Genomic DNA, 121,896 nt, shown 5'->3' with positions numbered 1-121,896 from the left:
AAGCTTTTCCCATTTCCTTCCTCCTTGCAGAGAAATATTTGAGGTCAATTTGGGAGAGTCAAAATGGCTTCAGGATTGTTCTGTACTATTTCTGTACTATGGTTTATATATTTATGTATGTGTTTGCCTTGTACCTTTATGAACATATATATATGACCTTGAAATTCCTAAACAAACACACCTTTCACAGCTTTGGGGCAGATTTGGGAATACTGTACCGGATGTAACTGAGCCCAGCTCGTCTTCCATAGCACACCATGTCTCCCACTTCACTTCTCAGCAGGTAATATCCTGTGCGTAACTTGGGAGCAACTCAAGAGGGGCTTCCTTCTGAGGAGACGTCGACTGATACCACCTGGCAGGTTCCAAAAATTAAAACAAACAAGCCATTTTGTGGCAGCAGGTTTGGGGTTTGTTTGTTTTTTAAGGTAAAGTAGAACTGAAGGCAAGAAAGTTGGAACTTTTCAGAGTCCTAGAAATAATTAACTAGCACCAAGCTGTTCACTTCTGTTGCCTCAGACGGCCACGCACGCCCTTCCTGCAATGGGGCGGAATGAACTCCCAAGTTTTTATAGCATGAATCAGAAGCCTGTGGAGACTAACGAAGTAACGAAACTTCAGACACAGCGAGACTTTCGTTTTTCCAGGAATAAAAGAAACGAAACCAAAACCACCAGCAGTAGCAGGAAAGCTGGCAAAAGTACAAAGCCTTTGCTGTGCTATGGACACTTAACTAATAGCGGATGCACCGAGCCCCGCTTAACCCGACGGGGCTAGATTTCCAAATAAAGCACACTGCGTCGATTGCATTCCTAGGCAAGCAAGCAAACAAAAAACAAAACCCTTCACAAAGTTTGCTAGGAAACGCCCTGAGGGCAAAGTCTTCGTCTTTTCCCCCCTGAATGCGCGCGCGCGCCCGCGGCGGCGGCAACAAACCGCAACTCTCGCAGGAAAAAAAAAGGAACGGGGTGAGGTGCGCTACGTCAGAAGCGCAGGCTAGGAGCTCCTTTTTTTACGCTACTGCCCTAACCTCCCTTCTCCCGCGCCTTGAGCAGCTCTCCTGAGCCCCAGCGGCCCTGCTTATTGGTGGGGGTGTTGCGGGGAGGTGAGGAAGGCAGCGAAGGCGAAAGCGGCACGTGACCGGAGCCCCGGCAAGGGGCTGGAGCAGCGGCGAGGGCGAGTGCGCGCGCGTACGGAGGGGGGAGGGGCTGAGGAGGGCAAGCAGCAATAGCAGCGAGAGCCGCGTCGGCGTCGGCGGCAGCTGCGGCACGTGCTGCCGGGTTGGTAGGTGACGAGGCGTTCCGTTCGCGTCAGGGGAGGCGTTAATAGAGCCGTCGCGCGGGCCGGCGCTCGCTGGGCGGGGTTAACGGTCCGGCCTCCCTTCTCCCCTTCCGACGGGGAGAAGACGGGGTAGCGGTAGTGGGTGAGCCGCGCTTTGGGCGGGAACAGGTCCGTCGCCCGGGCCCCGCCTCGTGGCGGGCTGCTTGAAGCCGGAGTGAGAAGGCAGAGAAAAGGGGCGTTGGCCTGGGACAGGTGTGGGGAGGAGAACTGCGGGGTGAGGCAAGCTTTGGACGGGGTGGGTATGGGCGTAGCAGGACCGATGTAATTGGTTAATTAAGTATTCCGGGGGGCACTTGCCCCCCTTGACTACGCCCATGGGGGGGGGACTGCAGGCAGTAGTTCAGTCTGAGGTGATGCGAACGTGGCGTTGGGGTTCAAGAGAGGCCGCTTCTTCCTCTGTTCTTGTTTCACGTGTTCTTGGTTTCCTCTCCCAAATCACAGGGCCGATTCGGAGTAGGTTATATCTGAGGGTACCACTATGGAGGAGGAAGACTGGGACGAGGAGATCACAGATGACAACAGGAGCAGTACCATGGGCGGAGGTGGCAGGAGTGCTTTGCCCCTCTTTCAGCCCAGCTTCGAAAAGCTGGTGGGTTGCCCAGGGAATCCACAAATCAGGATGAGTGAAGAGGTTCCTCCTCTTCTCTGGCCAACATACCCATTGCGTTGTAGTCCTGTAAATGTGTCTCTTTGGGTGTGAGTGGGTTGGTGGAAAAATGGGAGGGGAGATTCCAGTGGGTGCCATATTTCCAAAAGTGAAATTCCAGACGGAAAAGTTTTTGAGCTTTTTATTTTATTTTTTGAAGTTTTTGAGAGATTTTAAATTTTAAAGAAAAATTGCCAAAAATTACACTGTCGACATTGGTTATCATACATGCAGATTTTCCCAGAAGTTTCAGCGAATTGTGCCCGGACACTGCTTCCAACAGCCGATTGCTGGCTATTTCTGGGAAATTCTGGACGCGTGGCAACTTTATTGATTGAGCTTCAGGACTAAGACCCATTTGAGAGTGCCGTGTTTTTATTTATTGGTTTTGTTTTGATAACATTTAGATACTGCTTGTCTGTAATATGAACTGATCTCCCTTGGAAGTAAACTAGTGTACATTAAGGAGAGAGATTCTGGCCTAGTCATCTTCTTATTAGCTGGAAAGGGTTTTTTTTGAAGTGGCACAGGCTATTCTACTTTTGTACTTCAGTCCTACTTCATGCTACATATATGTAGACAAAGCCTAACTCTTAGGTACTTTCACTTTGTTTTTTTGAGCAATAATCACGATCGGAAGCTGCTATTTGGATGCAGCTTTAGGATGCACTTCTATACAGAGTTAACTTAAGAATGTGGCACTTTTATTTGATTTTGACTTTGTTAGAAGCAAGCATGCAGAGGATTGAGCTATTGCCTTATTTTGTCACTGAACTTCGCTGTCACCTTGGTTTATATTCTTCCTCTTCTCTCTCCCCCTGCCCCAAGCATCTGTTATGTGGATGGTGGCTTGAACGTTCATGGAATAGAAGGGGATATTTTTTCATATTTGATCCAGTACTATACTATCCATGTGAGCAGCTCTTCTATGTTTATATGCTGAGCATGCAGGAAGAGGCTTCATTTTTCTACATGTGCAGTGTAGAAGTGCAGTGGAGAAATGATGTGATTTGTGTCTCTGCTGCAAGTCCTTCTGCTTGTACTTGGGCTGGATGTGCAGGGGGCTGCTGTGCCTTGCATGCTTCTAGCATAGATGCTTAGGTTGGTGTCAAATGCACAGATGGCTTTGCCCCATCTTTACTAGCATGCCTTGTTTTTCTGCTATTCATGCAGAAGGTTTGCCTGCTGGATGCTTATGAGGAGTCTTACCACTTTGGACTCCATTAGGAGGAAGAGTGGGATATCAATTGATTAAAGAAATCTAAAAATATAAAAACACAATAGACAGCTGGAGGCATCAAATGCTCCATCGCTTTCTACAGAAGTTTTCCATTGCTGCTATATTAAGCAGGGAGTAGGAAAAGTGTCTTTCTCCATGCCAAACATAGACACATTGTGGGTTGCTTGAGTAAGGCTTGGATACTCCATCCTTCTACCAATTTTTTTAAAAATGTGACTCTGAAATCCTCTGGTGACCAGTTGAATGGTTAAAAGCAAGGCTCTAGTAAACTATGCTTGGGGTGGGGGGAATGATTGGTATAGTAGTTCCAGCATGGTCTTAACTCTTCACGCAACCCAGTCAAATGGGCGAGGTACAAATAATAAAATTATTTTTATTTTATTGTAGGGCAGCTTGTCTACAGGAGCAAATGAAACCTCATGCAATTTCAATCAGAATGCAACGCCCCCAGGTATGTGATAAGGACTTTAAAAAGGAATATTCTGTCTAGAAAAAAGCTGGTACCAAAAACTTTGTAGTCAAGTGTTCCTAACAGTTGAAGCCTGTTAAATTGGGTTGACTATGAAGTCTTCTTTGAGATCAGTTATGAGTTTAATTATGGTATTGTTGAAATTAAGTTCACCTGAGGGGTTTGAAAGCCCTACAGCTGGGCTGTAAGGTGAATTGGGATAAATATAAGTTGTTGACCCTTTTTAATTGGTCTGCATAAATTTGCAATTGAATAAAACAGTAATGGTGAAGAAAATAATTTTTACTTTTTAAAGAGAGGAAACATATTTGCAGCAAGAAATGTACTGGAGGCAATTTTCCTGCTGTGAGGAAGGGAAAATAAATTCCTCTTCTACAGTACCAAGTCTGCTACCTATATTGCTTCTATTAAGAAGAAAAATAGTAATTAAAAACTACTGTCTGATTAATCTGGAACACTGGCCAGCTACCTACAATCAGTGCTACCATCTAGACCAGGCATAGGCAAACTCTGGCCCTCCAGATGTTTGGGACTACAATTCCCATCACCCCTGACCACTGGTCCTGTTAGCTAGGGATGATGGGAATTGTAGTTCCAAAACATCTGGAGGGCCGGAGTTTGCCTATGCCTGGTCTAGATTGATGAAACTTAAGTTTTGAAGAAATTATGTTTGCTTCTTAAAAAGATCATACTTGTGAAACTCAGTTTTCTCCCTCTGTGTTCTGTAAGAAGTGAGTTATTATTTATTTAGTACCTGCCCCTATTTGCACGACGTTACATGAATCAGCACTTTTTAACAATGTAGAGATTGAGCTACAATCCGAAGCTTCATTGAACTCTTCTAAGGAAACATGTATAGAAGTGTGCTGCATACTGAGTTAGATTGCACCTGGAGAACAAACAGGCTTTGTGAAGTAGTCTGCACATTGCTTTGATTTTTTGTTGGTCCTAAAAAGTCCATTCATCTAGGATTTTTTCGTTGAATGGATAGAGTCAGATATTTATACCGTTTGTTGAGAATGCTGAGTAATTCTTAAGGATTCCGTCCTTCCCCCATTATGACAGTTTATGGATAATTACTTGTGTTTATTGCAACCAATGTGCATTTAGTTCCTAAGATGTTTAGTTGCATGAATATTTAAATATTTAATATTTAAATACTCAGCACAATAGAAGAATACAGGTAATAGCTAAGTTAAACCCCCAAGAATATTGGCAAAGTGGTTAAAGGTAAATAGATGTTTTGTTGGGTTTTTATGCTTTAAGATAACTTAGTATGTGAAGCCAGAAGGTTCTATCATCAGTATAATTTATTATGTTTTGCCATTTGAAAGTTTGTGCATTGAACAACTGCCAGCTTGTTATTAGTTTTATGCTTACCTTTTCATAAGTATTTGAGTTTTCAGCAGATTTGTTAATATTTAACCATACTATTGAACATGTACCTTATGAACATCTTCAAAATGTCCAACGTAATAACTTCTTTTTAGGACGTGGTTCCACTGAAAATGCAGCTCCTTGGGGTCGTACGTTTGGAGGTATATATTTCTGTACATTCCCATTTGTGTTCTAGGAAATATAAATAATATCAGGATCTCTAAATATGTCTCTTAATGTTGTGCATGCACACCTTTTGCTTTTCATTGGGCACAGTAACGTAACTTAATGTTGGTATGTGTCTTCACTGCATGTATAGTGGTTTTGGAAAACAGTTGTGGCCATGAGTGATGCTATGATACTTCCCTGAACACTTTAATATTCAAAATTATTTTTGCCTGTTGGAGGGGTGGGGAGCCTTTTTCAGGCGAAGGGCTGCATTCCCCAATGACCAACTTTCTGGGGGCCATATGCCAGTGGTGGCATGGTCTAAATTAACATGGGTGGGGCCACCCTACATTGTGTTACACATGCAAACACACATAGCATGCATGCACGCACACGTCCAGTATTGCACATTAATCTCCCTTTTTTGCTACAATTAGGCTAGGGAAAAGTGTTCTTATTAGAGCCAATACAAACTTAACAGGGGTGCCTATTTTTGGGAGACGGAAGTCACAGTACAGGGTGAAAGAAGATTAACATCTTCATCCATCACCATCTCAGCTGTGACCCTTCCCCTGAAATGGTGGCCCATGCAGTGTTTAGTTTAGAAAAAAGCCTCTGATCAGCTGTACTAGGTGAGTTTTATGAAGCCTAATTTTGGCTGTAGCGAGAATGACTGCTGGCCAGATGGGGAGATGAGATCCCTTTGGTATGTGGGTCAGAGCATTTACATAGACGGCTTTGTATGGGAAAGGGCATAGGAGATACTTAGTAAATAGGAAGTAAGTAAATATTTATACCCCGCCCTCCCCGGCCAAGACCAGGCTCAGGGCTGCTAACATCACTTAGTGAGTTCTTTCATTGTGTTGTGAGCCAGATGTGCGTACATATACCTTTGAACAACTGCACGATGAGCCAAGAAGTCATTAGTTAATTTGGAAGCTCACTATTCCTTACTTCAAACAAGCAAGAATTAAAGTCAGTTTTAGGCTCTGGCTTCATAGTTTGGCTTCTTTGGAAACCATTCACCACAGTTTGAAGGGAAACCTGGGCTGCAATCCTAGCTCCATATACCTGTGGGTAAGCCCCATTGCATTCAGTAGGCAGACATTAGGATTGCAGTGTTAGCTGTAAAAAAAATTCCTGGGTTATGTACAGGGAAGAGAAAAATGGCTGCATTAAGTCAAGATAAGACCCAACTAAATGCAGCTATTGGCTGCATTCAGAAATAACATTAAATAATTGTAAGAAGTACAAGCAAGTTTCCCACTAAGCAAAGGATGGAAGTATTTGGGCAGTGCAAGGGTAGACAGACACACAAGTTGGATACTAATCTCTGCTGTTAGTACTAGATCAAAGTTTAGCAGTATGTTGTAATAAGGAAGCATTGCAGTGAGGTGAGTTATTGTTTTGCATCAATGTCTGAACTGAGCCATAGAGCAGGCTTGCAACACACAGTAGGCCAAACTATTTCTTGTTGAGGCCACACCAATGTCTGGACTCTCATAGGAGCTTGTAGCAGCGTTGCTCTTTACTAGTCCTTACTGCTGCACTGTGCGGAGCTAAAGCTAGAGTTCATAGTTCTCTTCTTACTAACCACAAGCTGTAAACCTTGTCTTAGTTCAGTTCAACATAGCTTGACAGTGAAAAGGACAACTGAAGAGCAAAGACTGCAGGGCCCTCTGGGTGCCTGCACATTGGCTTACCATCTTATGCAAACTAGTTCATACTGAACAGTCTTCAGTACAGTGGTACCTTGGTCTACGAACTTAATCCATTCCAGAAGTCTGTTCTTAAACCGAAACCATTCTTAAACCTAGGTGCGCTTTCCCTAATAAGGCCACCTGCCGCCGGTGCCCTTCCACCATTCGGCTTCCGTTCTTAGAATGAGGTAAAGTTCACAAACCGGGACACTACTTCCGGTTTTGCGGAGTTCATAAACCAAATAGTTCATAAGCAGGGCTGTTCTTAAACCAAAGTACCACTGTATATCTAAACAAAGTAAAGTAATCCTCTGTGGTAAACAAATCTTTTAACATTTGTCAGGTGTTGGTGGAAAACCAAATGGAGAAGACAAACCAACAGGTGGATTTGGAAGTGGAAGGACTTTTGGAAACCGAGGTAGATTGTTTGGTCAAATTTGTGTTTATCACATGCAGGTGCTTGTTGTTGCTGGCATCTGCAATTTTATCTTAATCCTAACCACGTTTTTAAATGTTGAACTAATTTGGTCAAATAGTTCTGACTGTTTCAGTAACTTTGAAAAAGCTCTAGTGTGCATAAAGTTTTTTGATAAAAATTAAGGGATTTCATGAGAGAGCTGATAGTGTAATTTGATAAAAAGATATTCTTAATGGTAAATGTAAATCATGATAATTGAAATCAGTGTAATGTTTAATATGAGGATGCTTTGAGTATTAATTCTGGTTCAACTGAAACATGTGTCTCTATAGCTTTTATCTGTGGTTCCAAAACCTTTCCCTCTATGGACTGCTGGAAAATTGCTGAGGGTCTTGTTGAACCACTTAATGATTTTTCTGTCAGTTGTAGCAATTGTAATACATTGTGTCAAATAAATTGCATTTAATTTAATTTTTATTGCTGCTTTTATTTCTTGTAATACAATAAAAACAAAGATACAGTTAAAAATCAACATATTTATTGCAGACATGCTGCAGATCACCAGGATGAAGCACGTAGACCTCTAGTGGTCTATGGACCACATTTTGGGAACCATTGCCTTGTATTGTAGGGGTTTTTTTGCAGGGGAGAGGGAGTGAAATATCAATTTGAGGTTATAGCCCTATGGACATTTACCTGGGGAGTTGCCTCACTGAACCCAGTAGGGCATACTTCTAAGTTGATGTGCATTGGATTGTGCTAAAAATGTATCAAAAAGTAGAAAATAAGCAGTTTACTTTTGGCATTCAATATAGTCATGTGACTTTACCTGTTTCTCTGCCATATTAAATATGTATTAATTATAGGCGGAGACAATGGGCCAAGAAGAGGGAAGGACAGGCACTAGTGAGGGATAGAAATTCTGGGAATTATTTCCAAAATTCCTCAGGGCTACTTAAAATGTTCATGTGTGCTTTGAAATGTGAGTGAATGGGATTGTAGAACACTTGCCTTTCTCTTGCTTTCTACAGCTACATCTGGAAATAGATTTGAAGAAAGGAAGTTTTCAAGCTTTGAGAGAGGTACAGTTGCAAACCTCCCCAGAGTCCTCTATATGTTGATATACTTTAAAATCTCATTAAAATACATTATCTAGACTAAATGCAAAGCAAGACAGTTATAATGTACTGTATCGCCCCTGTTTTACCATGGAAACGGCCTTGGTTGCCTGGTATTATTACCTCTGTTGGTAGAGGGACAGGAGGAGTGCGCCCCTGTTATTTCTCCTTGAGTTTTCAGTAACTTTTGATAAAATTGACCACAATACTTTTCTAGATGGCTAAGCTCTGGAAACCTAGGTTGGATTACTGCAATGTAGTAACTATTTTATTTATTTATTTATACCCCGCCCTCCCCAGCCAAGGCCTGGCTCAGGGCGGCTAACAAGCAATAATAAAAACAAGTTGAATGAATACAACTTAAAAACAAGATTAAAATACAACATTAAAATATTGAAATATTAAAATATTAAAATGCAGCCTCAAGGTACAGTATAATACATGGGGCTGCCCTTGAAGATGGTTTGGAAAATGCAGAATTTGTCGAGATTGTTCATTGTGGCAGGACGGTCTGAACATAAAATAGCAATTCTGACATGACTGCTTGCCTATCAGTTTCCAGGCTCAGTTCAAAGTGCTAGTTTTGACCACATAGCATTATACAGCTCAGGACCTCAGCATGCTGTCGCTTTTGTGAGGAAATATATAACCCCAGCAATAGTACAATAATATTTGCACATGCTTGGTATAGAGAAATAAGTTGTGATTGTCTGAAATTTAATAATAATAAACACCTGTTTTTTTAATAAATTGAAAGATAAATGTGAGCTTTGCTTACATCCTTAAGATGACTTTTAAGTACCTGCAGAACTGAGAATTTTTTATTGCTTATTTTACTTTTGTCATAGAAGTAGTTGATGATGATCAAGAAAGCCAGTCAAACAGAGAAGTTCCTAGGAGAGGAGGTAAAGCCCCCAAAACAACAAAGCTTAGAATTCCCACGCTTGCTTTTTCTTTCTTGCTGGTTTTGGAACATAAGATCAGAAAATTATTAATCAAATACTGTTGTATTTTTGTTCTCAAGGAATGATTGCTGGTGGCAATAGGGGTGGAAGAGGATCTGGCAGAGGAGGATTCGGGCGATTTGGAAGTAAGCTCCATAGTTTAATTGTGTTAGTAACCAAGTAAAATGTAATTATTCAGTCTAGCCTGGAGAGTCTAGAAATGAAAATATGTCAGATGGGTTTTGTGGTTAAGATTTTGTTTTTGATACCTTACACAAATACTCTTATTTGGGGAGGAAAACAGCCTTTACATGGACTCACTGTCTTGAAGAGTCATTAGTTACCAACAGATTAAAACCAATATTTGTTTTTATCCCAGATGTATATAAACTTTTTAAATTGTAATGTTGGGCCAGAAGAAGATAAGAATTACATGGTGAAATGAGCATAAGATATAGGGGGAAATATCTCAGTTCACATCTAGGAGAGAACTCACCTACAAATGAGTGGTATGAAGAAAATGTGGCAGTGTTTTTTAATAACTTAAACCCATGCATTTTATAAGAATTAAAGAAAAGAACCACAGTACAAGTTTATTTCAAATTGATCTATCCCTGGTAATTAATGTAAGGTGAACGATGTACTCAACACATTCAAAAATACACTTTTTCAGTATTTGAGTGAATTAGGTATGATTTGAGTTTTTTTTAATATCAGTCTGTATTATAATTCTTTTACTTGGTAAGATGTATTTTTTAATGCTAATACAGTAGTTGTTTTTAAAATGCTAGTAGTTCATGTGGGCTGGAGAGTTCTATTTTAGAAAAGTTGCTTTTAACATTTAAAATATTTATATTCTACCATTGCATGAAAACCTTTTCAACTTGTAAAACAGAAGAAATCCTTATGTTTGGGTTCAATTATAACAGATGATGAAACTGAGAAACAAGATAGAAGACAGACTTTTGGTGGATTTGGTTCCAAAAGAGGAGGGTTTGGTGGTTCAACTGGTAAGAATTAAAAGTGAAATTTTATATATATAGTTGGCTTTATTCCATTTGTCTCTGTGGTGGTATTGATTTGAAAATTGCATGGAATTGTTGGCAGTTGATGTGACTAAAATGGTAGATTATAGACATGCACAATCTAGAAACCAATAAATTGACTGGTGATTGGTTTTACATTGTGCTTCATTTGTAACCACATTCTTCCAATTATGCATTTGTTTTTCAGGTGACTCTGAAAATAGAGGCAGAGGAGGCAGAGGTAAGAATCCATTGTTCACATAAAACATTCCTATTTTGACTTTTTTTTTTTTGTCTCTAAGCATAACTATTTTGTCATTACTTACCTTGGTGCCTGATAATCTGTCTCAATCCGGCCAAGTCCCATATCTGTTCACTTAGAATTCCTAGCATAAGGATCTGCAATATAATTGCTGGATCCTTTCTAATTGTATTGTTAAAACTGCTTTTATCTTTTAACAATTCCTTTCAACATTTTAAACAGGTGGCTACAAAGGAAGCAACGAAGAAGTAATTGGAGGGTTTGGAAGAGGTATGTGTCTGGTGCGATTGAGTTTTGGATATATATTTGGGTGTGTGAAGTGTAACATTGTTGGTGTGTGTGGTTGGGTGTTCACAGACTGGGAGTCTGGATTGGGATATACCTGGGCAAGGAGAGCAGGAGGAGAATGGGTATGATGCCCCTGTTACAGTCACTATGGACAAATATGGTGCTTGAAGGAGTTCACTGTAAGTGTAGAGGGTATACATGTGTGCAGGCCATTCCCTCTTCTGGCTCTCCTGTTAGGTTCCTGATTCCTTAGCTACTGGATCATCTACTTTTGATTGATTCCTTTTGAGACCTTCAGCCATGGTATCGTCCATGACTGACTGTGATAATGGGGTGTTGGAGTCACTGTACTGTATTAGTGGTTCATCTCCTTCCTGCATGTTGGGTTCCAGAAAGTAATATGGGGGTGGGGGCGACAAGATACTACTTTGTCTCCAATACTATTTAACATCTATATAAAGTCATTGAAGGTGAATCTGAGGAGATTTGAGGCACCAGTAGGCTAATGACACACAGCTCTATTTCTCTATCACATCTGAGTTTAGAGGAGCCATGCTGGTACCTGAGCTGGTACCTGGATGAGGGCCAATAAACTCAAAGGGAATCCTGATAAGATGGAGACCCTGTGAGCAAGTGGGGAACTTGTTTGTTTTGGATGGGAAAGAAGGGGGGGCCCTGAATTCTAGGGGTGGTCCTTGCGACATCACTGTCACTAGAGGCCCAGGTGACCTCAGTAAGTAGGAGCACCTACTGGTTTTGATCACTGTGCCCAGTTACTGAACAGAAATAGCTTGATCCATGGATTGGTAACTGGGTGATTCAACTAGTGTAATGTATTGTGTGGGATTTCCTTTTAACAGGTTCAGCTCAGGACTAGGTTACTCAAATTACTTTTTCCCATCTGGTCACTAAGGTCTATGGAGGTGGCCTGTTGGCTGTGCTGTGACCTGCTTTGTATCAGCAGGAATTCCCTGTGGTAGCAACTACCTATTCCCTATGGAGAGGTGGCAACAAACTATTACATGCATTCATTAACGATTAAAGACTCTTCGCTGTGGTATTTTCCTAGCTGCCAATGCTAGTTCTTCAGTTTTGAATTTAGTGATAATGGTTTTCTGGAATATTAATTGTTTGTGTTGTACTTTTTAATTGTTTTGTAAAGTGTTCTGTAGTCTCTGAATGAAAAGCAGAATGCACATTGCAATAATAAATAATTATTTAGATATAATCAACTTTTAAAAATATCTGGCTGTTTCCTTCCTCCACCTTCACCGCATTAAGCAGTTGGTCCCTTACCTCTCCCGCCTCGATCTGGCCACAGTGATCCATGCGACGGCCACCTCCAGGCTTGAGTACTGTAATTCACTCTACGCGGGGCTGCCCTTGAAACTGTCTCAGAAACTCCAGTGGGTGCAGAATGCTGCAGAGAGGCTCCTCACAAGGTCCCTGCCATGGGAACATATTCACCCAGTGCTTTACCAGTTGCACTGTCTCCCAGTGGAGTATCAGGTCAGGTTTAAGGTGCTGGTTTTGACCTTTAAAGCCCTTTGTGGCTTAGGGCCCTTGTATTTACAGGACCGCCTCTTCTGGTATGCCCCGCAGAGGACCTTAAGGTCCATGAATAATCATAGTTTAGAGGTCCCGGGCCCTAAGGAAGTCAGATTATCCTCCACCAGGGCCAGGGCCTTCTCAGTGATGGCTTCGACCTGGTGGAATGCTCCGTCCCATGAGACCAGTGGCCTGCAGGATTTAACTTCCTTCGGCAGAGTCTGTAAGACAGAGCTATTCCGCATGGATTTCAATTTTAACTTAGCCTGATCTTTTATCCCCCTTCCTCCCCTCCCCCTCCCCTTTTTATGAAGATCACCTGCTCTGGAATCCCACAGCTAATTCTCCCCTGGTCTCCTCGCTGGCCCAAGTAGGACTAATTTAGCCAGCTAGCCCTGGTGATCATCTAATGTTTATTGGATGGATTTCCCCCCTAAATTGATTTTTGAATCCTGAATTTATTGTTATTCACATTTTATACTGTATTTTATGCTGTTTTTTGTTGCAAAAATTAAGTGTTTTAAATTTGTTGTTAGCTGCCCTGGGCCCGGCCCGGTTTTCTGAACCAGGAAGGGCGGGGTATAAATAAAAATTTATTATTATTATTAATGATAGTGTTTTCTTCCAAACATTCATTTCTCTTAAGGTATGTGGAAATCGGATGGTGATTCAGAAGCAGGTGATGGTGCTGGTACGTTAAATTAGAGCAAATTAAGTGGCAAGAGATATTAAGAACATTGATTGATTACTGATGTTCATGAATGTAAAGACAGCTCCTGCTTTTAACTTTTAAAATACCTAATGGCACATTATGTCTGAAATATCTACAGCATTTCTACCTATCTTTTGGGAATAAAAATTAAATGGCTACGATTACATCCAGATGTCACACTTTCAGGTGGCTATTTCTTTGCTTGCTTTTTCACAGAAAAAGGTTTTAAATATAATAGTACTTTCAGAAATGATAAGTAATATCTTTAATTACTTAGTTGTGTGAGTCCATTCTCAAATCACCAATTATTCCCACTCTTCCCTGATTAGTTTTACTATTACAGCCAGTATTCAATACTGTTTCCTTGTCATGGATACATTTAAAATAGTGTATATAATTGGAGATGTATGTACTGTATTATAAAAGGAAGAAGACTAGAGTGTACTAGTACATGTTATTATCCATATTGTTTCTTGCCAGAAGCTCATAGGATTCAAGGGATCCACTAGCTATTTTATTTTAGAAAAAAACAATCTTTATTTTGTCACTAAAGTTTTTAGTGAGGAAAAAAAATTAATGCAAGTAAAACAATCTGAAAAGCATTGTCACGAATTGATTGTGGTGGTGGTGAAAATGAAGGTATGATTGTGTTATACCCAAAATGTATGTATGTATGTGCTCAGATGGTGGCATCCAACTTAATGCTTGTAGACATGTACTGGCACAGTGGGGCTTATCCTTCATCTCCTATCTCCCTGCAGCTCATAATGTGCCCCCAAAATCTGTTCCAGAATTTGGGAGACACTCTAGAGCAGAGAGTGGGGGTTGAAGGGGGAGAAGTGAAACTGGAAGTTGCATTCTGCAAGCAGATTTCCAGTGCACCAAGCAAGCAGACATTGGTGAATGTTGCCCAAAACATAACAAAATGGAGAAATTTTGTATAGCTAGCACGCTTGCTTCTTAAGGATTAAATTTAACTTGTACTCTTGTGTTTGCAGGTCCAAAGGTGACATACGTACCACCACCTCCACCAGAAGAAGAAGAAGCCATCTTTGCACATTACCAGACAGGAATAAACTTTGACAAATATGATAACATTCTTGTGGAAGTTTCAGGACATGACCCCCCACCAGCAATACTGGTTAGTGCTGCTGCTTTAAATATTTCTAACACGTAACTTCTTTAGTCTCAAGAGACTGAACAGCTGTGCAAAGTCAGCAAGTTTTGGGTTGTTTGATACTGATCTACTTACTTAAAATATTGGACTATAGTAATAGGCTCAGTGGCTGCTTTGACTTCTAAAAAACTCCTCAATTCAGCTTGACTTTTGTTTTTTCTTGATCTTAAAGAAGTTAGCAGGTCAAGATTTTCTTTTTGAACTCCTTTAGAACTGTAATCCTTTCACCTCATATTAATGTGGAGAAAGTCCATTGTAAGGTACCTTTCAGACTGAATGCTATTGATTGGTATCAGCTGTACTTGCAGTTGATTTTATGTTACAAGGTTAAAAGAAAGAAGTGTTAACTATTAGTGTGTCCTGTGCTGTGTTTAAGTACCCAGCGATGCCATATAAAGAAACCACTTGGTGTGTACAGTGCTCTTTTTGCCAGACTCTGCAGATATGAAGAGAAATTTCATGTACCAGCAACCTATTTTCTCCTTTACTGATTTCAGAAATATAGTGACATAATTGATTTTGTTTTATTTTTAAAAAGTGGATCTGTGCCGTACTCTGCCCAGCCCCACTTCATCCTATAAGCTTCAAAAATACTTATACAAAAAAGAATCTGTAAGACCTAGAGTGTTAAAATTAGTTCCTGTAACTGATTAGCTCAACTTACATTTATATTGCTCTCTGGACTGTGTAGATACAAAAGATGCTTAGGGAAGCCCTCAATAACACACTTTTTTAAAAAAAATGTTTTGTTTTATTTATGAATTACATCCTATGAAATACTTCAAAACATCTGAACAATAAAAACATAAGGCATATATAAACGATTTCAAACCTGATACAGACTGGGATAGACTTTTTCACTGAAAAGTCTTGTTGAAAAAGGGAGGTCTTCAGTAGGCATCGAGACTGCAGCTGTTGTGTGTAACAGGAAGGAATTCCAAAGAGTTTGTGCTTCCCTGCTAAAGGTCTGCTTCCTACATAATACAGAATGGACCTCCTGGAGAGATGTTATCTGCAGGAGGCCCCCTGTCTTGCAAACTGCAGTGAATGGTTACAGTTTACAAATGCTTTGCTATTTTAAGAAAGAGAATGGATTCATCCAAAAGTCCTTGGTTTAGAGGTATCATTAAGTCTGGCCACCTGCTCAGTTTTGAGGTTGCAGGTTGTGTTAAAAAAATGAGAGCACATAAGGAGAGCTAGTTGTAACCCCTGGGTTATGGTACTCTTTCTCCTAGAAAAGATGTTTTCTAGCCTCTGCCTTGTTATTTCAGTGCAAAACTTTTGAACTGCATTTTTATTTAAAAAATATTTCTGTACTTCAAGGACAGTACTTAAGGACCTACTGATTCACTTAATTTCTACTCATTTGTTCCTAGGGATAACAAGAAAATGCTACTTTATGTTCTTTTTGTGCTTTTTTGATGCTAGTATTGATCTGCTTAGTTTTCTCAATTTTATTTGCTTTTAACACGTCCATTCTGTTCTTAGACCTTTGAAGAAGCTAATCTATGTCCAACATTAATGAAGAACATTGCTAGAACTGGATATCTTAAACTTACTCCAGTGCAGAAATATAGCATTCCTATTATAACGGCAGGGCGTGATTTAATGGCATGTGCCCAGACAGGATCTGGAAAAACAGTAAGTATAAAATGATGGATTCTTCTATTTGAGGTGGAGGATTTGGGGCCGCAATAATAATCTGACACTTGGTTTTTAAGCATTTAATTTCCAGGTTATTTACTTTGCCCAGTGGGTGAATCTGTCTTGGCACTTCAATCCATTCCCAAGATGGACTTGAAGCGGTGATTTCTGAATCACTGGTAGGGGATCCATTAATGAACCGTGAGAGTCTTAAATGGTGGGTCAACAAAAATAAGTTCTCTGTGAATGTTATGTTTGGGTCCCAACCAAAATCCCATTTTGGTTTTGTCTTTGAAAAACATATTTTTGAAGTGCCTATAACTCATCTTAATTTATATTATGAAAACCTATTAGAAAAAATTCGCTTCGTATAAACATAAGAAAATAAGTGTCACTTTCTAGAAATACTAGAAACTATATTCATTGTGAAAAGAGTTGCTTTCACTTAATAAACACTTTATCAGGCTAAATTGGGTTTTTCCTACTTTAAGCATGTTACAGATAGCATTAAAAAATACATAATGGACAGTATTCAATTGTGGTGCCTTGCTTGGGCACATAGCACTTACTGGTACTCTTACCCTCTGCTTCCCTCCCAAAATCTGTTCTGGAGCGTTAGGAGAAGGAAAATAAGGGGGAATCCTGTCATGTCCACTGGTGCTAATACATCTCCTTTGCTGCTGCTGCCTTTAGGTCTATACTTTAGTTCCATCTGAAGTGAATAAACAGCCTTATCTTTTGGCGTATTAGTGTATTGTGCTTTGATCTACTCATTATGGGACTTGGAACAAAGATTCAAGCAAGAATTATCCTAAATTTGCCTCTCAGAAATGTATTTATTTATTGATAGGAAGGAGGGAAAAGAAAAATGATGGACCATAGTCACCTAGTTATTTTTGAACGTGTTCTGCTAATTTTCCTTTCTGTGGGCTTCTTTACACTGAGATTAGAGAACACATCCTGGGGTTTTCCTTTTTTGGGGGGTGAGAAACTTGTCAACTATAATATATTTGCCCTTTAGGCAGCTTTTCTTATACCAATTTTGGCTCATATGATGCGTGATGGAGTTACTGCCACTCAATTTGAACAACAGCAACAACCAGAATGTATAATTGTAGCTCCAACTAGAGAACTGATAAACCAGATCTTTCTGGAATCAAGAAAATTTGCACATGGGTAAGTGTTTGAACAAGCTAAATCTCAAAGATAGTAGTGTGTGTTTAGTAAGTGAATTTTGGTTGTAAAAGTGCTGTTTGTGTAATTAAGGAACCCCTGCAAAGTTGGTGTGGTCAAATGTGAACCTGTTTGGTGAAGCAAGTTGCCAAATGTATTCTGATTTTTATTACTCTGACATGAGCAAAATGCTTGCTTCATAAATACGTATACTGTACTGAAAAAGGGAATTTGATGATAAACATGTGAGGGCAAAAACCAGAGGAGGAGGTAGGTGGGCCGGTTGGCATAGGCCCATGATTTTGAGGAGGCCTACTCCCGAGTACCCCTGGTAGAGGCAATGGGGTGGGGGGCTTTGATTAAATGGGACCTACATTTTCCATTTAGCCTGGGCCTATTACCAGCTTTGCATGACTCTGAATATGTTCTTGAAGATTAAACATCATAGCGAATAGCTTCCACAAGCTGCATGTTAAATGATGGATCTGACCTTATAAGAATGCACTTACTAGGCCTGTTTGCATTGGTCTATGGAAGGCAATGTAAACACCTGAAACTTCTCATCAGAAATAAAGTAGTATTGAAAGCATTGAGGCATGATCTGTAGGAAAGTCATGGTCTGTTTTATTGCAGATATATGCTGATGCATACTGCTCATTCGTGGAACCCTCCTCTGGTATTTCATAAGAGAAAAACAAAGCAGAGCATTGGCTTAGCATTGATGTGCACACCAGAGCTTGTGGTTTGTTTCTCCCAAACAAACCACAGGTGACCCCACAGCAGCTACATCATACTGATGTGTAAAAGTAATAACCATTCAGGAACTCTTAATTCATACCTTCAGGGAATTGAGTTGGAGAGAAGTATACTGACTCCGGTATAAATTAATATTGGATATCTTTAGATATCCCAGATTCAATTCCTATATAGCCGAACCCCTGTTCTATAAGCAGTACTTAAAATGGTTAACATCTTATTAGAGTGACAGTGTTATCTTTACCATGCAATATATCTTAATGCTCTTCTGGAATTCAGTCTTGAGGGAACAGCTATTGTGTTGTATTTTCTTATATTTATTTGTTTTTTCAGAAATGATTCAACAGTCTCGGTTAAAATTGAATAGTGTTCAAATATTGATAGCTGTGTTTTTAAGAGTAAATAGCCTACTTGATTCCAAAATCAGATTAGCAAAATCCTTTTCAAATTCAGGGGGAGTTTAAAATGTGATCATGTAACTTTGGGTTCAATCCATCAAACACTCCTGCAGTACAGTCTCCATGCATTTTCAGTGAGTTTTCCTCATCATGTGGAATTCAAGCCCTGTTAAAATGCACAAAGGGCATGTGGTTGTTCAGTGGATTTTATATTTGATATATTAAATTTGTAGTACAGGAGATAACACTTAATATAAAATAAAAAGAAGATAATGCAGCTTTGTTAAGGCCATGGTGTTATGTCAATATGTAAGTGGGTATTGAGACATTGAAATGTGTTCACTATTATCACTAAATGAGAAATGCAATATATTTTCTTGTGCCTAGAACTTGTATAAGACCAGTTGTGACTTACGGAGGAACACAAACAGGTCATTCACTTCGTCAGATAATGCAAGGTTGTAATATATTGTGTGCTACCCCTGGAAGGCTTTTGGATTTCATAGGCAGAGAAAAGGTGAGATCTGTGTGCTAATTTCCCCCCCCCCCCCCATAAATTGAAGTGTTTTCTCATTACAACAAATATTGATAATCCACTATATAATTAAAAAAACCAAGTTGATAGTAATATTTAGAACAAAACACAGAAAATTTAAAATTGAGACCCATCAACTAAGTATTATGGAAATACATTTTAATTGCCTTTATGGCACTGGTTTATTACAAGTGCTCAGACATAGACACAAAACAAATATAAAATATTTTGTTAAGGGTGGCCTAGCACTGACCTAGGCAGAAGAACAAGTGCTGTGCTTTTACTGTATTACATTACTAAATTATCTATGTTGGCAATGTACAGTATACAGATGCTGTTTGCAACTCAGTTACCTGTGATAAAATGCTTACCAAGGTTGCTGCTGAAATGTGCATGTGTTAGCTGTAATCTCTTGAGTCAGTGTGCTGTTGCAGAAGCACCTGCTGTCGTAGAACTCTAGTGGAGTAACTAGTGGAGTTTTCTGTGGGTAACACTGATGTAGCTGTACTGTGTGTGTGAAGTGAACCAGTTCCTGTCTAAATGTAGCAGCCTGACACCTGGAATCTACTGCTGCCGCTAGGTGGCAACCATGTTGTAGAAGTTAATGTATACTTTCATCTGGAGTTTAATTATGCTGAGCATTATAGCGAAGGGAGTAGGATGAAAAGCGTTGCAGATGTGTGTTTTTTTAATACTGTACCATGTTAAGTTTGTATAGCTGTCACATACAATGGAAGTCAGTTTTCTTCATTTTTGGGTTACCTTTAAATTTCTTTAGATTGGGCTGAGGAAGCTACAATATTTGGTGTTAGATGAAGCAGATCGTATGCTGGATATGGGATTTGGCCCAGATATGAAGAAATTAATTTCATCTCCAGGCATGCCACCAAAGGAAAACCGCCAAACACTAATGTTTAGTGCCACTTTCCCTGAAGAAATCCAGAGGTATGTTCAGTGGCAGAGCTTCATGCTCCAGCACTGGGGGGTGGAGCACCTGGCGGTGGGGGCAGCTGCAATGGCACCCTACTGGGATTGCGCTGCTGGGGGCAGTGCGCTCCCCCCGCGCTCCTCTTCCTCTGCCATTGGGGATGTTCTTTTTAAAAACATGAATCCTAAATTTTAAATCACTAATAAGAGTGAGAACATTTCAACATGAGTTTTTCCAAAAGGTCCACACCTGCACATTTAATACGAGAGGCATTTATTTATCTGACTGTTACACATATGAAGAGTCACTGTCAATTGTGCAGGTTGGAACACAGTATTGGAAAATGCATGCACTATATATAATATGAACATATGAATGTGTTTTGTAGAACTAGCTGACTGATAGTTAACTTCTGCTTTCTTGCATATACACTTCTTGCATATACACTTTCTTGTATATACACCTTACTATCCAAGCTATTTCTCTGATTCTCCTCAACTTAACTGTTACTTCCAAGTTAACTTGATTTGTTTGTTCATTTTAAAGGCTAGCTGGAGAATTCTTGAAGGCAGAGTACTTATTTGTTGTTGTTGGACAAGTAGGTGGAGCCTGCAGTGATGTTCAGCAGACAATACTTAAAGTGAATCAGTATGACAAGAGAGAGAAGCTTGTTGAGATTCTCAATGGCACAGGTAACTACCATGTAACTGGTCTCTTCTCTTAGAAAGATAATGAAATGTAACCAATCAACACAGAATTTTGTTACACTTTAGCTGTTAGCTCTTAAGCCCCTTGAAACCAAAAAGTTGTGGAACTGAGCAATATAGTGGTTTTTTTTTAATGTACTATGTGGAATGTGTAGATGAGATCATTAGAGAGATAAGGATAGCCTGCTTGTTGGTCAAACCATTTTGGACCAGTGTGAAATCAGGGCTAAAAGTATAAATTTTCCTATTCATCAGTAAAATAACTTATTTTTATTTGGAATAACTTATTTTTATTTGGAATAGATTTGTCCAAGTTGTATCCTTCTCCCTAAAAAACTTAGGAATCTGAAATGCTATGTATGGAAAGCTATTAATTGGAGTATGTCTAATGTTGGATACAACTCTATGAGAGCAGAACCATGAGCTATATACCTTTATTTATGGATTGTAGTTTTTTAAAAAAAGTGTAATGTTGCTTAATCCAGATTGCTGTATTTAGGAAGTTAACGAGAGAGGTGTTTTAATTTTCAAATTGGCCTTGGGTTTTAGGGTTTCGCAACACCTTGATCTCAGACAAAAATATTGTCCTTTCCTTAAATACTGCCAGTCATTCTAATATCCATTCTCTGTTTGTCTAGCTATTACAGAATTAATTGGAAGTGCAATTTGGAATTTTGTATTTTTTTCTATGCTTTTATTTGACTTTATACTGGTTAACGTTTAAGATTGTTGCTGTGTGTCCCTTAAAACCTATTTGTATAGGCTACAAGTCTTGCTTTTGCATCTTACCATGACTAGTAGTTACTGTCTGAAGATTTCAGAGGCAGCATGCTTCTCAGTGTTGGGATACTGCCAGGGAGACAAAAGCCATCAAGCCCCCATGCCGTCTCCGGACGACCCATCGATCTCTCGTAGAAACGCAGTATCACTCAATTAGCGACATGAGTCCCAGAAATAGCTTGCCACATTCCAGAGCTCTTGCACGCTCTATCAGCAGAATTCGCACAGCGAAAGATGCACGCAGGAGAGCGTTATTTACAATTTTATTCAGCGTTGGTCAGAACAAAGAAAACATGACTGCCTGCGTTGATGTCTCAGGCACAGAGAAAGAAAACGAAAGCATAGACAAAATATAAACTTCCTGTGAACAGGAAATACGCAGACTCTGTGACTCACAAAGCCTGCTCCCTTTTAAGGTGGGACGGAAATATCCTAACACACAGTACCAGTTGCTGGGGAGCCAGAACAGGAGAGAGTGAAAGTGTATGTGCCTTCATGGATTGCTTGGCTTCCCAGAGTAATGTGCTTGGCCTCTGTGAGATGCTGGACTAGATGGACCCTTAACCAGATCCAGCTGGACTTTCCTTAATATAGTATGGTGGGAATTACTAGAAACTACTGGCTTCATTCCAAGCATACTCTGTGCTAAATGGTAGAAAGTTATATGGTGAAGTACTATTAATAACTGTTACTCATAAAATGCCTAAAATTACTAAACATTCTCCAGAAAGCTAAAAATAAAGCAGTCCTCTCAACTCGTCAGCTAAAGATGATGTTTTAAGGAGGGTTACTTGAGAAAAGCTGGGATGAGTAAATGTCTGGTAGCTTAACGTAAAATACTGAAAAGCAAAGAAACTAGATTTTTAACAATCTTACTAATATGGGCATCAGAATTACTACTGGCACTTGAAAACTATTGATTTACTATTTTATTTGAATAGATATATCTTAACATTATGTCTGCCTTTGTAAAGGTGATAAGCGAACCATGGTGTTTGTGGAAACTAAGAAAAAAGCAGACTTTATTGCAACATTCCTTTGCCAAGAAAACATAGCAACAACAAGTATTCATGGGTAAGTATATATTCATAGTAAATCATGATTCAATTCCTTTTAAAGCACCCTATACGCTGGTGACATTCAAATAGCTAACTGCATTGATTTTTTTAAAAAGAGAGAGAGAAAGTTCTTTCCTTCCATGGGAACAAGATGGTTCTTTTCTTGCCCCATTATATGGTATGTCTGTTCTTAATTATCCTAACCATCAATTTGCCCTTTTCATTGCCTGCAGTGTATATTACTTTGCCCTTATTTTCAATCTATCCTACCATTCTTTAGTAAGGAGATGCCAGTTCAGTATAGCTTCAGCACACTATATAAAAGTACAGTGGTGCCTCGCAAGACAAAAAGAATCCGTTCCGCGAGTCTCTTCGTCTTGCGGTTTTTTTCGTCTTGCGAAGCAAGCCCATTAGCGGATTAGCGCTATTAGCGGTTTAGCGGCTATTAGCGGCTATTAAAGGCTTAAGGGATTAGCGGATTAGCTGCTAAAAGGATATTAGCAGCTATTAAAGGTTTAAGGGATTAGCGGATTAGCTGCTAAAAGGCTATTAGCGGCTTAGATCAGCTGATAAGAGGCTTAGATAAGATGTTAAGCGGCTTAGCGATCAGCTGTTAAGTGGCTTAGCGAACAGCCGTTAAGCGGCTTAGGGGCTTGGGGAAAAGGGGGGGAGGGAAAAAAACCCCAGGAATCGTAAGGCATTTTCGTCTTGCGAAGCAAGCCCATAGCAAATTCGTCCTGCGAAGCACCTCCAAAATGGAAAACCCTTTCGTCTAGTGGGTTTTCCGTCTTGCGAGGCATTCGTCTTGCGGGGCACCACTGTATTGGTTTCAGAAGTATGCTGTCTTAATGAAGTAGCAGCATATCTCTATTGCACTTGAGGTAGCTTTTTTATGTTCAGGAGGGGCTTTGTAAGGTATGAGACTGGTGGCTTCAGCTTATTTGGAATAGTGTTCTTTCTCAGCTTCACGGTAAACATATGAGGATATATTTATCAGTACAACTAGTGTGCTATTCCATACAATAAAAAGGTATCCTGACATATCATTTCTTTGTCAATTCTAAAGTGGTCTTTTTCAAACACAGAAAAACATTCAGGCATTGTTTCAAATGTCTGGGCTTGCATAACTTGGTAAGTGCACCATTCCATAGTAGGATGCAATGCAGAATTTTCTTTGTATCTAGATGACTTAAACTGCATTTGCACCTTGTACCATACCATGGTTTATTGGAGTGTGCTCATCCATAGCTGTCAACCTTCCCTTTTTTTGTGGGAAATTCCCTTATTCCAACTCTGTTTCCTGCTGCTATCCCGGATTGTTAGACATCCCGTAGACCGTCCCTGGGACAGGTGAGGCTGCTGATCCCTTATTTTCAAGGCTGCTGATCCCTTATTTTCAAATCTGAAAGTTGACAGCTATGTGCTCAAAACCCTGAGCAAAAAAAGTCTGACTTGCACACTTCCACTTCCTCCCATACAGTAAGGAGAAGGGCTTCTGATATTATTTTTACTTTATAAGTAATTTAGCTTAGAATTATGCTCCCATCAGAGGTGCTTGTTTAAAACAAGCTTCATGCCATGAGTTACGGAACTGTCATCTCTGGTTTGAACATAATACTGAAATGAGTTTCTTTAAAGTGAAGCTTATTTCAGCAGTATGCCACCTCCTGGTTGTGGAAGGGGAGGGAAGCTAGTTAAGGCTCATCCATATAGCACCATATCATAAGTCATTGGTACATGTGACATGGATAGAATGCCTCGCTTAATCAAATATTGTTGGAGTGGATGTCACACTGTGGGTACAATTCTCCTTTTCTCCTATGTGAAAGACTTGTTCTGAGGAGGTTTTGCTTCCCCCTACCCACAAAAAATGGATATAGAGTAGACACAGATTGCAAAAGCAAACCCAAGAACAAACCCTGAATGTTTGCCAAGAGTGTTGGCCAAACTTCTATGGGTATTATGTACCAAACCAGCCCAAAGACGCAAAGGAAATCTTTTCAACAGTACATAGGCTAGAGCACATGACACAAGCAACTTACACAAGGTATCTTCTTTACAACTGTTTGTTTTCCTGTTTCTCTCCCTATTGCTTTCAACATTTTAGATTGCAGTCGGATCTGGACTTTTAACTCTATGGTCTTTATACTAATCCAAACCTACGTTCTCAGTTGGTTTCATTTCTTTCTTCCTGAATTTACTTCCTGTTTTATTTTGGATGTATGGCTACTTCCCATGCATAAAGGTTGGTAGCAAAAGACTTGTTAAACAGTTGTGCATGCCTGTTTTTCTTGTAAGGCAACATTGCCACAAGTGGACAAGCAACAGTGGGTTGTGCTGTATCTGAGCAGAAACTCAAAAGCGCGGCATGATACTGGACTTCAGCTGCTTTTTTACAATGTACTCTTTGCTCCCAGCTTGGTACACGAAGCAAAATCACCAGCAGGTTACATGCATATTAATACACATTTACCACTTTCAAACCTAGTGGAGGTTCATACACTTTTGAGCTTGGAAAAGGGTAGGTGTTCTCTCCCCCCCCCCCCCCCCCGATAATGTTTTTAGCTTCTCCAAAATTCTAAAAGTAGTGAGGTTCTTGCTGCCCTGAATATTTCCAGTTGTTTGACAGAGAGCTTGACAGAGAGGAGTGCCACAGCTCCCCACCCAGTTTGAAGCTAGTGAAGAGTCTGGAGGATTGCTCTTGTACCCAAAGGCCTCCAAAGCATCAGAGAATACATAGGGATGTTTGGAGTATAAATCTTGGCTGGTCTCTGAATTGAAGTGATTATGATCTTCTAAATGGTTTTAACTTTTATTTTATTTGTGTATTTTGATACAAAGTCAATAAAACATTGTTTTTTGAAAGATGAGATATGCTTTTGTTTAATTAAATAACTATTGTACATTATTAAGAACTGTCAATATGTTTATGGTAACTACAGCTGAAGAGTAAGTTTCATGTACTTGTTTCCCAGCCTATAACAAGCTGGAACTTACCATATAGAGGATTCTAAAAGTTGGAATAAATATTTCATGGAATGACTTTTGAAGTAGTCATGATATGAGCTGATAGACACTCTTTAGATTTTTCCTCTTTTCATATACTGCTTTATTTCTCTGAGCTCTGTAGAAACACACAACTATTTGAGACAAGAATTATACTTTATGATAAACAGTAAGAAATGCCCCCCCCCAAAGCCATTAGCTGTAAAGTTTTGTAATAATAAAATTGTAATAGAATATATGTTAACTTATGCTCAGAACAAATGAAATGTGTTTTGCCATGCCGTATATGCTGCTAACTTTGAATGACCCTAAATATCTGCAAAGTTGGCCTCTCCTGCCATTTATCATTACATATTAGCTTTTAGTTACATGTTTAACTTGGCAAATATGCATTTGAATAAGAATATTCCTGGTGTTGTTTGCTTCTGTATTAGAATCGCTGAACTTCACTCACGTTTGAAAGAGATGTAATTATTTTTCTATTTACAGTGATCGGGAACAGAGAGAGCGAGAAGAAGCTCTTTATTATTTTCGTTCTGGAAAATGCCCTGTTCTTGTTGCTACATCAGTGGCAGCAAGAGGTCTGGATATTGAAAACGTTCAACATGTCATAAATTTTGATCTACCTTCCACAATTGATGAGTATGTTCATAGGATTGGACGAACTGGGCGTTGTGGTAATATTGGCAAAGCAACTTCTTTCTTTGATGCTAATTCAGACAGTCCTATTGCACAGCCTCTAGTCAAAGTACTTGCAGATGTAAGTTTTTTGTTCTGGAAATTTGCTTTTATTATTACTACTAAACTGAAAGTCACAAAACAAATGACACACTATCACATTTCTTTGAAGGCTCAGCAAGAAGTGCCAGTGTGGCTAGAAGAGATTGCTTGTACTTCTGGTGGAATTGGTTTTAGCAGTTCAAGGGGAAACATGTTTGCATCTGTTGACTCTCGAAAGGTAAATCTTAAGCAGAACCACTGATAATGATTGATCCGAAAACTTTATTTTGGATAATGGGTAATCTTGAAAGTTTTTAGGGTCTTGAAGAACACTTTTAAACAAGCTGCTCTCTGAAGCACCTCAGCCCCCTCTCCCCATTTTAACTTCTCACTCCAGGAAGCTTTAATAAAAGGGGGGGGGGAGTGCTTCAGGGAGCAGTTTACCCAGCCACTCTCTGCAGCACCACCTTTGTTAAAGGTAGCCCCATGGTGAGTGGGAGGTGCATCAGAGAGCCAAACTCCTCTCTGAAGGGCCCCTCTGTTAAAGGTTGCTTCAGCTGCTGCACAAGGAAGTGGTGCTTCCTAGAAAAGAGGGGAAACAGGAAAGCCCATCCTTTCAAAAACTTACTTTTTTATCCCCCCTGAGAGCTGCATTCAGCAAACCTGAGCCAAGTTTAACCCCTGCTCAGCATGTGCTTCCAGGGGGTGGGGGGAAATAACCCATTTTCCAAGGATCAGCCTTCCTTAAGCGATTCTTCTACCCCGGGGATGCAGGGGGAAAAGACATTGTTTGCTTTCTCTGCAGACACCTCTTCCCAGGGAATATGCATATGCAGCAAAAGCAAGCAGACAGTGCTTTTCTGCTGTTTCCTGTGAGGTTAGAAGCAATCCACTGTTACCACTTCAGGTTCTAGATCAGGGGTGGGTGGGAGCTCATCACATTTGCCAGAGTGGGGCAGGAGCTCACGGGTTTTCTGTATACAGATGCTATTTTCTCATGGCTCTGGTTTAATAATGTAAGTTTAAACAAGGTACTCGCTTGCGTAGAGATGCTAAAACTAGCAGTGGGAACGGGAATTAACTCCCTTTAATGTGGTTTTAAAAACTAGTTTTGTGTTAAGATTTCTCTGTGGCAGCTACCGCAAAAAGCCTGTGTTGCCAGTTTCCAATCTCTCAGCAGTAATGTAATATCTTGAGTGGAGCATAGAGAGCCTTCATATTGTTACAGGACTCTCTTGGTGATATGATATGAGCACTCTGTGCAATGGCAACAGTCTATAGGTTCAGGTTCTCTATAGACATAAACATGCTGCAGTTACATCAGTCAAGAGGGTAACAAGTATTTGCAAGTATAGTAAGTAAATTTGTATCTGACAACTTACCAAATGAAAGTATCAATGGTATTGGTATTGGTTGAGTTGTGGCATAGTTTGTCATTTTCTTAGGGCTATTGTGCACAAGACCAGTTTGTAATGTAGTATATCTCTGAATACAGATTAAACAGATAAATTGTGCTCATTATCATCATCATTTATTATTATTTATATCCCGCCCATCTGGCTGAGTTTCCCCAGCCACTCTGGGCGGCTCCCAATCGAGTGTTAAAAACAATACAGCATTAAATATTACAAACTTCCCTAAACAGGGTGGCCTTCAGATGTCTTTTAAAAATAGGATAGCTGCTTATTTCCTTGACATCTGATAGGAGGGCGTTCCACAGGGCGGGCGCCACTACCGAGAAGGCCCTCTGGTTCCCTGTAACCTCACTTCTCGCAATGAGGGAACCGCCAGAAGGCCCTCGGCGCTGGATCTCAGTGTCTGGGCTGAACGATGGGGAAGGAGACTCCTTCAGGTATACAGAACCAAGGCTGTTTAAAGCTTTAAAGGTCAGCACCAACACTTTGAATTGTGCTTGGAAACGTACTGGGAGCCAATGCAGATCTCTCAGGACTGGTGTTATATGGCCCCGGCGGCCACTCCCAGTCACCAGTCTAGCTGCCACATTCTGGATTAATTGCAGTTTCCGGGTCACCTTCAAAGGTAGCCCCACGTAGAGCGCATTGCAGTTGTCCAAACAGGAGATAACTAGAGCATGCACCACTCTGGCGAGACAGTCCGCAGGCACTGCGTCCCAGAAGGAGCTGGTAGACAGCCGCCCTGGACACAGAATTAAACTGCACCTCCACGGACGCAAGTCCAAAATGACTCCCAGGCTGCGCACCAGGTCCTTCAGGTCCTTCAGACCACAAATGTGGAAGTGAACTATAGAGCTCATTTATTTAAGAATATTTGGTGTTCAGTACTGATGGCTATAGGTTTTCTGATCTCTGGGCAGCCAGAATATGGCAGGTACTTCAAGAAGAAAAGTAATCCTGTTGCATACCTTCTCATTGCAATATATAGTTTTGAAAATCTGCTCAACTTTGATTTAATGTAGGTTTACCATGGCAAAGAGAATCACCACAGCGGAGGAGGTGGAGGATTTACAGCATCAAATATAAGTGCACCTGATGAGTCATGGGATTGAGGCTACCATCTGTCATGGAACAACGTTCTTAATTTACCATGCTAAATCTTCCGAACAAGATGGTTATGTGTGATACTGGCTGGTTTCTAAACACATTTATTTTATTAAATCCCTGTGATTTCAGTGCGACTTGCTTCTAAGTAAATGTGCTTAGGATTGTGACTTTAAAATGTTCAAGAAATTGTTAATGTTCTGCTCCCTGTTGTTCAGGAAAGGTGATTGGGATAAGCATACAGGAGTTTTAATTTGTTTTTGAATTACTTATTTTACTGATCTGTTCAATGGTTGTGTGAAATAACACCAGTTTGCCACAAGGAACTGTTGTAAATTATTGTAAAAACACTAAATAAAAACTTAGGATCATGTTCTGTGCAGTACATAATAATCACACCGCCCTGTGCTTTTTGACATTCAGGTATTAAGGCAAGGAGAAAGCTTAACACTTCCTGCTTTTCCCTAATTCCCTCAAACCTTTCAAAAAATAGTACCATCATGGCTTGTATGATGGTTACAAATTGACTGCAAACAATATTCATGATCAAAGTGGACTTTTGTACATTGGCGTCAATGTTGGCAATACACCCTGTATTTTCTGTTCTCCCCTGCTGCACAGTGTTCTTTTCGCCCTCTTACATTGAAAGTACATTGGAATTAAAACTTTCATCTAGTACTGTACACAACTGCAGCTGCTACTGTGCAGGCATTTCCTTTTGATGACATTGCAAATACACATCACCCTGTTTCCTTAGCAGATTGAGCTGGTGCCCAGGACAAAAGTTTCACAAAACATGTATGGTTTTGTCACACTTGGATGTGAGAACATACAGGTGAGCTTAACAAAGATTTTTACATTTTCAGTAATTTTATCTAATCAAAAATACATAAGTACAGCCTGAAAGTGCATTGGTGACACTTTCATCAGCAAACACTCTGACCATGATTGAGGATGTGAAAAAAACTTGCTTGAAATTCAGTAATGGTCAGAGTGGCTGTAAGCTGCAGTTCAGTTCAGTTCTTGATGTTCACCCATTTTTCTTTGATACTCATAAAACTAGTTACACAAATAAAGCGGAATGATGTGTCAATAGTTGCATTTTGCAGTAACACCCCCCCCCCAAATGAATGAGTTGCAACTGTTGATATAATAATAGATTGGATTAAGTACAACTTTGATTTCCTTTTTTAACATTTGGAAGAACTCCTAGGACTAGCATGTAGCATTTAGACAAATTGTTTTTCTTCCGCTGTTGGTCACTCACCGCCCCACATATGAGTCCCTGGAAAGTTTCTCAGTCCCTGCCATGGAAAAGCAGCCCTTTTCTCCAGAGATAATGTGATAACCATGATTTATGGCTTGGCTATCATTAATCACCACATAATTATCTCTGCTGATGAGCTGTCAACAGGGAACTTCTAGCCCGCCATGATTCCTCCCCAGACGGCTGTTGGTATTTCTTGGCCCAAATCATTTCCCCACTTTAATTTAAAGGGGAGCAAGTGCTGTTCAAGTGCCTTCAGAGAGCAGCACCAAACACTCCTACTCAACCACCTGGCCTTTCCTATAGTCTGCTTGGTTGCATGTAGTCATGTCTAGGACCTTTTTCTGAAATTATGCAGTTTACTTGATATCTTAGGGAAACATTTTTACCATCCAAGGTTCTTATAGGAAACACTGCAAGCTAAGGTACGATTGCTCATTTTAAAAATACAGAAGCAAACAATTGAATTCCTTCTGTTTTTCCTTGCTCTCAAGGAAATACAGCTTGCTTTACTGAATTGCAGCAAAGTATCCATACAGTTAGCACAGTCAACATTGAAGTTTTCCTGAGCGCAAATCTCGGTGGAATGAACAAATGTTAACCTCATGTAAGATGCTTGTGCAAGCCTGTAAATTGCACAGTAATTCACTTCATATCCATTAGTCATTTTATGCACCCCAATACTATTGTGAGGGCCATTATAAACTTGTAAGAACTACATAAAATAAATTAGCCCTTCAGAACTTATTCAGAAGATACTAAAATCAGAGAAAACCAACAAAGTAACCATAGGAGCCAACTCCTAAGGGCTAAGGTCCCTTCATCCCAGCTGAAATATGTGAGGGGGCTGCCAGCCAAAAGTTGATTGGCATTGCCATTCGGATGGGGTTCATGTGCCATGTCTTGTGCTTGATTATGTGGGGTGGGCCTCCCCCCCCCCCAATATTTTATTCAAGTTGGCATCCCTGAATATAACTAAATTTCTCACACAATAATATGTTTAAGTTCTTGGCTCAGCAGTGCCCTGTCTCTGAAAAGCATCTCTTTATAAAGAAATGAACTGCTTTGTGCTCTAAAAAAATAGGTGGATGTGGCTCTTCACACTTATTATTTCAGGCTGGTGCAAAAGACAACTGTCTTTCCCCTCACAGTAAAAATACAATAACTAAGAATTTGAGGTCCTTTCATGTGTCCCGTGGTTGCCTTGCTTGACCCAATAGTAAGACTAGCCCTCAGGGGACTTTCACAAGAAGACTTTCAGGACTGTTTTCCCAAGAAGCAACATAGCAATTTTGTTACGGATGAATTTCTCTCTCTGAAAGAACATGACAGCAAAAAGCCGTAAATAACGCCTCAGTCGCATCATTCACCTCTTTGGACGACCATGATTTATGAGGGGGAAAGTCTTCACAGCATATTTAAAAACAGACATATAATACAATAGAAGCACAGTCACCAAAAACCAAACAAGGCTATGCAATTAATGTTTTTATAAGCTCCCAAAACGGGAAGGCAACATCATTTATAAGTCCACCAAGAATTAATCGGCATGCCCTCTGTAGTTAGGAGTTCAGTCTATGTGGCATTCCACTCCATTTTGCCTGAGGTGATGGGCACAACTCTTACTTTATAACAAAATAATTCCACATCTGCACATGTGGTGGTGTTCCTCGCTCCCTCTCCTTTCCTTCAGTAGATACACTTTTAGTCGCAATGCATTCTAGCCTATCTTTTCATCTCCTCGAAAAAAGGACATTACCGGGGGGGGGGGGGAGGAGAACCTCAGTTCATTGAGTACATTTTTAATGCTTTTCAGTGATTTCAGCCGGGCTCTGCGTGGGTTAGAACTGGAAGTCTCTGCAACTATTCTCCCAGTTTGGAGGACGATGAGGCCCACCTAGAGGGAGAGAAGGAAAATGGTGGGCAGGGAAGACATATAAAGCTCGGCCTCAGCCTCCGGCAGAGACCACATGGCAGGCTGCTGTAGCTTGAGGAGGTAGGAGAGCTCCAGGAGCAGTGAGTGGACTGTGCCCCTAGGTTTCCCCCTCTTCACACACTCCTTTCCCTGGCTCGACTGACCCTTCCCCGCCTTGCTTCTAGGCAGTTGTTGCAACCGAAAAGATGCTCCTCTCGCTTCCCTTTCTTCCTTTCCTGCAGGAGACAATGTGGTGTAGTGGTTAAGAGCGGTAGTCTTATAATCTGGGGAACCGGGTTCACGTCTCCGCTCCTCCACATGCAGCTGCTGGGTGACCTTGGCCAGTCACACTTCTCTGAAGTCTCTCAGCCCCACTCACCTCACAGAGTGTTTGTTGTGGGGGAGGAAGGGAAAGGAGAATGTTAGCCGCTTTGAGACTCCTGAAGGGGAGTGAAAGGCGGGATATCAAATCCAAACTCTTCTTCTTCATCATCTTTTATTGCACAATGGCAGCTTCTTACTCAACTTACGCCATCAAGAGTCCTTTGGCTTCGAGCGCCACATTTGCTTTTTCATTCTCCCACTCCCCGTCATTGCACACTTCTTCCCACCCCCACCTCCTGCACTTCCCAGATTTCTTTCTTTCTTTCTTTCTTTCTTTCTTTCTTTCTTTCTTTCTTTCAGAGGCTGTTTTCACAGTGACCAAATTCAGCGGGGTTTTTTGTTTGCTTTGTGCTGTTGATATTAACAGTTCCAGTGGACGACTTGAAAGATCCATTGGGTAGAGAACATAGCTGTCAACTTTTCTCTTTTTTTGCGAGGAATCCTATTCAGAATAAGGGAATTTCCTTTAAAAAACAGGGAAACGTTGACAGCTATGGTAGAGAAGATGCTTCGTTTCGTCCTTCACAACTTCGGATTCCTGACCCCCAGAACCTCAAAACAGGACATAAATTATCTTTAAGAACTTTTGGACAGGTGTGGCTTTAAAGGGTTTTGTTCTGACCTATGTGCACATGTTGTTTATCTTTCAATAACTCTCAACTTGATGTGCAATACCTTTAAAGTACATTTGAAGAACGTACTTCCCACCTAAGAATTTTGGGCACTGAAGTTTATCCCAGTTCCTGGCAACCCTTAACAAAGCAAAGTTGCCTTCAGGGGGGGATGTGTAGGCAGCCTATTCCGCACTGGAATTTGTCTTCTACCAGGAGTAGGCAGATAGTAGGTCAAGTTCTACTGGTAAGTCTGTTGAAGCTTTGGAGTAGGTGAAGTGTTCCTGACTCCTGATTTTTTAACAACAGCAACAAAAGGATGCCTTTCACCACCTCATGATTGTCATGATCAAAGCTTGGAGTAACCAAAAGTAAGCTTCATTCAGTTTTTAGTCCTGGATTGGGATTTCTTTAATTATAAGGGGTTGGGGTTTTTTGCATTAGATAGTATAAAAGAAAAGAAAAAAGCAAATCCTGCAAGTTACAAGAAAGGAGATTCTGGCAAAACTTCAGGAAAACCAGAGCTGTTCAACGGTGGAGAAGTCTCCCTCAGAAGGTTGTGGACTCTCCTTCCTTGGAGGTTCTTAAGCAGAGCTTGGGTGGCCATTTTAGCTGAGATTCCTGTATTGCAGGGGATTGGACTAGATGAACCGTGGGATCCCTTCCAACTCTACAATTCTATGATTCTATTATTCCTACAAATAGTGAACATCATAGAATGGAAGTAATTGACTCATGAATTAACAATGAGCTGAAAAAAATATTATTACTATTTAGTAAATTTATATATCGCCCTATACTCGGAGGTAGCAACCTGATTTTTCCATTCCCCATAATGGATTTAACAAATCTGGAGTAGAGTCCTTAAGGATGGCATGTTGTATGCCTCCTCCTAGCAACTCCTGCATCCATGCTGGTGCCAAATGTAGGGCAGTGTTGGCAGCAGAGACTTTTTTTCTTGCCCCAGTGCTTCCCGAGGGAGCAAAAAGAAAGCTTATTTTAAACTGTAATGTTATGTTCAGACAGGAACTTTGTGGGAATCATTTGCCCAACGTGGGGCTCAAACCCATCACTCTGAGATTCAGAGTCTCAACTTCTACCAACTGAGCTATATCCTGGAAAGAGAGTTGGAAAGAAGTGTGCATCATTTGTCAAGAACTACGTTTCATAGTAGATCCTACTAACGTCGTCTAACATAGGCAGGAGGGGCCAATGGGATGTGGCAGCTAAATAGCAACAGGTGAGGGAACAACCATTATAACCACTAAGATCCCAGGGACTATACTATACTATACTATACTATACATTACTGTTGAAAATTACTGGCTATGAGCACTGAGATTGTGGGGAGTGGCACTGGTGGCAATACTGCTTTGTGGTTTGCAGGTTTTTTCTAAATCATTTGACCCCAATAAAGAGGAAGCCCACTTCACAAGTTCTGTGTTACAGCAATAGGACTCTCAAAAAACAAAAGAGCAAAAAAATTCAGCTCTGAAATCTATTTTCAGGAGTCAACTCTGAAATGTGTGAAGTAATAGTAGAATGATGGTTTCTGGTTCCTTTGGAAATTTAGCTGAGGGAAGATATGTCAAACAATTTTATTTTCATTTTAAACGATACTGTTTGCTCACCAGATAGAAATATATGCTATATAATACGGGAGCATTTCTGACCTGGTTGGAGAAGAAAAATCTTAATTTCACTACAGCATATCCATGTACATCCCACCCACCACTTATGCAAGGGTTACATTCTGCGGCCCCACATGCATAAGTGAAATCACATAAAGTGGGGGGCACTTCTTTAAAAAGCCCCTAAATGTCTATTTCCCCCTGGTCTCCAGGCTCTCTCTCCCACCATCTCTCCAATCCAGACCAAAATATCTAGAGTCTCCGGCTGGAGGTTGCTGGCTAGTAGCCTAAACAAAGCCCTCAGTGCACCTTGGGTCTTTTCAAGGCTTCCTCCCACCCATACTGGTGCTTCTTTGGGCTCTGGGGAGGGTCTTCTCGTAAGCCACAAGGACTCTCCAGCTCTCTCCTGCCATTTCCTGGTATGAGTTTATCTATCCATCCTTCCTTCCTTCCTTCCTTCCTTCCTTCCTTCCTTCCTTCCTTCCTTCCTTTCCTGGTATGGTGCAGACTTGTGGTCATGCGCAAGTGAAACGTGTGTAAGTGGGGGGGGGATGATGATGCCTGTACTATATAATTCAGGAGTGCTCCAGACCTGAACGGAGAAAACGATCTTAATTTTGTTACAGTGTTTTCTGCCCCCACACAATGATTCTAAATAAAATCTTCCAAGCCTCACTTTGGATCTTAACCATGCCTTGTGGATTCTGTTCCCTAGGTAAGTTGAACCTTTTCTGCACTTTTTATTAGACTGCAATCCTAAGCCTACAGAATTTTTTTTATTGAAATCAATAGTATCAACTTCTTCCTGCTGACTTGAATGAAGGTGGGCGATCTATATGCACTATAAACAGTTTAAAACATCTAATTTAACTGGACTAAACCCCAAATACGAGAACTTCCTCCGAGGGCCAAATAGGTGGTTTTGGCAAGCTGTTGATACCACAGTTGGGAGTGAGCATTCCTTGTGTGCTGCTGTCCAAAACCATATCTGCTTTTCAAAAAGAAAAATGTGATTCCCACTGACTTGTTTAGTGCTGAGTCTAGTTTGGCCCGAGTGGCACAAAGAAAGCTGTCAAATGTATGAAGTCTAAACTGGCTCCACAGTCATTGTATAATGGCAAAAAGTCCAAGATGCCATATTATGAAAAACTATGTGGGGAATTAAAACATGTTATCCAGTTGATGCTGACACAAAACCCCACACATACCCCCCAAAACATAAAATATAAATTTCACCATCACCCCTGCCCCCCACTTCTTCCCCAACCTTATACTGTACTCAACACTAACGTCTCATAACAAATGTAACTGATCTGTAGAAAAGACATTACAACCTGAAAAAAGAGACAATGCACGTACTTTTGTAAACCAAGAAAATCTTTAATAAGAATTACTTTTTAAAGAAAAAAACGTGTATGTCAAGTCTGAGGGGTGGTAGACAACACATGAATCTGTTAAAGGGACGAGGTAGAACCCTTCTTTGTTCATTTTTCCATCACTACTGTGTTGTTTTGTGTTTTGCTGTTAGTATATCTGATCTAAATGGTTTTTCTTTAAAAATAGATGAAGATGATACTTGAAATTTTTTGACAATATTTACGCAGAATGGGATCCTAGTGGGTGTAATATTTTAAAAGATATAAATTGTAAGATTTTACTGATGCCAAGTACCGGTAGTTTAAGGTCTTTTTACCAAATGAAACTGGTCATTCAAATGCCTGAGAAATCTGTTGTTTTTCCTTTCTTGCTTGCAGCTCCTCCACAGCCTCCTGAAATTATTGTCTGCTTATTTTATTACGAACTCTTACATGGTTCAACTCTTACTTGCGTCTGGACATATGAAAGGGACCCTGAAATAGTCTATACTCTCACTAAACAGTAAGTGCTAAGAGTTTGCCTACTAATATTATATGAAGGGGTGTGGGTACCAGTCACGAAGTGGTTGCTATGGGTATGTTGTGGCACAGTACAAAATGGCTTCCATGGGGGATGTGGCAGAACACAAAATGCATTTTATCCAAAAATGAATTCCAGGGTTGTACACCAATATAATTAAATTTTCAGAAATACTGTGAGATTAAGATGAATAAAGCCATACAACCTGCTAAAAAATACCTCTACAACAGCTATCTATATATATCTATATATATAGATATAGATATCTATATATAGCTGGAAGTTTAGGCGGGGACTGCCCTAAACCCTATAAATGGTAGGATTTTGATTATTTGAGATATGAATGAAAACACAAGCTGCAGAATTCCTATGCTGGTTTATGCAATCAGCCTGGCCAAGCTAGTGAAGAGCAAAACTGTTAACACGGCAGAGTGTTGACTGCCCATCTAAGAGGAATCCTTGGGCCTGGGCAGACAAAGGCTGCCAGCGTAACTGTGTGTGAGAGAGGTGACAGGAAAAGAGCAAGGTGTGCTGGGAAGAAGAAGGGTGAGGGGGGAAAAGACTGAGATCCATCTTGGGCAGGTTGGCTGAAAGCAGGCTGGGAGAGATGCCTTGGGCTCAAGTGCTGCACTGCTGAGGGAAACAAACCCTTCTTGAGATGACCATGCTGTAAGATCTGGACTCCTTCCTTCCAAACTCTGGTGTTAATATGTGAATAAATCATATTTATTAAAGCTATGACAGTCTCTGCTACACATTCAATTCTCCAAAGGAGCACATACCATGGTTGAGGACCAAGACCCTTGGAATCCCATGCAGGCCTTGGGGGTGGCTTGTACCATAAAGTTTTACTTTCTGCCCCTCTTTGCACTCATATGTGTCATATATCTATCCATTTATGTCTATTAATTTCAATGGGTCTGTAGTTATAACAAAGGTTGGATACAGCCCACAAAAAGTCTTCATCCATGTGCATTCACTGTATTCTTTTCAATATCTATTCACTGCGATAACATTTTTTCAGAGTGGGAAAGAAATAATATTTGTTCCATATGTATCTCAAAGTCAGCTTTTGTTCTGAGGTTTGTTTGTTTTTAATAATGCTTCCAAAAATGGCCATATGTGCTTGACAAATGACAATGGTGGTACAGCCTTAACTCATATCTATAGGGAAAGGAATTGTGCTTCTCTCTTTGCCACCTGTACTGCTTATAAAAACCCTTGACTATATCCAGCCTAGAACTTTATTACTATCCATAGTGTTTCCACACTGACAATGCAAATAATAATTTTTGTTTTTAATTGGGGATATGTGGTCAGGAAGATGCAATAAGAGGCAATACTCAGCTCCAGCTGCTAAGCACAAGGTACCTCCATGTCCTTAGCAGGGTGAGTGGTAGGGACGTTGGGTTTTCTGGCTGGTATACAGCTGGGCACTTTTATGGTGGTGACCCAGGCCTAACGAGACTTCAGACGATACATGGGACATCTGTGATGTAGATCTCCCATAGGGTTGTTTTCTTTTTCTTTTTTAGCACGCCCTCTGTCAGGTTAGCAGCCTTAGATGGCTACTGGGAGAGCAAGTTTATCATTTTCTCCTTTGCCCTTTCTTTGATCTAAATTAACTCCCACCCATGTCTGATTTTTCACCTGTAGAACTAATAACTCTGTGGGAGAGGGGTAAGAGAGGAAAAAGTTTAACTTACTGTCCCAGAACACTTTCTTTTAATCTTCAAAGTAGCTGTGTGTGGTTACCAATGCATACAAATATATTTTAAAAAATAAAATAAAATAAATACGCATGTAAGATCTTAATCAAGAATCTCATATTGCATCTAGGTTGGCTGCAGGATATTTTCATCCTATTAATTTCTATGGGAGGGAAAACCCATGCTTTAAATTTCTTCTGTTGAAATCTGTGGCACTTGAATGTTCTCAACTTTCGGTTGTCATTATTAAAAGCATAATTCACCTTTTACTGTTCTTTTCTAAATTGTGCTCAACATATTTCAGTCCTGGATTTGATTCTAAAGTGAGCTTCTTAACCACTTCTTCCCCAAAAAATATTTACTAATTTTCTTCTTCTTCCCACCGCCTGCATTTTTCACAAACAGGATGTTAGCACCGAATGAGGAAGAAAACTGCTCAATGAAAGGGGCTTCGACATTAGGCGATGAGATACTAAGCTGCTCAACCAAAAGTGCTATGTGTACAATATTCAATCAACCAATTTCTGCTCGGGAATATCGTGTCCGGGTGACGGCAAGGAATAGCTTGGGGGAAGCAACCTCAGAGCCTGTTTGCATAATTTCTGTAACAATTTGTAAGTTCATAAGCAATTTAAAATATGAGAAACATAGGCTGTGTTTGAGCAACCAGTTCTTATGCAATACATTTTTTGCTACTGCAGAGATAAAAGAATTCCAGTGGCGTGCAGTGAACATTTTCGTAGGATAACATTTAGGGCCAGAGGCGCCAGCTTGTCCAAGTGTGATTGGGACAGGACAACGCCATGCGCATGAACATTGTGCCTCCCTCTCTACGCTGGGAAGAAGCTTCCCAGGCTTTGGGAAGGAGTTGCCAGGCCTCTGACAGGATCCTGGAGCCCTGCTGCCTCCTTACCAAAGCTGAGTGGGCTTAGGGAAGATGGTAGAAGAGCTCTTGGACCCCCTTGGAGCATTGCACCTCCCTCCCTAAGCAGAGCAGAAGCTTCCTGGGCTTTGAGAAGGAGGCAGCAGGCGTTAATACTTTAATACTCTTAAGTTACCAGGAACATTTAGGGAACCAGCCCAGTCTCTCTAGTACACTGACAGCACCCTGCTGAAGAATTCTATTTTGCATAAATCTACATTCCTATGTGGATTTTGAAAAGCTTCATCTCTTGGAAACCTTTCCATGCTTTCATTTATACACATTACCACTTTGGACAAATTCAGCTTTTTGTTTCTAAGTGGTCCATAGTTTCCTGCAATATGGCTCATAAGCAGTGCCATAATGTAATGCATAGCTACATTTCCACATTATCTCGCTTCTTCCCTTAGCAGTACAAATCAATTGCCTTTTTCAGGAGACAAGCATACTTGTCACTTTCATGTCTACCTGGCATGATTATTTTCGCCCCTTAATTTAACAACTGTTTTGTAATCCAGCTCTGATGTATGCATAAGGCCTTTCAAACAGCTCTTAAAACTGCTAGAGGGTAGGATACAAGGAGGGAGGCTGAAGGTAGAAGGGCACAGAAAACTAACGAGCAGGTTTTCCGCTACGCAATCAAGGTGTCAAGCCCATTCCAAACCCCCCCCCCAACTTGAATGAGTGGGAAATTCCAACATTCATAGAATCTTAGAATTGGAAGGGACCCAAGGGTCATCTAGTCCAACCCCCTGCAATGCAGGACACTCTGCTAAAGCATCCATGACAGATGGCTGAGATCTCTGTGATGGGACAGCCTCAGAACTCATGGTGACTGCAATACCTGCTGTATGGCTGTTAGGATTAGGGGTTCAATATGTACTCTGGCTTTGGTTAGTGACGTTTTGTGATGGCACATCTTACACTAGAGTATCAGCTTGTTGAAGGTCAAATTGTTTTGTCTTGGAAAGTCATTAGATTGGTGACAGAGTACATATTTGGTATGCAGGTCCTAGGCTTGATCCTTCAGATCTCCTGTAGAAGGATCAGGTAGCAAATGATGCAGAAGACCTTTGCCTCAGACCCTAGAGAGGCAATATTTGTATTAGATGTACAAGCAACGCCCCATTTGTGTGTGATCTATCTTTGTGTGACCGCACACACACATGGTGCCAGGAACCCAGAAGTGGGGAGCACTCTTACACTAGAGTATCAGCTTCTTGGCTTGCAAGTAGACTTGGCTCCTGGCTCGCAAGTAGACCCTCCCCAGAGCCAGAAGAGAGTCTCCTTCAAGCCACTACGACTCTCCATTTATGTGCATTCTGCTGACGGATGCAGAGGCCCAGAACATAAACCCCACGTAAATGAGGCGTTGCCTATATTAGCCACAGTTCAGTGCTTACAACTTTTAAAACTGCTTAAAACCACAAGAAATAGAGAACGCCGTAATCTTAATAGCAAAGGTAAAAACACTTCCAATCCCCCTGCTTCATTTTATTCATTTCAATATATTACAGCTAATCCGGCTACAAGACTTCCTGTTGAACGTCTCCGCAAGCAATATGCATAAAAACGTTCAATGAAAACACTAGTGTTGCACAACAACAATAATCTGCCTCTACCTCTAACCCAGCTGGGTTTAATTCCAAGTGTGGCAGTGGTGTTGCATCACATTGATCTGGTTCATCAGTCCCCCTCCAGCGAACAGAAGTAATTTAATTATATTTTTATAGCTGTGTTTAGAAATGAAATATAAATTCTGCAATGGGGTTCAAGTGTGCAGCCTACCCCGCTCTCCATTCCAACAGAATCTCTCTTGCTGCTGCCGATAGGATTGGTTGTAAAATTGTTAGCATTGAAAGCAAGAGAGCTTTCTTTTTCAATTCCAGTGAAGCCTGATCCTCCTCGGATAACTAAAATAGAACCAGTACCAGGGATGCCGCCAACGCTAAGAGTTCATTGGAAAAAAGCTCGAATGCCTCCAAGTGCCGAGAACAATACAAGGTGCCAAATTCGTTATAAATCCATAAAGGAAAATGGCATGGTAAGTTGAATTGTAAGTGAGTAGCAATTTTTCCAGCTCATATAACTACAGGCAGTGGGCAAGACCTCTAATGAATCTTTTTATGTATTCTATCATAAAATTGTTTGCCTCATTCTGCACACACAGTTAGAACACTTCCCACACTCATCTCAAAAACAGCATGGAAGGCCACCTCACAGGGGTTATTGTTGTTGTCCATGTTGGCCTCATCTTCTCAGTCTGATCCTCGTAGTATCAGCTAGTAGTTTACCGAGGTAGTGGAATGTAGATGCTCATCCTTATCTGGGTGACATTCTGACTGTATTCTTAACCTGTCAATTGTGCCCCTGTTTTGTCTGGTGTCTCACAGCTTCAAAGTCAGTCAAGGGCGGCATGGCTGCCACATCCCCAGGTCCTTTGTGACATTTTGTTATTCTGATTCCTGGTGAATAAGTCCTTCTTGGAGGTTCCAGGTGAAAGGCAGATAAGTCAGTTTTTGTGAGAAGAGTAAGAATAGCTAAGAACATGAGAGGGGCTCTGCTGGATGAGGCCAAAGGGGCCCATCCAGTCCAGTATCCTCCTTCTCAGAGTAGTCCATCAACCAGAAGCCTATGGGAAGTACCAAAACAGAACTTGAATGCCACACTACTTTCCCTACTTGTGAATCACAGCAATAGATATTCTGAGACATACTGCCTGTAGCAGCAAGTTCCATAGTTCCTACCCTACCCTTCCCTTCCCTCTCCCTCTCCCTCTCCCTCTCCTTCTCCCTTTCTCTTTCTTGAATCTTCCAACTTTTGGCTGGAACATTCACTTTCATCACATCTCTTCTTACTTGCCTTTTCTCTAAACTAAGAAGTGCCAAATGCTTTAACTTTTCCTCAAAGGAGAGTTTCTCCATCCACTTAATAAATTGGGTTGCCCTTTTCTGAACCTTTTCCATTTCCACATTCTCCATGTACTTGCCATAAGTGTGTGTGTGTGTGTGTGTGTGCGCGCACGCACGCTGTCTTTTGGTAAGCAGTTATTTTATTGAAGGAGCCAGGAATGCATGCCAATTTTGGGCAAGCAGAATTTACCATCTGAGCCACACTTGGGGTGGGGGGTGAGGAATGGAAGAATATGGATGCAAGTGATAGCAAGAGAGACCACAGTATTTATATTTTGCCACCTATGATTTTTGCTGTGTTCTTTGAAGGAAAACTGTTATTCTGTCCAATTTCCAGAAAGATTACTTCATGGAAGAAGACAAGGCAACAATTGAACTCACTAATCTGTGGGATTGTACAAACTATACTGTTGACGTTCGGTGCGCTCATGCTGACTCGAAGTTTTGGAGTGAGTGGAGTACCAAAAAAAAGGGAACAACGAAAGAACAAGGCGAGCAAAAATGCTGATAGAGTTTGATGCTTCTGTTTTAAATTGGCAGATCTAAAAAAACAACAAAAAATAATTCATGTTAATAGTTTGTTTTTCTAAATTATATAACCAAGACTCATTCCATCTCTAAGGGATCCACAATGAATGCTAACAGTGTGTATGTCTTACATTTCACAATCCAGTGCCTACCCTATTTAAGTGTGATGAGTGAAAACCATATTCATTTAGGATGAATGGAAGACCTAGGTGGCAGTTCTGGAGAAGTGACCCAACTTTTTATCTTCTATGAAACTTCCTACAGGGAGGTTGTGGCATTCTCTTCTATGAGGTTGGGCAGACACCATCTAGTAATATCTTGTGCATAACTATTAGTCCTTCAACCAAGGTCCAGCTGAACTAAGTGGAATTACTAAATAATAACTGGGATTTGGGAATGGCACAGATGTTCATTCACATCTCATGTGACTCGTACTGAGAAGAGAAAAATGGTACTGTTTCTCAGGAGAGGCTATCTCACACTGCTATACATTTATCTACTAGCTATATCATTCAGTATTGCAATATAACTGGTGGATATTGTTCTGAACCACAGGCCCAAACGAGGGTTCGTGGGAGTGGTTTTGTGCAGGGATACCAAAGAAGGAGGTCAAAAACATTGGAATGATCAGTTCTAATGCTTTATTAAAGAAAAGTGTAGACTTACAGTAAAGCAGCCTGGCAGGTTTCCTAGCCTTTGCGTATGTGGGATGAACACCATACCAAAGAGATGGCTTTTTTACAAACAAGCAAGTGTCTTTATACACAAAGCAGCATATGTCACTTTGTCTAGGACAAATACAGTGGTGCCTCAGGTTAACTACTTAATTCGTTCCAGAGGTCCGTACTTAACCTGAAACTGTTCTTAACCTGAAGCACCACTTTAGCTAATGGGGCCTCCCGCTGCTACCACAGCGCCGGAGCCTGATTTCTGTTCTCATCCTGAAGCAAAGTTCTTAACCTGAAGCACTATTTCTGGGTTAGCGGAGTCTGTAACCTGAAGCGTATGTAACCTGAGGTACCACTGTACCCAGGTCTTACAGATAGTTGGATGGATATAGTCAGTAGAGGAAGCTTAGGACCATGATAACTGCGACTGCCACAATCCTCTCGGGTGGCAGCCTATTAATCAGCAAACTGATATCAGTTAGGCACAGTTCTGGGCACATCTTCGCCTTGCACCAACATTGTACTAGTAGCTGTCCCAGCCGGGCTCAGCACTTCAGCTGCCTGCAGTTAGCTAGAGGGCTCCTGTCACCAAACAGAAGCTCCTTTTGAGCCAAACCCTTTGTTTTCCCGTAGGGTTAGGGTCTCTCTGTTCCACTGACACTGTAGGCAGCTTTCTCCAGCTGAACCAACCTTTCCCCTGCTTGATAGGATAATTCCCACAGGGCCTGAAGGATCATTTTTACTTCTCCTTGGTAGTCGGAGTCTATCACAACCATGAGTACTTGCAACTTGTTCCAGGGTCCATCCAGATCTTGGGGCTATTTTTTCCATAAGTGTCAGTAGGAGTAGGAGCTGTGCCTATCACTCCTTCACTCAAGGCACATCAATCCATCCCTATAGAACCTTTTGAGGCTTGTGTAGGCAACCATGCAGCAGGGTGCACTTTTCACACTCAAAGAACTGGAGAATAACCCATTATCCCGCCTTTTGCTCTCCCACAGGGAATCCCTTTCCAATCTGCCTGTTGTTTGGCAGATGGAATGCATCTTCCAGCATAGGGGTCCTATGGGATTTGGGTGACTCACAATTTGGATTTACTATTCCAGTAATCCATTAATGCATTTTGTGGCTTCAGTGCATGATACGCAACACCTGGCTGCCATCTTGCAGTTATTGGTTCCTTGAAAGAGCTGTATTCTTTTTTACCTGACCATATCACACCTAGAAACCTCAACTTCTGTTGCCTGTCACTGAACTTGGGCAGGATTTACTGCCCAGCCATTTGGCACTGCAGATGGTTTAGTAAATCTTGAACACGCTACTCCAAAGAAGATAAAGCACCAGAAATTAATATGATATTCATTCGATTGAATACAATAAGAAAAGAAAAGAAAAAAATAACATTGCGTTTAGTACATCCCTTGTGTCCCCTGCCAAGAAAAATAAAATTGGTCCTGTGACTCAAGGGCAATATTTAATATTTTAAAAGACATTAGCTAATTCATCTACACTTTGGGAAATGTCACCTTGCCCCTCTGGCAACTGATACTGCTGGTTGCTACAACACAAGTGTGAGCAATTACACTTCCCGCAAAACAGCTTTACTGCTCTTGCCTTAATGCTGGATACAGCTTCTTAGTGAAAAAGCTGGGACATCATCCCCCTCTTCATCGGAGAGGGGAGCAGAAGGCACAGGGTCTTTGTAGCATATTGCTTCTCTCTGAGCAAGTTTTTCCACAATTTTAACCAGAGCACATTAGGCTCCTTAGCCATAGCCTCTCCCTTAGTGCTAGCACTAAGCAAGTCACACACCACATTCACTTTCAGGAAACCTCCTGGAGGGCATTGCTGCTAACCCCCCCCCCCATCTGACACAGCTCAAACTTTGCTGTCCTCAATCTCCATCTCAGCAGTCTTCCCCCAAACATCAGGCAAGCTGCTATCAACCACTCGAGCAATGAATGATTCCCTTGCATTCCTCAAGCTCCATGAAGCCTCTGCCATAAAGCTGGGTGTGCTGCTACACTACTTATATTCATAGAATCTTAGAGTTGGAAGGGACCCTGGGGGGTCATATAATTCAACTCCCTGAAATGCAGGAATCTCAACTAAAGCATTCATGACAGATGGCCATCCAACCTCTGTTTACAAACCTCCAAGGAAGGAGAGTCCACCACCTCTCATGGGAGTCTGTTCCACTGCCAAACAGCTCTTAGTGTTATAAAGTTTTTATGAACGTTCAGTTGGAATCTCCTTTCTTGTAACTTGAAGCCACTGGTTCGAGTCCTACCCTCCAGAGCAGGATAAAACTCCCTCTTCCACAGTTACCTCGTCTAACCTACATTTTACCAGCTTCCTCGTGAGAATATTGTGGGGGACTTTGTCAAAAGCCTTACTGAAATCAAGATACACTATGTCCACAGCATTTTCCTGATCCTTCAAGTTTGTAATTCCATAAAACAAAGAAATCAGATTGGTCTGGCATGACTTATTTTTTGAGAAACCCATGCTAGGTCTTAGTAATCACATTATCCTTTTCTAAATGCTCACAGACCAACTGTTGAATTATCTGTTCTAGGACCTTCGCTGGTATCAATGTCAAGCTCACCAGTCGGTAGTTACCTGGGCATGGGTGTAGCGGGGGGGGGGCAGGGGGCAGATGCCTACCCAATTCAATCAAAACCAATACAAATCTGGTTCTGCCCTCCCACCAAAAGCCTGTCCCCCATAACAAAAATCCTGGCTACACCCATGTACCTAGGTCTTCCTGTTTCCTACTTTTGAAGATAGGGACAATATTTGCCCGCCTCCAGTCTGTAGGGACCTCACTTGTTCTCCAAGATTTTTCAAAGATCGTAGACTAAGGTTCTGAAAATACATCTTTTAGCTCATTTAGAACCCTTGGATGCAGCTCATCAGGCGCTGGAGATCTGAATTCATTTAAAGTAGCTAGGAGTTCCCTTACTACCTCTTTCCCTATATTGGGTTGCAGCTCCCTCCTTATATCATTTATTCTGTTCTCACCAGCTTGGGCTTTCCTTTTGGGTGAAGACAAAGATTTTCTCCACCTCCTTGGGAGAAAGACTCAAGCCATCAGCACCCTCATCCCTCAAACGCATTCAAGCCAACAGAGATTCAAGAGGCTGCTGGTGAAACTTTTTAATTGGCTCCATTAGTTTACTAGGTGTGAACTTACCCAACACAGTCTTATTTCAGCTTTGAACCCCTGCTTTCAGTGGCCAAAGAGAGGTATATCTCATCTGTCAAACCACCATTAAGTAAGGCTATTGAAACATTTTCAGCCTTAAGACTCTATTTTCAATTTTGTCGTTTAGCTTTTTCATTTTGTGTTATCATTGTGGTTTTTTGTTTTGCTGAGCTTGGCGGTGAAAAAGAGAGAGAACTGGGTGTGATCAGCATTCTAATGGCACCACACTTTAAATTCCCAAATGATATTCCCCACTGGTTTCATGGAAATGTTAAGAAGCATGGTGGACAAGAAACCCTGATTCACAGTTTGCGTGCTTTATTCATCCTAAATGGAAAAACAACTTATCTCCTACTGAAGTTTCTCTCTGTTGATTGTGGCGTTCTGTTATAGAATGATAAAGAAACAGTAACAGGAAGGAAGTATTGCGATTTTTTCCTGCTCTGTAGCAGGGAGGCAGACTCTGAATGGGAATATATCTTGCACAGGGTCAAACTATTACTTTTATAGTGTAGTTTGTTTTCTTAAAAAATCAAATAGCTTTTGTGAGAGGTCCTGAACCAGATTGAGATTGAGACCATGGCACGAGATACTTTAACCTGCATTTCTTAGCAAATTATTTATTAATCGCATTTTTTCATATATCCGTGTTGCATTATGCCCATGCATAAGCAGTGAGTGGAATGACTTCAAATATTTGCTCTTATTTAGAACATAATTTTAAAGCTTGGGCAAAGGGATATTATATTTTGTTCCCTGCATTGTAATTAGGATAATGGAACAGACCAAAAACAATGTAAATGGACATGTGATCATTTTTAAATGGAAGTTTATTTAGTAGAAATGCATATCTGGCTCACCACACCATTTATCCAAGACTCCATATATACTTTCCTGAAGTCCTTTCAACTACACTTTCATTGCCCTAATGTATGCTTCCAAATGCTGCAGAGAAAATTGAAGTGCAGTCCTGTTGAATAAAGCCGTTTACCATTTAATGTTCTCATTTTGCTAGCAATGATAATTTCAACTGTTTGGCATATATCCCAAACAGAACTGGTATACCCGCCAGCTTGCAGCAGTTGAATAAAAGTAAAATACCACTTAAATAAGTTTTCCTTAAGAATAACGCTCACAATATTTTGTGGTATGTTTAACCACCTCCATCTCCAGATGGCTGTTGCCGTTTCTTGGCCCAAAACATTTTCCCACTTTAAAATTATTTGGCTTTTCTGTCTCTGTACATGTTGGATGGTTGGAGCTCTGAAGCAAAGGCTGGGTTAAGGGGAGCAGGTGGTGTTCAAGTGCCTTCAGAGAGCAGCACCAAATACTCCCACCCCCTCCCCTGGCTTTTCCTATAGTTGTTTTTAAGTGAATTCTAGAATTCTGCTTGGTTGCATACAGTCATGTCTAGCTAGGACCTTTCCCTGAAATTATGCAGTTTTCTTGGTATCTTGGGGAAACACATTTTTATCATCCAAGATTCATACAGGAAACTCTGCAAGCTAAGATATGAGTGTTCATCTGAAAAAAAAAATACATATAGAAGACTGAGTTCATTCTGTTTTTCCCTGCCCCCAAGGAAAGACAGCAATAAACAGAGAAATTGATTAAAACATTAGGCAAACTAAGGCCCGGGGGCCGGATCTGGCCCAATTGCCTTCTAAATCCGGCCCACAGACGGTCCAGGGATCAGCATGTTTTTTCATGAGTAGAATGTGTCCTTTTATTTAAAATGTATCTCTGGGTTATTTGTGGGGCCTGCCTGGTGTTTTTACATGTGTGCTTTTATTTAAAATGCATCTCTGGATTATTTGTGGGGCATAGGAATTCGTTCATTCCCCTCCCCCCAAAAAATATATTCCGGTCCCCCACAAGGTCTGAGAGACAGTGGACAGGCCCCCTGCTGAAAATATTTGCTGACCCCTGGATTAAAATAGTAAGTTTTTGAATTTTGCTTTGTGGCAAATGATTTGCTTTCTTGAATTGCAACAAAGAACCCATACAATTAGCAACTGCCAACTGTGAAGATGTCTTGAGCAAATCTCAGATGAATGAACAAAAGCTAGACAATGTTGCCTTCATGTGTGGGCCTTTAAATTGCATAGCATCCTATTTCATATCAATTTCAGTCATTTTATGCACCCCAATACTATTGTGAGGGCCATTATGAAAGTTGTAAGAACTACAAAATGTAAATTAGCTCTTCAGAACCCACTCATCCCCTTTGAGAAAGTAAATGTTCCATACAGATATGGACTTACTTCCTTGGAGGTGTTTCACACAAATCCTGGGCACATGTGACTGCTATACATTGTTAGTATGTTAGTAGGCTTCCAAACTTGTTGGGTGTTGGTCATATGTAGTGTTTAGGTTATTTGTAGTGTTGTGTAATTCTTAATGCCCTCTACGCTTATTCACAGATAAATTTGGAGCATCCTAGCTTTAACTTGCTTGAAGCAATTGAATGGGTAAATTGTTGGCACACACCGTAATTTAAAGCAGCTGCCACAGTGTTAATTTAGGGTAGTGATGGTTCCTACGTGACAGGACGACAGCCTATATTGGCTCACTATTATTAAAGCTCCATATCTTAGCTCTGCTCCTTGTAATCCTTTTTAAGCCAGCAATGTCAGGAGCTGAACTTGGGACTTTCCACATGCAATACATGTACTCTTCCATGGAGATGTGGCCCGTCTCCAGTAAGCTTCACTCACTGGGAATGTTATGGAAATGAATGAAAAAAGGATTGCAAATCGCTTTCCAAAAAATAAAACACCAATAAGCAAATCCTCTTTCTACCTGTTTTGCCATACAAATGTGAAGGTGGTTGCAATATTTTCCATCTTAAAAGCCTGAAAGCCTGTTAAGCACAGACTTACAACATAGCCTTAGATATGTTTATGTAGAAGTAAGTCCCATAGAGTTTGTTGGAATTTCCTCCACAGTAAGTGGAGATAGGATTGAAGCATTAGGGACAAATAATATGTGACTACTAGGTTTCCTGATTGGGACGTCCCATGTCTTTTTCTTTTGTTGGATGTGGCAGATGTTTTCTTAAGCCTTCACATGCAATTTTCCAGGTGAATTCCCCAGCAGCGCTTTGTTCCAGAAACGGGAAATTACCGTAAGAGGGAGGGAGGTTGAGCAGGGAAACTGAAGAGGTGAAAGATTATGCCCTCAACCAAATTGCAATCCTGACTTTTTTTGTAAAATAAAAAGACTTCAGGGATGTTGATGCAGATAAGGGTCATCTGGGCAGTGCCCTCAAGGCAGGCTTGTCCCTTGACAAGTGCTTAAATCTTGGAAAGAAGACACATCCGAACATGAGAACTAATAAAGTCATGGCAACCTTTTTCCTAGTAGACTGAGCCTGAGAGTTGTTTCTGGTCACTTAGTACTTGAGGGGGAAGTCAAGACTACACATATTTAGAGGCAGTCTTTGTTATGATTGTGATCCCAGGGTATTAGTCACATTTTTGCACTCAAGTGCCTCAAAATGATTTATACAGTAAAGCTAAAATAAAAAGGTATCAAAATAAGATAAAACCAGCAATAAAATACTCATACAACAATATACATACTGTATTTAAAAGCAACAAGTCCAAACCCCACCTCCCTTAAAGGATGAGTGCAACAAAGGATACAGTCATTATCTAACTACCTTCCCAATTAAAAAAAACCATAAACCTGCATAAATAAAAATGTTTCTGCTTGGTTCCTGCCAAGAGACAGTAGTGTGCTTCCACAGATGGGAAGCCACCACTGAAAAGGCCTGTTCTTGTGTGACTATCCTCTACACCTCCCTTGAAGAGGGAGTAAAGTCTTAACTTAAGGCATGTAAATCTAGTTGAAAGTCTGAGTCTGGTCTGGTCAATGTGTGGACTGGAAACCATATGCCATCTTGGGTTCCTTGATGGGAGGAAAAAACCTCACATGTGCCATGCACAGTAGATAATGGAAAGAAGGTCCTAGCTGAGCAGTGCCCTGCCTCTGAAGAGCACCTCTCTCTTTCTCTTTTTAAAGAAATGAACTGCTTTCCGCTCTTAAAAAGGAAGATATGGTTCTTCACATTTTTTAACATTACAGGTTGGTGCAAAAGACAATTTTGATACCCTCATGTCAAAGCCAATAGTAGCTAGCCAAGTTATTTTGGCACCAGGAGAACATCCCACAAACGTTTCTCCCCTTGCAGTAAAAATACAATAATAACTAGAAAGTTGCTGTCATTTCATGACAGGCAAAATTGGGCTTCCTGCGGCTGCCTTGCTTGGCCTAACCGTAAGGACTCAGGACTCTTACACAATAAGTAGCATAGTGACTTGTTCTGGACTGATCTCTCTCTCTCTGAAAGAGAGAAAAGCAGCAAATTATGCCTCAGTTGCACGTTTCACCTCTTAAAATTATTATATTCCTTAATCGTTTGTTGGGGGAAAGGTTTCCAGCATATAGATTCACATTCACGGAAAAATAAAAATACCCGTGCAATTATTATTATTTTAAAAAAACCCCCAAAACAGCCCTCACAAAACAACCCCCATGACAGCCTTGGCCACACACTGACCCCAAGGCAACGTCCACCAAGGTAAAAGAGCTCAGGCGACGTTGCCTCAAATAAGCACCACGGGCCTTCCACCCTATTTCGTCAGATCTTACTACTGTTTATTTCATTTTTATTTGTAACTAAAGTGATGTCACAGGCCTGGGCATGTGGTATTCCTCCCTCCCTCTTCTCCCTCGCAATACACGCCTTGGCCTCGGGCCCAGCCCTGCCCGTAACCGCCGGGTTCAAACTGGGAATCCCTTCACGGGTTCTCCCAAATAGTTTAGCGGGACAGGAACATGATGGGCGGCGCCAGGGAACACGCGAGTCCGGAGGGCCGGGGAAGGCGAGGCCTCGTCGTCCGGGAGAGAGGCTGCTCTCGCTTGAGGAGGTACGGAGGAGCCCCAGGAACCAGCGAGGCAGTTGTGGGCTGAACCCCGAGGTTTTCTCTCACTCCACGCTGCTTTCTCCCCGCCTCGCTAAGCGGCCTCCTTTCCCTCGTTCGCTTGGCACTTCCCGCCCTCCCCGCTTTGCTTCCTGGCAGTATCAACCGAAAAGCCGCTCCTCTCGCTTCCCTTTCTTTCCCCGGTTTCCTTTCCTTCGTCTTTCTTGCGCAAAGGCAGTTTCTTACTCAGCTATTCCCTCGACAGTCATTTGGTTTCGAGCACCGCATTTAACTTTTCATTCTCCCGTCCCCCGTCATCGGTATACGCTTCTCACCCACCCCGCCCGCCTCCCTCGCTTTCCAGGATTATTATTATTTTTTAAAGCTGTTTTTCACACAATGTCCAAACTCAGTGGGGTTTTTTTCTTTTGTTTTTCGTATTGTTGTTTTTAATAGCTAGAATCGAGGCGTTTATTCGAGTGCTTGAAAGAGAGAAGGACGTCGAGTTTCGCAACTTCGCATTCCTGGTAACTAACTCCAACGCGGCTTGAATGCTGCTGTCGGCTGCAGTTTGCAAGCGCTGGGTTCCTGAACCCTCAAACTGAGGACGTAAATTCTCTTTAAGGACTTTTGGACAGGTGAGACTTTAAAGGGCTTTATTCTGGGCCACCTGTTCATGTTGTTCATCTTTAAATGTCTCTCAGCTCCATGTGCAATGCTTTTAAAGTACATTTGAAGTGCATACTCCTCCTCTTAGAATTTAGGGCACTGTAGTTTACCCCAGTTTCCTGCAACCCTTAACAAAACAAAAGTTGCTATATATGAGAGAGAGAAAGAGAGAGAAATGCGATTTGAATGTGCTTCAAAGGTATAGTGTGTGGACAGTCTGTTCTGCACTGAAATTTGACTTCTAGCAGGAGTAAGCAGATAGTAAGTCAAGTTCTACTGGTAGTTCTGTAGAAGTTTGCAGTAGCTGAAGCATTTCTGAATCCTGATTTTTTTAACCACGACAGCAGCTAAAGGACACCTTCCACCACCACAATCCGTAGTAATGTAGGCAAGTCCGAAAGGGCGAAAAAAAGAGGGAGAGAGAGACACTTTGGGGGAGAAGGAGAAAGAAAGTGAAAGGGGTGAAGTGGGGTGGGAAAGAGAGAGAGTTGCTTCTCATCAATATCAGCTGTTCAGTACAGACACTGGTGGGGAAACCGAGGCTGGGGAGGGGCTGGTTGGCTAAGCAGCGAGGAAGGGGAAGCACGATTCTTGGAAGAAACAGGGTGAAGGCAAAGTTTCCCACTTGCTTATGTCTCCCTGTGGAATCTGGAGCCCCCATTCCTTAGTTTCATGGTCCCTCTGCCCCTCCCAAGCCCTGGACAAAACATGTATCTTGCCAATGCATGGATGCATCACAAGGGCATGTTTCTATCACCCAGGATTCTGCAACCAGAGACGGCCCTGATGTTCGGTGCTGTGTTTTGTTACCAGATTCGGGGTATCCTTTATTATTAAAAGAGATCATTGCATAATTATCAGGAAGCCTAAGCTTTGGCGGACTCAGTGGCACACACACACTGCCGTTTTGCCTTGCCTGCCGTTTTCCCCTTGCCTTTTCTACCCGCGCTCCCCTGTTAGTTTGGCTGTACTCCATATGCTCAGCTTTGCTCAGCTCTGTCAGTAGATTTTTTTCCCTATTAGACGCAAGGATTTCACATTTTGAGAAAAGTGAGGAGAAGGAACAGGGAGAATACAGGAGATGCAGCAGGAGAGGCTGCAATCTAACACCTGCTTACTTGGGAGCAAGTCCAGTTGAGCACAGTGGGGCTTACTTCTGAGTCGACATGCTTGACATTGCACTGTCAGTTTATTAACATTACACTGGAAAAAGAAACTGTCAATTAATAGAGTACTTTCCATCCTTTTAAGTACAGCATCTTAAACAATTTAAGATCAATGGTGCATAAACAGGTTTGGGGAAACGTAAGACCTGCCTATAGGGCAAAATCCTAGGGGAAACATAACAAAATAAAGATTCTAAGTTAATCACGTTCACACAGTTAATGTCATGTCTAGCTTGACCCAATTTTTGTTTCTTTTTTATCATTGATACCCTGCATTCTTTCTCAAAAGGTTTACTCAAGGTGGCTTCCATCCTTCAACAAATGCGAAGCATCCCTACAGAAACGTGATATATGTATAGCTCAGGTAGAACACGATTTCCGGTCCCTTTAAAACAAAGCCTTCAACAGGTAGGATCTGTCTATAATAGTAGTGCCTAGACTCACTGTGGGAGAGAGAGTTGTAGCTCCTACCCCTAGAATTATAGTATTGTAGAGTTGGAAGGGACCCTGCTGAGGATCATCTAGTCTAACCCTCTGCAATGCAGGAATATGCAGCTGTCCCATCCTTTTTTACATTTGCTGTCAGCCCTCATTTGTCCTCCTGCTATGTAAATTTACATATATCTCTCCCTCCCCCCCAATCTCTCACACAGGTTGCCTCGGATGCTAGTCCTTCTCAGAGTAGACTCACTGAAATGAATTAAAAATCCAAACATTAATTTCAAAGGCTCTGCCCTAGGTAGGATTTAGCTGGATGTAGCCTGTTATTATGACCAAAGTATCTTACCCAAAAAGATCTGCACAAGCCAGTTTATCTGAGTGCATTATTCTCAGGGTGGGGGGACTCATTTATTTATAATTGCTTAATCATATGGGACTAAATTGCATTATATTGTAAGGACCTTTTATTAAGTCTTAGAATTGTAAAGTTGGAAGGAACCCAAGGGTCATCTAGTCCAACCCACAGTGCCTATTTTAAACTATAATGTTATTTGCAAACTGGAACTGTGTGGCTTGTAGTTTGAGAGTCGGAAAGAAGTGTGTCGCACTATGTGGCATTCTTTCTCAAGAACTACAGGTTTCATAGTAGATCCTACTAATGTTGTCTAACATAGGCAGGAGGGGCCAATGGGATGTGGCAGCTAAATAGCAACAGGTGAGGGGACAACCATTATAACTGCTAAGATCCTAGGGACTGTGGGAGCCAGTGCTGCTGATAAGATTTATAGACCTCAGAACATATGGGCGTAAATAAGTTAGATCTATTTTCAGGAGTGTGTAGAAGAATAAGCACATGCTCTTGGGGACAGGAGAGCATCTGATGAGCACTTGTCAGTTTTTTATAATTGCTATGTGTATGTGCACTACTCTTGAAAAACTACCCATGAGCACTGTGGGCAGGGGGAGCCCAAAATGCTACATAACTCCAATGGTGGCAATACTGCTTTGTGGTTTGCAGGTTTTTCTAAATTGTTTGACCTCAAAAAATAGGAAGCCCATTTCAAAAGCTTTGTGCTATTGCAATAACATTGTCAAAAGCAAAGAGTCAAAAGATCAGATCTGGAACCTATTTTCAGGATTCAACTCTGAAATGTGTGAAGTAATAGTAGAATGATGATTTCTGGTTCCTTTGGAAATTTAGCTGAGGGAAGATATGTAAAACAATTTTATTTTCATTATTAACTGTAATGGTAGATAGAAATATATACTATATAATACAGCAGCATTACTGACTTTGTTGGAGAAAAAAAATCTTTATTTTGTTACAGTGTTTCCTGCCTACGCACAATGATTCTAAATAAAATTTTATATACTATGCTTGGGATCTTAACCATGCATTGCAACTTCTGTTTAGCGGGTAAGTTGAACCTTTTCTGTACTTATTCTTGGAGTGCAAACTAGCTTAGAAGAAAATTTCAATAAAGCATTTAGTTAGGATGGGCAGCAAGGAAATCTGCTGCTTTCTTGAATGAAGGTGGGTGATCCAAAGGTGGAATAAACCTCGGTTGTCGAACGTAATCTGTTCCAGAAGCCTGATAGGCTTCCAAAATATTCGACAACCAAGGTGCGGCTTCCGATTGGTTGCAGGAGCTTCTTGCACTCAGCAGAAGCCGCATTGGACACCCAGCTTCCAAAAACCGGAGCATTTACTTCCAGGTTTTCAGCGTTCAGGAACCGAAATGTTCTGAAACGGAGGCGTTCGGGAGCCGAGGTTTGACTGTATAAACAGTTTAAAGCTTCTAAATTAACTGGACTAAATCCCAAATAAGGTGGTGATGGTCAATTGCTAATACCACCGTGGGGGAGGAAAACCCACTTATCATGTGTGCTACAGTCTCAAACCACATCTGTTATTCAAAAAGCAAACACACACTGATATTACTTGTTTATGCTGTGTCTAGTTTGGCCCTGAATAACACAAAGAAGTTTGGCAAATGTGTGAAGTCTAAACTGGTTCCTAAGTCTTTGTATGATGGCGAATAGTCTAATATGCCCTATTATGAAAAACTATATAGGGAAGTAAAGCATGTGTATCCCAAGCATGAGGGGTAGTATTGAATAGTTGAGTCTCTTAAAGGGACAAGGTAGAACTGTATATACATGAATAGTGCCTTCTTTGTTTATTTTTCGTCAGTGCTGTGTTGTTTTGTGTTTTGCTTTAGTATAACTGATCTAAGTGATTTTTCTTTAAAAATAGATGGAGATGCTGTGGCTCACATCTTTCCTTCATCCCCTTTAATTGAAAGTGGTTCTACCTTGAAAGTTTTTTGTAGACTGGGCAAAAAACTTTTTCCTTATAAAAATGCAAGTCATATCATCTGGACACTGAATGATGTTGTGATTTCAGAAGAAAACTACCAAATTATCAATGATTCTGTCTCTGGAGTAGTTATTCATAATTTCACTTATGGAAGAGCTCACATTAAATGCTTTGTTGATTCTCCGGTTAAAAAGCAACACCTGGCTCACTCTGAAGTTAGATCAGGGTGTAAGTAAGCTTAAAAGTCTTGAACTGAAAATGGGTGATTTAAGCACTTTAACAATACTTAAAAACCTTTGAGAATATTTACGTAGAATGGGATCCTGGTGGGTGTAATGTTTTAAAAGATGTAAAACGTAAGATTTTACTGATGCCAAGTAGTTTAAAGTCTTTTTACCAAACGAAACTGGTCATACAAATGCCTGAGTAATCTATTGTTTTTCCTTTCTTGCTTGCAGTTCCTCCACGGCCTCCTGAAATTATTTTCTGCATCTTTTATTACAAAAGTGGCTCAACTCTTACTTGCACATGGACATATGAGAGGAACCCTGAAACAGTCTATACTCTCACTAAACAGTAAGTGCTAAGTGGTTGGCTGCTAATGTTATGCAAAACATGTAGCATGTGAGTTAGATAATTGCATTTCCTCCCTTTAATCAAATGTTTAGTTCAACTGCTTTTGGATTACCCCAGAAATCTTAAATAGCTATTTATCACAAACAGGGCAGCCAATGAGATGCAAACACAGTGGCAAACTCAGAGGCCAACTCTGTCTCTATATCTGCTTGGGCAGTGCTGCTCCATGGCCTCAACCACAACCTTCAGGGTTCATTCAGCTGGTCATCTTTCAATGATACATGGAGTTGCCAAGATTTTGGGGTCCATGGGCACACCTGGAATTCTGAAAACGTGTTGTGGCCATCAGTCATGAAGTGGTTGCTGTGAGTGTGGTGTGGCATAGTACAAATGGCTGCCATTTTTTTAATCTTCAGAGCAGCTGTGTGTGGTTACCAATACATACAAAGATCTTTAAAAATAAAAATAACAATACCCATGTAAATACACATTTTCATCCTATTAATTTCTGTAGGAGGGAGAAACACATGCTTTAAATTTCTTCTGTTGAAATCTGTGACACTTGAATGTTTTGGTTGTCATTATTAAAAGCATAATTCACCTTTTACTGTTCTTTTCTAAATTGTGCTCAACATATTTCAGTCCTGGATTTGATTTTAAATGTGAGCTTCTTAACTACTTCTTCCACCAAAAATATTTACTACTTCTTCCCACCGCCTGCATTTTTCACAAACAGGATGTTAGAACCGAATGAGGAAGAAAACTGCTCAATGAAAAGGGCTTCAACATTAGTAGGCGATGAGATACAAAGCTGCTCAACCCAAAATGATTCATGTACAATATTCAATCAACCAATTTCTGCTCGGGAATATCGTGTCCGGGTGACGGCAAGAAATAGCTTGGGGGAAGCAACCTCAGAGCCTGTTTGCATAATTTCTACAAAAATTTGTAAGTTTATGAACAATTTAAAATATGAGAAAAATAGGCTGTGTTTGAGCAACCAGTTCTTATGCAATGCATTTTTTGCTACTGCAGAGATAAAAGAATTCCAGTGGCGTGCAGTGAACATTTTCGTAGGATAACATTTAGGGCCAGAGGCGCCAGCTTGAGTGATTGGGGCGGGGCAACGCCATGCGCATGAACATTGTGCCTCCCTCTCTAAGCTGGGAAGAAGCTTTCTGGGCTTTGGGAAGGAGTTGCCAGGCCTCTGACAGGATACTGGAGCCCTGCTGCCTCCTTACCAAAGCCGAGTGGGCTTAGGGAAGATGGTAGAAGGGCTCTTGGACCCCATTGCAGTATTGCACCTCCCTCCCTAAGCAGAGCAGACGCTTCCTAGGCTTTGAGAAGGAGGCAGCAGGCTTTAATACTTTAATACTCTTAAGTTACCAGGAACATTTAGGGAACCAGCCCAGTCTCTCTAGTACACCGACAGCACCCTGCTGAAGAATTCTATTTTGCATAAATCTACATTCCTATGTGGATTTTTTTCACTGAAAACAGTGCCTGCCTAAATAAAACTAAAGGGCAAGCTGCTTGTATATCTTGGAGAGGGAAGTTCCATAATAACAGTTGCACCTTTAAGAAGGTCCTGTCCCTCATACCTGCCAGCTCTTGCTATCACCATCTGAAAGACAGTATAGCGTAATGGTTCATGTGTTGGACTAGGACCTGGGAGAGCAATATTTGGATCCCCGCTCAGCCATGAAGCTCACTGAGTGACCTGGGGCCAGTCACCATCTCTTAATCTAACCTACCTCAAAGGGTTGTTGTGAGGACCATGTACACCACCTGAGATCCTTGGAAGATAAAGGTGGTTTATAAATTGAAATACAATGGACCCTCGGGTTATGTACCTCTCTGGATACATAATCTTCGGTTTGCGAAAGCAGCAAACCTAGAAGTATTTTTCCAGGTTTCGCCACATGCGCAGAAGCGCTCTATCGCCCTGCATGTGCATACAGAAGCTGTGCCTCTGGCTACAGATTTTTTGCAGTTTTGCATGGACCCCTGGAATGAATTACCGTACTTTTCGCACCATAGGACGCACTTTTCCCATCTTAAAAACTAAGGGGGAAAGTCTGTGCGTCCTATGGAGCGAATGCAGGGGGGAGGCAGGCAGGAAAAGCCCCCAAGAGCCCCACACAAGCTTCGTGCGGCTCTTGCGGGCTTTTCCCCAAGAGGGAGAAGGGACTGACACCACCAGTCAGTCCCTTCTCCCTCCTCTAGAAAAGCTTTGCACAACCTCTCCAGCCGCGGGAGGCTTCTCAAGTATAAAGAGGAAGCCAGGGCAGGGAGCGCGATCCATCCCGTTCGCTGCCCTGGCTCCCTCTTTAGACTTGCGCGCCTCTCCAGCGGTGGGGGGGTGGGGGAGGCTTCGCAAGTCTAAAGAGGAAGCCAGGGCAGGGAGCGCGATCCATCCCGTTCACTGCCCTGGCTTCCTCTTTAGACTTGCGTGCCTCTCCAGCCGCAAGAGATCTACCAGAGGTAGATCTTAACCCTTGCCTCATCTGGGAGCTTCTCTGGGCAGGAATTCCCTCAGCTTAAGTGGGGTGGGGGAAGTGTGGCAGGTAGGGGGGTACCTACCTAGACACTGAAGCTACATGTCTCTCAAATGAAAATTGGGAGTGGGCATTGTGTGAAGTGGCTGTGGATCTCCTGCTGCAGAACTGTACTATAGAGTTGGGAGGGCCACCCGAGGGTCATCTAGCCCAGCCCCCTCACAATGTAGGAATCACAGCTAAAGAACGCCAGGCAGATGGTCCCCCAACCGCTGCTTAAAAGCCTCCAGTGGTGGAGACCCCAAACACCTTCCGAGGTCATAGAATTGCAGGGTTGGAAGGGAACCCTAGGAGTCATCTAGTCCAGCCCCGGGGGACAGTGGGTGCAATCCATCCTGTTGCGCAAGACTAAAGATGCTGCACAAGGCTAAAGAGGAAGCCAGGGCAGCGAGTGGGATGGATCGCGCTCACTGCCTTGTCTTCTTCTTTAGCCACGCTGGAGAGGTTTAGCTCCTGGCTGGAGAGGTTGCGTAGCTATGGATCCCGCGCGCTGTCTTGGCTTCTTTGCTCTTTGGGGCTGGTGGGGGAACCCGGGCTTCCCCCGCAGCCCCAAGAAGCTCTGGGAGAAGCAGACAGGCTGCACGCAGCCTGTCCGTTGCTGTTTGGGGCTGGGGGGGGGATAATATTTTTTCCCCTTGATTTCCCCCTCTAAAAACTAGGTGCGTCCTGTGGTCCGGTGCGTCCAATAGAGCGAAAAATACGGTAAATCCGTATGCAGAGGGTCCACTGTAACAACAATAATCTGCCTCTACCTCCAACCCAGCTGGGTTTAATTCCAAGTGTGACAGTGGTGTTGCATCACCTTGATCTGGTTCATCAGCCCCCCCCCAGCGAACAGAAGTAATTTAATTATCTTTTTATAGCTGAGCTTAGAAATGAAATATAAATTCTGTGATGGGATTCAAGCGTGCAGCCTACCCCACTTTTGCTGCTGCCGGTAGGATTAGTTGTAAAATCATTAGCATTGAAAGCATGAGAGCTTTCTTTCTCAATTCCAGTGAAGCCTGATCCTCCTCAGATAACTGAAATAGAAACAGTTCCAGGGATGAAGCAAACACTAAGAGTTCATTGGAAAAAACCTCGGTATATGCCTCGAAGTGCTGAGAACAATACGAGGTGCCAAATTCGATATAAATCCATAAAGGAAAATGGCATGGTAAGTTGAATTGTAAGTGAGTAGCAATTTTTCCAGCTCATATAACTACAGGCATTGTAGCCCATGTTGGCCTCATCTTCTCAGTCTGCTCCTCCTAGCATTATTTTATGCTCTTTCATCACGTCTCTTCTTACTTGCCTTTTCTCTAAACTATAAAGTGCCAAATGCTTTAACTTTTCCTCAAAGGAGAGTTTCCCCATCTGCTTAATCAATTTGGTTGCCCTTTTCTGAACTTTTTCCTACACACACACACACACACACACACACACACGTGTGCTGTCTTTTGGTAAGCAGTTATTTTAGCCAAGAATGAATGCCAGTTTTTGGCAAGTAGAATTTTCCATCTGAGCCACACTTGAGGTGGGGGCGGGGTGAGGAATGTAAGAATACGGATGCAAGTGATAACAAGAGAGATCACGGTATTTATATTTTGCCTCCTATGATATTTGCTGTGTTCTTTAAAGGAAAACTGTTTTTCTACCCAATTTCTAGAAAGATTACTTCATGGAAGAAGACAGCGCAACAATTGATCTCACTAATCTGTGGGATTGTACAAACTATACTGTTGACATTCGGTGCGCTCATAATGACTCGAAGTTTTGGAGTGAGTGGAGTACCAAAAAAATGGGAACAACAGAAGAACAAGGTAAGCAAAAATGCTGATACAGTTTGATGCTGTTGGTAAGTTTTATATTTACAGATCTTTAAAAAAATCAGTTTATGTTAATTCAGATTATTATTATTATCATCAACATCATCATCATTATCATTATTATATATCCAAAACTAATTCCATCCCTAGGGAATCCACAGTGAATGTTAATACAGTATATGTTAAATAGGAATGGAAATGAAGGGGTATCTGTCAGGCAGGGCTATCTCACGCTTCTATATTGGTTATATCATTCATTGTTGTTGTTGGTATTCTGTTGGGAGCTGCCCAGAGTGGCTGGGGGAACCCAGTCAGATAGGCGGGGTATAAATAATAATAATAATAATAATAATAATAATAATAATAATAATAAATTCAGTATTACTATTGGATATTGCTGCTGTTTCCAGTGATTTACTTTTGAATATGGTTAGAGCTGTGCTTCCCAACATGGGGGGACATGCCCCACAGGAGGCCAATTTCATTTTTAAGGAGGGCAAATGAATGGCCTTTTAGGTTTCCTCCACATGAATAGGAGGTCACTTTTTGAATAATAAGAATTATATGTTGCGGGGCGGGGGGGGGGGCACCAGGATTTTAGAGATGCTTAGGTGGGGCATGGCCAAAAAAAATAGTTTGGGAACCACTGGTCTAGAGGGAAAGTGTATGTGTTTAGTGTTGCCAGCTTGTCATGATGTTCCAGCACAGAGTTGCCAGGGGAGTTGTTCATAGACAGCCTCCCCAGTTTTGGATAACAACAAAGAACTAGTTGTTATGTGTTCTATTCTTGTGCTATTATTGAATATCCACTTGCTGCAGGATGAGAATACGATGCTAACTAGCTTTTCAGCAGCATAGAAGTGGCTATCTTGGTGGCCTATAGGAGTAGTCTGTTCATGCCTTTTATTTCTATATTTTTAATTATGATGTATTAATTTTGATAGCTCCCTTGAAAGTAGACTTGTGGCGAGTACTTGAATCACATCAGCCCACTGGAAGAAGAACTGTGCACCTTTTGTGGAAGGTAAAAAAAATTGACACTTTGAACTTCTGGGTTTTTTTTTTTGTTTAGTATTTGAATGGTGAATGTGCTGTCAGGTTTGACTGACATTATTTCTGATACAACTCAGTAGCCTATATACCATGTTAATTGGTATTTTTCATGTGCATATACACGCCATTACACTGGCAAACACCTTTGTCATTTTGATTACTCTGATTTCTGAATAAACTTTCCCAGTGATGCTTTGTTTTTAGAACTAACCATCTCTCTGAGAAAAAAACTGTTTTGCTGAATTCTGTGAAGGAATTATTTGTTTTCAAGAATAAAGGTGGATTATCTGTGGTGGTGTCCATATTAGTTTACCAGGATACTATTCAGGAGAGACGGGGAATGGGAAATGTATGTGTGTGTATGAACTTTTTAAAATCAGGCGTTGGAAAAAATATGGTCCATGCTTTGGTTCATGAGATTCTTCAGTGTAGCTTGCAATATCATACAGAAGACTTAAGAATCCTGGCTGGTGGTGTTGTCCCCCCCCCTCCAATGGTTGCATAAATGTTTGGGAGAAAAATTGCCAAAAGCAGAAGCAAGTGGCAGGATGGTGGTGAGGACTCAAAATCAGTTGGTCTTATACACCCTGCTATATGCTACAGTAGTTTATGGGAGTGCACACATGTTATAGTGGTATTGCAACTCTGCAGAGATTGTGTGTAGCCCCAGATTGTACAAAGCAGTACATCTGTGTGAGGCCATTGCGCTGCTCCAAGTGTCCCCAGCTTTGGAGTTGGGAAAGGTGGCTACTGGAGGACAAACCTGCGATTCTACTGCTTGGATTTTAGTGCCCTGACCATGGAGCGTCCTCCCAAGGGCAGTTTGTCTGGCACCTAATTAGCTCTCCTTTAGGCTCTGGGAAAAGATTTTACTATCTCGTGCCTTCCCTCCTGTTGATGCCTTTTGTAAAGTTTCTATTTTTCTGTGAAACACCTTTAACAATGAATTGGAAAGGTAATATATAGATGTATTAAATGAAATAATTTGCACAATTACGGTGACTGCAGACAAAAATCCACAATAGCACACATTGCCACTGATCATAGCTGTCAACTTACAGATTTGAAAATAAGGGACCAGCAGCCTCGAAAATAAGGGACCAGCAGCCAAAATAAGGGATTTTAGTCAACCAGCTGAAATACGAAGTTAAAAGGGACCAGATAATTTGGGAGAGCAGTACCGGTTTTTAGCCCTTCGTTTCCAGAGATTGCTGCTCAAGACACCAGCTGATGAAACACTGCAATTAAATAACTACAAGCAGCAATCACTTTTTGCGCAAAACGAAGTCCAAGCTACGGAGATGCTGCTGCAGTTCTGTATTTTTTCTCTCATGCTCCATCTGCAGCTCTCAGTTCCATCAGGCAGGGTGGGAGGAGGGGGGGGGGAATAGTGCCCGAAGTAAACCCACAGATCAGACCATCTATGCTAGTCTACCACTACAAATCTATAGGAGAAGCGCTTGCGGTCCTTCCTCCGCTTTCCCCCTCTATGGTTAGCCCTTGGAACACCTGCCCGCACCTCCGCCTCCGCCTCCTCTCTCTGAACCGCTTTCTCCATGGTTGCCCTCACTCTCCTCTAAAGGCTCCTCAGTCTTGGTGGGGAGGGGCTCCCGGGGGCCGAGGCTGGTGAGAGGAGGCCGGAGGGGGGGGCGGGCTGGGCAGCCAAGCAACATACAGTTGGAGCCTCCCTCCTCCCTGGCCGGCAGGGAGGAAGGGAGAGGAGCTGCTTCCTTTGAAACCCGGGAAATTTAAGGGACATCATCAGTAAGGGACAGCAGTGGGACACGGCACTGGGATAAGGGAGTTTCCTGCCAAATAAGGGACGGTTGACAGCTATGCCACTGATGTGTGTTAAAGTCCTACACGGAAGTGCCATTTCCTATAAGCCAGGCAATTGCCACTGGGTTCTAAACTTGCCTGGAGGGTACATACAGGAAATGTTTATGTATTTATCCTGAAAATGTCTGAGCTCCCCTTGAGAATAAGTTTCTAGGGTGTTGCACGGTAGAAATAAATAAAATACATTAAAATATAAACAGTAAAATAAGGAAAAACAAAAAACTGGAGTGTTAGTATGGCTCACAAAGTAGCACAGAATTGGTGGAAAGTATTTTTTTTATGCAGAGTAGTGGGTATTGTGGCATATATAGGCATACCATTTATTTATTTCCTTGATATTGAAAGCAACCTGCTAGTGCATTATTGCAAAATTCATGTCAGTCTGATGAAGTAGATATGCAATGATTGGATTGGAGATCATTAAGCTGAGAAACAGCAGCTTGCCCTTGCTTCCTGAGAGTAATGGAAATAAGAACAGTAAATAAATTTGTAATGATTTGCTGACCTATCGCTGGTATTAAGTGAATGAAGACCGCAAGGTACAGTGTAAAAGCACTTGCTGTAAACTTCCTGTAAGCAAAAGATGGAAATAAATTTCAAGACCAGATTTAACAGTGCAATCCTTTACAGGACATGTAAACTCAAGTGTGTATGGATTGCAAACTTATTGGATAACCAACTTTTCAAAACTGGTTGGCATATTTCAGAGCTTTCTGATTCCATGAGCAGTATATGTGTATATGTATAGAGGGGGAGAGAGGATCCCATCTCTATCCTTTTCGGTGTATGTGTGACTTACATTGCATAAAAACTAAAATGCATGTGATCCTATACATGTTTGCTCAGAAGTCCCATTGTGTTCAGCGCTGCTTTCTCAGGTAAATGCACACAAGTCTTAAGAGTCTTATCTTCTTCAATTGCTGTGCTGTCCTATTTTGCTTTGTTTTTTAACAGAAACATGAAGAATTCCCATCTTCTGGAAGAATAGATAGCTACAGAATAAAGTATTTTGCAAAAACCAATTCTCCTTTTGAAAAAACTGTCAACGCTAAAAATAATTCCAGTAATTTCGAATTGACAGGAGAAGCCTATTTGATCAGTGTTGTTGCTCATAATATAGCTGGAGATTCTCCTGAGGCTGTTTTGAAAATTCCATCAATACAAGAAGAAAGCATGAGTGAGTTTATGTGATCAAAATGTGTGATTTTTAAAAAATGTAGTAATAGGCCACTGTGGTTCGGGTGTTGATATGTGTCATTGTGCTTGTAAATGTGTATCCCCTTTCAGATCTTCTTTAAAATACAATTACATGGTTGTAGCATTTGCTTGCAAAAAGAGCAAAACAGCAAATACTTAGTTATGGAGCATACATCTAAAACAAAAATGTCTTAAATAGCCTCCTAAATATCAAGACTTATCTGATACTGAGTAAGCAGTATTACTTTAGTGCAGGTAGAATTAAGAAATGGGACTTCTAATCCAAGACGTCTCTTTGTACTTGAATCCCTGTCTGCAAGGATATTGCTATGCAGTCTCACTGCTTATTCATTGTGAATTTATTTTTGCATCCTACACTGTATTGATAAAATGTAGAATGTACTGGAGTATTGCTTTTCAGAGTACAGTGGTGCCTCGCAAGACGAAAAGAATCCGTTCCGCGGGTCTTTTCGTCTTGCGGTTTTTTCGTCTTGCGAAGCAAGCCCATTGATGGAGTAGCGCTATTAGCGCTATTGGCACTTTAAGGGCTAAAAACGGCTTTTTAAGGCTTGGGGGATTAGCGGTTTTGCTGCTAAAATGCTTTTAGCAGCTTAGCGCTTCAGGAAAAGGGGTTTTGGAGCGGAAAAAAAATTCAATTTTTTTGGGTCATTTTTCGTCTTGCGAAGCAAGCCCATAGGGAAATTCGTCTTGCGAAGCGCCTCTGCAAATGGAAAACCCTTTCGTCTTGCGGGTTTTCCGTCTTGCGAGGCATTCGTCTTGCGGGGCACCACTGTACCTTGTTTTCTGTAGGGGATCATGTTAAAAGGTTTTCTTAGGAAGGATTGCTATTGCTACATACCCTTCTGCTCCCTTCTGTCTTCTGTTCTCAAATATTTTATTAATCACAATAATATTCAGTTGAATTGCTGAAGTCTGCTTAAGTCAACATTCCTGCTAATGTCAGCAATCATTCTCTTAGATCTCCAAAGGATTCTTAGCTTGAATACTTCTGCTTTAAAGGAGCACTTGTTTTTGGAATGGGAAACTTCAGAGTTAGAAATAAATGAATACCTTATAGAATGGTATAATGAACTGGAGACAGATCCATACAACAGATCTTGGGAATACATAACAAATGTCACAAACTGGACATTTCCAACAGGTAAGGGTTCTGGAGACTATCTTTTAAACCCAATGTATTTATTTCTGTATCTTCACTCCCCATTTTTTCTATCTAAAGATGTTTAGTAGTAGTAGTAGTAGTAGTAGTAGTAGTAATAATAATAATAATAATAATAATAATAATTAATAATAATTTATTATTTATACCCTGCCCATCTGGCTGAGTTTCCCCAGCCACTCTGGGCAGCTCCCAATCGAGTGTTAAAACAATACAGCATTATGTTGAGACAGTTTCTAGTTGGGTATTTATTTATGTACTTTTGCATGTTAGCAAATATCTCTGAGTGGTAAGCACATGGGTGCAATGCTGTTCTTCACTGCTAAAGTCCTCTAGAATAGTCCATGCTGAAATTGCTTGAGCTATTTCAGATTATTGGTTTTGAAAATTTGGACTATTCTGATAGGGACAGGCAGAAGGGAGTGGATTTCTGTCACATGAAGGTCTTTATACTACTGTGCAGCCTTATTTCCTTGGCTGCAAGCAATACATAATATCTATTGGAGAAAAACTCCACAAGTTGGAAACACATTTATTTACTTCTAGTGTTTATATCCCATCTAGTGATGGTGCTTTGTTTTAATGTAAACTCCTCAAAACAGTCTAGTTCCATTTCTGTATTGGCATAAAAAGTCTGGTTATCAGCTGTTCCAGGAGTCGTGTTTAAGAAAGAAAAAGTCTAAAAATAGCTATTGCTGCATTTATATTGGTTTTATCCTACATAAAAATTGGGCCTTGCAGGTTTCTTAGTCTATACTGCTTTTCAATATAGCAAGGAAAATATATCATAAAGGAAAGGTCCTAAGTTTGTAAAGTCCTGATTCTGGCATGTGGCTTTTCTGTTGCTGCTGTGTGAGTGAATGTTATGTTATGTTTTATGTTCTGTTCTGTTACGTTACGTTATGTGTAATTAAAAGTCTTGCTGCACATCTTGAAAGAGCAGTAACATTCTGTGCATCTTGTTTCCCCTCCCTCCAGGAACCTTCAATCCCTATATATGTTACAACATTTCAGTGTATCCCTTACATAAAGGTGAAGTAAAAGCGCCGAGTTCCACCAGAACACGGGTGTCAAACACAAGGCCCGCGGGCCGAATCCGGCCCGCCAGACCTCGTCATGTGGCCCGTGTAGTCTGGTCTATATATATATCTGTGAGGGAAGCTTGGGCTGCGGTGCGCGCGCAGGGCGCCTCGGGTCCCTTCTGCGCAGGGGCAGGCGCAGGCCTCCCCCTCCTCCAGCTACCTAGCTGAGACTTATTTGACACGGCGAGGGCGGGGTTGGATATGGGAGGCCGCTGCTGCTGCTCGCAACTTCTTTTCGGGCTCGCCGGGGTGAAATAAGTCCTGGCGGGAGTGCAGCGCGCCTGCGCGAGGTGGAACGCGGAGAAGGGCAGAGCCGGCTTCGCGTGCGTTGGAGAGAGGGAGACCGAGAGCGCGCTTGTGTTTCGGGAGCGCGCCCTGTGAATACTCGGGGCGGCGTGCTTTTGCTTTGCTTTTCTTTATTTATTTCTTTAGGCGCGTTTCCGCGCTGCCCAATGAACAGCATCCTCCGCCTCTGGGGATTCGTGATTCAAAAGCAAATTCGATACGCAAGTGCATGTTTTGTAAATAACGTCAGGCGCGGCTTCCGCAGGGTGTGCGTTGCAAAAATTTATATATGGGGGGAAAGCTGATAAGGAATTGGTTTATTTTTTAGGGTATTTACACATCATGCAATTTTTCCCTCAATGTTATTACAGGGTCCGGCCATCAGTTCCCACCCTCCTCAAAGGTTTAGGGTAGGTAGCAAAGGGGGGGAAATCCAAACAAATGCTCGATTAAAAATTGGGGAATGAGAAAAATTAAAACCTGCACATCTTGTGTAACTTAAACACCAAGCCAAGCAGGAAACAATTTTTATGTTCATATATGTATTCAAATGAAATCAAGGTGTAGTGTTCCATGAGCCAGAAGCTTTGCATTACTTAATCCAGCTGTTAAAGGTGTCATGGGCTTTGAAGACACTCGAACTCGAACCAGCCCTTTGAGGGTGACCAAACTGCTGATGCGGCCCCCGGTGAATTTGAGTTTGACACCCCTGCACCAGAACCTACTTTCAAGAAGGAAGTACGTATAAATGATTGCCTCTGTGGCAAATATCAATCTCCCTTAATCCTACCTGAATAAGTCAGCTTTGAATCTTTTAGTTCCTCTGCTTTGGGTTCTCCCTTCCTACGACTACCTCCAATAGGATTGTTCTGTTAAATATGTAAAATTGCATTAGTTATTTCGAAACTTGTTTTTCTACATTGCTATGCATTTAGTAACACTGAACACCATTCACGACATCATTTCTTTTATTAAAGTTTTGTTGGCTGTATTTTCCTACATCATTTAGGCCCAATCCGAGGTCCTACTGCTGTGGTGAAATATTTTGATAAAAGTGAAGCTGCCATAACGTGGGAGGAAATTGAAAAAGCAGACAGACGTGGTGATATTATTAACTACACTATATTTTACAAAGCTGATGGTGGAAAAGAATTGGGTACGTATACACATATGAAAGTTAGAAGGCTGTCATAATACCACTTCTTTGGCTATAGTGCTGTTCTTTAGTCTCAGGTGGCCTCCATATGTTGGCATGGATTGCTGGTAAGGAAAGGAACAGCTGAAAAATTTGGAAGCTTTCTGTTTATAATCCAACACATTTGCCTTGATACAACTGCCAGGGAAAAGGGCACATGTGATTTGGTGTGGAGGCAGAATGCTACCTGCTGGCTCACACCCATCCCTGGACCTTCCAAACATATCATGCAGGGTTAATGTTGTTTTGTTAGTGCTTGGAACAGGACCCAATCACTTAATTCTTTTCCTGTCTTTTAAATGGCTCTTTGTTTCCTTTGGTTTGTCTGTTCTCAAACCTGGTGCCAAACTTAGTTTTGTCAACAAGTTTGTTATTACATGTGGGGAATTCATTTTTCTTTTTGTTTTTCTGGCTTACTGTGACATAGTTTGAAAACCTTTGCTGAAGAAAGTTTGGCTACACCCACTACTGTGTGCTATATGATTATAAAATGCTCAGGCTCAGGGCTGCCAGCCCTCCAGCCCCATATTTCCAGTGGGGGAAGAAAAAGAGTGTTCATGATTACTTCTCAACTCCTGAAACACAGACCTCAAGAAGCCTGAATTGCACCACGAAGCTGTTTCTATCTGCATCACTCCTTTTAGGGGGCATGAATGCACTGCAGTATTTTGTTGCAGATTCCACTCTCTCTGTCTAATAAAATATCATTTTACATTTTGTCACATGCATCGTGCTGTCCGTTTTGCTGAGCAGCAGCATATCATAACTCTTGGTAGTAAAAAAAAATCTGTTTACTTTTGTATGGCTCTTGAAGATCCTTCAAGCTTAAAAGAATTTCATATATACTAGACCAGATGAACATTTAACCCTAAATTTGTGTTTTATTAGGAGAAACAGTGAGTGCTGATGTGCTAGAATACCGCCTTAAATCCTTGCAAGCTAACACCAAGTACACAGCTCATGTTATGGCAAGCACCATGGCTGGAGGAACCAATGGAACAGAGCTAGATTTCATCACCCATAAACTTAGTAAGTTACTCAGTGCAAATAATTTTCTGTTCATGGGTCGCTTTTTAACGTGTGGTGAACTGGGCCTCAGAAAGGGTAGCCTATTTCTCCAACACTGTTACAGCACAAAGTGAAATCCAGGAAACCCTAATTCTATTGACTGAAAGAATGTACAGTTGACATAAACTCATAGAAAGGGTGCACTTCCAACTTGTGATTGTACGTAATCTCACTTTTTTCCCATTATGCATGTAAGAATGTTCTTACAGGCCACTCCTCTAGTGCTGAGGTTATTACCTCCTTGAAATATACATGCCCTGCTGAGTTGATCCTAGCTTAGTAGTACTAAATCAGGTCACAACTGTATGGACAGGGCACTGTGCTGAAGGCTTTCTGGGAGGATATGCAGTATCATGACAGGAAGCTGCTACACACAAACAGCCTCCCCCCCCCCCCCCCCCCGTGTGACACCCATGTAGTTGCATTCTACAGCAGCCATCTATGTGGTTCATTATATATGTCAAAAGTGCAACAATAAGATGCACCGCAAGTCCTTTGATGGAATTTCTTTCTTTTTCTTACTGGGGACCTCTCTACAAGACTGTAGCCCCTTCTCCCCTTTTAAGTGCTAAAATATAGTATAGTTCAGTAAACGGGAGTAAGTCCCACTGAACTCATTGGCACTTACTTTTGAGATAACCTAAAATTCTTGGATGTTTATATTTTGAAGTCATTTTGCCCTTCCTCTTTCCCCTCCTAGGTGAGACAGATATTATTCTTCTGTTTGTCATTGTTGGATTTTTCATGCTATGCTTAACAACTGTTGGGTTATTGTGGGCTCTGAAAAGACGCACGTGAGTAAATGTTTGCATAAGTCTTTTTATATGGGTGAAAATGAGGCATTGTAGTAAATGGAAGCATAGTTTTTTTAAAAAGTTTCTTGCTTGTTAAATATGTGTCTGGAAAACAAACCCCTACAAAGGAAAGGCAGAGCCACTCCCTGAGCTGAGAAATCTTATTACTGAATTATGTCAAGTTACATAAATTAAAAACTTATTATGACGGAGGAAAAGGGGCTTGATTTTAACTTAGTTTAAATGGTTTTTCTTGTTAATAGGTGTCAATAAATACCTGTATTAGATGGATAAATTTTGTTTTGGCAGGTTGAAAAAGATTTGCTGGCCTGAAATCCCACATCCGGTACTACCAAGTTTTCCCAATGGATTTCAGGTAATGAATAATTTTTGCTGATCCGGTGTGATAATTTGTTTGAAAATAGAAGAAAAATAATATCTAATAGATGTGTGTGGTGGCCAGGGCTGTCCCTGATCATTACACTGCCCTGCAACCTGACTTCCCTTGTGGGCATGCATGAGAGTTCGCTTTGCTCTGGTCTCCCTTTCATGCTTGTGTTTGCTCCTGCCCTCCCCCCCCCCCCACCAAACTATTACTTGCCTGCCCTCTCCATTAGGCAATAGCAGCTCCCAGTAGCAGCTGTTGCCAGCTGATGACTTGCAAAGGCAAGCAACAGACACTTGCCCTTTTTGCTTGAAGAGTGGAAAGTAGAGCTGTGGCCAATTGTAGATGGAAGAGAGAGGGCTACTTCTTCCAGGGGTCTCCTCTTTGTTCCTCTTCCTGCAATACTGAGGATAACGCTTAACTTACAGGCTGGTTGCAAGGATTACTAGGATAGTGTATGTGAAGTGCTTTAAACATTCATAAAAATATGGTTATCATTTCTCTCTTTCTGACTGGTCTATGGCTAGGGTGGCTAACCTGTGAGCCTGATTCAGCTGGCAAAGCCACAGGTAGTCTTTCGATCTGATCTGGAGTTACTGCATGATTGTTAGAGATCACTCTCTAGGGAAGAGTGTTATTTAATTCCAGGCTTTTAGAGAGACCATTCTGTGCAAAGTAAAAGGCAGAATTTCCAGCAACCCCAGCCCCCCGGCAAATGGAGTGGGGTGGGCTCATGCGCATGCATTGACCATGCTTACTTGCTGTACTGTGGCCCTCATAAAGGGATGGGTAAATTTTTCCAATCTTAGATTCAGTTCTCTACATTTCTTTAGAGCAATTTGCAATTAAAATAAAAATAAAAAACCTCATTAAGATTAGTCAACATTTCATTGTGAATTTCCCCTAATAAACTCATTGTTGTAAGCAGTTCTGAATAATACACACATTTTTGTAAGCAATTTCCCCAATATAATGCATTTTTGCATATTATATTCAACGTGTGCATTTTTATGCACACTTTACCCTAGTAGATGCATTTTTGTACACATTACTTGACTAGAAAACTGCACTGCAAAATTTGGACAAGTGTGAATTTCTAAGGACATCTGTGAATCAATTTGAGAAATGTGAACTGGGTAGCTTCTTGTTAAAATGTAAACAAAATTGAATTTTGCTTCCAGCTTTTCCTTGAGAGAGGTGATTCTAGGGCCAAAAAAGGTTAGTCATGCTGGACCAGGGCATATTATAGTGGGGTTGAGAACTCAAGTGGATGGAAAATGTCACCTGGCAGCACCTGCTCCTTAGAATGAAGGAGGACAGAACAGAATTGTTAATGAGACTTTTCCTTTTTGCTTCCATGGTATTGATTATTAGCAAGCAGGCTGCACTCATATTACTTTGAGGATCATTCAAAGAATGTGAGATTATGAGTGTAACAGATGGACAGTTGCTCATCTGCAGGCTTACTTGTAGTTTGTTAGCAAGATTCCAAAAGGGAAGGACTCATTGGAGGAAATTACACTTTCAAAGTTTCTGCAAATTTTGGAGACTTAATCATCTTTTCCCTTCTGGTAAAGACCCAAGAGGAACTTAATTACTTAACTTTACATCCTCTTTCTTTCTCTTTTTCCCCTCCCAGGAGAAGACAATGTTGAGAAACTCACCCTCTGAGAATGAGACACTCAGTGTTTTGAGGGTAGATGCTTGTGGAAAGGATCATGATGAATTACACTCGCTGACCCTTGAAACCTGGTTGAACCAGACTGATATTACCTCAGACTTCTTGATGGCCAACCATGAAATTTTGTGCAGTGAAGAACATGAAGCTATAGTACCTCTCGCACAATCAACCTCTTTGGGGCATGATTTCAGGAATCCACCAATTCCAGCTCCAAAAGTGGATTCTAGAGATTATGGAGATGATGAAGTTCAAGATCAGCCAGAGTTGAAGGAGAAAACTGAGTTCAACCAATATTTGAAAAACTCAGTCCGTACAAGAGAGTTCTTAGGCCAAAATACAGAAGGAACAAAAGGCCAACCAGTTTTTGTGACAGGACAGGGTTATGTGGCACTGGATGCAGTTAAACTGTTCTCAAAGCCCTGTTCAGAGTAATTTAATGGAGCATGAGACTCTTAATCTCAGGGTCAGAGGTCTGAGTCCCACGTTGGGCATTGCAGAGGGTTGGACTAGATAACCCTCATTGTCTTTTCCAATTCTACAGTTCTATGATTCACTGAAAGAAGCATGCTGCTGCTGCTGCTGCCTGAGTCAAGGAGAGTGTTGCAGACTTTGTTTAGCTGTGACCATTAATTAGGACATGAAGTTCTCCGTCCTATTTTCAATTGGCATCAGGCATTTGATGGCTTTCCATGGTCCACTATTCATTAGCAAAAACGAAGTAGTGTAATTCACATGGAGGCACTATATTTCTCCCGCACACCCTCTACCCAAAGAATGAATGATCAGAGATGGAGTGGGTGGTGATCTCTTTGCATCCCAAACCTCTGTGGCCATCAGAATGTGGGGAGAAAGTCAATTGGGAAGCTTTGACACCAGAGGATTGAAAACGTATTTTTAAAAATGCTCACAATCCTCAAAGTGTTCTAGAATACCAGAGCACCTTTTTAAAAACCCTCTAATGATTTTAGTCCTAATATTTCATCCCTACCTGGTAAGCATGGGAGCATAGCTGAATAAGCAGGGGGAGGGAATCAAAGCATGTAATTGAAAAGTTAAATGGAAGTTCCTTCAAAGGAAACAATAATAAACATGGGGCTGTATCCCACAAGGTCATACTCAGCATAGATCTATTGAAGTCAAAAGACTTAAGTTTCAGTGGGTCTCCTCTGGGTATGACTTTAAAATACCATGGGTTGTATACAACCAAGTGAAAAGAAAAGTAAAAGCATTAAGGACAAATTTCCTTAGGCAAAAATCCTATTCAAGTGACTGATAAGGTACCTTATTTGGATAGATACCAAAATGTACATAGTACAAACATTCCATTGTTTCAATCCACCTTACTGTGGAGTCATATGTTACCTGGTTTGCATATAGGTAAATGAAAAAACAATGCATTCCACTCCCATTTCACATTGGCTGTTTGAATCTCATGTACCTTCTCATATGGGAAGACCTGTCAGGTTTGGCAAAAAATGTTTTTTAGCCAAAGAATTTGAAAACTAGCCAAGTTGTGGTTTCTGCCTTTCCTGTAGGTAGAGGAATCATGACAGCAATCCAACTTCATTCAGCTTACTTGTCCATTTGCAGCTATTTGGCATTATTGGTTGCTAAACCACCAGTTTAATATATTTAGGGCATATTGCTGAATGTGAAAGCATATTAGGCTTTCCAGAAAGAAAAAGGACAACAGAGAGAAAAAAGCTTCCAAAGATCTAGTCAAAATGAGAAGTATGATAGCTATTTCTCCATCCATTATGCAGCTCTTTTTCTATTTCTAGGCGCCTCCCCCAGCCAAACCCTCTGTGGAAATACAGGGCCTATGCATACCAATCACAGCATGTAGTAGACCAGGATTTTGGAACTTCTAACCTTCTGTATGTTGCTAGAATCTAACTCTCTTCAGCCCCCAACAACGTGGCCAGAGGTCACCAGCATCTTCAGCACCACAGGTTCTCACACTTCTGATGAAGATAATATGAGCGCCAAGCCAAGTTCTGTATCATTTTTTGTATTTTGCAGACTGCCTAGCATACTGTTGGTGGAGGTGTTCCTAATATAGCAGCAAGGTGCAAGTAGATGTTGAGTGGTTGAAATGAGACAGCATCACAAATAAACTTCGTACATTATAATCCCCCACAATTGCTGTTAGTTGTCCAAACAGATGCTGAAATGATGAGCAAAGAAGGGGGCCACTAGGGGCGCCTTGAAAGATGGCTGCTAATAACATCTTGTCCAGCTTGCAAGAGGTAATTAGAGGCTGATATGGGGAGTACATCAGCCTCCCTTCGTCTTTTCAGGGAAGGAAAAGTCGCTGCCTCACCTGCTGTTGCCATAAATTACCCCCGAGTTTGGATGAAGGAGGGGATGAGAGGCACTAAGTGGAAAGCTCTCGGGCAAGCTTGGAGCTCCCTGCCAGCTTCTTTCAGGAGCGAACCTGGCTGCGATGTTTAAAAAGAAGAAAAGAATTGGACCAATAAACGCACATGCTTCAAGAGAAATCAGGAATGCTTTTATCTGCTAATAAATTTACCACTGAGTGAAGAAGATGGAGACGGAAGGACGAAGGACGGAAGGAACAGAGATAACACCAGAGAACTGCCGACATTTTGGTATGTGGACGGTACGAGGGGGGGGGGAAAGACTTTTTTATTTTATTTTTATGTGAGTACCTGATAACTCTCCCCCTCAAAAAACCATCTCGACAACTAATTTACAAGTGGGAGTGAAAATGAACTGTGTGGAAAAAATTATATGTCTGTGAAAGATTCGGAAACAAGTGAGTCTCTCTCAGTGATGCAGTAAGAAATGCTCCGTTGCGTAGTCAGATCTCGGCTGCAAGGTGGATGGTCTAGGGAGGAAGAGCCGCTTGGATATCAGGCTGGAATCGTAAATCAGAAAGGGTTGTTATCCTCCTGGAAGACTAATTATGAGGCAGTGGGTCTGGAAAGTAAACGAGTGGATATTTAGACTGTATTTCACCGGAATGACAGGACAGAGTGTCTGCTCGAAAACATGATGGTTGGATTTGTGGACATATGAGAGAGCATTATAAAACCCACAGAGAGACAAAATAAGACTGTTCCTTTTAATCCACTTGTGGAGAAAACTCGGAGGTGACAGAAAAGGAAAATGAATAAATGACAAATATGAGAAGATGGGACTGGAAACATCATTGCAGTAAGGAAAGCAGCACGAATTTGGATCTTTGGATTCCTGACGATCGAGGAGCATGGGTACCCCCCACAAAAAAAATTTTAATTTGGAAAACATTTGGACTTTATGATGTGTATTGATATAATTTGGACTAATTGCTATGATATGTTTAATTTGGCAAATGGAAACTTAATAAAAATTATTGGGGGGGGGGAATGAAATGATGAGCAAAGAAAGGGACTTGGAATTTGTTCCATCGCATTCCCAAATCAGGTGATCACAACTACCAAAGCTGACCACACCAGCCACTTTTAGAGGTTAAGCACATGGCATGCAATCAACTGTGGTGATGATCTGGGTCCTAGGGAAACCAAAAAGCCTTTATATCCACCTATTACGTAGCCAGGAGATCTACATGCCCTTTCTAGATGGCAGCCCTTTGTCGGTATTCCTATATGGTGGAAGTGCTTCCTTTGGCATCTAGACAGGTTGTACCTGCCCCAACTGCTCAATGCAGGAAGGTCTGAATGGGGATTGTAAGCCTGTTAAACTGTGCAGTCTGAATTCCTGATCCGGGGGAGGGCTTTCATTGCATTCAGCCTAAGAGGCTTACAAGCCCCTTTTAAGTTGTGTGAAAGTCAGATGTGGAACTGGCATGGACAGTCTCTCTGCTCACACAATTAATGAATGCTGGACTAGTGCTTCAATGGCTTAAGACCCCAGTCTCCATACGTCAATGGAAACAATAGTGATGTACACTACAGATTTATTGTGAGGACAAAAATCGTAAATATTAACAAACATGGTATATATTAAAATGCTGCAGAAATTGCTCATATACAAAGCATTGATACAAGATACATGAACAAGATCAAATTTGTAAATATTGGTGATAAAAACATGTCATTTAATGTACTATCCTACTCTGAGCTGCTGGGAAAAAATGCCAATTAAAGCATTAAATAGTCTGCTAAATTGTAGATGGCTTTGTTATGAAGTTGCAAGTGACGGGAGAGCATATGTTTCAGCCCTGAGTAACAAGTGAGACTGGAGTGAAGTGAATAGGAGTGGAGTTCAGTCTTTCAAGGACGTTGTGAAACATTCCACTTCATGAACAGAATGTGAGTATACTGTGACTAGTTCAGGCAACCAATGGTAATAGAAAAATGCCAGTTTTTCTTATTAACCTCACTTTTGTCTGATAACTCCCACAGGGTTTGCCTATTCCCAACTCTTGTCATTGCTAGTGTCTGTGCAGTTGTTGACTCGCAGCTCTATTGTGAAGCAAGATAATACAGTATAGCATTAGGACATAGACTAGTCATTGCTAGATTTTTTTGTGGCAGAGTGGGAAATTGGCTCAGTAAAGCAACATTAGAGGTTCTACCCACACCATACATTTAAGACATTCTTATGCCACCTGAACAGTCATGGCTTCCCCCAAAGAAACATGGGAGCTGTCGTTTGTCCTTCACAGATCTCGTAGTTCCCAAGATTCTTTGAGAGAAGCCTTGACTATTCAGTGTATGGTGTGGATGTGACAAATTTCTATGGATGCTCCTTTTTGTTACCAAATAAATTAAAATAGTTCCAGGCCATCACTTTTGTACTTCTGTGACATGGGCATAATGGCCAGTTGCACTAAAGACACACAACGTGTGACATCTTAGAGAATATTTAATGTTTTTGTAAACTATTCCTGTTACTTCCCCCTCTGTGAGCTTCAAGGGAGGAGGACAATATATGTTAGCCATTCATCTTCAGATTGCTTTCCAGACTTTGTCTTTTTCTGGACACCAGGGAAAAGAAAGGTGATTACTGTAGCTCAGGCTTTCAGATTCAAGGAAGAGGCACAGCTTCTCTGCAAGTCTTGAGGAACCTCTTCAGTATCTCTGGTAAGTCAAGCTATGCCGTAAGACTTGTACAGGCCGTTTTCTGAAGCACACTTGACCACTGAACCCTCCTAGTTCCTACAAGATGGTAGAATACAAATAGTCCTGCACAAAGGAGATGGACTTGTGAAGGGGGAAGGGTTCTCTGACCCTTGGCCTCTAGGGCAGAGATAGCCAACCTTACAAGTGTTGCAGTTCACAACTTCCATCTCTTAACTCTTGGCCATGCTGGCTGGGTTGAGGAGTCATCCACAACAGCAGGAAAGCATCATGTGGGCTACCTTGCATGCCATCCTATGTTTCCCCCATACTTTTTATAACTGGACCAGTTCCTTTTTCTGGATTAAAATTTGAGGTAGCCTTCACACTCATGAGTTTCTTAATCAGTAAACAATGCCTGTGCTACAGAATCTAACTCAGCTGTAGCACAGATCACCTCAGTGAAGCCCACTGCATCCTTGTTCTCTTCAATTGATGTTGCTACCCATATAATGGCAGAGAAGGGATCAATGCTTTGAATGTCAGCCTGCTTTAATGGGCAGAGGTGGCTGCATCAAACAGGTGAGACTTTTCCAAAATATTTCTCTTCCAGCACAGCAGTATATATGGACCTACAGTTTTGTAGCCACTGCACTAATGAATATAATGTAACAAAACAAACACAGAGCAAAACACTGCTGGGAAATACAGAGAAACAAAAAGACAACTTTTAATTATGACTTCATAGTCTTATGCAGCTAGAAAAGCAACATACACATACAACATACGGTACTCCAAAGACACTGAAGGCTACACAAATAGATATGTTAACAATAGTTTGCACAACACTGAGGATGACAAACATGCACCTATAGGGAGATGAGAATGGGTATCAGATGTTCTTATACAAAGGATGGCCAAGGGCTTGTTTATGCTAGCAGTTGACTACATGTCAGTGCTTAGTTGGGAGCTGAATTGACTGTCAGTTGAACTGTCCAAGAAATTCTGGGAATTGCTCCAGGCATGCCTGAAAGATGTTTGCACAGCTTTCTTTTTTTTTTAGTGGAAGGTTGTCTTCACTAAAGTGTGACCTATTGAAGTTGAGTGGCTACAACTTCAAGACCGTGCCTTAACTTTGAGATTTTATCTTGCATTTGTATGGTCTTGGTTGAAATAGGTCACATCTAGCCAAGCCAGACAGGAAGAAGGAAGTACATCTTAGTTAACTGCCCCAGACAAGAACCTTCCTCCTAGAATACAGAGATTAGTCATGTGAATGATTGTAAATGGTTGTATCAAGCTGCAGCACAGACAGGTCCTGATGAAAAATTAAGCACTCTGTGCATTACTGTGAATTGACAATCAAAAGGTGTTTATGAACCTTTACCAGATATATGTCTGGAGCAGTAAGCTACAATACTGATGTTCAGCATCAAATTTTCACAGCTGTTTTGAAATCAAATGAGGTTTCCAACTTTTCTGCACACTTAAAAGACAAAGTTCTCCAGCTAACATTCCATCCAGCAGTCAGAACAGAGCATGGTATATCTCCATACATTTTGTTGGTCCATCACTTTAGCTAACAAGCAACATAAGGAGGCAGTATTGGGTGAGAAAGAGACATAGAATGCATGTATCAGCATAAACTTAATGTATTCGTACTATCCCTGCAACCAGCCTATGTACAAATGCTATACAGAGATAGGGAATGCATTGCTCCAGAACATCTGAACCCAGAGCTTGTATGAAGGTCTTTGTTGTTTCACCCCACTGACACCAAATGCAAGCAAGGCATCCATGTGCAAGTCCTACTGAACTCAGTCTTAATTCTGAGTATTTAAGAACAGAATCTGGTTTAAATCCATGCATGATAAAGTAAAACACAGTGTTTAATTATAAGTCACACTTAATGCCACATTAGTTTGAATTTTATGAACAAAATTACATGTATGTAGAATTTTATTACATAACAATTCTATCTCTCACAAAGGAATGGGTAATACTTAACCTTAAAAAGGGTTTACATTTTTATTTCGGCTTCAGAACTCTGGTTTAAAAACAGGCGTTCAGGTTTTTTTCGTTTTGTATTTTTTGAAAGCAGTGCTTTAAGGTCAATTTCTGCAGTGTGGCTTTCTCAATACAGAAAATAAGCATGTCACATGTGAAATCTCCCCCACAAAGATACATATATATAGCATGTAAATAACCTTTTACCTTACATTGCCTGTTAACTGGATTCAGGCAATTTAGTGTTGACGTGCCTGAGGAAGATGTTAGGTGATATTTTTTACTGTCACAAATCAGCTTTTGATGCGGCCAAATGAAGCAAAATCTCAAAACCCTCTTTTCAACATTAGAATGGTATATTAAACAATACACAAAATCAGGAGTAAACTGAATTGTGGGAGCTTCCTCTTCCCAAGAGTTCATCTTGCTTTCAACCACCAGGTGGAACTAAAGCCCAACTTTCACAGGCAATGGGCGATTGGACATTTCCTCTCTGCACACCAGAAAAACTTCAGAAGTTAAATCCCACTGGTTTCAATGGAACTAGGAAGTGTGCATAGGATTGCTAACTTAAGGCTAGAATTCTGTACTCTTATTTCATACACACCTGGGAGCTCGCTCCATTGAACTCTGGGACTTATTTTTAAGTAGACATGTATAAGATTGCACTGTTAGCGGCATTGATTTGATTGAGACAGCCCCTCCCAAATAAATGTCAAGACAATACTCTGTGCTCTGCAAAACAAATCACCAAGAGGGATTGCACATTTAGAGTACCAGAGAAGGAAAACAATTTATAGCTTGCCTTTCTCTCATTATGGAACCCAAGGCAGGGCACACATGACTCTTAGGTAGTCCCCATTCAGGACAGACCAGACCTAAACCTAAGCTTTAGCAAGGTATAGTTCCATGTTGTCTTACCATACCCTGTGACAAACTTTTGAAAATGCTCAATAAAACCTTTCATGAGTACTTCCACTGAAGATCCATTTTTAAATTTTATTTTAAAATATTTTTAAATTTTGGTGAGGTAAGCTTGCTAAACAAGGAAAGGAGAGTCTAAACTTCAAACAACGTGTTTTAAACTATATTTAACTGTATGAAGTAAGGTGATTGTAGAACTAAATTGTCTGTGTTGGAGACTAACATGAAGACAGACAGCTAGCATTAAAATGGGATTCTGACACTTGTGATAACATACAAGAAGACTGTACTATGGTCAAAACAAACTGCTTTTGCTACTGATAAACTTACATTTATTTTACTGGGGCCTGTATAGGACAAGTTCAAAAAGCACAATGGGGCTTACTCCCAGGTACAGTGTTAGGATTGCAGGTTTAATTAAGTACCCAGAACACTATTCACAGTGTTAACTTTGCTTTCCCCCAAAATAAATCTTGGGAAGATTTGTTTCTGAAAAATAGAAAAATCACAATAAACTATGGACTGAATATTGTTGGCATTCATTACATTTTTAGAGCACTGGATGAAGTATAACTGCATCATAAAAGTGGCATTAAGGAGCCATACACTACAAGCAGGTGAAGAGTAAATCTATTAGCTCAACATAAAAAAACAATTCTGGAGGTGGTTATGGCACAAATTCATTATTATAATTTATGAACTCCAAGAACGTTGCTGTAATCAGAATTGTTTTTATAGAAGAAACCCTTAAAACATTAAAATGTGTTTTACAGCTATTCATTCTTAAGAGACTGGCTGGCTGATCTTCATAGCCACCAATTACAGTGCAAGAGCTTACAAAGTAAAAGCCACTGAGATTTCAAAACATAATCACTTCCATAGTTAAATTGTTGAGGAAGAATCAAATTAACCTTTATTTCCTGTTAAAACAATTGTAGTGCTTTTGGATTGCTTCAAAAATCAGTCTCAACTTAATGATTTTATATTAAATACAAATAGAATCTGCAAGAAATGTTTCTAGATTTATTCATTGGCGAAAGAGAAAACCCTCCATGCAGAATGCCAATATTGCAGTTCTTCACGATGTCTTTGTGGGTCCGCCATGGCTATGCAGTTTTCTTCTTCTGTTCTACGAATTAATAATGGCAGCAGGGAATACTAGACCCTGGCATTGGCAGTCAGAAAGAGCAGTGGACTTTCCCCCTTAAAAACACACTTACTATATAACTTCACTATCTATTATTAAATATGTTTACTTCACCCAAGTCTATCCTGATAAAAAGCAAAAAAGTGCACTTATAAGTGCACAGGTTATGAGTTCTAAAAGTGTTTAAACGGCAGTAGATTTGGCTCAATTTGCAAGACAGGAAGGGTATGAAATACTGGCATTTGACGTTAATAGTATTTTGATAGTCATGATTCATGTAAATATCTCACTCCACTGGCTTGTAGTTCTTGACTGGCAAGGAGGGCACATTTCCAAACAAAGTGTTTCTGGTCCATTAATCTGGGAATATTAGATGCCATCTAATATTTTGATTCTACCATAAATTTGGCCACAGATTTGGTCTCCAGATTATTTTTAAAGCACAGTTGTTCCAATATAAAACACTGTACTTTTACATAGCTGACAACAAAGTTGATGAAAAGAGCACATTTCATAATATAATACACTAATCTCTTCATCCTGTAAGAAGGTATTCACAGTCAGTCTCCATCTCTATGCCGTTACCTCTAGCAAAACGAGGTGTGTTCCATTTTAATTTAAAAGAAGTGTGATGCCCCAGAAGAAAACTGAATGGCAACTAATTTGCCTGAAAAGTTGAGTGACATGTAGTGCTTGAAGGAATATTTCTGCAAGAACGGGTGGAAACTTCCAACTTAAATCAAAGTCCGCAAACCCATGTTGTCCACGTTTTCTTCCATAAATGAACCTGAATTGTTCAGCAGAAGCAAGATTAAAAAAACAGTTTAACTTATCAGAACCAATAATGTAACAGTATCTACTGGTGGCAGTGTCTCCTCACTGGGGCATATAACCACCCTGCTTTACAGTTTGTGGTAAGTAACACTTTGGGACCTCATCCTCTGTCACTGCATTTGTTCTCATTGTTTCAAACTCTGCAGCTAGTCCTTTGGGGCTTGGGTGGAAAGCACCTGCTAAGCCAACCTCATGTTCATCTGGGCCAGAGCTACACATTTGCAAAGTCTGAGGTCCAGCAGCATCTTCCTCATTTATTGGAGAAATCTGTTTTGCCCCATCCAAATGAGGCTCATCTGTGACTGTATCATCGTTATTACAATTCTGTTTGAAATAGCGATGCCTTGGTGTCGAGTTGTCGCTTCCCAGCACTGGAGGATCTTCGGGTCTCTCCTCCGAATCTAGTAGAGGTTGCGTTGACTCAGACCTTGAAAAGACTTGGACTGAAGGTATTTGGTCCCGGTAGCCATTGGGTACAACAGTTGAATACTGCACAGTGCTGGAAGTATTTTGAGCAGGTTCGCCATCATCGCTGTCAGAAACGCTTTGTCGAGGAGAAGACATGCAGGATGACCCCCCTATACCACTGCTGTGCCCTTCTGAGGCATTTTTCTCCTTTCTAAGCAAGTCAAAAGGCTTAGGATCCTGTTCAGAAAATGACTTCTTGTCAATTTCAACCACACTGACATCAGTAAAGCTGCCTTCTGGATATATTTGATCTTTGGAATGATGAAAATGCTAAGGAAAAAACCATAGATTTAATTAATGCTACCTTTAAATGATTAACTATGTTCAGGATCTAGATTATGCTGTCGTTAGCATGCACTCAAAAAGCCTTCTAGGACTTATAGCTACTTGAACAGCGAGTTAGTGCAGCTCCAATTCAGTCTTTTGGCTTTAACGCCCTCTTGCCTAAATACTGAATTATTCAAAGTTTACAACAGTGCTACTGCCATATTTGCATTATTCCCCAAACATGGTTCAAAAAGTTTCTGTATATAAAACTGGATTCTCTCCAGGATAGCAAATTAATTATTTCTACTTAACGGATTAAAAATATTAAGTTTCTTCCATGTTTATGGATTAAAAAATGCAACAATAATTCCCTCCTCCACAACTTTTCAAATGAGAAGTGCTGGACCTTTCATCTAACTGGGTATTTCTTTTTATTTTTCATCTTTAAATCTCAATACATGAGTTTGTTGTAGCAATCTCCATGTTCCCTAAAGGAGTAGGCAGATTTCAAGCCTGCAGGATCTTTGTTTTTTCTCAGACCCCACAGATCCACCAGCTGGAGCCAAGCACAATTCAGTTGATTAGAAAGAGGGGCAGAGGTGTTCTTAGAATTGAAGACGAGAGCACCTCTGAGTGCCTCTCAGCCCAGGAATTTGTTTTCATTACCAGAAATGAGCTCTCTATTCCAAATCCCCCCCAAGCTTTATTTCAGCAGTGTTATCCAAAGGAAAAAGTTGCTTTCTGATCTCCAGCTGTTTGCAGCAACATCAGTAATCTACTAAAAACCATCCAAAGATCTACCTGAAATTTGTTATCTATCTTCTGTTCACCTCTGCCCTAAAGGCATTCATATTTATTATTTCAATGGTGCAAGAGTGCACCTGGCTGTGAACACTCGTTCTGGGCCTAATATCGGAAATGCCCTTTCCTTCAGTGTCAAGTTATTATTCCCCTTCTTTCTGTACTTGTGGCAGAGGTCATGTGCCAAGAAGCAACTCTCCACTCAAGATTTTCCCTTGCAATACAACACTTTTCAGCTACTAATTTCTGGAGCAATTTGTAACATCTCTACACTGTTCTGAAGACTCAGTTTCGGTTTCTGTTAATGCAAGTCCTGTTTTAAACACAAAGTCACAGTTACTGTTGGAATATGAAGAATTTTTGTTGCAGGGATACTCATATCCCAAGAATGGATGCTATTAAATTCCACAATAAAATATTTTATTTCTAGCCTGTTTTCACTTCCCAACCATTACTATCCTTTTGCATCCTACTGCCACATTAGTGGTTTAACTATGGAAAGGCAGCATACAAATAAACAATGATGAGGACGACAAAGTACTTCAGAATAGTCTGTTTTTGTTCTTACCTTTGATGGTGTTTGTGGTGACCACTGGGCAATAACACTCTTAGAAGGATCAGGCACGTTAGGCCAGATGTGCTTCTTGATGCTGGCAAAGGATCAAGAGAAAAGTCATTGCATTGCAAGTGCCTACTGATAAACTTACACCAATGTTAAGCTCCAACTTTCAGATTCTTAATGTTATGATTTTTGAGTTCTGTATATAGGTGAACAGGGATCCTGTGGTCTTGGCCACACCTTGTGAATAGGGGAAAATATTATGCAGACAGAAGATGTTTCAAGTATTCTAGGTCTGATGCTAGATCTGGAAAACCACTGACAGCCTCTTTCCCCTTCACAGTGAGGGCAGCTCTGACTGAGAAAAGGAAGCCAGGAGAGACTTGCACTGGGCCAGGTTGGAATGTTTTCCTTACTTAGCATCACTATGGCTGTAAAAGGAAGGGGCAATAAGGCCCAGAAACTACAAAAGTCTGTTTTCTTTCTTTCTAAACAAATGCATACAATCCATGACACAACCAAGAATGTTCTGTTCCACACCCCAGCCAGATGCACTGCTCCATGTGCCATCTCTATAGGAGACATGGCTGGCTAGGATATGGAACGGCCTTCGCTGCTGCAGCACCCTAGCTGTGGAACATACCCTTAAAAGGAGATAATTGTACTCCCCCACTCCAACAATGTTTAGGCAGGTGGGTTAAAACTAAAGGATTCTGACTTGCTTTAATTCCAACCAGGTTGTGAATTTGCTCATCAGCTGTTTTAATGCTATGAACTGTCTTGAGGGTACTTTCAGCTCTTGATGGGTAATATGTAAATTATTACACACACATACACCAACTAAAATATGAGAAGTTTTATAAATTCTTTCTGTAGGATTACAAAAAGCAGGGGTCGGAAATGTCAGGCCCAGGGCCTGAATGTGAACATGGGACCCACCCCAAGCTATACCCCTTTCCCTGACCCTGTGTTCTCTACTGGTGTTGCCTGGCTGGTACATGCCCTTGAATTGTGATAGTTGCCCTTGCTTGCCTGGATGGAGAGATATGAGTGTATGCAGTGTAGCCTATTATCCAAAGAACAATATCTCTTTCTCTGGCATTTTGTATCCACCAGTGTCAAGCAGCAGCCCCTCCCTGCCCCAAGACTGCCCATGAGGAAATACAGCCCTGGGCTTGAAAGGAAAAAAACCCAATCAGAGCAAACTCAGAACTTTTGCCTAATACCTATTTCAGTGTTAATGCAGCATATTATCCATGCAATGTACTGAAATAAGGATGCTTACCTATCTCGTTTGTTGAAGCAAAATAATACACCCAAAAGAGTAAATAGCAGGATTGCTAGGCACACAGGGACAACAATTGCTTCAATTTCTCCTTCCGCTAAAAGGTAAAAGACAAAATGTTAGATGTTTTTAATATCTCCCTAAAAATGCTGTGCTTAGTACAATCATATTTTAAAAACATGAAATCCATTAGTATAAAGTAAGTCTTTCAGAACCTGATCCTAGTCTTCTTTGCTTGAGAAAAAAAAAATTTAAATGATTTAGATGAGGTTTAATAAGCAAATTCTTCTATTTTGTTACACCTTTGCCCTACTTAAAAATAAATAATAAGGCAAAGCCTAAGGTGACTAACAATAAAATCCAGAATAAAAAGTAACTGATCCACACAAAATAAGCAGTAATACAATTCCAATATCAAAAGGAAGGAAGAGCAGATTTAAAACGTAAGAAAGGACAACTAGTTGAGAACATAAATTACAGCAATATGGCAGCACAAATCCACCCTGGCAGGCCAAATGCCCACTTACATAAGGGCTTTGCCTGCCAGCAGAAGGCCATCAACAAGGGGGCTAGGTCTATGAGCCTCCGCTGTAAGGAGTTTCAAAGCCCGGATACAGCCACTCAAAAGACCCTCTCTTAAGTATGTGAAGATAATGTAAAAAGGTATCTCTAGGTAATATGCAGAGGTGAGAAAACATGTGGTAATATTGACCCATCTTAATTCATGTTTTCAGTGAGTGTCCATCCAACCTGTGTGGTGTGATGCCATCTAGTGTCCAAAGACAGGGAATGCACTCAGTCAATGCACAGGTATGCACAGGTATTCTATTCCTTCCAGTTATTTTAAGCTGATGCTTTGACTTCAAATGCCATTTCTGTCATTGGGCACTAGATGGCATCACATGATGGATGGACCCAAGCCACCTTTCAAATGAGACCAATGGTTGCTTTTGATGATCAAGTGCGGGTTATCAAGTGTGGAATACAGTCCCAGAGTACTACTTAAGGTTAAACTATGAAACTAGACATGTGGCACTACCAACGCATACTAGGTCCCGAGCAGTTCAACAATTAAACATATTAAACATTTTATGTAAGAACTCACCAAATTTCTTTGTAGTAAATGTAAAAGCAGGACCCCTTTTCCCTCCATTTTTTGTGTATGCTGCTACCTGCACCATGTATAAAGTGTCACTTGATAAGGACGACAGTGGGTACTCCGTTTTAGAAGGGTCCACAAACACAACTGGAAATGAAAATCACCCATTTGATATGCTTTATATAAAACAGTAGACAGCTGTTGCATTAACACTATACAAGCAAAACCAGTTTTACCCATGAGTTATAATTTTCATGATTCAAATAAAAAGAAAATGTGAAGACTGTACTTCAACTTGCACGCCTGGTAAATAAAACTCTTCTATAACACCCCTACCACCAAATAAGCAGTACTTGTTTCAAGTTCAATACTCTACTAGAAAAGAAGTGAAAGTGTAAATAGAGATCTTGTTAGAAGTTTGTGACCTTCATTTAAATAAATTAAAAATTTAAAGGAAGTGCAAAATAACGTATGTTTCAATTTCTTTAAAAACACTTTTGAAGTTTAATCTTAAACAAAAATATTCAACACAGCAATAATGAAGTTTGCTACGAGAACACTGGTGCTACAAAACACTAGGCTATGACTTAGTGTTATGTGAGCAGAAGCAAGTTTCAGCCTCATGTACTCCCCCCCCCCCCACTTCCTTTTCTAGGCATGACTACAAGAGGACTGGAAACATCCCCTCCAGTTTTTTTTTAAACTAACCAGAATATCATTAGACCTGAACTGGTGAAACTCTTGTTAGTTAAACTATAGTAACCAAGATCAGGAACCACAATTTGATCTTGATTTGTTTTTAACAAATTATATGTTAAACCAACCAGCATTTCTGTGGTTCAGAAACAATGATAAACTCAAGTTTCTTTAAAACATGAAGTGCTTTCAATCCCTTTGCAGTCAACACTGGAGAAGAGGAGAGTGATCACCCATGGCTTGCTTCTGTTTCTGCTTATCCATGTAGTGCAAAACCACGGTTTAATGTTACTTCTGAAGCAGGCCACAAGCTCCCCCTTCTTTCTGCATGTGTGGAGAAACCATCCTCTCTATCAAATCAAAAGGTCTGAAGAAACTCCAAGGCATAAATCTATGAAAAAGTATTTGCTGAGATACCTTACTATCTTGGCAAATGGGCATGCTCTCCATTTATCTTTCGGGGCTGTGGTAGGGCACATGGGAGGAGTTAAGATATTTAGATTATGCCACTCATTAGTCAAAATGAGCAGCTGGTACTGTGCACAAAAGGCTGTAGAAAAGTCAGCAAACACTCAGATGCTTTAATGGCTAATGACTTTCCAGTGACCCACTATTCAAGAGGTATCCTCTGCATTCTACATCAGCTGCAACCTCCAGATCATCAAAACAAGCTCACGTAGAGCATATTATTGCTTGTCAGGATATGAAAGCTTGAAGAGCTTTTTATACATTTCACGGAAGTTGTAAAAAGCTAAAAGCTACACTAAAGAGAGCCGACTTTCAGTAATTAGAAGGAAGTGAGCTTAATTTATGACTGAAAGTTCCTATAGATCACAGTCAAAAGGAATGATTTTAGAAAAGAAAAAAAATGTTCCCAGAAATATGAGCCAGCAAAAAACATAAGCATAATGAGTGCTTTTACTACACCTGTGCCACATCACTATACATTATGATGCTGCTGCAGACATAAATGCTAACTTAAAATGTCTGGAGTTTGGGTAGAGAAAAAGGCAAAAATAAAGCTTAAAATATCTTTAGAAAAAGTAATCTCAGTCGAATCATACATTTAAACATGATAAGCAAAACCCAATTACCTGTTTCATTTCCAGTAGCTGTTCTGTAAATTATATTGTAGTATTTGATAAATCCATTCTGTTCTTCTACTGAAAGAGGTTCCCATTCAATAAGGGCGTCAGTTTTTCCAACTTTTGCTGTGCGAACAGTGGGACCTATAGCAGGTGCTATTAGTGGAAAATATTGAAAAATTAATTCTGAAGAGCAAATTCTAGATAACTGCTTATTTTAAGTTTGTTATATTAAAATGCCATTTTATCTGGTATACTGGTAAATGACATACTATGTCTGATTGTATTGTAAGAAAAGAAGAACCTTTAATTTTCAAAGTCTGTATTTTGTTGAGATTTTGAAGAAATTATTATAATAACGAAGACAACAAGGTTTGCATAATAAGAGCCCATATATTAATAGCTATGTACAGGGAATAAAAAGTAAAAAGTAAAAAACTCCACATTTAAAAAGTATAGGCCATTTATCACAGATTTTCATAAATATTTCCAGAGCAAAGGGGAGAGGAGCACATGAGTAAACACTAGATCACTAGTTACATCAGAAGAAAGCTAAAGACTCTGGAGGTTTCTTTCTTTACTTATCACATTAAAAATGGAAACCATATGACCACATGAATCTGGTTTGGCCAACCCTTAAGCTAGCTGCACAATGTGAGTTAATTTCTCAGAAAACACCATCTGCCCAATGCAGTCATGCCACCTATTGATGGAGAAGTTCAAAGACGTTTCTGGCTACTGTCATGCAAGAGAAATTCTGGTGCTTTAAACGTACCATCTTCTTCAAGGTATGCTTGTATTGATCTTTCTTCTCCTTGACCATTTGAATATAATGGATACACACTTATTTTATAGCTTTTCCGTGGCTTTATGCCTCCTAAGGAAATAATTTAAAAAATCAGATTTGCATATTCTCAAATATATAGATCCACTGACATTTCCATTTTGAACACTAGTTCATCAATTTCCTTTAATCAAATCCCTTCATTTACACTCCAGCAGCCTTTTCAGCTGAAGAGTGGGGTACAAATACTCTAAATACCTGGAAAGTCAGCTGAACAGCTTAGAAGCTATTCTAAAATACATCTGAATGAATCTTGGATGTTATATAGGACATGCTGGCAAGTGATTGCGCAAATGTTTCATACTTATTCTCTATCTGAAATGTCTAAAAGGGAACTTTTGCAGTTGCGATGACCAAGCTGTCCATGGGTGGGGACAGAACAGCATTCTCCATGAAAATCTGTGAAGTTACCTAGTAAATGCAGTGTCAGAGAGTTTCTTAACTATACTGGAAAACTGTAATCCTGAAGAAGCTAAACATACTCCTGGCATAGCTGTGACACCCAAGGTCTGTTTTCCCATCTGTTGTTAGTGTAGCTACTGAGCTCTGTTGTCTTTCTTGCAGGCTTCAATATGTTCCCTTGACACAAAAGGGATGAGAAGCAGGATCACCTCTGGACTATGATGAAAGGGAGACTGATTTTATTCAGAGCTCAGTCATTGGCAAAGAAGGGCACACACACTGATAGACTTCACAAAAGGACAAAACTGGCATGCTGTAACATTGAATCCATCTCTCTCAACCTATAAAAAGTGCCCTAAAGGAATTCCTCCCCGTGTGTGACAGGAGCTTAGAGACTCACTAAAAATATCAGATATTATAGACATATTTATATTTCTTTTATATTTAAAAAGATGTCAAATTACAAGTGCCTTTTTATCTAAAAAACAAAATCACATTTCTGTAAGGTATAAAAAATGTTTGTGTACTCAATAAATATCGAAGAGTTTATAAATATTGAGAGTTACCTCTTAAAAATGTGTGATTTTTCATTCCAGACTCCTGTTGCCAATCACTAGCACATGTCAAATTGTCACACTCTTCATACCATTCAATTATGTATCTATTAACATCAGTTTTAGGAACTGTCCACTCTACCCAGAGCTTGCCATCTTTAGGAAATGCTGTAAGATTTTTCACTGGAGCTGAAATGACCATAAACATACTGTTAAATTAGTATTTTTATTTCTAAAAGAATAACATTTCAAACATTAAAAAACTAAAAGGGGTTGTTGGAGAGCTGCAATTATATTTCACTTCAACAAAATGTTAATAAAGTCTGAGCAGATGCCGAAGGTCACAGATCAAACAGCTTCCAAGGTAAGTTGTAATTCAATCACGTTTTGACACCCAAAGAGAATTCAAATGTTTACATTTTGAAGCACATTTAATAAAGTTTTCATTTCTCCTTAATAGCTATTGTGCTGCAATGGCTGAAAGCAAAAAATAAAAATGACCTATTAGTGGGCAGGTCCACCACACTGAGAAACTGCCATATAAATATAGCAGTATATAGTAAGGGAATAAAATACGTTTTTAATATGTACTTATTCCTGTCTCAGTTGTTAGGTGGTGCCACGTATTTCAGAGGAAGTCTTACAGATACCAGATATGTAATCCCCACTTGTTCCTCTCAGCTATAGACTTCTGTAGAATGGGGCTGTAAGTATTACAACCCATTTTAATGTATTTGTATGTTATAGTATTTTACTTATCATAGAGTCATAAATTTTAAAGACACGGCAGGGGTCATCTAGTCCAACCCCCTGCAATGCATGAATCTCAGCTAAAACATCCATGACAGATGCTTGTAGGATTATTGGTTTTATTTTGTTGCAGGTTATGACTTCATAATAAATAATTTGTATTGGTATTGTCCATTTGCTTTGCTAATAGTCTAAGTTAGAATGAAGATGCCAAGTCTCACAAGCTTGCTTCCATTTATTAATGCCCACACTGCCTTAAATAAGTCAAACGTTTAGAAGCTATCCTGTAAAGCACCTGGATCTTAAGTTAAAAGAAAAGAGATTTGATGAGGAAGCAGCAGCATTATCTGAAGCGACCTTTTGGTTGAAGCTAAGCAGTTCTGGGTATAGCAAATACCTAGATGGCCTGGAACCATGTACGCCATTTTGGGTTCCATGACAGAAGAAAGGTGCATTATACATGTAATAAAATAAAATGAACTGGACAGATGCAATGCTAATTTGAAAACAAACAGAAACTGAAAGACTGATATCTTTCAATAAGTTTACATTTGAAATATTTCCTCCTCTTGTGGGGATGCAGTTTACACATTACATTAAACCACAGTTAGAGACGAACTATGATTTAATGTGAATGTGCAACATGTGGCTAAAAAGTTCTTGCTGTACTTCTCTGGCTTTGTTGTGTCTTCCAAACTCAGGCTTGAGGTTTGTTTCTCCCCTAACAAACCACAAGCAGCAAGCACAAACCTTGGCTGCTGCTCCTGGTTTGTGTAGCAAGATACAAAGGACCTGGGTTCAGATGACATGACAAGCCAAACTTTTTTTGTTCGCCGTGCAGCAGGAGCAAGGAAGGAGTGCAGCACAAACTTTTCAGTAGCATTCACTTAAGTGTTGTGGTTGACCGTTTAGTTTAATCTTACATGCGATCCTTCTAATGGGATGTGTGAAGTAGGCAAAAAAGTGGGATATATACTCAAAGCCATGTGGGAAAACTTACCTCTTGAGTTAGTTGCTGGGATCAGCAAAACTGATGCAGGAGATTCACCCACACTGTTTGATGCTTTAATTCTCACTTCATATGTCCCATTTTCTACATTTAGAGTCAGCTGTGTGGTGTTCAGACTGTAGAATTGCTGTTGAAAATGAAGTGGTGGCTTTCCCAAGATAGATACATCGTATTTCAAAATTATTCCATTAGCTTCAGAAGGACTTAACTCCTGTCCAAAATAGAAAAAGATCTGTTTTATTTAACCATTTATATGTGAACATCTGAGATTAGCTAATGAGAGTAAGACCTTTATGGGTCACTTAAGCCAGAACCATCTATTCTGATGAGCTGCAGCTCACCAATGTCTAAGGCAGAGCCTTTCTCGGACTTGCTAACCAAGATCCTAACCGATATTGTACAAGGATCCTTTTTTATGCAAAGTGTGTCTACTACAGAGCTATTCATGATACCTTTTCCAAAGTCCTACACAGACATGATATTTTACCATCTGGCCTTGGGCACAATGCTCCAGCTAACATCATTTCATGCTTCTCATCCATTATGACAGGAACACACTATCTTCTAACTTGCTGAGATCAGGCTTACGTGTTAAAGCTTTGTTCAAAGAGAATAAATCACTTCACTCAAAATTATTTTGCCTCATAAGCTAAACATGGACAATTCTCAAGCAGTATTTCACAGAACCATTATCCAGAAACTACATCCATGTGTGCCATGTTTACGGAGAAGGGCACATATATACCTGTACAACTTGCAGTTTGCAGAAGCAAGGACTAAGAAAGCATAAGATCTTCATCCCTGTTTATTTTTAAAACGGACAAGTAGCAAATGTGACATACATGAGCCTTTTACTTCATAAACTACACGTGTGCATATCTTACACTTCAATATATCCTGAGTGCAATATATTGTGAAAGAAACTACCACCTAGAAGAAAGTGTTTACAGTAGTGTTATAGTATCATGAGTTTACATATAACAGGAATTATGTTTGAGTGCAGATGACAGATATTAGTGAGAACATGAGGAAATCAGACATGCAGCGTAGTAAATTTGGTACTACTTACCTTCCAAATCAGCACCAGAGTCCAGTTTTCTGGTGAGTGAACAGGACTAATCTTCCTCCACAGATCTGGTCCTTTAGTTGGTTCTGATAAAGACAAACATCTCTCTTAAGAATCATGTTTATTTAGCCCACTATTCATTTTTCTTTAATATATATGTAGGGTACTGAAAAACATTCAAGCTTATATATATATTCACAAGTGCTTTGTTGCAGGAGATGGAGCATGAAGAATAGCAGCAGTCTAGTCATCCAATGGTCGGCTGTGACATACAGCCAGGCATGTGTCTGCTGGTATCACCTCCATGATTTAGGACAAACAGCCAGGAAAAGTGGCTGGGAGGCTCCTACAGCTTTTCTGAAGTAAGGATCACAGTTGTGTGATCTGAAGGAAAGACAGACCCAGGCGGGCTAAAAGGCCCAAACTTTTTACTCACCACCAGTTAGGAATATAGTGAGGGAATGGGGAAGATAAGAAAGCAGGTACAGAAAGTCATTATAATTTTTTTTATTTCTAGAATAGGTTTTTGAGGAATACATACAGCACGTTCATGGATTTTGATTTATCTTGTACTAACTAACAATCCAAATGAGAAGAAGAAGAGTTTGGATTTGATATCCCGCTTTATCACTACCCAAAGGAGTCTCAAAGCGGCTAACATTCTCCTTTCCCTTCCTCCCCCACAACAATCACTCTGTGAGGTGAGTGGGGCTGAGAGACTTCAAAGAAGTGTGACCAGCCCAAGGTCACCCAGGGGCTGCATGTGGAGGAGCGGAGACGCGAACCCAGTTCACCAGATTATAAGTCTACCACTCTTAACCACTACACCACACTGGCTCTTATGAGAATAAGAGTTGGTGTTTCAAGCATCAATGAACATGTCAATAGCTTTGGAAACATGTTCCAAATCAAACTCTCAATATCAACATAGAATAATTGTTTTATAAACCATTTTTGTTAGTTCTTAATCTCTTTAAGGTTTAAACCACATTTATAGGGGTACAAATCAAGTATGTTGTAGAATTAATGCTGAAATACAGATAAGTACCAAATAATTTGGCTTTCTCCAAAAATAAAATCTTTTTTGTATGTTGGTAATCTGTGAAATACAGGAAATTAGAACCCAATAGTTACTTTATTTGATTGTGTCAAATATCTGATTCTGTCAGAAGATAGAGAGCTGGTGATTCACAGTAAGCCCTCAACTCATGTGAGGGTTACGTTTTGGGAATCGTGCCTAAAGCCGAAATTGTATATAGTCAAAACACACTGGGTGAAATGGTGAGTGGAATTGCCAAAGTCTTTTTTCCTGGTTCCCCTTTTTAATTATTATTATATTATTATTTTGTCAAGCATGTAAAATTGAATGTGCCCAAGGTAAATGCTTGTAAGTTATAGGCCTACTGTACTTATTAGCAGCTGGCCATACGGTAATCAGCTATAACTGGGGGGGGGGGGGAGGAGGAAGCCAACCCTCTGAGATACAGGGATGATTTACAGTTCAAATGGTAAAATTGTCAAATTTGGTCAAGGTAAGAGAAGAAAACTTATTAATTTGTTGAGAAATTGAGCTTTATCATCATCTATTGTGAAACAAAGTACAAGATAATGCTGAACCATTACTTGGGAGGTTAATAAGAGATGAATGAACATCAGAGTAAATTCGCAAATATTAATAACTACTGTTTGCTACTCGTGATTTAAACGACAAATTGCATTCTATTGTATCATAGTTATTACACATATGTATACGTATTTATTGTGTAGAAACCTTTTAATCAGAAACACATTTTGACAATTCAGAGCAAACTGGAGAAGTTTGGAATCTTACTTACTATCTTCAGCTGTGAACCCAACTACTTCTTTACTCCAGTCACTCCAGTGCTCTCCCCAACTAGTTACACAACGCAGCTGAAACACATATTTTGTGTTTGGTGTGAGATCTTGAATGAAGAAGGAATCTCTGTGTGTTGCTGTGTCTTCAAGAGGAACCTGCCAAAATGAAACTGGGCTTTAAGAAGTGCTACTAGGGAATGAACAACATTCACTATACTGAATTTTCAAGCTCTCACTCAAAATCAGCATAGCAAATTTAGATGTTTTGTTTGAATGACCCTCGTTAGCATAAAACATGAAATTGTGATAAAGAACTTAAATTCAAATTACACTATTGTTTAGTCACTAATCTCTCCACCCTCCATTTAGTGTTTTTTGCCTGCTTCAAAAACTGAGAAAGCTTATGGAGCTAAACATCTAATCAAGAGAGAAAAAGTAACTATACTTTATAGTAATTCTTATGTTGCATCATATTTTTTTTGTAATCCTGAAGTATGTTGATAACAAGCATCAGAATATATATTTTTCAGGTCAGGTATTGTATCCAGTTAAACCCTCGCCACCTACGAAAGCTAAGCTACCAATTGTCCTATTTCCATAGGTTGACAGGAGGTTAACTGAGTTGGGTTCTATTCCAATCACATGCCGTAGGCAAGAGGAAATTACAATTGTAACAGAAATTATATGGGTATTTTGAGGGGGTCTGATAAGGTTAATTTCAGAAAGCTCTATCGTACATTACAATGCAGCAAAGGGTTCTCTCCCTTTCTCTATTTTTTTTTTAAAAAAACAATAAATTAAAGGCATTGTAAAAGTGTAGCAGTGTTCCCAGAGGTCTTCCCTATACAAGAAAATGGCTAGAATGGTGACCTGGATTTGTTGTTGTTAAAGGAAGTTCTTATACTTTTTGAAGTCTGCCACCTAGTGATAAGTAATGCAGTCTTTGCAGAGATTTCACTCTGCCCCCAATCCTTCAAACCTATGAAATTTGGCTGGGCGCTACTTTGGCCCAGTACTAGTTTCAAGCAGCTGCCTTAGTTTTTCAAGAAGTTCACACGTGCCATTAATCCTGTCTGAAACCAGGATTCTGAAATTTAGCCTCCACTGTCTTAAAAAATATCCCAAGCTTATAGTCTTAAAATGTGAAAGCACACAAATGAATGTGTACTGCAATTCATGTGGAGCAGGAGGTAGAGACAGGGTTCTTAAGCAGATGGAACCTTCTGCCTTCATCATAAAAGACCCAAGTAGACTAAGTATCCCTTGGAGCTTGATCCTTACTGCTGCACATTATATTTGCTGTGGCACTTATTCCTTTTTCTACCACACCATTCTAATGAGAAGGAATTTGCAGCAAGAGCTCTTGCTGTTTTTTTTAAAGTTTCCCTTTCAGCGGTTTTAGGAATTTAGCTATATCATTGCTTCGAGACACATGTCCAACACCTTCACAGTCTCTCCAGATTCAGATAGAATGGAGAGGTAGAGCCGATTATTGCTGGCATAGCGATGGTACTGTGCCAAATCCTCAAAGGACAGTCCCCAACAGTTTCATACAGAATGTTGACTAGCATAAGACAGAATCGACCCTTGCGTGACTGCACAAATCAAAAGCCACAGGGCCGAGGAACAGCCTCCTAGAACTACTTTCTGGCTGTGACCCTTCAGGTAGGAATGAGTTGCACTAGAAGGACACCATAGCCAATAGTGTCAAAAGCCTCTGAGAGGTCAAGGGCAGCCAAGAGGATTGCATATCTTAATAAAGGTAATTAAAAAGGGTGTTTTAAGCTGTTTCAGTGTTGAAACTGGACCTGAAACCAGACTGGAATCTATGTAGTCTGTTTCCTCCGGGCATATGTGCAGGGAATATTAAGACACTGGGTGGTAGTTTTCTAAAACCTTGGAGGACCTCAGGGGGGATAACCTTCAGAGTGATGGACATAACTCTCTCCTGTAATGAGGCATCAACCACACTCTTGACCCATTCAGTAAATCCTGTCCTGATTTTATCAGCCATGATGGGTAGGGATTAGGAGTGCACGTTGTCAGCCTCACTGCCACAAGTGTCCTGCCCACATATTCGGACTGCAACCTTTGAAAATGATCCCACAAGGTGTGATTTGATTATGTTCTAGGGACCTCTAATGGACTTGAACCAACTGAAACATCAGGTTCAGCAGAAATCCAAGTGATTTTGCCTTGGAAGCGATTTGCAAATCTCACAGTACTACTACTGGAAAAAGTCAGAATAACTCCCTCTGAAAGATGCAACACCTTGCAATTACCCATCCCAATAGGGATAGACATTTGCTATCAATATAAAGCTTATATACAAGCTTATATAAAGCTTATGTGGGATCTGAAGAAGTGTGCATGCACATGAAAGCTCATACCAATAACTAACTTAGTTGGTCTCTAAGGTGCTACTGGAATGATTTTTTTTTTTAATTTAGTTTTGACAATTATCAAGTCAAACTTATTTTCCTATCCTGCCAGCAGCCTGTCAATCCCTTAGAAACTACTGTGAAGTAGAATCGACAAGCTTCCTCAACAGTTTATTTTCCTTCTGACCTATTCTTAAATTTCTATTTCACTTTTCCCAACAAAGATTTTTTATATTTCTTTTCACATTATTTAATTTATAAATGTTTCCACTGAACACTTAACTGAAATCTATATTTTCTCTCATTTAAACAAATACCATTCTAGTAGATAAAATGCAACTGTCACAGCTCTTTGGATGCAAACACACCAACTGTATAAAAGAAAATGCCACAAAAAAAAATTGACAAATAATGGGTGTGGGGTTACCTGGATCCAGTCTATACTGTCAATTATCTTGTATCGAATTTGAAATCTCAGCTCCAGTGGTGCTTCATGAAATAGGTTTTCCCATGATAGCTTTAGGACTCTGGGAAGTTCTCCTGAGTTGAGGGACAGATTGGATGGCGGCAGCGGTTTTACTAGGGGAAAAAAGGTGCACTCAATTAGCCACAGGCCATTTCATTGTTTTTAATATATAGGTTCCAATTAATTTGAAGTCTAATATTCAGGTACGCAGCACAACTTTTGCTCCTTTATAACAGGAGCACAAACTTTCAGAGAAGTGGCGGGCTTCAAACTAAACCTCTCCAAAACAAAATTGCTGCTTTAAAATGTAACAACGTAAGAGAAGGAAGACCTGGAAAAAACATCTGGCTTAAAGATCTGCAATAAAGCAAAATACTTAGGTATCTGGATCTCTCCAAAAAACATCAATTTATTTCAGGATAACTATATGAAAACCTGGAAAGAGATTATAAGGAACCCCAAGATTTGGAGTCGGCTAAACCTTTCATTTTTAGGAAAGATCTCTATCATCAAAATGACCATGCTTCCCAAATTATTCTTTCTATTCCAAACAATTCTGATTCTGGGTGGAAAGGGCTGCCTCAAAACCTGGCAAAAAGAAATCTCAAAATTTTTATGGCAGGGAAAAAGACCTAGAATTAAACATCAAATTCTAATTGATGCAAAGGAAAGAGGAGGCTTTGCCCTGTCTGACCTAACATTATATTATGAGGCAGTGTTAGAAAATCCCAGTACACGGTTTGGGAGAAATATAAAGATCTTTTAGAGCCTAAGGATGGTAGATTTCACCAGTTGAGGCAACTGTGGTAAAAAGAAAAAATACGGAAGGGAACTCACCAACTTACAAAACTTTACTAAAAGAAGAAACAAACGAATTAAAGCTAAAAAGTTTTGAAGAAGTAAGAGAGCAAATAGCAGATTGGTTTCAATACTATCAACTATTTGAGACATTTAAGATGGATAACAAAAAGGGGTTTTCGACAGAGGCACCCAGACTGGAAACAGATTTGATCAATTCCAAAACAAAAATTCTTTCCAAGACATACCGACTCCTCCTTGACTGGGAAGTCAAAGAGGAGGAAGAGGTTAAAGCCGTCAAGATTAAATGAGCCCAGGATTTTGGGTATAATATTGGTATGAAACAATGGGAAAGTTTATGGAAAGTTAACTGGAAATTCATGGCGTGCTATACGTTGAGGGAAAACTTTCAAAAGATGCAATACTGTTGGTATTTGACATCATGGAAGCTCTGCAAAATGTATAAAAATGTATCTAGTAAATATAAGGTAATAAAATAAAACACCTGATAAAAAAGTGAACAGCAAAATAAAACAAAAATTGGAGTGTAACACTCAGAAGTGGCAATGAAAGCACCAACCTAATAATAAAATCTCAGAAAAATGAAAATGTTTCAATTGGTGCCTAAAACTCGAAAGTGTCTGTATCCTGAATGTGAGTTTTCTATAGCCACAAAAAAGGTCCTATTCCACATTTGCCACCTGCCTAACCTCTGAAAGTAGGAGCAACAAGGTAAGGAGCTCTGAATATCGTAAGTACGGGAGAGGTTTATACGGGAGAGGGGGCCAGGTCCCCAAACAGACTTCAACAGAGATTCCTGTAATTGTTGATCAGTAATAGCAAGTCCCTTTGAAGGCAGGCTCCTTGCACCAAACAGCTAACTGGTGCTGAAAGTGAATTCAAAAGTGCTTGTTGTAACCAATGATTAGTTATTTAGCATCCTCTTTTGAAATTTGACATGTGCTAATCATCAGATGCCATTATGAAATCAAGCGAGATCTCTTTAAAATGTTTAAAAAAGCACTTCGGATCATGCCCTGAAATGCACAGGAAGCTAGTTGAGTTAGTTTAACATGGAAAATATATAATCCATATGGTCAATTTTATTAATAACTATTTTAAAAACTACATTTGAATACCTTTTTGGGGGTTCAGTCCACCCAAACTCTGTGTAGGAACTATGTTGAATAAAATCAAACAGTAGATAGGATTGACCTGAGTGCAAGTGACACTTGCTTTGTGCTAAAACCAGTAAATTAAACCAATTGTTTGGTTTATTCGGGTCCATTCTATGAGTCTCAACCATTATCAGAGAACTAGAGGAGAAGCAACTAAAATTAAGAGGAGCCACCTCCAGAAAGGCTGGTGTATCTATTTTGGCTACAGAAATCCAACTGTTAGAAGCTGCGTCTTTTGATGCCTGGAGTTAGCAATCCCATTATGGAAGGAGAGCAGGCTGCTTGATGAACCCAGAAACTTTGGTTGGTCAGTCCCTGCTTAAAGTCTCTCGGGTCTCATCAGTTTTCTTTGCCAGCTATTGTCTTCTTAAAATTTTTTAGATATTTTTCCTAAGCCATTGCCCTCCAGCTTCAGGCACATTGGTTTACCATAATTTTCTAGACTCTCCCCAGTGTGACTCTCCCCAGTGTGGTGGTCTTGTTCTTCCACCCTATTCCTTCTTTCACCATATAAAGAAACATTATCTTCCTTAGAAGATATGACGATATGAAATCATTCATAGGAGTAGCTCTACTGATATATTTACCATGTTTTATAGGATCAAACACAATGTGGTCAGATTCAACTACCCCAAGAGCATTCTTTGCTTCTACCCACACTTCCAAGTTGACAAAAAATACAACCGAAGTAGTGGTACAAGAATTATTGGCACCCAGGCAGTCAGGAAACTCTTCGTTTGGCCTAGAAGTTGGAGAAAAAGCAGCATCATTTAATACACTAAAATTTATATTGGTCCCAATACGTCAAAAACTACAACTATATGTACATATCCTTGACAGATTTAAACAGAGGTGAGTCTAGCAGAATTCAATGAAACTTACTCTGTAGTAAATGAGCTTTGGACTAACTATAGCATTTGCTCCACAATATCACAAAGAAATTTATTTATTTAAAGGTGGGGCTTTGCTAAAAGGACACCAAATCAGATTCCCCCCCCCAAAAAACACACGTTATTTGCAATCCAAAAGCAATTTGCTTTAATCGAAATACTTTTAAGTAAAATAGGAAGTAACTGTTCATATTTATTTATTTATTTTTAAATAAACTGGTATACCATCTAACCAGTCATAAGTATGCATCAACAAAAAGTCTGGTAGATATCTCTAAACATTATGTTGTTTTCTGTTGTGGGGGGATTTAAAGCAAACTATTGTTCTCTCTTTTCCTCTTACAAAATATTCTGCTCTTTAAAAAAAAATATTGTTGCAAACAGCGTGGATTTGATTTAAATTAAATCAATTTAAATCACTAGTCAGTAAGATTTACTGATTCAACAAATTAACTACAGGTCTTTAAAACTGAAAAAATATATCTACCACCGAGATTTCAAAGTATAATTGGTGTCAAGAAATGTGTATCTTCCAGGCTCCCAAGTACAAGTTTGAGAATATTTCTTTCTTCCTGTCTTCTGATGCACAATGCAACTCAAATTCTCAGGCTTGTCTGGAGAAACTGCATTTAAACACACACAAATAAACAGAAGTTAATCTAGGAGTATACTTGCAAAAACAACATGAATTCATTTTGGTCCTAATCAATTTTTTCAAAAAACAACTCATTTTTAATTGTTTTTTTTCAATACTGTAAAGCAGAGCACTCATGTCAACAGGTCATCAAAGGTAAAGGTAAAAAGGAAGTACATCAAAACACCACAGTTGACATAAAATATTACAAGAAGGGAAGTATTTATTTCCTGCCTTTTTGCCCTCAGAGGGACCCCAGACAGCTTACAAATAAAACAGGAAAATAAAAGCGCTTGAAGCAATAGTATCATTTTTACATACGAGGCAGCATGTACAGCTGTAAATAGAATTTGTGTATCAAAATCTAATATTGTTCACCTGTTCTTTCCCCAAGTTGGATCCAAGATTGTGCAAGCAGGCTACTCACAGGAGGATTTCTGCTACTCTACAATAGCTTATATGGAGGGTCAGATGACACTCCAAACAGAATGGGTATGGTGCCAACTAAGGTGGTGTGTCCTACTAACTGCTGACCTATATGGTTTCAGGACAGACAACCCTAAAGGGGTAACAGGAGCCATAAAATTGTGTACGAAAAAGCCCAATGACTGCTCCCAGTCAAGGAAGATGCCATGGCCAATGCTGTCAAAAGCTGCAGATTTGAGAAGCAGGAACAAGGTTGCACACAGCTTGCCCTGCTCTTTGTAAAGCTCAACCATCAGGGTGACCAGGGCCAATTCATTCCCATTACCAGGCCTGAACCCAGACTGGAATAAAAAAATTGCATCATCCAAGAATAGTAGGTGGTTATCCTGCACTGAAACTCTCTCTACCACCTACCCAAGAAGAGGGTATTTTTTTACCGGTAGAGGAACTAGTATAACTAAGGGGCCCAGGATTGGTTTATTTAAGGGAGGACACACCACTACCTCTTCCAAGGCAGCATGCACCACCCCTGCAATCAATGAAGTGCTAATCACACTCTGTACCCAACCACCCTCTCTGCTAGACTGAATAAGCCAGAAGGAACAGGGATCAATGGGCTACGCTGAAACTGATGCTACACAATACAGGCATACCTGCTGAACTGCCTTTCTTATGGAAGCATAATGCCTATCCCCATGTAACATAGTTAAACTTTATTTAGAAAACTTATATCCCATTTTACATCTTTGACAGGTTCTCCAGGTGGGTCACCACTATTCTCAAAATAAAATCATACTCAGAATCTCATAATACAGTACAAGGGCAGAAATTGTGTAGTTACTATGTGGAACAAACATCATTCAGGCAGCAATTTCTGCCCTTACTCCTGCCTAGTGACATATTTGCCAAGTGACGATGTAACTTTTTTCTTCTTTACTTGGTACCTTTCAACTATGTGAAATAAAAGTTTCTCATTTCTCCATGTTGTCTTCAATATATTTGACAAAATTCAACATCCTCTAAGAGTGTTATAAGGAGCAGGAGAATGACTATACAGTGGACCCTCCGGATATGAATTAAATTTGTTCCAGGGGTCCATCCACAACCCGAAAAGTCCATAGGCAGAGGTGCCGCTTCTGTGCATGTGGCGAAACCCGGAAGTATACACTTCTGGGTTTGCCACGTTCGTAACTTGAAAGTTACATATCCAGAGTGGTATGTAATTAGAGGGTCCACTGTATGGCAGTCGATTGTTCCTTTTATGTGTATCCCCACAAGGAAGAATTTAAGGAGAAATACTTACAGCCCAAGGCAACTTGAATTCCATAGATGTTCTGCTCAATGCTTCCTGCCAGTAAGACGTTACAAGTCAGAGGAGAAGCCAATATAGACGTGTCATTGAATGTTACTCTTGAAACAGTTTCATTTATTATGCTATAGTGTTCTTTAGGAACAACCTTAGTTTGAATTCTCCAGATAACTTTATCAGCACGAAGGTTGCCATAGTGTAGACAATAGTCACTAAGAATGCAGTATGCTGTAAAGCTGGACTCAAGGGATACTACAGCAGACTCCGGAGTTATATAGCCACATGATTGCGCATATCCATCTGAAACTGAGAGAGATCATTTGTTTGGTATTGTTCACTAACATGGCTACTATTGCTATAAGCATACAATATGACAACGGAAGACAATAGTTACCTAGAAAATACATTTCCCCCTTTACTTTTCTAGTGTACATTAATTCACAACATTTGCTTGGATCCAAGATAAATGACTGGATGGAAGTTCATAGATAGGTTTCTTGAATTCACCTCTGGGCCTGCCCATCCATGGGCACCCCCCACCCACAAGCAGCAGCAGCAGCTTCTGGGTTCCAGTGAGATCTTGTGAGAGCTCTACACCTTGAAAAGCTACTCCAAAAGGTTTCCCCCCCCCGAACAATTTGGGATGGGGTACCAGAGACTGCTGGGATAGCTGGGAATTTCCTTCCAATCTGGGGGAAAATCCTCCCCTACCATAGCAAACCCATCCCACATTGTTCATGAGGAATCCCAACTGTCTCCAGAGGCTGTTCAGGGTAATGCAGAGGATGGGGGAGGGAAAGGAAGCTTTACTTCTGTTCTCATATCTAAGGATCCAAGACATTAGGTCTAGCAACTGTAATCATTTTCCTAAGGACTATTTGCATTTCTTGTCTGTGCTAGTTTAAGTGAACTCCCCCACACCTCATGATTTCAAAGATAGTTTCATTATCAAACATCAGAATTAGGAGTGAATAAAAAAGATAGAAATGTGCAGAGGTAGCAGTACATATGTGCTACATTTCCTTAGGCCTGTTTAATATTATGTAAAGAGAAACATTGTCTTGAAATTTCACCTATATTTCATTTCCAAAAGCATATTATTCAATTTTGCCTGTGCAATTTAAATATTAATCTTGCAGGAAATATTTCAACCATCTTCTCACTTTCCACCGCAACATACCACATGTAGTAACTTAATTAGTTTTTGTGTACTCTTTCTCTACTGTACAGGATTTCTTTTTAAAAAGAGGAACTTAGCAAGCTAGAAAACCTGATAATAAGTTAAATATCCTTCCTTTCATATTACCACATCAACTATTGGCTTGTTTCACAACTTTTTATATTTTGACTTTACAAGCCAACGGTATATATCTAGAATACCGCCCCCCCCCCCCTTACATTAGGCTCCTGAAATGAAGAAAGTCTGGGTTAACCAGGAGTGGACTTTTCAGTGAACTTGATTCAGTTCTGCTACCAAAAACAAATACAAAGACTCAGAATGTAATCTAACTGTATGCCTTTTACACCTGGCTCTGGCTCACAGATCTTGTGGTTTTAATAATAATAATAATAATAATAAAAAACCAAATAGATCTGACAAGCCTGTAGTCTCTATGCCGTTGCCTTCCATATAATAGATTCAAACTAAAAATCAAGAATCATTTTCTATAATGTATACAAATCAACAAACTGACAGAGCTTAATAATACAGTGGAACAATTTATTATTATTAATCCTGCAGACTTACCTCCAAAGGAGTAAATGCTCAGGAGAGTACACACAGCTTGCAGTAACCAACTCCATTTTGAAAACATCTTGAACCAAGTCTCTGTAAAAACAATTTTTTTATATATAATATTTTTACTCTGCTCAATCAGTCACTATTTTCTTTTTATGAAGACACTTCTCAGGAGACAGGTTCTGTAGTTTCCTCTGTTCTGACAGGTTTATTAACCATGAACAAAAAGGTTTTGTGGAAAGCAAGCAAAGAATAGCACTCAGGGAAACAGCCAAGAGTGAGAACAGGAATACAGGCAACTCCCCAATTGTCTAGTTGCCATTTTGGGGCAAGATGGCTCTAAAGTCTTTTCCCCCCCAAATGATTGATTGAATATCAATTAAGCATCTGGTTAGTTCGGATGACCACCTTGAGCTAGTTTAAGAACTCTGAAAACTTAAAGAAGAAAAGTACTCGATTCAGGGACAGTCCACATATGTTCCTATTCCTGCCTCTTTTTCTTAATGGTACCTGCTCCTGTTCAGGCTGCACAGAAAAAGCATTTTGCTTTCTGAAATCCATTTCAATTTTAAAGATAAATAAACCTGACAAAATTCTACAGGATGTGGTATTAGTGTGTGAAAACAGTTCAGATCCAATGATCCCCAGGCATGAACCTTCAGATGGTGGAGATGTCAGGTGCCATCCTGGCGCCCAGGCATCTTCACTTGGTCACAAGTGGTCAATGACCAGGTACAATATGCCCCTGAGCGTGGCTATTGAGCTCACTTCTCAACCATTATCACAATGCAATAATGTGAGGGGAAAGTATAAACTAACACACACTCCATTTTATATATAATTTATGTCTAGCTTGCTTGTTAATTATTATCACAATACTGATTTTATAAAAATATAAAACTGACAGTTGTGGTTTACTTAGTGATCATGGTTAAATATACTGATAAAGTCCATTTTTTGTCTTGTGGCTAGAACTTTCCTTGGCCAATGATGCACATTTTCTAAAAGGTATATATATCTGATTTAGTATGTTTGGATTAGTATAATAACAATTTATTACCTGATCCTTCATCCTAAGGTCTCCGGGAAAGTTAAAACCATTAAGACACAATATTAAAATCAGTGTAAAAACAACTTAAAACTACAAAAATTAGGTGCATTATAAAAACATGCAACTCAGGTATCAACAGACAGGATAGAGATGCATCTTTGGTACAATGAAGGTTCTAGATGCACCTCTGTAGGGAGTTCAACAATTTAAGGGATACAGAGGCTGCAACCCCGAGCTTTGGAAAGTGGTTGAACCACCAAGAGGGCCCCCCTTCCACTGATCTTTGTGCCAAAGAATGTCTGAGAGGAGGAGATGGGCTTTCAGATTATGTGTACTTTGGGGTTTAATCTACCCTTGTTAATGTTCCCATTTAGAAGCAGAAGTTTGCATGGTCTGCATGGCCTGGTTTGTGTGTCACACTGAAACTGTGATTTAATGCTAATATGTCCTGCTTCACTTCTCTCTCCCTCCTGCTGCCCTGCTTCTGCTCATGGTTTGTCTGAAGAGTAACAAACCAAAAGACTGGGTTCACAAGTAACAAGCCAAATTCTGATTTGTTTTCTCCCCAGAGGAGCTGGAGGAAGGGAGGAACAAGACACAGACCTTTGAGGAGTACACACTGGCATGGTGCTTGTTCATATTGAATAAGTTTATTTTAACTACAGGTTAATGTGAAATACAACCCAGGCATATGTTACAATTTCAGATTAAAATTGTGTGTGCATATAGAATTCCCACCCACACACCACCCCCCATATGCAGATCTTACAAGTTAGAAATTATCTCCTGACACCTGGATCTTTGAAATATGACTCTTAAGAACTGATGCTACTGCAGATTTGAAATGCATTTCTGCTTTACAAGGCCTGCATACATTTTCTAGGTAGAACAAAGTGCTTTAAAAATGAAAGCCAACATAGTTCTTTCCAGTGCATCTAACATCATAGAACAGAATTTTAATACTGCCCACCACCAACAGTGCAATCCTATGCATATGCATTCTCAGCCCTTCTTACTTCAATGGGACTAGACCATGCCTAACTTCAATGATCAGGCTGCACATTACATTAATACAGTATTTAGAACCAAAATCTATATTATAATAAATTTTGGTTGCAAAGTACCAATACAATTTTAGCTAAAATAGTAGACTGTTAATGCACAACAGAAGATAATCAGAATCCACAGGAAGTTTGTGGGGGGGAAATGGAAAGCCTACTTTGATCTTGTCCTTTTTGCCTTTGATAGCAAACCAAGAAGCACCTTAAGAAAGTTTTACTGGCTACTGCTTATGTTTCCCATCTTGTCAAAGGCAAACCGTCAACTCAGGTAAAAGAACCACACGCCGAGAAAATTCTCACCACTCTCCTGTACTAATTCTCAGCACTCTACTTAAATTTATCATACAAATAAAAATAGTATCATTTCCTTTATATGCCATACACTACTGTAGTCAAGTAACACTGTGGAAATCCCCTAATCAGGCATACTGATGATCCTAGCATCCTTGGGAGGGTGAGGAGAGGAAGTACACAAATGGCGAGCCCAGAAACACAGTAGAGACAATATTGAGATGCACCAGTCTGTCTTTCAAAAGAGATATCAACTAGGATGAATGACAGCCAATCTCTATGCCACCATGTACTTCTAGCTTGACCCCAGTACTATTCAATATCAAGAATGTATTAGAACACTGCACATTATCACTATTGTTTATATAGCATGCCATCAACTGCATATAACAACAAAAAGACTGCATCCTCCTCCAAAGCAGTTTGGTCTAAAACTGTACAAGTGGAAGTCAAAGAATGGGAGTGAAAGGAAGATACTGCTGGATTACAACTCCCATCATCCCAAACCATTGGCTATGCTGCCAAGGCTGATGGGAGTTGTAGCCCAGTAGTGTCTAAAGGGCAACACAAAGGTAGCCTCCAGTTTAGGAACAGGTTTACCACCAACACAATGAGACCTGGACTGCAGGGGTATGATTCAGCTCCTGGCCATACATACAATCCAGTGGCATGCAGTGATTTTTTTCATAGGTAATCAGTTAGGGCCAGAGGAACCAGCTCGTGAGGGTGATTGGGGCCCTCCAAAGTTGCAACTGCAGGTGAGCACTGTGCCTCCCTCCCTAAGCGGGGCAGCAGCTTTCTGGGCTTTGGGGAGGAGACACCAGGAGGACATTTAGGGGACCAGCCTAGTCCTCCTAGTCCACTGATCAAATGCCACTGGCACAATCCTCATTTGACTAATCAGCAGTGCTATTTTTCTAGAAAAAGAGGTGCTGGAACTCAACATGAACACCCTCTTCTTTCTCTTAGAATGGCAATGGGTGCCCACCATAGGAGCCAACTCCTAGGGGCCCAAGGGGTTTTGGCCCCCACAGCAACATATTTCAAGGGGCTGGGCCCCCACAAAGTTGATGTGCATTCCCATTCAGATGGGGTGTGTGCACTGCATCATGTAATCGATTATGTGGGGTGGGGCTTACCTGAAAAAACGCCCCACAGATAAGAATTTGGAAAAGGGGAAAAAAAGTTATAGAAAGAGTGAAAAGATCAGGGACGGCCAGATTGCAACAGTGGAGGAAAGAGAGGCGACCCATAAGATAAGGTTGTATATACCCTTATCTGCTGCGACCGCTGAGCTTTATCGTGTAAAAGAGGGGAAGGAATAACCGTGAGAAATTAGCTCAGGTTCTCCAAACCGATCGCGACAGGGTAGCCTTTCCATAGGTATTTGTTTGAATGCTTCGTCGAGGGAGAACGACCACTTGCCCCATTCGGTTGAGAACTCAAGGCAGACCGGAGTACGGAGCAGTCGCCCCTCCCCCCCGACCCGACCCCTCTTCGCGCACGTAAGAACGCGCAGGAAAAAGAGGGCAGGGGGAATTCTGCTGCCACCCTCGGCCGTGATGGAGGGTGGTTTCTAAGAGAAATGTTACCAGGGGGCGTCGTCGCAAACCAGGCCGACCCAGCGCTGACGGTCTGAGGCGCCGGTGGGCGTCCCAAAGCAACGCGAGGCGCCCGAAAAGCGGGACGCGCCTCAGCTGCGCACATTAAAAGGGCTCCGCTGAGGAGAGAGCCGATTCAGGGGCCGCCTCCGAGGCCAGAGCCCGACCGAGGCGGGCTTCTCGAGAACGGGCTTCGTTCCCTCACAGCCTTCGGAGGACAAGGCCCGTCCGCGGGGGGAAGCGGAGAGCGGCTCGCCTCGCCCCCCTGAGGGCAGCTGCCAAGTTTTCCTTTTCGGTCTGGCCCACAGGCTGCTCCCCTCGGCCGAAGGCCAACGCGGGCCGGTAAACCCACCCCTCACTCACCTCCTCCTGGCGCGCTACTCTCACAGGCCTCGGACCATCGCCGTCCCCGCCAGACGCCTCACGAACCGCCGCCGACGCGCACACCTTATGAACTGCGGTGCGCCGCTCGCCTTGACTGACGGCTTCACTCCGCTACCTCGAGCGCCTCGCTCGAGCCGCCATTGGTAGGCAGGGCGGTGACGTCACGGCCATGGGCGGGGCAGACGGCAGAGGTGGTGCTTCCCGTAACGGGCCTCTGGGCTGCCAGGATTCCGGGCTCCTGGTCCCAGCAGGGGCGGGGGAAGGGAGGGGAAGAGAGGCCGGGAAAGGGGGAGGTGGGCGGGGGGCGCTGCGATTCAGCGTGGCGAGCCGCAAGCGCTCAACGGCGCCTGCGCGCAGGGCAGCGAACGTTCAGAGAGTGTGACATCCTCCCCCCTTGCTCCGTGCCCCAACCAATTAACCAGCAAAAGTAAACCCAGTACATTCCCAGGGGTTGGCTATGCTGAGACTGAATGTGCGCTTTGCAGGCTGAAGGTGCAATCCGATATGCTGGCTTACTTTGGAAGGGAGCCCGGTTGAGCTCGGTTGCTTATTAGCACGTGAGCAAGATACACTGGATAACTGAGCTGATTTTGGGGTTTTTATTATGTAGCGCTTCAAATACCAGCAAGGTTCTCACTACAGGAAAAGGGAAGGGAAAGGGAAAGGCCACGAAAGCTGATGACTATAATGAATCTGTTAAGTCTTTATATTACAGTTGCAGTCCTTTCAGTCACCATCATTTTATTTGTAAGTCTGGGATCTTCGGATGAAGGGCAGTATAATTTGCTAAATAATAATGATAGTTAAAACCCTGCTCCACTCAGCTTAAAGCATGAAAAGGTTTACATAATTACAAACATAACAAAAGTAGTCAAAAAGTACACAACCGAATGGAAACTGTTTCCACAGGAATCATAATAGTATTGAAAAGGAAAGTTACAAAATGCTAATATCAGTAACAAAACCCCCCTAAACAATTCCTCATTTATTGGATGCAAGCCCCATTAAAGTCACTGGGCCTTACTTTTGAGTAGACATGGATGGGCTTGCACTGTAAGGTGCCTCAACTATCTTTGTTTATGGTAATAGCTTCCATCTGTCAGAGTTCACTTATTACTGACACAGGCATTTGATTATCTTTAAGGTGCCACTGAACCACATTTTTCTAATGCAAAATAATTTCACAGCCATCCTTCCAGAAATTAAAGCATAGTTTCTCAAACAGAAGCATTGTTTACAAGCTGCTGGGAAGATTCTGTTTCAAATGTATAAAACAGGACAGAAATAAAGGATGAAAATATGAGAAACAGTTAGCTCTTGTGACAGTGTTTCTGTTGTTATTATTAAACAACAAAATGGCGGCCCATTGCATAAACCAGTCTTCCCCACCCTAGTGCCCTCCAGATGTTTTGTACTCCAGTCCCCAAGGTTGGAGAAGGCTCTTCATGTAAGTTGACATTCGGGCATTCTCTGGATATTAGTACCTCAGCCTGTCTGTTTATTATTGGGTTAGTTAAGAGCAGGTTGGTGAAGTTTTGCTTGTTTATATGAACTGCAATTTGCATTTTTATGGCAGATGAAAGTGATGCACTATATGGAATTGGCTGAAATGACCGGCAGAATCAGAGACCAGGGAGAAGAGACGGCGGAAGAAGACTGGAAGAAATTCAAAGACTATTTACAGAAACATTATAAGATTAATGAATGTTAGAATGACATCAGATTGAACGTAAAAGGTTTTTAGTCTAAAGTTGTAAAATTAAAAGATTCAATATTCAAGATATTAAGGAGATTAAGTTATATTAGGATATTAAATTTAAGATAAGGATCAAATTAAGGTAGAGGGAAGGGATTTGCTGATTAAATATAAGATTTGGAATACAGTGAAGGGAGGTATGGGGAAGTCAATGAAACAAGTGAATGCAAAAAATATTATGAAAATGGAATTGTTTTTATTGTTGCTTTTTTTTGATGTTTTGTGTTTTTGTAATTCTGTATTTTTCTGTTATTTCTGTTTCTGTTTCTGTTTTGTTTTACTTTTTGTGCCAAAACTTAATAAAAATATTTTTTTTTTTAAAAAAAAGAACTGCAATTTGCATTTTTAATGCCCTGGGATTGCTGCCGCAGTGATGAAGAGCAGTAAATAAATATATTAATTAAATTACCTTGGGGAAGGGGGAGATGCACTACCACTATGGCCACAATATCCTATGACCACTCAGCCCAGGCAGGAAAAAAGAAACCCCATGCAGAATCTGCAGATGATGTGGAAATGACACACAAACACACCCTCAGCACCTATGGAAACACCACCACACAGAAAACTAATGTGATGACAGCCACAAGCCACCCAAACACTGTATCAGTTGGTGCAGGCCAAGGCAGGGGTGTGTCTGCCTTGTTTCCATGTCTGTATCACAGAAGGGACACAGATAAACAGCAGGCTCCCGGCGAGCTGAAAATTCTGGATTTTCTTGTTTCTGTTCTGAAATGGTTCCTCTGCATTGGGACAGGGGACATTTTTTCAGTCAGAGGTCCATATTCCATTGTGGGTAATCTTCTGGGGGCCACATGGAAGTGGTGAGTCCAGGAGCACAAGTGGCCATGGCAATAGACTTAAAATAATGGAACAAAGACAAAACTTACCTAGATAAGAACAAGAAGGGCACTCCTCTACCTGCTCAAGGAAATCCTGGTGGAAAAATTGAAATAGCTACTTCACACTCTCAACCCCCTTTTACTTGGAAAACAAAGCTATGAATAGCAAAGGAAACTAGTCATTAATATTCTAAAAATTACTACTGACATGCCTCATGAATTGTGTGTGTGTGTGCTTTGTTTGAACTGTGTTTGTGAGAAACAATTAAAACTCAGACACATGAATAACTCTAGTTTTACTCTGAAAACGAAAAGTGATCTTACACCAACCTGTAACCTTACATGTGCAAATTTATTAAATTGATTTCAGATGGGTTCCATTTCAGTGTCTCACCCTTATTACAGAATCCTTTAAAAATTGCAAACAGCTGGTGTTTCTCTGCCTTTCAAATAACAGCAGGGCCGGATTTAGGTTTCATGAGGCCCCAAGCTACTGAAGGTAATGGTGTCCTTTATATATCCACCTGTGCTTTGTCAACAACAAATTGTCGCTGTTTTTTGTGTTGACTATATGCTATATGGTAATTTATGCACCCAATAGGTCCATACACAACACAATAAAAACCTACATAACAGCACTTGTTGTATGTAGGTTTTATTTTATTTGTTTTTTATCTTATATTTTGGAAATGTACATCTAGTTTTTTTCTCTTTGAATTTTTTTGGGGCCCCCAAGAGAGTGGGGCCCTAAGTTATAGCTTGTTTAGCTTACATGTATTTCTGGCACTGAATATCAACATTACTAACAGAAGATATTCAGGCTGAAGATGCAATCCAAAAAACAGTCAGTATTTCTAGTTGTCAATATCATTAGCTGTAACAAATATATAAACCGCACACTTAAATAAATTGACAATTCAGAAAATCTTAGCATGCTGCATAATAAAAACTGTTGAGTCCATGTTTCTCAAAGATTCTTTTGCCATACTTTGGGGGCTTTGTACGCAAAAGAAGTATCTTTCCAAACCATTTTAGTTTCAAATAGGGATGGGGAGAAATTTGTTTCAGTTCTCACTTAAAGGCAAACTTACCTAATATGCATTTTCTGAAACAACATGTGAACCAAAACACACCCATCCTTCAAAATTTGTACTTCTCCAAATTTTGCAATGCAGTACAGTGGTACCTTGGGTTACATACACTTCAGGTTACAGACTCCGCTAACCCAGAAATAGTACCTCGGGTTAAGAACTTTGCTTCAGGATGAGAACAGAAATCGTGCTCTGCCGGTGCAGCGGCAGCAGGAGGCCCCATTAGTTAAAGTGGTGCTTCAGGTTAAGAACAGTTTCAGGTTAAGAACGGACCTCCAGAATGAATTAAGTACTTGACCTGAGGTACCACTGTACCTCAAGTGTTATATGCGAAAATGAACATGTTAGAGTAGCATATTAATGCATCTATTGGGGAAAATACATTCTCTTGGGGAAACCTGCTTTGCCAAAATGTGCATATGAGAATAAACTTGTACTAAGGTACTGATAAATTTTTATGAGGACTCTCTTAAAAAAACAAACAAACCATAAACTGATATGGAAATCTGGAAAACTGAACTTAAAAGACTGGAAATATGAGAAACTGGGAGGATCCTTCCCTGGTTGCAAGTAACATTTTAGTTTTTTTAATCAAACTGATCAGTGATGGTCCCTTACATGAATCTTCTCAGTTCCACCATATGCTCCCCCTTTACTTTCTCAATCCTGTTTCTGAAGCTGCCTTGCTATTCTGCACCCACTTGAGCCCCAGCCAATATGACCAATGATCAGGAATTATGAAAAATGTTATAGCCTATAGCAGGCATGGCCAAACTTGGCCCTCCAGGTGTTTTGGGACTACAACTCCCATCATCTCTAGCTAACAGGACTAGTGGTCAGAGATGATGGGAACTGTAGTCCCAAAACATCTGGAGGGCCATGTTTGGCCATGCCTGGTCTATAGGAATAAAATTCTAATTCTATACTGCTTTACATGGGAGCAAGTATTACAGAAGTCAGTGGGAATTACTTCTGAGTACATGTATATAGAATTGCACAAGACAGGTGGCTCCCCTGAGGAAGTTGCAAAGAGGAAATGAAGGAGATTCAATTTAATTATTTCACCTTCTATTCTACACCCACTTAGCTTGGAATAAAATCCACTGAACTTGATGGGATTGTTTCACTGGATTGCACCGTCAATTTTAAATCTTTCCAATGTGAGTTTTTCAACCTTATCCCAGTTGTTGTGTCTCTCAGGGTCATTGTGAGGATAAAATGTGAGAGCTTCCTGTATTGCTACCCTGAATTCCTTGTGGGAAGGACAACACACTAACACCATAAATTATATTTTGAGAGTCCTTATAGAGATAGGAGCTGTGTTCTCATATCTCTTCCTCCATAGGGCAAATGAGTTGATCCTGGGCCAATAAAAAGGGCAATTTTTCACATGTTGTGCTTATGTGTTTACTTCGTTTCTGCCCTGGAGATAGAAGGTAAGTACAACAAAAACAAAATGTGTACACTTGTGAATTCTCTAATATATTTGAAAGTGAATGAACGCACGTCTGTCAATCTTTGGAAGTCCGTAGAAGTATAATAAGCCTATGGTTGAAACAAAGTAATAGATGCTATCCTGTGGGCAAAAGTCTATGGACTTTCAAAGATTGACAGACGTGTGTCCATTCACTTTCAAATATGTTAGAGAATTCACAAGTGTACGCATTTTGTTTTTGTTGTACTAAATCATGTAATGCAATAAGAATTGCAGTGCTATCTAGTAAACTGGTCTTCATGTTCCTTGTATTGTTTGTTGTGTTAAGTTTGCAACACGGGGGTTTGTTGTTCTGTACTGGAGATAGAGGGTGGCATCCTAACCATAGGAATGGTTTACTATTGGATCAGAGTAGATTGGCTGAATTGAGAAGATTGAGAGAAACCAGTTTTTTGCTCTCTGTAACTGAAAAGCAGAGAGGTTATTTGGAGGGAAGAGAGAGCAACCAGTGTACATTTACATGAGTTTAATGACTGGAAATACAGAAATAATCTGAGTCCAGGTACTTCTTCATACCATCATACCTGACTTGTCGTGTAGAGACAGGCCCAGCCACTGCAGAACAAAGACTGTCTCCAGGCTAGCCCAGCTCCCACCTACCTTTGAGCCTTCCCTGGAGGCAAGACAACACCTATGGGACAAGCTGAGTCCTGCTGGGGAAAGAAGAACACCTTGTCTCCCCACCAAATCCCAGCCTCCATAACTGGAGACAAACCTTGCCAACTGCAGAGGGCACAGGAAACTTTTTGAGCCAGAGGGACACAGTGACTCTCATGGGCAATCTTCTGGAGCCCACATGCGGGCAGTGGGTGGAAGCAGTGGCAACAGTAGGCAGAGCAACAGATGCAGTTGTTTTACCTATGGACAGTAGGACATGCATTCAGCCATGCAAAAGTCAGATGTTTACATACTGCTCTCTCCACCCAGGCAAGCCAAAGGCATTGTCATAGCTGAAGGACACTCCCAGTCTTGCAAAAGGGCAAGGAGCAGGGCTGGTGAGGACACGGGAAGGGGTTTGTGGCCTGGGAGGAGTCCAAAGGTCCAGGTAATCTGTATCTCTATACTGACTGGCAGCAGCTCTCCAGAATTTCACACAAGGAACTCCCCTAATATTACTTGCAGATTCCAGGAGTTGTACCTTTTGCAGATGCTCTGCTACTGAGCCACAACCGTTCCCTGGAATTGTTTGGCTATTGTTTCTGAACTCAGGTGTCCTGGTCAGGTATCCCAGCTGCACAACCACCCAAGAACTAATCAAGAGCTAAGGACTGAATGATCTGACGTTGCTGGCAGTTCTTTTTTTTTGCAGTTCTTTCATACTTTCAGCCTCACATTTCATCAGGGAAAGGGGTAGACTCTGGAGGAAGTACTGCCTACAAAGCACTTAAGCTAGCTATCCTGTAACAGAGCAATCTTGATCCCACTGGCTTCAGATTTCCAATGGCTTTGTGTATTGCATTGCAAGCCTCTTTTCACATTCACTTTATCAGGCCTGCACCCTCACTTGTCACCCCTCCGGCAGCTCCCGGGGTGCAACATGACTGCCACAGAAGGGAAGAGCGTTCTTGTGATCAAATCCTGCTTGCAGGTGTGGCGTTTGCCTGTTCTTTTTAAAAATGTCTGTACAGGGGGAGAGAAAGAGTTAATAGGTAGACCAATAGAAAAGCCAGAGGTGGAGCCTACCTGTTTATAAAAGGGCTTAGCCCGAGGTTTGGGTTGGTTGGTTTTAGTTGGTTGGGAAAGGCAGTTGGAAAAGCAGTTGGCAGACAGTTGGAAATAGAGAGGCAGTTGGTTCTTTTGTAAGAGGAGGTAGAAGAGTTAGAGACAGCATAAAATAAGACTAAGATGGTAAAGAGTAACAACGTTTTGAATGTAGTTAAAGTTTATTTGTGTTTGCAGTAAATTACACTCTTCTTTGTTAACTTAAGAACCTGACTAAGTGATTTACTGGGGAGGACCTGGTTGGTGGCAGCGGATTAGTGGTGTAAGGGTCAATAGTTCGTGAGATGACAGTGGCTCCGTACGAATGCCACACAGGTTTCCACACTGGCATCTAGTTAGCTGCTTTGAGAACAGGATGCTGGACAAGATGGGCCCAAGGCCTGATCCAGCTGACTTATCTTACGATCTCATACCACTTGGCTTCTCCCAAAGAAACCTGGGAACTATAATTCATTAAGTGTGCTGAGAGTTGCAAGGAGGTGTAGTGGAAGATAATTAGTTAACCCGAGGAGGCGTAGGTGGCCTTGTGCAATTAACCCTTAATAAAGCAGGGCTTCACCACTCTCCTAAGCTCAGCAGTAGTGATTCCTGCTGACTTGATTGCTTGCAGGAATGCTCCTTGCGCAGAGATAACACAACTGTAGATTAATTACTTTGCTTGCCTGCTGGCCTAGATCATGAGACCAGCCACCCCCCAAAGGCAGGTGAAGGTAGCTTAACAATCAAGCTGGGTGAAGTTGGTTAAGCAATTAAGCCTCATGACTTGGGGTGGACAAGGGTATAAAAACCATAGGGTCTGAGCCAGAGAGAGGAGAAGGTTTGAAGCAGGCACAAACTGATGTAGGTGTTGCATAGCCTGGCTAGATGAAGGTCTACTCTGCTGCTATATCCCTGGGGCTCCCAGCAGCTGAAAGGAGGGGTTGTCATTTGCCTGATCTATTTTCTTCTTGTGCGAGATAAGCCTGCTGCTTGATAAATTTTAGACATTCTTCACTACTTGTGTGTTGCATTTGCTCCAGAAATCTCTCCAAAAGGGGGAGGGAACCCACCCTTTGGCAAAGGAGGAGGCCACTGTGACTGTTAAAGTGGCATAAGAGCGCTTGCAATGCATGGTGTGGATGTGACCTTTCTGAGTTTGGCTTCCTGCTTTGCCGTTGCTGGCTTGGTTCCTGCGACGTTTCCAGTCTGCTTGTTGTCACGTTGCCATTCCACTTCTCAGACACTCTTCAACCCATCCTCACCCCCAACCTATTTGGCTCAATTCCCTCGTTCCTCATCTGGAACTTTATTCTGGACAGAGCAGCTGTTCCCCAGATTCATGGCTCTTAAGCCTGTCAACCATGTCCACCGCCTTCAGTAGGTTCTTGCCATGGTTGCTGATGAGGCTGTATTGTTCTGCACACTTAATGGGGGAAAGCACAATAGAAGTCAAGTTGGAAGGAGGGATGCTGGGGAAATTCAGTTTGGTTCACATGAAAAGGAGAGCCTACCAGACTTGTACTTTTTGAAACAATGCGTGAACTGAAATGCAGCCATCCTTTGAAGTTTTCAGCTCTCCAAATTTTGCAATGCAGTACTTTAGCCAGGTAAAGTGTGCGAAAATGCATATACCTGGGCTAAAGAGTGCATAAAAATGCATGTTTCAGTGAAAATAGCATGCAGATTAGCAGCACTGCAATGCAATCTTAGGGACCCCACTTCAGATTTGAGTAGGGTTTACGCTTAGCCTTTTCTTCTCCTGAAGATATACCACAAGCCAGCAGGTACAGATTTTTCCTTGGGTTTTGTTGCTGAAATCGCTCATGAATGATTACAGCCTATATCCTTAATATCAATAAGAATATTATGTTTTATCCTGGATTTCTCCCCCCTCCATATAAATTTAGACAGATCTTTTTACCATTCTTTAAGACATTAAGTGTTGGGGTCATTTGAAACAGAAATAACATTTTTAGGAGAATATTCATTTTTATTACCCAGATTCTCCCCCTTAGAGATAGTTATATTCTGCCCTATATATCTAGGACTTTTAAAATTTCTTTCCAAGTCTTCATATAATTATCCTTATAGATATTATGATTATTTGCCATCAACCACATTCCTAAATACTTCATTTTTTTCTCTATTTCCCAACTAGCAATTTCCCCTAATTTCTTTTTAACATGATCATCCATGTTCTTGACTGACATTTTGGTTTTACCTTTGTTTATTTTAAAGCCTGCTAGTTTTGCAAATTCGTTTATCTCCTTTAATAACTCTAATGCACTTTCTAAGGGTTGTTCCAAAGTTAAGACTGTGAATGCTTATTGTCTGCAAATGCTTTGGTTTTATAATTTTGCTTGCCCACTCTTATTCCTCTGGTTTTGTCATTGTTGCAAATAAAACTACAATTAAACACATCTAAAATATTTTAAAAGCATTAATAATATAAAAAAGCACTTGAAAATTAGGGCGTCGTTAGGGAATAAACAATCTTTTGGATACCTGGAGCACCCAACAGTTTGCTCCTCCTCTGCAGGACTTCGGCTCCTGCTTGGTCCCAGTATTTAATCTACACAGTGAGCCCTCCCTGTTCGTTTCCAACCTGAGATCTGCCAGGCAAGGGAACGTCAAAGATTGAATTTGGCAACTCCCCTTTGGAATTCAAATGTGTGATGTCATTGAGCCACTCAGGCAGCAGTTGCCACTCAACACTGAAGCACAATGCCAAAAATAAAGCACCTCAACGTGGGCAAGGGCAAGATGCCGCAGCAATCGAATGTGGCCTGTGCTTTGAAGAGGAAGGAAGCATGCAGTAACAAGCCCTCTTCCTATTTCAGTGTGAAGTGGCCTGGTAAAGGCAGATGATGCTCACATAGCCATACAGCTTCCTGACAAGTGGTTGATTTTGTTGAAAAACCAGAAGGGTTAAGATAAAGACAACTGCATGTTCTGTGTAGCAGATGTTCATGTGCAAACAACACAAGATTTGGTGACCATGATTGACACCCCTTCATATTCTTATTCTTTTTGTAAACCTCTTTGAGGTTTTTCTTTTTCTTTTCCAATCAAGCAGCATTTAAATTTTATGAAATGCATTTTATGAAATAACAGTGATGAATACATTAATTCCCTGCCCTTCACCAGCAAGTCCCAGGTCAGGTGCCTACCATTCAAAACCCAGAGTAAAAAACAACAACAACACCACAGTTAAAACAAATCACAGTCACAGGACTAGGTATGGAAATGCAAACTAATTATATTGATAGTATGCAGAGTTCAGTGGGAGCATGGCAGGACACCATTATTCATTTAGTTTAGTTTTAAATGCACAGTAATGGTTTGAAAGCCATGGGCTTGCTGGAACAGAGCACAAAGTGGTACAACTAGGAAACTCATACATTGGCTGACACCTTCACATTTATTGTGACAAAAGTGATTCTCCACAGCCTTGTCTTTAGGTGAGCAGCACTGTCTTTAAGAAAACATCCTTAGGCAGTGATAGAGGAGTAGGATCACACCTGCAAGTCGTGCCCCTTGCGTTTTTCCGACAGATCCTCTTTGAATGAATAAACTTTTCAACCTGCTGTTGTTTATGGGGTAGGATGGAGACTTTCTCTCTTTAACTCCCCCCCCCCCAATACATTTTCTGTTGTGTTGCTCTCTCATCATTCCAGGCTCCTGCCTACGGTTGAGGAAGACAAAAAGCCACCACTGCCTAAAGGGAAGGGCTTTCTTAGCTCAGTGGTAGAGCATCGGGTTTGCATGCAGAAGGTTCCAGGTTGAATCCTGGCATCTTTTGGTCTTTTTTTGTCTTTCTGTCTGGTTGGTTGTAAGTCATTTTGCCCTGGGCAATATCAAGCGACTAACAAAACCTAGAGATCCACTTCCAGAGTCCATAGGCTCTCCCACAGTATGGACTGGAATCAACACACCTTTATCTCTAAAGCAGCTTCCCTGTCCCCAGTGCTCTCCAGAGATGATGCCTACAACTCTCAGAAGCCCCAGCGGTAAAGTGAGTTGTAGACCAAAACATATGAAGGGCACCAGCTTGGAGAGGAGAATGTTAGGGGCTCACTGCCTCCTCCACACACAAATGGAGCAAGTCTCAGCTGCCTAGTCAATGCATATCACCATGTTAGGTGATTTGCTCTCTCTTCTGTTTAGCAGTTTGTCAGATCAGTAGATGCTGCTTCACACCCTGTAGTGTGGTCGCGTTGCTAAATCTAACAGGAACTGGAGATGGTATTCCACAGCCGCCTCTCATTTTGCTCTATTGAAGTGGGATAAGGGATCCTTGCCAGTACTTCTGCCCTGTACTCGACATCAAGATGTAGACTAGGGCAGTTCTGACAGCCAGAAAGGAATGTTTCATTGTCTCATGATTCACAATAAGCACATTTAAATGGCATGCCAATGTCCTTTTTAGGTGACAGTGGTTCATAGCAGTTTTATTTGATGGTATCCCACATGACCAGAAGGATTCACATGGCCATGAATCAGTGGTTCTCTATGAGTTGCTTTCCAAATAAATAATATTGGGTTTGACTGTGGCCAAGAGTGACTCAACAGAAGCATTTTGTCCTGAAATGATGCCCATATGCACAAAGCAATGCGCTTCCTCCCATATCTCACCCCTTATATCAGAATTTGGCCAACAAATTGAGCCTGGGGAGCTGGATTCTCTATACTCAATGCCATCCTTTAGTAGCTTAGCTGGAGAGTGAGATGCTAGCAGTACCCCACTTTCCAGCCAAACTAGAAGCAATATTCCTGCAATGCTTTTCAGCTGTCCAGCAGATAGGTTGATTCAAAAGTTGTTCTCCCATTTTAACCTATGTCCTGGAAGATCCAGCTTTCCCTCTAATTCCCAGAAACTCATGCTTTCCTGGTTTAGGAAGACCAGAAGTGTCTCATCACCTTCCACTGCCTTCACGATTTCTGTGAAGTTACTACTAGCTTTGAATAATCTGGGTTTTTCCAGATGTCGTTTCTAATGTGCATCAGTTGTGATTTGTGCTCATGATGGTATTGGGGTGATTAAACACAATGCTGCTTTCAATGCTGTTTGTGCCCACAAATGTTTTGTGGATATACCTCTTCATTTCAAAACCATACCACATATATTCCAAGCGGAGGTTGTTTTTTTGGTCCAGCTTTTGTTGCGCTGTAGCAAAACAGTGTCCTGCTAGAGGGCACTAGCATGGTAATCTTGGGGAAGAATCATAGTGCAACTAGCAAAGGAGAAAGATGTGTGGATGGTTCAGTATAAATGTACCACAAACAAACTTCATTGCATCAGCTCAAGAATGTAGAATACACCTCCCAAAAAACCAGTTGGGATGGTCCCTCTGTTAGATGAGGGCAGTGTTTCCTTACTCTGTGGGTCGTGTTCTTTAAGTGGGTCACAAAGCCTGTGTGGTGGGCTTTATAAGTAAATCCAAAATAATTATTGCTTGTAATCCTTAACTGGTATGATAAGTACCTCTTCCAACTTTGGCTTTATTGGCAAATTGCATTGTTGACACTTGTAGCCGAATGTTGGAAAGGTTTGAGCATTTCAAACAAAACTGTGAATAACCTTGAAAGTATTATACAGTGGTACCTCAG

The 121,896-nt window shown here is 40.8% G+C and overlaps 4 protein-coding genes and 1 long non-coding RNA gene across 26 annotated transcripts; 4 read left to right on the top strand and 1 right to left on the bottom strand.

Annotated features, from left to right (window-relative positions):
• Window positions 1-683: 683 nt before the first annotated feature.
• DDX4 (DEAD-box helicase 4) lies at window positions 684-29,028 on the top strand (the record flags this gene model as incomplete). Of its 5 annotated transcripts, none has more annotated exons than XM_083403956.1 (22): window positions 684-1,105; window positions 1,783-1,930; window positions 3,615-3,678; window positions 5,187-5,234; window positions 7,285-7,359; window positions 8,391-8,441; window positions 9,326-9,382; window positions 9,502-9,567; window positions 10,351-10,431; window positions 10,655-10,687; window positions 10,931-10,978; window positions 13,191-13,235; window positions 14,255-14,397; window positions 15,922-16,074; window positions 17,099-17,253; window positions 18,792-18,921; window positions 19,718-19,884; window positions 20,414-20,559; window positions 22,329-22,428; window positions 25,908-26,178; window positions 26,269-26,376; window positions 28,576-29,028. In XM_083403956.1, the coding sequence occupies 21 exons, from the start codon at window positions 1,820-1,822 to the stop codon at window positions 28,663-28,665; spliced, it is 2,142 nt and encodes a 713-aa protein (XP_083260082.1). In that variant the 3' UTR covers window positions 28,666-29,028. The 5 variants fall into 5 exon arrangements, with proteins under 5 accessions (XP_083260082.1, XP_083260080.1, XP_083260083.1 ...); XM_083403954.1 differs by having other exon boundaries at window positions 906-1,105; window positions 1,783-1,972; XM_083403957.1 differs by having other exon boundaries at window positions 1,087-1,176.
• Window positions 29,029-31,366: 2,338 nt separating this feature from the next.
• On the top strand, window positions 31,367-42,468 carry LOC310660012 (interleukin-31 receptor subunit alpha-like). 3 transcript variants are annotated; one of them, XM_083404361.1, is made up of 6 exons: window positions 31,367-31,920; window positions 35,092-35,180; window positions 36,220-36,343; window positions 38,476-38,684; window positions 40,882-41,036; window positions 42,242-42,468. In XM_083404361.1, exons 1-6 carry the CDS (start codon window positions 31,895-31,897, stop codon window positions 42,410-42,412), a joined length of 774 nt encoding a protein of 257 aa, XP_083260487.1. In that variant the 5' UTR covers window positions 31,367-31,894; the 3' UTR covers window positions 42,413-42,468. The 3 variants fall into 3 exon arrangements, with proteins under 3 accessions (XP_083260487.1, XP_083260488.1, XP_083260486.1); XM_083404362.1 differs by having other exon boundaries at window positions 31,369-31,961; XM_083404360.1 differs by lacking the exon at window positions 31,367-31,920 and adding an exon at window positions 32,612-33,205.
• Window positions 42,469-51,045: 8,577 nt separating this feature from the next.
• On the top strand, window positions 51,046-73,541 carry LOC310659864 (interleukin-31 receptor subunit alpha-like). 15 transcript variants are annotated; one of them, XM_083403888.1, is made up of 20 exons: window positions 51,063-51,242; window positions 51,693-51,874; window positions 53,361-53,435; window positions 53,725-53,906; window positions 54,841-54,929; window positions 55,770-56,060; window positions 56,291-56,408; window positions 57,145-57,356; window positions 59,965-60,122; window positions 60,615-60,768; window positions 61,719-61,798; window positions 64,621-64,843; window positions 65,843-66,025; window positions 67,022-67,106; window positions 68,132-68,148; window positions 68,420-68,566; window positions 69,494-69,634; window positions 70,374-70,467; window positions 70,777-70,843; window positions 72,492-73,541. In XM_083403888.1, the coding sequence occupies exons 5-20, from the start codon at window positions 54,860-54,862 to the stop codon at window positions 72,963-72,965; spliced, it is 2,514 nt and encodes an 837-aa protein (XP_083260014.1). In that variant the 5' UTR covers window positions 51,063-51,242; window positions 51,693-51,874; window positions 53,361-53,435; window positions 53,725-53,906; window positions 54,841-54,859; the 3' UTR covers window positions 72,966-73,541. The 15 variants fall into 15 exon arrangements, with proteins under 15 accessions (XP_083260009.1, XP_083260014.1, XP_083260012.1 ...); XM_083403883.1 differs by lacking the exon at window positions 53,725-53,906 and having other exon boundaries at window positions 51,046-51,276; window positions 53,361-53,479; XM_083403886.1 differs by lacking the exon at window positions 53,725-53,906 and having other exon boundaries at window positions 51,697-51,874; window positions 53,361-53,479.
• Window positions 73,542-78,270: 4,729 nt separating this feature from the next.
• Window positions 78,271-109,577, bottom strand: IL6ST (interleukin 6 cytokine family signal transducer). Its single transcript, XM_083403851.1, has 16 exons — window positions 109,381-109,577; window positions 105,023-105,103; window positions 103,270-103,581; window positions 101,394-101,529; window positions 100,604-100,758; window positions 98,002-98,153; window positions 95,193-95,349; window positions 93,361-93,443; window positions 92,283-92,502; window positions 90,545-90,721; window positions 89,508-89,609; window positions 88,742-88,888; window positions 86,958-87,098; window positions 85,853-85,949; window positions 84,577-84,658; window positions 78,271-83,210 (listed from the first exon to the last, which is right to left on the bottom strand). The coding sequence occupies exons 2-16, from the start codon at window positions 105,087-105,089 to the stop codon at window positions 82,515-82,517; spliced, it is 2,724 nt and encodes a 907-aa protein (XP_083259977.1). The 5' UTR covers window positions 105,090-105,103; window positions 109,381-109,577; the 3' UTR covers window positions 78,271-82,514.
• On the top strand, window positions 90,141-93,960 carry LOC310660123. 2 transcript variants are annotated; one of them, XR_014503215.1, is made up of 3 exons: window positions 90,141-90,896; window positions 91,139-91,238; window positions 93,875-93,960. It is a non-coding gene; the product is annotated as an uncharacterized lncRNA (long non-coding RNA). The 2 variants fall into 2 exon arrangements; XR_014503216.1 differs by having other exon boundaries at window positions 93,880-93,957.
• Window positions 109,578-121,896: the final 12,319 nt, after the last annotated feature.

Source organism: Podarcis tiliguerta, assembly GCF_965153285.1.
Source record: "Podarcis tiliguerta genome assembly, chromosome: 11".
Classification (NCBI taxonomy): Eukaryota; Metazoa; Chordata; class Lepidosauria; order Squamata; family Lacertidae; genus Podarcis; species Podarcis tiliguerta.
The sequence above is the reverse complement of the archived record's forward strand: the minus strand, read 5'-3'. Positions and strand labels throughout refer to the sequence as shown.

Excerpts from the sequence above, each read along its gene's own strand:
- IL6ST (XM_083403851.1), bottom strand. The coding sequence starts at position 105,089 with ATGTTTTCAAAATGGAGTTGGTTACTGCAAGCTGTGTGTACTCTCCTG. Across the intron at positions 95,350-98,001 it reads ACAGTATAGACTGGATCCAG|GTTCCTCTTGAAGACACAGC; the intron begins GTAACCCCACAC and ends TCATTTTGGCAG. Across the intron at positions 84,659-85,852 it reads TGCTTCAACAAACGAGATAG|CATCAAGAAGCACATCTGGC; the intron begins GTAAGCATCCTT and ends ATCCTTTGCCAG.
- LOC310660012 (XM_083404360.1), top strand. The coding sequence starts at position 33,171 with ATGATTGTCATGATCAAAGCTTGGAGTAACCAAAA. Across the intron at positions 33,206-35,091 it reads AAAGCTTGGAGTAACCAAAA|TGTTTTCTGCCCCCACACAA; the intron begins GTAAGCTTCATT and ends ATTTTGTTACAG. Across the intron at positions 36,344-38,475 it reads GTCTATACTCTCACTAAACA|GATGTTAGCACCGAATGAGG; the intron begins GTAAGTGCTAAG and ends TTTCACAAACAG.
- LOC310659864 (XM_083403875.1), top strand. The coding sequence starts at position 55,673 with ATGAATAGTGCCTTCTTTGTTTATTTTTCGTCAGTGCTGTGTTGTTTT. Across the intron at positions 56,061-56,290 it reads CTCTGAAGTTAGATCAGGGT|TTCCTCCACGGCCTCCTGAA; the intron begins GTAAGTAAGCTT and ends TCTTGCTTGCAG. Across the intron at positions 64,844-65,842 it reads AATACAAGAAGAAAGCATGA|ATCTCCAAAGGATTCTTAGC; the intron begins GTGAGTTTATGT and ends TCATTCTCTTAG.